General features: G+C 42.3%; 1 protein-coding gene across 3 annotated transcripts; it reads left to right on the top strand.

Annotated features, from left to right (window-relative positions):
- The first annotated feature begins 14,625 nt into the window (after nucleotides 1-14,625).
- LOC128136710 (uncharacterized) lies at nucleotides 14,626-76,807 on the top strand. 3 transcript variants are annotated; one of them, XR_008233451.1, is made up of 4 exons: nucleotides 14,627-15,030; nucleotides 36,591-36,838; nucleotides 76,053-76,128; nucleotides 76,641-76,807. XR_008233451.1 is itself a non-coding variant. In XM_052776660.1 (3 exons), the coding sequence occupies exons 1-3, from the start codon at nucleotides 14,894-14,896 to the stop codon at nucleotides 39,207-39,209; spliced, it is 408 nt and encodes a 135-aa protein (XP_052632620.1). In that variant the 5' UTR covers nucleotides 14,626-14,893; the 3' UTR covers nucleotides 39,210-41,301. The 3 variants fall into 3 exon arrangements, 2 of the variants coding, with proteins under 2 accessions (XP_052632620.1, XP_052632621.1); XM_052776660.1 differs by lacking the exons at nucleotides 76,053-76,128; nucleotides 76,641-76,807 and adding an exon at nucleotides 39,187-41,301 and having other exon boundaries at nucleotides 14,626-15,030; XM_052776661.1 differs by lacking the exons at nucleotides 76,053-76,128; nucleotides 76,641-76,807 and adding an exon at nucleotides 38,880-41,301.
- The last annotated feature ends 24,278 nt before the right edge of the window (nucleotides 76,808-101,085 follow it).

Here is a 101,085-nt window from a genome sequence, read left to right as displayed (position 1 = left end):
TACAAATTGTGGATCCATGTGCAAGATCCAGGACTAGCAAATTGTATTGAGTAGGAGAGTGGTTTAGCACATTTTTGGAAAAAGGGGCAAACCTGTTCTCACTTATATTCATTATCATCAAGCAAAAGTACACTCTTTAAAACAGAACAGTTTTACAAGGTGGTTGAGCATTATAAAGGTGAAGACTGAAAAGGCGGCTTCTCAAATAAATGGCATTAATATTCTATCTACATGAAACTATTTTCAACCTTAGACAAAATATCTCAGTTTTGCATATCACATTTTGGAGCAGGAGAAAAAAATCACAAAAAATTGTCTCACCAGAAAAGTTATTTTCTTTTGAAAACAGTATTTTAAGAATTTTCAGCCAGCTCTGCTCAATAAGAACTCGACAGTAAAGGCTGCACCAGACTTACATTTGCAGCTGGAGCTTGAAATCCTAGGTCTGTGATGTGAGGTGGATCTAAATGAAGTAATGTGAGAAGGATAATACAGTGGCTCCAGACATCAGGATTTTGATGAGAATTTAACTAGCAATTTCCTGGTAAACGGTGGCTCTGTTGGTAGCAAATGCAGTTTGCTGTATATGAAGATTTTTAAAATAATATTTATTTTAACTCACATTATATGTCTGTTACTTTAAATTTTGTTACAGTGGAGACCAACAAAGAAAGATGGTCTTTATCTGAAGCCTACGGAAGTAAAGGATAATCTCTCCTTTGATACCACGAGGCACTGCTTTCAACCCTTGTGTATGTCGAAATCTTCAGTCTGAATGTCTAAGCAGTTGGAGCAATTTAAATAGCTAACCCCCTGATCTACGTTACAGTAACATCAGAAATACGCATTTTGTAAGTAAGTTATGTGACAGAAAATAAAATATTTGTATTAATTTCGCTTCCCCGATTAAAAAAATGTTTAAAAAAACAGGAAATCATGTTTACTCAGCTGTTTTATAGGTTGGGCACAGGTTACACAGGCGAGGCACGGGTTTAGCTAAGGGGTATAAACTTGGGCCTGTGGTCCACATCTTACTGGCCCCGCATACACGTGCCAAGTCATACGATATTAAAGCGCCTGCTGGCCCTGCCGGGCCCACCCACGGGCCCACGTCCCAGCCTGGCCTTGGCTGTCCCCAAGGAGATGCCCGATGCCCAGGGCTGACCCCCTGCCCTGCTCCCTGGCTGGGGCGGGGGGACGTGCCCAGGCTGCCAGGCCCGGCCGTGCCTCCCCGGGCAGCCCCCACCACCCCTGGCTCCCCAGCCCCCGGGGAGCGGCCGCCCCCACTGCGCCCTGGCAGGATAAGCCACTCTCCATAGGAGTCCCAGCTGCAGCTCAGCCGGTGTGCAAAGATGTGTTGGGCTCCAAAGGCACTGAGGATCAAGTCTGGGAGTAACAGCTTGAGGTGCAGGACAGATCAGCCCGCCAAGCAGTTTTCAAGTCACGCTTACCCGTCACAATCCATGGCAGTGCATTCTTGTTGCTTTCAGACAAAAGAATCACGTGCGTACAAAAGAGGCATGCAAAACTTCCACGGAAAGTGATGTTTCCACAACAGTAAAAAAAAAAAAAAAAAGCTTGGGACATTAAATGGTTGCACTTTATTAACTGCTTTAAAACCAAACTGTTTTCTGCAGTATTTGTAATGTGTTCCTAATGCCTGACATTTACCGCTTTCTTGGAATACAAAGTCTTTTCTTCGTTCGGCAGAAGTAACGGTGCACCAAGCACAAAGAATTCAGGGATTTTGAGGTGTCCTGGTTTCAGCTGGGATAGAGTTAGCTGTCTTCCTAGTAGCTGGTACGGTGCTATGTTTTGAGTTCAGTATGCGAAGAATGTTGATAACACTGATGTTTTCAGCTGTTGCTAAGTAGTGTTTAGACTAAAGTCAAGGATTTTTCAGCTTCTCATGCCCAGCCAGCGAGAAGGCTGGAGGGGCACAAGAAGTTGGCACAGGACACGGCCAGGGCAGCTGACCCAAAGTGGCCAACATTGTATTCCATACCATGTGACGTCACATCCAGTATAGGAACTGGGGGGAGTGGGGGCGGGGAATCGCCGCTCGGGGGACTGGCTGGGTGTCGGTCGGCGGGTGGTGAGCAATTGCGCTGCGCATCATTTGTACATTCCAATCCTTTCATTATTGCTGTTGTCATTTTATTAGTGTTATCATTATCACTATTAGTTTCTTCTTTTCTGTTCTATTAAACCGTTCTTCTCTCAACCCACGGGTTTTGCTTCTTTTCCCGATTTTCTCCCCCATCCCACCAGGGGGCGGGGGGGAGTGAGTGAGCGGCTGCGTGGTGCTTAGTTGCTGGCTGGGGTTAAACCACGACATGAGGATTTTGAGAGATCAGGTCCAAGCGTGCCAGACTTGGCACTACCTCCCAGCTGTTCCCGCTATATTCTCATTTTTCTGTCGTTGCGCTACCCTTGTGTGAATAACCGAATAACTAGGTAATTGGTAACTCTTAAAATGTACTGTGTTTATAAATGTGGCCTGAGATACTGGCACATATTTAAAAAAAAAAAAGGGAATGATGAAGCTACTTGTTCCTCTTGCCCCATTTCTATTTATCGGCTGAGGCAAATGTAGAACATTGCTGTCCCATCACTGAAGTGTAGTCCGGGGCCTACCTACCAAGTACAGCTAAAAAAAGTGGGTAGCACATTGGCTTAATTCAGTTAAATAGACCGCTAGATTGCACCATCTTTATAGGGGTGTGCGACCGGTACCCCCTGCTCCCGACCCCTGGTAATGTGGTTAGCATAACTAATGCCATTTTATAAGGCAAGCAGCCATTCTCAGTGACCGAGGGGGTCACGTATTCATTCCTTTCCCCTCGATATCAGGCCCTGAAGGTCCTGTGAAGCAAGCAGACAGACTAAACAAATTCCTTTTTCCCCCCCGTACCAGCCTCAAGGTTCCTGGGCGCCAGGGCAATTACTCCTTCTTTACTGGCCTTGAAGGTCCCAGGCACCCAGCCAACCCCGTGGTCATGATCACCCTATCACAGAACAGGGAAGCGTAACAGCACCCAGAACGCTGACCATAAAATCAAGCAGTTACAAGCCCTAAGTGTTGTCTGAAAAGCAGATTTGTCACCCAGTGTGCAACAAGCCAGTAGTCACACACCGAGGAGAGACACTATTTATTTCATATTTGCACAAAGATGGGTGCTAGGTGGTAATTCCACAAAGCTAGCGCACCCTACAGTTAAGCAAGCAGCTTACACAGTTTTAGATTCACCCACTTAGTTTCCAAAGTCCTTGCCCCAAATCATTATTGGTAGTTGCTTATCTGCCACCATTTCTATTGGGCTAAGGTTTTCTCCCCTTCAAATTAAAAGCACAGTGTTCTTTTATTCTACAGCACATGCTCAAGGAGTGGGGGGCGTAAGTCTTCCAGGTCTTGAACTGAGTCGGTGGTCGCCATCTCCCCCCGCCACCTTTACTCTTCCCCTAGTTCATGCTTCTTTGGCAATCACCTGGCCTTTGATGCCTTCTGGATGTTTCCTTTTTATGGGTTTTTAGTTCCTTCTTCAAGGGTATAGTTGGTGGCAAAGCCTGCATCTTTATACAAAGTAACCAGGCCTACGTAGTGAAACTATTGAGTAATGGTCCTCCTTAAAGGACAATGCATCGTGTTTTAACCCTAAATTGAGCAGTGTCACCACAGTTAGGCCGTAACTCAAACATATGACTACATTTCCCCCCCTTTGAGACTTGTATGAATATTCTTCATGTAAGTCTCATTCTAAATGTAACAGTTTAGCACTACTACAACTATTAAGATTTTTATCAATTTCTTAACCCATACACTTAAATCAGGGAACCAGGAAGTCAACCATCTAAATACTTCTTCCACTCCAGTGGAAGTGTCATCCTTTTGGACTTCGTGTAATATCTGGGTTTGTTTCCACAATTATCCCCAAATGGAGGTTGTTTCCCCACGGGCTATCATTTCCCTCCTGGTTCCCTTGACTCACCTGATTCATGAAAGTGAGAAAAACTAACCACAACATTCTTCTCATTACTAGGTTGTAAAAAGGTAGACAAATAGAACAAAAATAATATTAAAATAATCCCCATAAAACAATATAGAAACACTTCCCCTTGTGTACACTCTAAATGCAGGATGGACTTTATATTAATCCAAGTACAGTTCATGTATCTCTGTGTATTTTCAGCCAGTTTCCTCAACTCTCCACATTTTAGGAGGTGCTGCTTTCACTCGGGTATAGTGAATCCATGAGTCAATTCCCTGCAGCTTCACAGTGGTATGAGTTGTCAGCAATACCAGACAAGGTCCTTTCCATTTTTCTGCTAGTGGCTCTTCTTTCCAAGTTCGCAAATACACTTGATCTCCTGGTTTAAATGAATGCACAGGCAAATCCAAAGGTACAGGGGTTCTTATTTGGATATACCTGTGGAGGGAAGAAGGAACTCTTGCCAAGGACAAGAGGTAATCACTAAGTATCTTGTCACCTTTTAGGCACATTTGATTGCCTTTTCCTGTTAAATTCGTTATCTAAGATTTTCCATACAAGATCTCAAAAGGGCTAACCCCTTCTCTGACCCTTGGAGTAACTCTAATTCTTAATAATGCTAATGGTAAAACTTCAATCCATTTTATGTGTGTTTCCTGACACAATTTACTAATTTGTCTCTTCATTGTTTGATTAATCCTTTCTACCTTCCCACTTGATTGCAGCCTCCATGGTGTATGCAAGTCCCATTTGATTTGTAAAAATCTGGATACCGCTTGGACTATTTCTGATACGAAGCGTGGTCCTCAATCTGAGGAGAATCCCTCTGGTACCCCAAATCTCAGAATGATTTCTTTCAATAAAACCTTTACTACTTCTCTTGCCCTTTTGGTGTGACACAGCAAAGTTTTGGGCCATCCTGAAAGTATCCACACTCACCAATAGATATTTATATCCCTTACAACTAGGTAGCTCAGAAAAATTGATTTGCCAGTAATCTCCAGGTGTAGAACCTTTTCTTACCTCTCCTAGCGGGGGACTTTTCTGAATTTTAGGATCATTCTTTAAACAAACGTCACGTTTCTGTATAATCCTTTCAGCTATTAACAACATGTTAATTCCCACAGCATGTCATCTGGTTGCCTCAAGCAAAGCTTCAACCCCCATGTGCGTACTTTTACGTGTCCTTTCCATTACCTCCTTCATTACAGGCAAACTTACTATACACTGACCCTTCAAGGTTACCCACTATCCTTCCAGAATCTCGTTACATTTTAGTAATTCTGCAAGTTTATTTTCCTTTTCAGTGTATACAGGTACTTCAAGTTTCAAAACTCTTTCTGGGATTAATGCTGCCATGTTTATCCATAAAGCTGCCCTCTTTGCAGCCTCATCAGCCTTTTTATTTCCTTTAATTACATCACTACATCCAGATTGATGGGCTTTGCAATATATAACTGCTGTTTCTTTAGGCTTGTTAACTGCAGCAAGCAGTTCCATAATTTCTTTGCCATATTTTATGGGATTCCCTTGCGAGCATAACAATCCTCTTTCTTTCCAAATTGCACCATGAGCAAGTATCACACCAAAGGCATATTTTGAATCAGTATATACGTTAACTCGTTTTCCTTCTGATAATTCCAAAGCTTGAGTTAAAGCCATCAGTTCAGCTTTCTGGGCAGATGTATTTACAGACAATGGTTGCGCTTCTATTTCCTTCTCCCAAGTCACAACAGCATACCTGGCCTTCTGTTCCCCTTTATTTACAAAGCTACTTCCATCAGTGAATAGCTCCCAATCAGGATGTTGTAAAGGGGAGTCCTTTAAATCTGGACGGCTAGAATATACTCGCTCGATGGTCTGTAAACAATCATGTGTTAATCCTTCTTCTTGAGAGGGCAACAATGACGCATTACCACATCCTCTTGTTCAAGTAATACTGCTTGATACTGTGCCATCCTGCTCGGAGACAGCCAATGATGTCCTTTTTGTTCCAAACCAGCTGTAACTGCATGTGGCACATAAACAGTAATTCTCTGTCCCATTGTTAACTTTCGTGCCTGCTGTATTAACATCACCACAGTGGCTACTACCGCTCTCAAGCATCCTGGCCATCCAGAGCTTACACTATCCAGCCGTTTTGAAGAGTAAGCTACCGGTCTTTTCCAGTCCCCTAAATTTTGCACAAGCACTCCCATCGCTTGATGCCCTTGTTCATGCACATAAAGCTCAAAAGGCTTTGTCAAATTGGAGAGGCCTAGTGCAGGGGCCCTCATAAGAGCAACCTTTATATCATCAAACCCTTTTCGACATTCTGGAGTCCATTGCAACACTTCTCCTGGTCCTTTAATAGCCTCACACGAAGGTTTAGCCATCAATCCAAAGTTAGGTATCCAATGGCGACACCACCTGGCCATTCCAAGAAACCCTCTTAACTCTCTTTTTGATTTGGGTGGGGCAATCTCACAAATCGCTTCCTTCCTCTCAATCCCCAGTTTCCTTTCTCCTTGAGAAATTTCAAAACCAAGATAGGTCACAGTTTGCTGTGCAATCTGAACCTTTTTCTGAGACATTCAATATCCAGCCAGCCCTAAAAAGTTCAATAAAGTAATAGTTGCTTCTTTACACAGCTCAGCAGTATTTGCCCCCAACAGGACATCATCCACATATTGTAGCAAGGTAATTAACGAGTTCTTACCTTGCCATTGTTCCAGTTCCTTCACCAGTACATTAGCAAAGATGGTGGGGCTATTCTTAAATCCTTGGGGAAGTACTGTCCAACACAGCTGCATCTTGCCTCCCATTGTAGGACTCTCCCACTCAAAGGCAAACAGTTTTTGACTCTGTTCTTCCAGAGGAATAAAGAAAAAGGCATCTTTTAGGTCCAGAACTGTAAAATAAACATTAAAATCAACTATTGCATTCAGCAGAGTGTATGGGTTTGGTACCACTGGATGGACATCAGTCACTGTTTGATTAATAGCCCTTAGATCTTGTACTAGACAATATTCCTGAGAATGTGGCTTTTTAACAGGTAGAATAGGGTATTATATTTGGATAGGCATTCTCATAGCAGTCCATGCTTCAAAAAGTTATTTATTGCAGGTTCCAGTCCCATGCAAACTTCTAATTTCTTAGGATACTGTTTACGTCTTACTGGCTTCGCTCCCTGTTTTAATTCCACTTTCACTGGTTCAGCTGATTTAGCTCTTCCAGGCCTCTCCATTGCGCACACAGAGGGGACCACTGCATCCATAATTTATGGAGGGGATTTCAACTTGTTCATTCTTCATGTCCTTGATTTCCATTGGTTCCTGTAACACATAAACTTGTGCTCCCCAGGCTTTACTCTGAGCAATATGCACTTGAATTTTGTTTTTTTCAAGTTATCTGTGCTCCCAATTTATTTAGTAAGTCCCATCCCATTAGAGGTAATGGACATTCTAGCATATACAAAAATTCATGTGTCAATGTTTTATTTCCAACTTCACACATCATAGGTTGGAGAAAGGGCCTAACCTCTCGCTTTCCCGTGGCACCAACCACCGACATAGAGAACTTACTCATAGGTCCTTTACAGCTACTTAACACAGAATAAGTTGCCCCTGTATCTACCAAAAATTAAACAATTTCATTCCCCAGCTTGACCAGAACCAGGGGCTCGGCTGGGGAGTCAAACTTCTCAGCCCCTGGTCCCCGTCAGTCGGAATCCTCTGTGCCGATCATTAGTAAATCAGCCTCAGGGATAGAGGCAGAAGGGGGAGACCAAGCCAGTCTTTTCTTTGGACATTCATTTTTCCAGTGTCCCCTTTCTTTACAAATGGCACATTGGTCAAACCCCAAAGGGATTCTATTCTCAATGTTTCCCCCTCCTCCCTGTTCCCTTCCACACCCCTGTCCTCTCGGGAAACCCCTTCCCCTGGAGGATGTTTGTGCTTGAGTAAATGCTGCTGCTAAAATAGCAGCCTTTTGTTTCTGATCTTTTTGTTTCTCTTTTTGTTTTTCTTTCTTTTTTAACTCTTTGTTATTATACACCTTGTAAGCAATCTCTATCAGTTGAGACACATTTGAATCAGATACTGACAATTTGCATTTCTTTCTTGTTTCATAATCATTTCTTGGAAGCAAAGAACATATCCACATATGGGATATCATCCCACTTATCTTGCCTTCTACAAAACAACATCAGCTGTAAAATGGTATTATAATTCAAAGTTCCCATTCCTGGCCATTTTTCTTCATCATCTAATTTATATGCTGGCCACCACTGAATACAATACTCTTTTAATTTCTTCCTTGTTAGGGTATTCCCACCAAACTTGTTCCAATGTTTTAGGATGCATCCTACTGGAGAGCAAAGGGGAGGCTCTGCAGACTGTCCTGCCCCCATACTGTTACCCCAAAATCACAGAATCATAGAATCATTTTGGTTGGAAAAGACCTTCAAGATCATCGAGTCCAACCATCAACCATGCCCACTAAACCATGTTCTGGAGTACCCCATCTATGCACTTTTTGAATACCTCCAGGGATGGTGACTCAACCACTTCCCTGGGCAGCCTATTCCAATGTCTGACAACCCTCTCAGTAAAGAAATTTTTCCTAATATCTAACCTAGATCTCCCTTGCCGCAACTTGAGGCCATTTCCTCTCGTCCTATCTCCAGCCACCTGACAGAAGAGACCAGCACCCACCTCACTACAACCCCCCTTCAGGTAGTTGTAGAGAGCGATAAGGTCTCCCCTCAGCCTCCTCTTCTCTAAACTAAACAGCCCCAGCTCCCTCAGCTGCTCCTCATAAGACTTGTTCACAAAAGAACGTTCTTATCCACACTTTCATGCACTCCAGTTGTCACTGTCAAGTGCGCACAAAGTTTATAAAATACCTCTATATACCTTTACCATATACAGTGCCCCGCCTTGCAATGTCTCTAATATGCACATTGCACCTTTGGGTTGCTTACCTGCTCTGGATGGGGACAGTACTCGTGGAGTCCCCAAAACAAAAGGTCGGTGTGCACTGGAGTCCGAAGAGCAGCTTCTCCCCGTCAGCAGCTGGCAAGTTGAGCCAGTCAAGGCTTCACAGCTGTCCCATCTGAGGTGCCAAAAACTGTCGTCCAAAAAGCGGATTCCTCACCCAGTGTGCAACAAGCCAATAGTCACACACCGAGGAGAGACACGATTTATTTCATATTTGCACAAAGATGGGTGCTAGGTGGTAATTCCACAAAGCTAGCGCACCCTACAGTTAAACAAGCAAGCAGCTTACACAGTTTTAGATTCACCCACTTAGTTTCCAAAGTCCTTGCCCCAAATCATTATTGGTAGTTGCTTATCTGCCACCATTTCTATTGGGCTAAGGTTTTCTCCCCTTCAAATTAAAAGCACAGTGTTCTTTTATTCTACAGCACATGCTCAAGGAGTGGGGGGCGTAAGTCTTCCAGGTCTTGAACTGAGTCGGTGGTCGCCATCTCCCCCCGCCGCCTTTACTCTTCCCCTAGTTCATGCTTCTTTGGCAATCATCTGGCCTTCGGTGCCTTCTGGAGCAGGATGTTTCTTTCTTTTCAGTCTTTAGTTCCTTCTTGTTGTGGTTTAAGCCCAGCTGGTAGCAAAGTACCATGAAGCCGCTCGCTCACTCCTCCCCCTCCTCCCAGCCCCGGTGGGACGAGGAGGTGAAAATATAAAGAAAAGCTCGTGGGTCGAGACAAGGACAGGGAGGGATCACTCACCACTTACGGTCACGGGCAAAAGACAGGCTCAACTTGGGGAAGAAACAAAGAGATGTAAAATGAGAAGTAAAACCAAATCTTAAAACACTTTCCCCCCACCCCTCCCTCCTTCCCAGCTCAAGTCCACTCCCGATTTTCTCTACCTCCTCCCCCACAGCGGCTCAGGGGGACGGGGAGTGGGGGTTGGGGTCAGTTCACCACATGTTGTCTCTGCTGCTCCTTCCTCCTCAGGGGGAGGACTCATCACATCCCCAGCTCCTCTGTGGGGTCCCTCCCACGAGAGACAGTCCTTCACGAACTTCTCCAATGTGGGTCCTTCCCACAGGTTGCAGTTCTTCACGAACTTCTCCAACGTGAGTCCTTTCCTGGGCTGCAGTCCTTCAGGCACAGGCTGCTCCAGCGTGCACTTTCCCATGCAGTCACGGCCATGTTCAGGGTTATCCCCCTGCTCCGGCGTGGGGTCCTCCCTGGGCTGCAGGTGGGCATCTGGTCCCCCGCTCCCCTCCATGGGCTGGGGGGGGACAGCCTGCCGTCTCACCACGGGCTGCAGGGGCACCCCCTGCTCCCCCGCTCCTCCTCCCCCTCCTTCTTCACTGACCTCGGTGTCTGCAGAGGGGCTCCTCTCACGTTCCAATCCCACTACTCACTACCAGTTTCCCTTCTTAAATCTGTTCTCCCAGAGGCGCTGCCACCGTCCCTGATGGGCTCAGCCTTGGCCAGAGGCGGGTCCGACTTGGAGCCGGGGAAGCTTGGAGCAGCTTCTCACAGGAGCCACCCCTGCAGCCCCTCCCCCACTACCAAAACCCCCGCCACACAAATTCAAAACACTTCTTCAAGGGTATAGTCACTGGCAAAGCCTGCATTGTTTATGCCAAGTAACCAGGCCTACATGGTGAAACTATTGAGTAATGGTCCTCCTTAAAGGACAATGCACCGTGTTTAACCCTAAATTGAGCAATATCACCACAGTTTGGCCGTAACTCAAACATATGACTACTTAAGTGGGGAACTTGGGCCGGAGCTGCTGCTGGACAGTGAGACGGGGACCGTTCAGTGGCCACGGATGCCTCCACCGACACCTGCTTCCTCCAAGGACTGAGTGACTCTTATACTTTTATACGATTTTCCAGCCTAGATTATGATTGTTATACCGATACAGCAAACCATGTATTAAGATCCGACCTGATGTGCAGAGGGTTCAGGTGATGAGAAATTATACATTAAGTTGTATTATCAATTCTGTATTATGCTACTTATAGATTGTATGATATTGATTCTGCTTGTAGAAATCCTGTGCCATTCTAACCATAAATTCTGTGCTATACTAATCATAATATCCTGTTAAGAAAATAAAGCTTTAATTGTAACTATGATGTAGTGCCATCATCATTCTGCTGAGGTTCCCTCAGTGCTGCGTGACAGTATGTCAGCCAGTTTACAGGGAAATGCCTGTTACCCGAGAACCTCATGGAGAAACAGGGAACTCCAGAAGGTGTGTTTGGCACAACTGGAAAAGGGTTGGACGCAGTATTCCGGAAATGGGAAGGGATGGTATTCTGGGGAATTGGACTCCTGATGCTGAGAAAGTTCTGCGTCACACAGCCTGGCTACATTGTTTAAAGGAATATAACTAAATTAAAACTTACTACTTGAAATCTTAAGTTACTGGTTGTTTTGTTTGTTGGTTTTGAAGGAGGTTAATCTTAAGAGTGCTATGGCTGAAAGCTATGTAGCAGGAAATTTTTCTCTTTTTTGGTCAATTGATTTTGGTCATTTGGCAGCTTTCTACATAGAGTCACTTTAGCTGTTTTCTTCTGCAAAACCACCTGTAGTAAAATTTTGAGAGGTGTACAGTGGTTTTCTTTATCTATTATTCAACACCTAACTTGAGATAGTCTTGGCTTTCAGAGATCACACAAACTTAAAACTCCTGTTGATTTGGTGGGAAGTCTTAGGAGTACAGCACGTCTGGAAATCAGGGGTCTCTCGCCTAACTTTCAGAGATCTCAGATTTTGTGTATATAAAGATTGGAGAATAAATGCATCTAGTACTACTAGCATTGTTATTAATTTTTGCAATGGCTCTCTGGTGTATTTTTGTATTTGCATTTGGAAATCAGGGCATTACGGAAAGTTGATCGTAGAAAATAATACTGAAAAATTATGGATTCATTTAACTTGGATGAAAAGATAAGCAAAAACCAGACTGACGGTTAAGATCCCCAGTTTCAAAAAGAAAACCTACAAACTCTCTTCTTTTGAGAAATATCAAGTCTATTTTCTGAGAGGGGACAGGCAGCAGTAGGGAGGCCTCACTCCTTGCCCTCCTTCTTTGTTCTCTCATCATAACTTTCTGGACGCCACGCACCCTTCCCACCAGGGACAGTGAAAATGCACTTCAGGAAGGATTGTAGCTTCTACTGCACAGCATGTTCTCTATTTTAAACATGTTTTTTGCCACCTGAAACTCTCATTTTTGGCAGCAGGAGTGAACTGCCACATAATTCACAGCAGGCAATGTGGGGAACTACAGCTTAGACTACTGCTTCCCAACAGATGCGAAACATCTTTTTAAAAGTTAGATGTGGATTACGATAAAGCCAGCAAGCTCAGCTGGTTTTACTGTCTTGCATGCCATACCCCAGCTAGGATATCAGCTGTTCCTATTAGCTAGGAGGAACTGATGCGAGTGATTTTTTTTATTAGGAAAAGCCAGAAACTACTGCACTAGGTTTTCTTGGGACTTACCTTGAAGATGCAAAAATTAACTGCAACTGATCCCCCAGACAGGGAAAGCTAGCAGGAGAAACTCAACATATAACTAACTAACTCAGAAAGGTCATTAGCAAGGAGCAGAGAGAATATAAGAGGTGGATGAATTCCTGATCCGCAAAGAAAGCTACTGCATGAAGCATGCGGGTAAGATGAGAACAAAGATGAAGTGCCAGCTGGGAAATTTAGCTAGAGATGGTGTGGGGGATTAGTTTAAAAAGAGAAAAAGGTAAGAACTGGCTAACTGTGAGGCTTGGCAGATAGCATCACAATGGAGGGAGGTTGTTCTTGGAGATTCTCATTGCTGTGTTTTGGATCTGATCTTGCTATACCGGTATCGGTGGCTTTGTCAGGAAACGCTGTTTTAGGACTCTGTATGGTTAAGACTTCTAATTCTTAATAAGAAGAACCGTGTGCTATATTTGCAAAATGTGTGCAAGAATTCTTGTGTGTGGTGTTGAACAGCTAGTCTATGGGATCTGTCTGAAGAAAATGGTCTTATGACTGCCCAGCTCATCCCATCCTCAATGTAAAACAAAGAGCTGCAGTAAACAGCCAGTCGCACACATGAGCAACATCTCACATAGGACTTGGAAAAACAACGTGCTAAGACTAAGAGTGAGACCACTGTAAGTCAAAAGATGGAACATTATGTAAATCTTCAAAGATTACACACTACAATCTGAAAAGAGGATGCTTGCAGTACTCTCTGCTTTCCCTGCCTTGAGAGAATATGGAAGTGTGCTGGCTCCATACCCCAGTGCTCTGGTCATCCAGCAAGAACCAGCGTGAGCAACCTAATTTGGAAAACTGCAGAGACTGAGACAATATGAGAGTGAGTATACACGCACGCTTGCACTTGCAAGCAGTTTTAGTTAATAAAACTCCATAGAGTCTCTTTGCCTTGTAATGACTGACTTAATCAAGGTACAATAAATATTAACAGTTAGAACTATTGCCATCGGTTATTATACTTGAAAGGGACTGTGCAACAAGAGAAGTGCGATAACTTTGCTGACTTTACATATTCATGAGCCATTGTTAACAATAAGGAAGATCAAGTTGCTATGTGGAAAGAAGTGGATGTCTTCAAAGACTTAAGTAATAGGGGAAGGATAGTATCGGGTAGTATGAGAGAAATGCATCTCCTTAATAAGTAGGTATTTTCTTCCATATACAGAAATGGTTAGGAAAAAACTTAGGTGACCTAATTAGTCACAGGATGATGGAGTAAGAAATGTAACACTACCGTGAAACAGGCAAATGGCGTTCTAGACGGTTTCAAAATACATATTTCCAGTAGAGAGAAAAGATATTGCCATTGGTGCTGTTGGTGTATCAGATCGTTTCACCTGAATAAAAGGGCTGATTAAAACTTCATTAGGTGTCGAAAAGGGTGCCAAGGATACTAAAGGAAATGCAGAAGCTATCCTATACTTGTGAGATGAAAATGTTTTTTCACCTGGCAACATGAAGACTGCGAAGAAAACGACTCTTCCCTAAGTGCAAAGGGGACAGAAAGACGGGGAGAGGTGTAAGCCGTGACCAAGTTCAGAGCGCTAGCTGTCAATGGACTGGTGGAGCAGAAAAACAACTAACGTACCTCCCAGGTAAAACTTGATCAGTGGAAAGGAACTGGATGCGTCCAGAGCGGCTGGTGCTCTGTGCCCCAGAACGCTCCCACCCGCTCGATGCCCCCGTCCGACGTGCAAACATAGGGCTACTGAAAGCGTCGGGTTCGTTGTAGTTTGCCGAGGCTTGGCTCCCACGGGCCAGCCGAAGTCAAACGAGATCGCAGCACTCCCGAAGCAGGGAGCTGGGCCCGCCCGGTGAGAGGAAAAGCAGCGACCCCCGGACCGCGCCAGGTGCGCCCAGCACCTGGTGGCCGGACTCTACCCGAAGGGGCACGCAGCCGTAATGACGAGGGCAGCCAGCCCCGATTTGGCTGGGCCGCTCGCTCACGCTGCCGCCGTGGCTTCCGGCGCCGGGAGAGAGGCCGGCCGAAAGACGGGCCAAGCTGGAGACAGGAGGACGGCGTGCGCGGGGGGGGGGGGGGGGGGGGGGGGGGGGGGCGCGGGGAGCCTCCGCCGCCTTCTCCCCCCTCCACGCCCCGGCGCCCGGCGGCGGCAGCGCGGCTCGCGCAGGGTGCCGGCCGAGGCGGGAGGCGGAGCTGCAGGGGCCCGGCCCGGCCACTCCGGCCTCCGGCCGCGGCGCCCCGGCCCCCTGCCCGCCCCCGCGGGGCCGCGCCTGGGCTCGGCGGGAGGTGGATGCGGGGCCGGGGCTCCCCGCCCCCGCGCCGGCATTGTGCTGCCGCTCGCACTCGGCAGGCGCGGCGGCACCGGGAACCCCGGGCGCCTGAGGCAGCCTCGCCGCCTCCGCCTCCTCCTCCTCCGGAGCTGGGCGCATGATGGCGGCAGCCGCCGTAGCGGCGGTGAGCAGCGCCGGGAGTGGCAGCAGCGATACCTCCAGCACGGGCGAGGAGGAGAGGATGAGGCGCCTCTTCCAGACCTGCGACGGCGACGGGGATGGCTTCATCAGCAGGTAGCGACAGCGGGAGGAGGTTCTTTGCGCCGCTCGTACGGAGCCGCCCCGTCTTTTCCCCCCGCTCCCCGGCCGCCCGTGGAGCGGCGTCTCAACTTCTCGCCGAGTTTGAGTAGTTGGCGGAGCGCAGCCCCCGCCGCCGCCGCCAGGCCGGACCCTCCGCGCCGCCGGCGGGGCGGCCGCCCTCGCCCCGCGGCTTGTGCCGCTGGCAGCGCGGGGGGCGGACATTCCGCACCGCCCCTCTCCCTTGCCCGCTGCCGGCGGTGGCACGGCGCGGCCGGCCCCGGCCCCGGCCGGTACCGCGGCTCCCGGGGCGAGGGGTTTGAGAGCAGGGCTCTGGCCGCGCCTCAGCACGGAGAGCTTTTAGGGAACGGAGGGATACCGCCGGGAGAACTTCCGCCAGGTCACGCCTTCTAACCTGGGCGGTTTTTATCAGCTAACGCACTAGGCAGGTGGTTTTTGCAAGTAAACGAACAAAAGCTGGTCACAGGTAATCGAAGAGAAACTTCGGAGTGAGCTCCCACATTGTCATCTGGGTTTATTTTTTAATAAGCTTTTATCAACATCCTTGTTTTACAGTCTCATTGAAGTTCCTCTACTGGTCCCCAGTTAGTTTCGGGATTTGACCCAGGCTGATGGATTTTGAGCGGGAGGTGGTGAGCTTGTGCGTTTGCCGTAGGTTAGTTGGAAATAAGCCCTAATGAAATGTCCGTGCATCTGGAAATACTGGCAGCGTGTTTTGGTTAGGACTGGGTTTTGTTGGAAGGGTGTGTCTGGAGCTAGTCCTCTGCTCTCACACCGTAATTTAAAAAACAGTGAACTTCTAAAGGCGAGATTTGCCAGAGATGGTGGGAACTGGCGTTTTCAAAATGAAAACTGTGCTAGTTGCAGTTAGTACGTGCCTCTAGAGAGCCGAGTCAGAGTGAGGGAATTTCGAAGTCTGTCATCTAACCTGAAACCTAAGAATATGACCCTGCAAAAAGGCTAAGTAAACTTCAATCCCCGCTGTCGTCTCTTTGGAGCCAGCAAGTTGCTGAAAACCTGTAACAACTGGCAGTCACTTTAAAAATAAAATTTAAGGGTCATGATATTTCTTATCTAAACAGCTCCCCGAACTCTCTTTTTTTCCCCAGTCTAATGATTATTTTGACAGTTGTGGTTCTGAAATGTAAACTTTGAAAATGTATGCTTTCCCACCAGTGTGCTACGATCACTTCTCTTTCCATTTGTTTACTGTCTTCATGGAAATTATTCTGATGTCTGAACACTTAGGATGTTCACTTAATGCATACGCTGCCTCCTCAGACCACACTTGCTGATCTGTGCTGCGATGCTTTTCTGCAATGTAAACTCAATAGAGTAACAGCTGTTACTTGGCATAAGTTGTCATACCTTTCAAAATGAGTATCCCTTCTCTTCGGCTTGCAGGGCTGAAGCTTAGTCAGTCATTTGTTTGCGTAACATATGCAGGGGTTTATAAGATTTCTTTCTTTCCAACTCCAGAGCTGTTGTGGAAGAGAAGATCTTTATTCTTGCAGCAAAGGCAGGCATTTTGTATGCATGTTTATTTAGTTCATATTGCATGGGGAAAAGAGCTATTTGCATTCCTAATGAAGTAACAGGGTGTCTCAGCTGTGGAAATGCTTTGTTGTGCATCAAACTGTAAACCTCTGCAAATAATAGCAGGGAAGTAAAGGCACAGATGGAGAGGAGGAGCATGTCCTGAGATACTGATTAATTTTCAGGCTCTCACCTGAGATACTGATTAATTCTCAGGCTCTAAATAGGATGATATCAAAATGATAAATTAATAATTAAATGTGTGCTGTTGGTGGTTATAACCCAGAAGCTGAACGATGGGATATGAAATGCTAAGCCTGTGTCTCTGAGCATTGCATTTGACATGTGCATATTGAAATTTTGCAACACCTACCAAGACAAAAGTACTAAGAAAACACAAGAGTTTTAACTTGTTGGTTTGTACTGAAATGGCTTTTGCTTCTTTTGGGATTAATATTAGTTACTTAATTATTTTAACACCTTGAAAGTGCTTGACGTTCTTCTTATATGAGAGGTAACTTTACAAAAGAAAAAAACAACCAAAAACCAGCTGCAAAGTAGTCCATGTTTAAGGTTGGATTCTGAATGCTTGAGCTCAGCTGGATCAGCCTTGCTGGGAGCAAAAGGCAGCCTTAAACACTGTTTACAGCAGAACTTTGGTTTTGCAGCTGTAGCTGGATTGTGTTATTACTAACTGTCCTGGTTTCAGCTGGGATAGAGTTAACTGTCTTCCTAGTAGCTGGTACGGTGCTATGTTTTGAGTTCAGTATGAGAAGAATGTTGATAACACTGATGTCTTCAGTTGTTGCTCAGTAGCGTTTAGACTAATGTCAAGGATTTTTCAGCTTCTCATGCCCAGCCAGCAAGAAAGCTGGAGGGGCACAAGAAGTTGGCACAGGACACGGCCAGGGCAGCTGACCCAAACTGGCCAACGGTGTATTCCATACCATGTGACGTCCCATTTAGTATAGGAACTGGGAGGTGGCGGCGGGGAATCGCTGCTCGGGGGACTGGCTGGGTGTCGGTCGGCGGGTGGTGAGCAATTGCACTGCGCATCATTTGTACATTCCAATCCTTTCATTATTGCTGTTGTCATTTTATTAGTGTTATCATTATCATTATTAGTTTCTTCTTTTCTGTTCTATTAAACCGTTCTTCTCTCAACCCACGGGTTTTGCTTCTTTTCCCGATTTTCTCCCCCATCCCACTGGGTGGGGGGGGAGTGAGTGAGTGAGTGAGCGGCTGCGTGGTGCTTAGTTGCTGGCTGGGGTTAAACCACGACACTAACAAAAAGCTGTTAACTGAAAAAACACTAATTGCATTTATTTATTTTGCTTTTTATTCTGTTTGCTTTGAAAAGCTTCAGAATCTGATGTTACAGTTAAAAATATATTCAGCTTCAGAGGGTTGGTGCATTTGGGGATGACACCTGCAGCTTTTTTTTTTCTTTTTTTTTTTTAGGGTCAGCACATGTGGCCTTGGTTGATGTCAGTGAGGAAAGTGAGAGCATGCTGGTTTTCTACAGGTGGCAGGCTAGATTAATGTCTTCTTTAGAAATGTAATTGCCTTGTAGCTTTATTATGTGTGGATTGTACTGAAGTTCCATGTAGCACATAACACGTTTAGTCTTTACTACACAAGTCACTAAACGGGTTTCCAGATGATTCTATTCTGACACTGCAAGGTCTAAATAAGGTAACTTAGAATCTGCAGGAAATACTTTTGCTTAAAAAACAAAGCTATGAGCTATGGAGATAATAGGTGAAGAAAAAAATTAATTTCATTATTAGGTTACAAATGTGCTAGTTTTCTGATTTTAACTTTGAAGCATGGGTAAGTAATTTCTAGGGGTATGAGGTAGAAAGGTAAAGCTAGTGTTTAATTCAGAGGGAGAATTGTCATGATATAAAGAAAAATGGAACGAAGTTCTGTTTGTAGAGTTTGAAAACATTTTCTTCTGTGTATACAGATTGTTTTACAGTGGAGTCAACGCCTTGCAGAAAATCTCTGATGAAAGTAGAGTAAGATGTTTAAAACCCATAAACCTACTGATTTTGTATTGAGCTTGTACAGCCGGTTAAAAGGTCATGTGGAAAGACTACCTCCTTCGCTAGCCCTTCAGAGAAGCGGTTAAAAGGAACTTGCTGGATTTGATCTGAGTGGTGTTAGCGCTACATAGCTTTGGGAACTGGAAACCTTTGCAAGGACAAGCCCTTTTTAATGGGCTGCAGCAGAAGGGCGTTCCCATCTTTCTTGCTGAGTATATTTTGGCACCCCCCTCAGTGTTTCAGCATCTATTGGCCACATGCTCTTACAAAAGAAGAAAAAGGTCTTTTCAAGAAGACAAAGTATGTGTCTATTAATTGTGTTTTTTAAGGGAAGAGATTTTGTGCTCTGTTACTCTCCACCACAGCCATTGCCATTAAACTTTTTTTTAGGTGGTTGCTTTTGCTGATGTGCTTGAACTGCTGTGCTTGATATTTAAAGAGATACCTGTCGAAGCACAAAAGGACCAATTACATGAAAGGAACAAAATCGATGTGGCTTGTCTGTGACCAGCCAAGTTACTGCCTTGGTTGTTGTGCTGTTGGTACTTGGGGTATATGAGACTCAAAATACCTATGCTGTGTCATAGCAGATTAGTAATTCACACCGACATCCAGTTACAATTTTGGGTGTGTAATTAAATAAGCCGGGTTTTTGTAGCCGTGGAAGAAACTGAAAGTATTTATTGCTGTAATCCAGGTTGCAAACTAGCGTTCGTGTAAATATGTTTATTAACTTGGTTGAACTAGATCCATTTACAGGATTCTTGATTTTTAAAAAATTTTTTTTTCTTTTCTTGCCATTTTCTGTAAGTAGAATAAGTACTGCTGAGAAATGTAAGTGCCCAAACTGACCGCCTTGGAATCTTCTTAAATAAATGGATAGAGGGTGGCCTAATAACTGGAGAATTTTGGAATAAAAATAATACTTCAGTTGTTTAAAACATATGGTCCGTATGTAAAATATGAGATGTTTTACTCTTTATTGCCTGAACGCGGGCCGAACTTTTAAATAATTGTAGTATAGTAGCATAGAATTTGTCCTGATGAGTTTGATGTGATGTTCTTCAGGAGAGAACATATAAGAAACAGAACTATGAAATGACAGAAGTGTCCATGATTTTTTGTGTTTAAAAAGTAGAAGTTACTTTTTTTCTAAAACAATCTTTTGCTATTCCTTTTTTTTACTCTCCCCTTTAAACATAAGTAATGATTGCAAAGTGTTTGGGGTGAATATAGATATTTCCTAAGGCTGTAATCTGACTTTTCTCCTTGCAGCTGTTCAGAGGGAATACAGTATACTTTAGGATGTAGCTCCATATGAAACCACAAATCAGGTTCATACAAAGCATTGTCACAGATCTTGTCCAAGCATCGTATGTTTTAAAATTCATATATAAATTGGAGGTAGTGATCTGAATGTCATAGAGTAAATGATGAGCTCAGAACTGCACTGCACATTGTTATGAGGGGGGGGGGAAAAACATGAAGAAGCTACTGGTGTTGGGTAAATTATGATGACCTTGTGAAAGTTCCTGTAAATAAAATAGGTAAATGAAACAAATGCATAGTATTTAACATAGATATTTGCTGAGAAATAAATGGATAGGTACAGAGTTCCGAATTCTATAATAGGGTAACTGTTAACACTTTTACTAGAATTAAAGACGACAGAGGTTTGGCCTTGTGTGGTTGCTAGCCTCTCTCTTCTGCTACTCTTCAGACTGCAGAGGCGGGCTGTGTTGATGTTGAGGTGAAACTTTCATTGTTCCCAAGGGAGCTGACTGCAATACGCCAAGCTCTTTAACCATGTAAAGAATATACCTACTGCATGGCCGTGAGGTTCTCAGACTCCTCCTTTCTGCTGTGTATTTCTGTGTTTAGCAATTAATAATTTCCTAGTGTTGGTTGGAGTTGTCAGGCAGAGTGCAAACAACTCTGTTGACGGAGAAAAAGGCCTTTTATCTCAAAGGCTGTACTTACCAAAGCAGTTTTGACAGTGGTAGCCGCCAGAAAACATATAGGAAAAAAACATGAGCATGCTCTTCCTGTCACTATGTTTTCTTTCTTTAACTTCTGGTTATGCTCTCCTGTGATTAAATTGTTTTCCTTTCATAACTAGTCTCAGGACAACTGGGGAAGGGTGAGAAGAGGCAGTTGTATGGGTGCAATAATGTGGATTTACAAGTTTAATGTTAAAATGATGCCTCTTCTGAAATAAACCCAATATATAGACTTAGCAAAAAGATCTGAACAAGGAACTTTTCTATCATTTGGTTCATATATACACTACTAACCTCCTGGAGACTGTTCTGACTCAGTAATTGCTGCTAAAATTAAACTAAACTCTGTAAATGTACAATCATACACAGGCAGGTTTGTCAAAGATTTTATCAGCCTCTTTTGCGGGCATAAAGTTTTACATACTGTACGTGCAGTTCTGCAGCCCCGTGGTGGTAAAACATGGGGTTTACCCATAAGATGATCATTTACGAGCCCATGCAAACACATCCAGTGAGGATCTCTGAAAACTTAATTTGGGCATGAGTTAGTATTCTGCATGTAGGTGCTTTCTAGTCCCTGCAGGCTATTCTGTGCTGGTTGGAAGCAGCATCAAGAGCAAAATGTGCACGTAGAAGCTGCTGTGAGTGCTTAGCTGTCAGCAGACTAGGGAATGATAAAGCCGTATATCCTACAAGCAAGAGGTTTAAAAAAGATCAACTCTGTAACAGAACAGGTGGAAATAAAAAACTGCCTTTGAAGACTTGTGAGAGAAGTAATACTGTTCTGCTAGTTTTGCAGGTACTGGGGTTTCAGATTTCAAAAGCAGTTTGGTCCTTGTACTGTACAGTCCTAAGTCTGGCTTCAATCCAGCCGTCTAACAAGGGAACATCATTTAAAAGCAGTCTGCAAAATGTCACCAAGGTGGGGACGAGGATTTGCTTAGTCCTTGTGTTCAGTCTGGCTCTTCATATTGCTGTTCTTACCATGGAGTTAGAAAAGTTGTTAGACCCCAGTACAAGATTTTATTTTCAGTTGAGATCTGGACTGTTTGCTCTGTGCTTTCTTTAAGCTCCTGAAAGCTTCACGCAACTCAGTTTTACGAATTCCAGCAAAAAAATGCCTGAACCTTGGTAAAACTGACTTTGTCCATGCACTAGTTTTGGAGTGTGTCTTGAAAACAGTTTTAGCTCCCAGGTTCTGTTCCTGGACTTAATTTTATTTTTCATCCATCTCCATTAGGAAGCTGTCATAGGCTCTGTGATCCATGTAACTGAAGGAGTGCTTGTATATGGATACAGCACAATACTTGCTGTATGCCAAATAAGATGGTGAGTGAAAGCACTGTGCTTTTTTTTACGTGATTGTAATCTGTTTTCTCTGTTTCTCTTGGGACTTGCCTTGGTCAATAGTTCCTCAGTTGTATAGAATTCTGTGGGATTTTAGTCTTTGTTGTCCATAGGTTTGCTCAGAGCATCATAACCAAAAAAGGAATAAGTTATGGGGGAAGACAGAGGGACGGATATAGATGAAAAGCTGGAGAGACACCCTGCATGCTTAGTTTAGGATGAAAAGTATCCCTTTGTTAAATATTGTGTCCAGAAAACATACCAAGAATCAACATTCATTAGAGGCTTATGTATTTCAGAGTCTGTATTTGTTACAGCTAATACACAGTCAGAGGAATATATTCAAACTTAAATCTTCATATTTTTTAATTAGCTGTTCAGTTCTTATGTAAACATCAGACACTTCAAGGGGTATGTATAATACAACATTGTAGCTGGAGCTATTAATGTTTTAAAGTTAGTTGGTGTGTTTTATACAGGTTATTGCATTTTTCTTTCCTCATTGGCATTAGTAATCTGGGAAAAGTGACTTAACTATATATCTCAGGCTTGTTGTTACGTGGTGTTACTGTATTCTTTTTCTTGGGAGCCTGATGCCCAGGTAGATTGTGATGTTGAAAAACTGAGCAAACATTGAGTCGCTTGAGAATACAATTTTCAAACTTTTTGATCCCTTGGAAAGTTACCATCCAGTTATCTTGTAAGTGCGGAAGTTGTTTCTTAGCTTTATTAATTTTTACTGAATTTTACTAATTTTTAATGAGGTTGTTGCTAATACCATGTTATTTGGGTTATTACTGTAAGAGAATTGAACCTCTCTTTAAAGTCAGTAATTTCCCTTTTGGGTCCCTAGAGGGGAAAAAAGAGGTAGTTGTTAAACTGGGATTTTTTGCCTTGTGTTTTCTTGGGTTTCTTGGTGGCAGTTCTGAAAGATTATAACTTCACTAATATACTCTGTTACTCTCCTCCCAAGGATGATGGGGAGCAGGAGGACCTCACAAGATGCTTTGGTACCTGGCCTTTCTAGCAAATCCATAGCCCTAGGTTTACAACATAGAAACCACTGGTGGCTGTTCTAGCAGTACTACAGTAAAAATTTGAATTTGTCTCATTCGCGTGTGATTACATCTTCTGCTCATGGCAGACGAGGCAGTAAGCATCCTCCTTAACCACTGTTCATTAGCTCATGTTTCTAAGAGGCAACTTTCTAGATGTTTTCGGAATTAATTTGCCAAAACCTATAGTTTGAAATGAATGGATGGGTTGCCTCCTTTGGGAGGCACTTGGATGAAAGAAGAGTTCTGCCAGTGGGTGGTTAACTCCTTGTATGTCTTTGTCTCCCATTGTTTGTCCAGTTTGAGGATGCCACGTGCAAGTATTTTGCTGGCCATTGTGGATGGATTCTAAAACAATTTAAAAAAAAATTTTTTTTTTTCCTTAGATTGCTGGGGTGCGGTAGTTAGTGTCTGAAATCAATTCAAGCAACAGGTCATGCATGTTTTGATGGGGAGCAAGGAGCCTCACAAGATGCTTGGGCACCTGGCCTTTCTTGCCGATATGCAGCCCTAAGCTAGGCGCCTGCGCTTCTTAGGAAATGAACTGGGTAAAGTAAGTGGAAGTTTCATGGTTTTTTTGAAGTCAAACTACGCTGCCAAATGAGTTGTTCCACTGTGCGCGGTCCTGAAGTTTCACTCTGCACTAGAATTTGTTCAGTGAAAGAACTGCCCTGCCTGATAACCAGCTCAGTAAGAAGTATTTCTTTCCAGCATGGTCAGTTCGTGGTTGTGACTCATGTTATGACTGTGTGACTTTTAGTGTTGGCACAAGACAGGGCTAAGAAACTCGAGTTTGGGATTTAGTTGTGATCCCTCTGGTTATGTCTGCTTGATTTTTATTTAAACACGATTCACTCCAAATGCTCTGAACTAAGAAACATCTCTAAAAGTTAATTCATGACCATAAAAATGGCATTGTTTCAAAAGGTATAAAACTACAGCAGAGGTTTTATTTAGACTCTTGGTATCTCAGCTGGTAAATGAAAGAGATTAACAAGGCTAGTGTTGTGCCTAGTTGTGTGCTGTCCAAAGGATGGGCTTCAAATGGCTTCTGGAGAAAAATAGTTACACTGTGGATACGTGGCTTTTCAAATCCACCTTATTTTTACCGTGAATGTCCACATGCATCTTTTAGAATACATAGTGCGTATGTGGAATTCATCCTGGCATAGTGGCTGTTTGCACGCATGACCTTTTATGTTAATTAACATAGCTGTAACGAGCTGTAATAATTAATTGTAATCCGCACATTTAGCATCTCCTTTCTTCTGGGAGTTTTTTCTGCGACAGTACTTTCTTATATTTAATAGAACAAAACAGTGTTTATGTAGTGTTAGCAGTTATTCAATGAAATCCCTTCTGTAATTTTTAAGGGTAAGTTAGGTAACAAAGACCAGACTACCTCTGAACGAAAACTGTGCTCCTGGTAGTTCCCTACCGTGTGGTGGAGTCTGTAGGCTGAATTGATACCGTGTTTTAGCAAAATCTGAAACTAGTAAGCAGCACAAAGGAAAGCATAGAATGGCAGAGATTCTATTGACAAGCTCTGCTTCTCCATTGATAAATGGACCTTTGTTTGCCTGCAGCAGTTCTGTCTCCAGAGATGACAGCCTTAGCCAAAAATGGACACACTGTTCTCACAGGTCGCGAGATACAGTGTGTGTTAACAGCTTGGCGTAGATGTTCAGAGTACGCCACTTAAGTTATGTCTCAGGAGTAGAATGTGCATTTGTTGTGCCGTCTGTAAAACACACATTTCTGTTCTGGGAGTTCCTGCGACAGACGGGCAGGCAGTCTTGTCCGTGTGTGGTATGAAACGGGGGTGAGACACGCACCCCGTGGCGGGAGGCATTGACCGTCGAGGGGACCTTCCCCCTGCTTTCCCAGACGGAGGAGTGGTGGTGTGGGCTGCGCGCCTGGAAAAGTGCTGTGAGAGGTAGCCAAGCCAGGACAGAGCTGTGAAGTAAAAGCTTAGCTGGTTGAATTACGGCTAAAGCATACAGGGTTTGGGGGCTGCTTGGCTGTCGACCCTTGTCTTTTTCCTGCTGCTGCTGGGTCAGGTTGCAAGCCGATTGTGAGCTGGCAGAACAGGCATCCGAACGTGCGAGGCAGAAAACGAAACTAGCGAGGTGTTCCAAGTGTAACAAAAAATTCTCCCGGCGTATGGAAACGGTAACGGGAAAACCAGGGAAAGGTTACCCAAGAGAGGGAGCCAGTGAGCTGTTGATGGCTGCTGCTGAGAAGCAGGCGGTGTTTTCTCTTTCTTTGTTTCTGACACTGAAAATGTCAAATACAGTGAGATGGTCCCTGCAAATAGGACTGGTAAGAAATATTTTGGAAGGAAGGGGGAAGAAAGAAGTTAGAGAGCACTTGGATTTGTTTCAGTTAGTTGTACTTGAAGATCTTGATGTAAGATTCTTAAAGACAGCCTCAGAACTATTCTGCAGGGTTTTTTTTCCTGAGATAGAAGTACCAGAAAGTGGGGAAAGGTAAAATATGCTTCTTTTCTTTAAAATTGTGGTGAGATGGAGATCAGTGTGCGGACAGCCTATAACTGACTGACTGAATATGGATTTGTTACGAAAAAGTTGTGTCAAACCCATTTGATCTTTCTCAAGTCTAGTAAGAGCAGTTAGTGGTGGAAGTGAAACAATAGCTGCCTTCTGTCTTGTCTTTTTGTTAAGGCTTTTGATGTTTTCTGATGCTTGTAGGCAAGCCAGAGAAACAGAGTGAGGGAGAGAGTTTGATTTAGGGTTTTTTCAAGCTGTACTTGGAGATCATTAGATACCAATAGTTTGTTTTACAAATAAAAGACTGCATCAAATTGAAATTGGAAGGATGGCCTGGGCCAGATCAGTACCATTAAGGATTAATGATCTGGATGACATGATAATGAGTAAACTTTCTTAAATTTGAGATGACACCAAGCTAAGGAAGATTGAAGACATGGTGGGGGTTAAGATTGGAGTCAAAATTGGTGTTGACAAATTGGAGATACGGCTTTAAAAAAATCAAGAGAGGTAAAGTAGGGATAAGTACACGATAGCACATTTGGTGGTAAAAATACGGGATGTGTGATTGAAGAAAATCCTCTGAGATTTATAGTAGGTCTCAAGTTAAACCTGAATCAACAGTGTCATGCTGTTATAAGACAGGACATCTGCTTTCAACTTTTCTACTCTTTTCAGTTATGCTTTAAGCTGGTGTCTAGTTTTGCATGCCGTCATTCATCAGGTTGGTGGATCAGTTGGAGAGAGACAAGAGCAGCTCACTGAAGATGATCAGAGATGCAGAAAGTGGAGTTCTTTGCTCAAAAGAAGGTGGGACATCTGATGATGGGTATTAAATATGTAATGGCTGTTTTTCTTATCCCCTGTGATTGCAGAAAACAGGCTGTTAACTTCCTTTCTGAAGTAATGTTCTGAATTGCAGCTGGGAAGTTTTAAATTAGGAAACTTGCAGGAGAGAACAGTGAAGCACTAGGACAGATCACCAACAGAGGTTGTGGCAGCCTTAAAAACAGCTTAGACACCCATCCACCAGCGATGACACCAGTAGATTTTTTTCCCTGTCCTTGGTTACAGTGTTGGATAATTTTCCTTTGCAGTCCTTTCCGTGGTCTCGTTATGTGCTGTATTTCTGTGGAGTGACATTTTAATAACATAAGGCTCGTTCAGCTGACCTGTACAATTCTGAGAATGGAGTTCTGCGCTACTCCTCTTTAGATTTAAAACACAACTAAAATCTCCTTGCTTTTCCTTCACCTTTTCATTCAGTTTCCCAGAACAGACACCTACCAGCTTCCTTCCCTCCAAGATACTATGTCTCCTTTTTCTTCTCCTGAAGCTTCTCTGACTCTTATTTTCCCTTGATCCTGTAACAGCAGCTGTGTACCCTGGTTCTTTTCACTATGCCATGTTGGGAGAATAGATCATGTTTGAGAACATAGGAGTAGTTTTTCTTTAGAACAGTTTGAAGCAATATTGTGCTCCTAGTGCAGAGGTTAATAATTTCTGTACTTTAAAAATGCTGGCACAACATGGTCAGTGGTACACTCGTCTGTTCTCTCTCCTTCCTTATATGGGCTAATTTCTCCCTGCGAACACGGCCACCTTGTTTACTTCTGCAGCACTTTTCTTGTCTTGTTTTTTTGAGTCAGATGTGTTTTCTCTACTGTTAGAACTTAATTGCCTGTCTTCCGCTGTTGAAGAGGTTATTTGCTGAGTTTTGCAATTCATCTCTTGTGCTTGTGGGATCATCAGGCAAATGTGCAAGACTCCATATAGTGCCATATAGACTCCAAATATGCAGAACCCAGTAGCTGTGGAATAAATATCTCCTTGTGGGATTATGCTTTCAATTTTACATTTACATTTTGCTTTCATTCCCTCATGTTTGGGCGAAAAAATAGAAAAATAAATATCCTATAACTAGGAGATGGCAACCAATGTTCTTATGTTTTCCCAAGTCTTCATGTAGCATGAAAAAACATCTGTGTGAATTCCCTTCCTGATCACAGTGAGATGTTAAAGCTGAAGCCTCAGTGTGAGTTTTCAAATCCCAATATCAACAGTGTTGCTGCTCAGCATTTTAACAAGTGTGTCCAGCTAATGTGCCTATTCCGCATCCCGTCCCGCCTCACATAATTCATGACTTGCCAAAAACATTAGCTTAGTTGCAAATGCCTCCTTTACAACTTTTGCCTTGTGCTGATGGTATATTTGATACACAGAAGAAGAGAGGTATTGGGAGAGTAACAAGGAAATGGAACTTCACGTAAAAAAAAAAGGAACAATGTGGGTGTTACTGCATATCTTTTACATTCATTTAAAAAGTGGTTTCTAAGTGTAGATGAATACTACTAGGTACTCCAGTACTAGGGAATAAAACCAAAAAGAATAGTCTTGAAACAAAATTTATTTTGTAAACAATGTATTGACTATTCCAAATACACATGTAAGAAATTAATTGTTTACACATCAATTTATCAGTCTTTCTATGAATGAATAGTAGGGGTGAGAATGAAGGTACTTTACTAAACTGAGATTAGAACTGAGGGCCTTCTTCCCTAACAACAGCTGCCAGGCAGATGTGTTGTTGCAGTAAGTTTGTAGTTCTTCATTCTTTTTCCTTTCTTCAGGCTGTCCAGGTAGTAGTAGGTGGAAAATTCCAGCAGTTCTGAAGTTGTCCTGATTGTTACTTCAGAAGCTGTAACTTCAGTCTTGCTTTACCTCTTCTTTTAAAAGACAACATGGAAATGCTGAATGAGTCTATCGGGATGATCTGCACCTGAGATAGTAATAGCTTCTGTGTTGTTAAACCATCAAATTTAGTACCAATTGAGGGAATTGGAGAATCAAAAAATACCTGTTAAAGTATTTGTACATGAAACGGTCTATGGAAACTGGTAACTGTTGAGATTGTGATAAAGGTGATGAGGTCTCATGTTACTGAGCGTAAAGTGATTAGAGGAACAGAAATTTCTTCTTGTGGCCGTTGCTGGTTCGAGAAATCAGTACTTCAGAAAAACATGCTAAGTAAGAACTAATATAGGTGATTGTCTCCTTTCCTAGTCTACCAGACTGCTATGTCTGTTAGCAAAATTTCCGGAATTGTTTTTCTGTTTTGTAGAGTCAAAACATGTATCAGGCCTTAGGTGGAATGCAAAACTACTTAAATTCTCCCTCCGGCACCACATGTAGGTGAGGACATTGTTTTAATCATGTTTTGCAGACGGAGCAGTGGACATAGTCTTCTAGTCTGGTAACCTTCAAAAGTAATCTCTCTATTTGGGTGCTTACCTCGAGGTGATTTGTTTGCCAAAGACCATAGTGTAATGCAGAGGGCTTCTCTAATGTACGTTCTCTGTTGCTTATGCATTCTGGGTATATCAGATGGCTTTGGAGTTGTAGTGAGTTACTCCTGTTGGTACAGATTGAGAATAAGCATTTCGTGCAACCTGTTCCATGTGATGCTTAGGGCATGCTATCTAGCCATTTCTTTCTCCATCTAAAATTCTGATAGAGGTGATCCTCTACTCTGAGCACAAGGTGTCACTCTGTGAGCCTTCTGGAAGTTCTGACTGAAGATTGAGCTCAGTGGAAACCTACCTGTACTTTGTTTTGCAGTTGTTGCTGCCTGTTTTCTCAACGTTCCTCCCAAAACTTTAAATGAAGTATTGCGCCATGTAGTCTTTGTGTGATGATATAGTCTATCAGCTGTACGTTTGTACTTATCTCAAGTTGTAAGAATGAGATGATAAGCTCTTATCCGAAGTTTTTTTCACTGATGGCCAATAAAACAAGCGAGCTGGAGGACAGCGTTTTTTATAAGGTTTGTTGATGGATGAATTCATGGGAAGTTTTAGTATTGGTCAATCTGATGGAATTGCTCTGTCAGTTGAAGGTCTCCACATGTAAGAGAGTTGCCATAGGTCCTGTGTTACAAAGGTGAAGATGTGATTGCCTGTCCTGGTAGGGCGGTGAGTTACAGAAAGTGAAGAAAATGAGCAGGCTGTCTAATGATAAACCAGAGGCTAGTTTGCCTCCCCTGTTATTGACCTAGTGCTGGCTTATGTTACTCTGTAGCGAACTCGTGTGGGGAGCTGAGTAAACAAAAACTCTTCCCTTTACTATGATCAGTTTTGTGCTGGTTTAACTGCCTGCTGAGACAGCCCTGGTGGAGGAAAATGTGGGGAGACGGGTGGAAGAGTGGGATCGTTGCTTTTGACAGCAGCAAGCTGACCTACAGTATCCCACATTCTTGCTTGTTTGTATGGAGAAGTAGAAAACGGAGCAAAGGAACCTGTAGACAGACTGCTTTGGGAAGCCAGAATGATGGGCAGGAAAGAGGACTAGAAAGATAGAATGTCAGAGGAGAAAGCTACTTCTCATCCGGAGGGAAGCTGAGTGGCAGGGCAGAAAAGATTGGTGATTTGCAGGAAATCTTTGGTTGGCAGGAAGAAGTGAGGTACTTCTTGGAGGATTATATTTGACCTCGGTCTAATCAAAGACTGGCGAAGAAATAGAGGCAAAAAGTATGTTTGCGTTTCGGTTGCATCCCGCTCTTATGGGCTCTCTCAAGTAAGAGCAGCTTTAGAATTCTGCATGCAGCACAAGTCTTATGAATTTAGGCTGTCGTTGCCTTTGCTAGGCCAAATCCCACACAGTGAAATTCCTGGGGGAGGGTGTGCGTAAGGTATGTGGAATTCCGTCTTGGTCTTGCTTGCTTGTCTCCAAGCTTCATGAAGGCAGTGATACCAGCTGAAGCCTGCAGAGGCCATGGAGTTGAATCCCAGACATAGAAGTCTGGAGAACGCTCGGCTGCAGGGAGGGACTTCTGTTAGCATTTTCTGTGAGGTGGCAGCTTTCGTTCAGACTGGATTTCTCTTTTTCTCTTTTGCGAGGGTCCACAGCTTCTTAACGAGAAAGCAAAATCGGGTATTTTAGGAAGGTACTCTTTTAGTATGAGTAGCAAATGTGAGTTGTTTGAGGAAAAAACAATTCTGAGATCATTGCCAGGATTGTTTGCCTGGAGTTGTTCTTAGAAAAATCAAAGCTAGGGAACTGGTGTAATTCCATGATTTAAGGAGTCAGGGGGTTGCCTTGCTGTGAGAGTCAGAGCAGATGGGGCACGGCGTGAGGCCCCAGAAACGCAGCAGTTGGGTCAGGGTCTGGCAGTGAGTGCTCTGGAGGTTGGTGGCTATGCCAGGGAACTAAATTAAACATGCTCCTACCGGGGATAAAAGTGATCTAACTCCAGTGATTCTGGTATATATTCGATATCGGCAACTTCTTATTGCTTCATTTCCTGGGGATGCTACAGAGTGCTCCATTAGACAGGCATTTCCAGGTTAGTCCTTTTTAAATTAATGTTTCAAACAGGTCACTGTTTATGTACAGTATTGGTCTAGAAGTGACTCTCAACAGAACTGCGTGGAACAGGTTTTCTTACATTGTTTGTTTACTTACTCTACTTGCCTCTAGGGAACTTGGGTGCATCTTTAATTTTGACTTTTCTTCTTCAAAGGTATTTGTGCACCTAGACTGCAAGTTGCATAAGCAAAGATTAAATGTTTCCCAGCAAAATGACCGTATCTTTTTAGTAGCTGAAAATTTAAGTAGTTTTGAGTAAATATATAGTTGCTGTTGGTGTTATGTAGTGGCTGTAGAGCCAACGTTACCAGACTTACCAGGCTTACCTAGGTAGTTCCTCATGCTTACCAGAGCAATAATCAGAAGGTAAAAATGAGTACAGCAGGGAGTATGGCTGTTGTAGGAAGGAAAAAGACTATGTTACTGATCCTGTTTTGGTGTCTAACAGAAGTTTCATTCATTTTAAGTTTGATCTTTCATTTATAAAAAAAACCCCAAACAAACCCAACCCAACCAACCAACCAAAAAAACCACAAATAAAAAACCCCCAACCCCCAAACACTTTTATGTTGTAATTTTTAGAGTGTGCATGTATATGCTTGATTTATATGTTAACTGCCCGATATTATTATAGCATGCAGTACATATGACAGTATTTCTATATTTAATTTCTCTTGGGGGAGAAATTCTAAATGTTTCAAATTTATATCGAGTTATAAGTTAAGCTCATTTTTTAATTGTTAGAGAAATCCTGTATTTTTAAACAGTGTTAGTAGGAATTAACAAGATGGAATGTATAACAATTCTTGAAGGACTGGTGTGGTAGGTAGATGGCTAAATAATTAGAATAGGTTGTGACAGAATGACCTGATGTTTTCCTGTTAAAAGAACAACAGTTTCTTGTGGCAGCAGAAGTTCAGCTTTACAGCTTCCTTAGCTTTCTTTCTGGCTGTTTTCAAAATCTAGGTATCCTTGACCTGCTAGCCAACATGTCCTTAAAACCTAGTACATGGTACCTTTTTTTTTTTTTTAGTATGTTTTTCCAATGAAAGTGAAATTAATTCAAAGTTAAATTAAAAGATTCTATTTAAGCAAATTCCTAGTGTTGGGGTCCTTAATCTAAAAATATTCCAGATTATGTATTTTGGAGAAAGGTTTTAGTATTATGTAGCAAGCTTGCTGAATCCAACATATCTTTCTGATTTGTGGAATGAAAAATGGTTTAGGGCCTGTATTCTTGCACTGATATCAGTTAATATGTATTTTTATGTGGAGTTTTTTACATGTTTGGGATATAGTCTGTTGAGACTGTTAATAGAAGGCGATACTATGGAAAGCCCGGGTTGGTTGGTGGTTGGTTTTTTTTATGTGAACCATTACAGTTTTGATTTTGTTGTGGTTTATGTTTTGGTTTCTTTGTTTTCCGAAGAGCTGAACTTTAACTACAATTGAAGTAATAAAGCTGGCTGTTTAGATTCTGATTTCCAGTTGTGTGCCGTGGGCAGAACGGCACAAAAAGTGAAATTAAGCCTTTCCAAGAGTAAAAACATTCTAAATATTTTAAAATATTACAAATTACGGTATTCATAAACCTAAACAGTCTTGTAAATGTTATCTACTCTAATCCTGTGTTTCTTTGAAAACGCTGTCCATTCTGTGTCTTCTAGTTGGTTTTTTTTTTCCGGTGCTCATCAGCTTAAGGTGAGCAAGCCTGATTTGGCATAAGACAGTGTTTAATAAAAAACAGTTCTGTAACAGGGTGGCAGGTGTTCATATGTTACATGTTAGCTGGTATTTTCAGAGCGTCCCAGTAGCTTTAAATGCCCAAACCTTGGGCTCTGAAAAATTCCTACCTTTGAATACAGGTGAGAACTCATTTGAAATATGTTTGGATGGGTTGAGTGGGTTCTCTAACATAGAGACTTCCTGTTCCCAACTGTCTCCTGTGTGTCTGTCTCCATAAAAATGGATCCAAATTTTGTAGCAGTTAGTAGAAAGATGTCAGTTAACTCCCACGGAATAAAGAACATTTAGGTTTAAGAGCAGATGTACTGGAATTATGTACATCTCTCTGCCTGTATTGAACTGGTGTCTTAGGAGAGACTTTTATAGTCATCTCAGTTTTAAAAGTTGAATCAAAATAGCTGGCTGGATTATTTGATAAATAATGTTATTTTCATTTAAAAAAAAGAGGATTCTTTGCTTCTGTTATTAAGCACTAGGGCCATATCTGCAGCAGAACCCTCTGGTGTCATAATCACTGGTTGTAGAATTTTACGCTACCAAGTTTGGTTGTTGGGGTTTTTTTTGTATTACATTTCAGAATGCTTTTGAGACAATTTTCTTTTAAAGCGACTAGAAGTTCCAATTAGTTGTGCTTCTCAACGTGTAGATATTTACATGGAGAAACTCCTGCAGATCTACGTGGGAATGTTTGTAGAATTTAAAATGAAAATGTTTGTCTTTACTTAAAAATAAAAATGCTTTTGATAATGTTTGTAGTTGGAGTGTGGGAAAACTCTTGTCATTTCAGATTGCATGACGCACTCCAAGTAAATGGAACCTATTTTCAGTAGTGCTAGTAGTCCTCAGGTACTCAAGCAGTCTCCAATTTATTGGTTTTTGTAATTTATTACCTCTTTTCGCGTGCTTCTGTAGGTTCCTTCAGGCAATGTCCTCAGGCTGCAGGTGCTACAAGTTATATTCAGCTCATATTCGTGTAACAGGAGAGGAAGCTTAGCACTTTTGACTGTCGGGAACCAGATACTGATTTGTAGATGTCCTTTATGGGCTGTGCTGAGATGGAGCCTTACAGCTGTCGCAGACAGGGCTGTGTAAGGCCAGTGCCGCAGCCTCCTGCCAGCCCAGCGTGGCGAAACCGCTCCTCTGAGCTGAGGGCAACAGACCGTTGTCCTGGAAGCCCCTGGCAGAATCACTCTGCACTGCTTCTCCTGATACTGATTTCAAAACTAGCACTCCTCTGAGCAGATTGAGTTCCTCAGTCTGTGGTGCTGTACCGAGAACACGTGTAGATGTAGCTTAATTGTGTCTGTCATACCCCTTGTAAAAATTTGAATGCTTTGTCATCCTTATTTTTCTTTGCAACACCCTTGTGAGATTGGTTTGGATTGTTGTCTTAATTTTTTAAAATGGGGAACTGAACCATGCTAAGATTATTTATTTGTTCATTGACCAGATTCGAAGCTAAGAGCAAAACTTTGACCAAAATTTTAACTGCAAATATCAATCACTTATATTTGGCCTATGCAATGTAGTTTAATTCTCTTACAATTAATTTGTTTCTTGTCATAAGCGGAGATTTTATTATATTTATTTATTTATTGCTAGAATATATGGTCATAATATAATTATTATTACCCTTGAGTTTCACTGTAAACACCTCTGCCAAGAATTCTCTTGGGGCAGCTCTGGAATTCCTGTGTGGAACAGACTTAAGAAGCTCCACCCAATGTACAGCTTCTTTACGTAGAATAGATGGGCCTTGATTGTGATAATAAATTACTTAAGTGAAACCGCTAGTGCAAGAGCTTTGGATATTTCACTGTATCGTATGTTCATAGAAACCTTCTGAATGATGTTCAGATATTAGTAATGAAATAATAACACCACTAAATATGCTAATAGTTCACATAATACTAACATTATTACACATCTCCTTTACCTTCCTCCTACAGAAGGGTTTTGTACGACATAAAAATAAGCAACACTTAAAAGAAGCCATGACATTCATACTCTTTGTGGTATGAATCAGTGTGGTAGTATTACGCAATCCAACTCAGAAAGTATTTAAGAAAAGGAGGGCAGGAAAGAAACAGTGAAGTGTGAGAGTGGCAAAGTAGTGGTAATTTTTTTAAACATTTGAAATTGGAGAAAATGGGGCGCCAAGAAGATTTTGGTAGTGTAGGGCAGCTGTTGCTTCAAATCTGACTGAATTGGGTTACCCACATTTTATTTAGGAAGTGATTAGTTGTCATTTGACAAATAAGTATCTGTCATCCTTCAGTTGCTGGAGAAGTTTTTTCAAGATTTTGTTTCCTTCTCTTTCCCCATGCCTCTTCCTCCCTGAAGTGAGATGGGGCTAGGTGGTAGAGGAATAGGAAGAAAAGAGGATGAAAGAGAGTCTTTTGGCTTTCCCTTTTTTTGGTGGCTGAGACTCTCTGAGCAGCAGCAGAATGAGGCAGGCCTGAGTCTATCAACTTTGTCTCCTGCTGTTTATTAAAACTATAAGCACCTGGAAAGGAGCAGAGGTGCTTTCTCTGCTCTCTCAGGAAGATTATTTGGTCTGGGTTTACAGTTGCAGAGTTGTGTTTGCCTAAGAACAGCAGTGGGTTTTTTAGTGGTTTACATTTTGAAAAAAGACAGTATGACAATATCTTCAAAAAACCCCTCCCTTTTCTGAGGGCATTAGTCTCTGATGAAGGAAATGGCTGAGGAATTTCACTGAGCTGCACATCTGCCGCTGTTGGAGAATATCAGGTGTTTGTCTAATAGTCCACTTACATTCATATCCTATTAACATCCAATACCTTCTTTCCTGTTGTTCCCTGAGTAGACTTGTTAATGGTTATTCAGCTTGCTTTATTTAGTTATCAACTTCTTATTCATGATTTTTTTTTTACCAACTGCTACTGTTGAGAATTCTTTCAAAATACTTAATCTTACCTCAGTTTTGAAAAAGAAAAAAGGCAGTGGTGGGGAACAACCCCTCAGAATATTTTCTTCTGAGACTAGTTTTATGCCCCAAATTAAGCCTAAGGTATGTTCTTGAGGTTCTTGTCTTCACATAAAATAGAAAATAGCATTGGTCATAGTGTTCCTGAGGGTTTTTTGCCTGGCTAGTATGTTTAGGGTTATTTGCATGCATCTCGCCAAAAAGCACATTGTATAAACTTGTAAATTTTATCATATGCTGTAAGTATTTTCCATATCGATTTGGTTGCAGCTGTCTTGGCCACCTGCAGTCGGTGCCAGAGTATTTTTGATAGTACTGCCCTCCTCCCCCTTTTGTGAGTTTCATTAAATAATTGGACCAAGCAAGCTTCTTAAGAGAGTTTTGTAGTCAGAATGTTTGGAGATAGGCTTGAAGCCAGTTAATCAAAATACTATTTCACTTTTCTGCTCTTTTCTTTGTCCTTTATATGTTTTTCCTCTTTAGCTTACTGCTGTTCAGTGGCAAAAGAAATTTCCTTGGCCTGTCCTGAGTAAAATGGAAATTTAAGCAGCCATTGATCTAGTCAGAATTATTTGAATTCTTATTATGACACCTTTTTAGACGATACTGTGAAGATCAACAGCAGGATTCAGCTCTCCCTTGTGTCCATCTCTGCTAGTAGAAGTGTTAATAACGGCATGAAAGTAGAGGTTAACACTTAAAAGAAAAATGTTCCCTTCTTTTCCATAGTCTTTCGGTGTTGTAATTTCTTGCCAACCTCATAGTTCCTTTGTTGAATTAACAAAAACAATAGTTTTGGTTATACAATAGGCTTATTGGTTTTAAATGTCTGTGCATTAATGCATTTCCAGATTAGACAGAGTTAGTATTCCTTTTCTTCTAAACTAAATTGTTGTTTTTTTCTTCTCTGTTCCCAATTCTCCAATCTTCCTTCCACTTCCATCCTTTCCCTGCCCTGATTTTCCCTCTAAAAATATCCTTAGGAATGACTTGCTGATGGTGTGCCGCCAGCTGAATATGGAGTCGTCTGTCGCGGAGATCATGCACCAGCTGGGAGCAGATGAAAATGGAAAAATTTCCTTCCAGGATTTTAGTCAGTGCCGCATGGAACTGGTACGAGAAATCAGGAAGGAGGAAGTGGAGCTTTCTGTGAAATCGGATGACTCTTGTAAAAGGAGAAAGTTAAGGGATAGGATAGCTTCCTGGCCAACTAGCAGCAATAACAGTTTAGGTAGGTATGACTTTTAAATATCCTGTTGGTGTAATTTAACGAAAGATAAATTCCAGGGGGTTTGTAACCAATTTTTCTGGCATCAGGATTTCCCCTAAAGGGCTTTGTGAATATGCTGTGGCATAGTTTTTTCCTATATTAGAGTGCTGTTGTAATTGATGCAGTCTGGTCATCGGTATGTAGACTAGAATGTGTGCAGAACATCCTCTTCGAAAAACCTCTCTGAAAAACCTCTTTGAAAAGTTGCACAAGACAACTGTTTTTCTTGAAAGGGCAAGATCTGCAGAGCTCAGCTGGTGGCTGAAGATCCAGTGAGCTCTTTGTTGCCTCTAAAGCCCAGACAGGTAGGTAGGTAGAAATACTAAACATGAGGAGAGAGGTAACCTTAGTCTTTTGTCTTTCAGATGTGATATACTGTAGGAATATGGATGTTTCTTGGATGCTTTAAAAATCATTCCACTTAGTTCAGGATCTCAAGTGCTGGAAGTGCCTTGTGATTTAGAGAATACAAAAATTCTCCTTTCCTTTTGCCCTCCCTCCACCCAGAAAAAAAACCCCAAACCCAAACAACCTTGCTATGCCATCTACAGGAACATGGGATATAGGAAGGGAATGTCTGTGTCATTGAGTCCAGTCCTTGATAGCACTGTGATCAGTTGGCATTAGATCAGAAATGTTAACATCTACAAAATGCTTCCTTTCACCCCGTAGCAGATGCAAGAGAGCAGAGGACACAACTTCTGCGGTCAAAATTCCCAAAATGCAAGGTACTATGGAAAAAGCTGGGGATGTTGTCAGTGCTCTAGCTCCCTAGAGCAGCTGCATACTAGCTAAACATGACTGCTGGCCCGTGATCTGGAATTGACCTACATCCATGCTTCAGAAGGCAGCCATCAGCCTCTGATTGTATTTAGTTAGAGCTGTGTCCCCTCAACCTTTCATTTAGACTACATGAGCCTAGATTTTTTTAAAATACTTTTTTAATGAAAGATCCTTCATTAGTCATCCCAATAGTCTTTCTTTGCATGTGTCCTAAATTAAGTTAGGAATATTTTTTTACAGTCAGATATACTTCATGCATCTTCCTCAAGAGCTTGCTTGTCCATGTTCTGGCTCCTCATGGAACTGACCTGTTGTCAGAGTCCAGTTCTCTCTGACCAGGTTCTTTTAGGTATTCCAAGTGTGTAGGGTATGCTGTTCAACATCAGATTTACTTATTTGAAGGTAGTTGCTGTTACACGGGATTTCTGATTTAGTGAAGTGATACAAAACACACCGAAAACACAATACAAATATAAGTTACACATAGCAGAATATAGCAATTGCAATACACAGTTCAATCACAGTACCAACGTGATTCCCAGCGTCTCTCTAATATGCCCACCATCATGACACAGGGCATCCCCAGTCTCGTCAGGAGGACATATGTGGGTTGAAGGCAGCTCAAGCCCATTGCTCTGTTTGAAATTGTTTTGTTGGTTGTTCATGTTTTTATAGTCTTTATGTTGGGCTGAGCTGCGTATACACCTCCCCCATGCTGGCCTGGCTAACTCAGGGAGACATTCACACTCTTTTAATGAACTCAGGGAGAAGCACACCACTGATTGACTCAGCTGTTGATAGCTGTTTACCTAAAGCAAAGACCGCCCTCGGGTCCGCTTGGTGTTGAGATCAAGTCGGCTTCTTTGCAAACAGCTGTGATCAGTAAACCCCTACATTATTCCCTGAGCTTCATCGGCACGTTACCCTAGCCCATCTCCTCTGAGCCTTCTTCCACGGTAGGGGTTTACTGGTCAGTCACACCTGTCTTTATTTTTTCAGTACTCAGTCTCCTAGAATGTAAAATTTGGCATGTGTTGGTTTTGGGGGTTGGTTTTGTGTTTGGGGTTTGTTTATTTATGTATTTATTGGGGGGTGGGTTTAGCACGTTATTGTGTCTCCTAGTAACTCTGCATGTGTTTTTGGCTGGTCATCTCAGCCATTCAAATTTTCCTTGTTTGCTTTGTATCCTTGGTGATTTCCTTATCCTCTTGCTTTTTAGATTGACTGCACTTCTCCCTCACCATCCCATCATCTCATGCTCATTGGCTTTTGGTTTCTCAGCAGAGCAAATCTGTTTCGTAGCTCTGTTTATTCTCCATCTCATCTCTTTTAGTGCTTCAGTCATATTTTGTCATAGAGGTATTTTGTTGTTAACATTTCCTCTGTTTATCCTTCCTTCATATATATTCTTGAATTGCAAGACTATTAACTCCGTAGTTTCTATGCCCATTTCTCCATCACTGTCTGTACTGTATCTTCATCATCCTTGGGCTCAATTGCATTTCCAGCCCATGAATCTCTTTCAGGAGCTGTATCAGACAACAGTTAAGAACCAAGATCATGCCTAATATCTTTTTTTACTGGATTAAGGATGGTGTGTGTTCCCTAGCTCATAAAATTATCTTCTGCCTCTGTTGCCTGTTTTTTTCAATGCTGCCAGTGTTGTATTTTCCTGCAAACCAGAAAACTCTTCTGCCCTCAGACTGCTGTACAAAGTTTCCCTGTTTGCTGACCAGATTTCCAGCAACTTGGGTTTTAAAATCTTCTTTCTTAGACAGACCAGCCTAATAATTATGGTTTGTAATAATCAAGGCTAAAGACAGGTCCTAAGGCTAAAGACAGGTCCTAAGCTTTACCAGAGAAAGGTCTGCATTAGTCTCAAAATGTATCCCGCAAAGAAATCCTTATTAATTGCTGCCAAAAAAGTCATACATTAACATTCAAAATTGTTAATGCATACAATTCAATCCCTACTGTTTTCTTCTATTTTCCAATTCCTGTTAGTTGTACAAGAGTAATTTAATGCATTTTTAAAGTTGGTGAGTGAATTCATATTTCTTTTCATAACTTTTTTTTCAAAAGTTAAGTCCAGAAGACCTTTGAATTTCCTGCCTTGGTATATTTTGCTCTGTGCTGATGAAGCCTGACTATTTTACTGTACTGTGTTTTTAAACCTATGGGGAATTAATGTTTTTTGTACTTGTCCTGCCTTGACTCTTGCAGATTCTGTAAGACTTTTTAATAATTAGAGAACATATGGAGATGCTCCCCCATGTGAATAAAAAACAGGGTGGTAGGAAATAATAATAATAATGAGCCTTTAGAATGCAACTGGTTTTTATTTGGTTGTAAAAGAAAACCATTGTGGCAGCACTGTTCAAGATGTTCTACAGATTTTTTTTTTTTTAAAGAGTCAAGGAAACACCACTGTAATGTATTTCTGTGATATAAACACTGCACAGAGTATGAACATAATGAGAGCTGAGGAATTATACTTGCAGTCAAGCTTGAATTAAAATCTGCATTTGCTTCCATGCCTTTCCTGTCTTTGGGGGCTCACGTGTGTACTCACTAGTGATCAAAGAGTTGACTGTGTTGTATTGACTGTTTGCTATTGCTTTCTAAACATTGTTTAAGATGGGAGACATCATCAAATGTATGAACTTGGTGGATATTCTTTTCTTGTGTATCTTTTTTTTTTTTTTTTTTTCCCAGAAAAAGAACACTGTTTTTAATAAACATTATTTTCAAAGATAGTTTACAGGGCTTTTTTCAAGGCTAATTTCTACGTAATGTGTCAGCTGCTGATAATCCTTGAAAGCTCTTATCATCTATCCATGTGGGGTGCATAAATTACAAAATTTCAAAATTCATTTGAGAGTCACTGAGTAGCGGGGGTCCTTGTGATCTGGAGCAAAGGAATCCAACCTCTGTCATGGTGTGTAATTGTGCAGAGATTAGCAGTCAGACAGCATTTTGTGCAGGCTTTTCTTGTGGCTGTTCACAATTTCTTAACAAAGAATGCAAAAAACATATGCATATATATAAATAAAAGATTATCTTTGCTACCTATAATTTTTGCATTTCATTATAAAGAAAATAACTGGGAAAAAAGGTCCTAAGAAAAATTACATCTAAATGACTACTGAACTTCATCTCACCCATCATTTTTTATCACGGACAAGGTTATTCTAATAGTTTTGCCCAACAAATGTTTCCACTCCTGTGTTTCCAGGTGGGAAGCAGAAGTAGGGAAACTGGCTGACTATTTTAGTCAAGGTACAAGACTCAGGTTTATTAATACCCAGTCATACATGTGCTCAGTAAGCCAAACCTGCATCCCTATCTATGATCTTGACAATCAAATGAGTGTATAGATTTAAAAGTTTAATCTTTTATTCAATTGCATGCATAAAGACATTTTTCAAGGTATTAGAGTGATGCTTTTTGCTGCTTGGATATCAGCAACTGAAAGCTATTATAATGTATTGTAGTTCTTACCCTACACTATTACTGTCAATGGGAGCTTTAACAATAATTTGCAAGTAATAACCAGTAATTTTTCTGTAAGTGAAATGGAATGTGAACTCTGTTAATGTTCTTCTGACATTGTTTAAAATACAATAAAAATGAATAAATCACTTTTGAAAGTGTTGCTGGAATGTTGCAGTGACCATATGCTACCTGACTCTTTAATATATCATTTCAGTAGGAAATACAGGAAGAATGTCAGTTACTGATGAGATCTGTGGGTCCTATTTCCAGTTATGGAGACCAAAAGCCACGATGGGTACAATAAATCTGTGTGAATCGTCTAGTGAGTGATGGAAGTGGATTGCTTGGTGAATGAGAGCCTATAATACAGCAGAACTACACCTCTCATGATTGAAGGCAGGAAGTTGCCTGAACAGTTGTGGCTTCTGTCAGGCTTGTCATTGTTACATAGTTTTATATGTCTTATATAGAAACTAGAATTAGAATTATTTATGTTGTATGTTGTATAGATTTGTCTAGCTCTTTACAGGTAATTAGCAAATTGCCATTTTTCCCATGATAAAAAATAGTCTATTTCTAGTACCCATTGTTTTTGAGGATGAACAAGAAATGGTACTGTTTATTAATAAATCCTTTCGTTAGAAAGGTGAATGGTTTCCTGTCCCACTGAAAGCTGCATGTACTTACTGATCTGGTTTCATATTCTAGATAAATAGTTATGAATACCAGAGTCCATAAGCAATCTTCGGCTGTAGGTTAGTAGTTAGTAATTAATTCATAGCCAACTCCTCTATTCTCTTTACTGAAAGTAAGTCCCTTGAAAATTTGATATGATAATTTATTTACTTTGTGGATCAAGCGTGAGAATTAGTCAAAGGAATAGTAGAAATTCAGCCTCAAATTAAACTTCTTGGTAAACATGAGAGGCAGGCCAGTTGAGGCTGAAAAATCATTACATTTGCTTTGCATTAATTCCACGTTTGATCTTAACTGCAAATAAATTTCTTTCAAGAAACTGATGCAGTGATTACGTTTATGCATGCTATATTTAATTTAAAACTACAGAGCTCATATGGACTCAAAGGTGTGCTGCAGATTTTCTTGAGATTTATAAGCAAAGTTTCACTTTAGATTTGTTTGACTGGAAAAGCTGTGAATATCTGCTAGGCCAAATTCTACTACATACAAACTTCATTAACTGTAAGTGGTTCAGTTTATTACTTTTAAATATTCGTTTGATACCACTATCTTTGTGCAAAGCAACAGAATACAGGTGATTTTTTTTTTTTTTTTTTTTAAGAAATGTAGAGTGCTAAGTTCTATGAGCAGCAGAATATATGAACCTGGATTTCGAAGGGATTTGTAATTGACAGCGAACTAATCTTATTAAAACTGCAATGTATGGTATATGTTAAGCACTCGTAAATCTATGAAGCATGCAAGTCATCCCTGCAGAATGGGTTCTCTGGTATCTAATAGGGCAACAAACTTGGTTGAAGCTTTCTTATGGTTTGAATAATTGTAAAATGTAAGAACAGCTAATCTGCATTAGACCAGAGGTTATTCTGAAATGGTATCCTGTCTCTTAGAGTGTTACAAAGCAAATGGTTAGAGAAGATAATAAGAACTGGGTGAGCACGTAACGATGCTTCCCTATTAAATTTCAGTTCAGGGACTTTGAACTAGAGATAGTTGCACTTATTCACACATGCATTGCCTCCCTCCTTCTGCAATACTGTCTTACAGGACTGAGTCTCTGAACCCATGCTGGTCTTTAGCATTCGCCATGTCCTGCAGCCTGGAGTAGCACAGCTTACCCTTTTGTTGTACGAGGAACAAACTGTTTTGCTTCAATTTCCTGACCTCCTCCTTGAATGTGTGGGGGGGTGTTTCCACCCCCCCACCCCCCCCGTGTGTCTAGTCAAGGTTGACCATTGCATCACATTGCATTGTTTTTCTCCGCAGGAGCACTAACAGAGTCTGTCATCTCCCTGCCTTCCACAGAACTTACTGGAATTTAGTATATTTGAGACTTTGACACCACTATCAAATGTCTTTGAAATTACCAAAGAACTTAAAAAATTGGAGGGAAGGGGGAGGACAGACAGACCTGTGGGCAGAGATGCCTACAGGGGGAGCGCAGGAAGCTGCCCTTCTTGATAGCTGCTGCTACCAGGAGTCATAGAATGGTTGGCCCAGACACAAGCGCGTAGCTAGAGTTGGCGCCTCGTCCTTGGCCCTCTTAGCACCATGCAGCTCTACAGAGGACCAGAGATCGGGCTTGTTCCAGAGGAACGTTACAGCTGTCCGTGCTTCTTGGTCAACTCCGGTGGCAAGACATGGAGCTGTGGCTTCCTCTATGGAGCGTGGAACTGGATTACAGCATCGCTTTTGTCCCAGTTTATGCTTTGTACACAAACTGTGATAAGCTTGAGAAACCAAAAGAGTGCAGCTGGGATTTTCATAGAGGCCGTGCTTCATTTGGCTCGGCGATAAGCGCTGTGATACATCCCACTCTCTAGCTTTTGTAAAACAAGAGTTGCCTCTCAGCACATTTCTCCTTACCCTCTCCTGACTTATGTGGTGACGTGCTCTTCACCTGCCCACTTGTAATACCACCAGTGTAGGTCTGACGTACTATGGTTCATAAAACAGCAAGTAACAAAATGACAATGACAGACAACAAACTCAGGATGTTTTGTTTGTTTGCTTTGGTACACACCAATGGAAGTCACATCCAAACTAAGATTGTCTTGAGTGGAAGATAATCCGGAGGGGAAGCTGGTTGTTCACATATAGAGAAAGTTGCCATATGAGGGAAAATAACTTTTTTCAAAAGTACAGTGCGTACAGTACAAATACTGTACTTGGAAGGTATGTTGGAACTTCACCTAGCCTCTGTATCATTTCATGTTTTATGTGCCCTTTTTCCTTATTTTTTCCTCCTTTCCTTATATACCCCTTTGTACTAGAGATCATTAATTTCCAGGGAAAAAAGGATTATTGTCTCCCTTACTATAAACTTCAGATGAAATATTAGATTGAGTTCCTGAGTACAGTGCAGCCGTCAGTGTTCTGCCAAAATTTAGTTTGGTAATTAAACAACACTGGGTTCTAGGGGACCTGGGTTTCTAGACTGTTGATAAGTCATTCTCATCTTCCATTTCTTGTGTCTGAATAGAGGAAATGGTTGTTGTGTCTCAATGATAATCTTAAATAATTTCAGATTCAAGGACAGGTGTATGAAGGTGCCATGGATAGTGTGCTGCTTTTTGTTTTCTGTTTCATCATTTCCTATATGGCCAATGCCAGTCAGCTGGCAAATACTGAAACCACAATAGTTTACACACACGCATTTCTGCAGTAATTGAAATAAATTTGAGGAAGGTCATTTGACTGAAATTCCACAAACATTTGTTAATATGCATGGCTTAGGCTACTGGTTTAAGAAGCCCAGCTTCTTCATCCACAAAGCTGTGTTTCATGACTGGGAAATTGTAATGAGAAGAACTTTTTCTTTCACTAGACACATCACTAAATGTTTCACTTTCTCAAGACTTTATAAGGAATGAGTTACCTGATACAAACCTTGATTGTCTACTTTATTATTTTGTTCTCGGCAAGCTCATTCTTTTTATCTGTCCCAATTTTTGTGTAGGCATTCAGTTTATTTTTCTTAAGATTTTAAGTAGTTTTTATACTTGGTAAAAATCTGCTTAGAAGAATATGTCATGGAGTGTAAAAAATCAAAACACCAAAGCCTAAAAAAAGAGATGTTAGCTTTGCTTTAGTGTCCTGGTTTCAGCTGGGATAGTTACTTTTCTTCATGGTAGCTAGCATGGGCTATGTTTTGGATTTGTGCTGGAAACAGTGTTGGTAACACAGGGCTGTTCTCGTTACTGCTGAGCAGTGCTCACACAGAGTCCAGGCCTTTTCTGCTTCTCACCCCACCCCACCAGCGAGCAGGCTGGGGGTGCACAAGAAGTTGGGAGGGGACACGGCCGGGACAGCTGACCCCAACTGACCACAGGGATATTCCACACCATATGGCGTCACGCTCAGCAAGTAAAGCTGGGGGAAGAAGAAGGAAGGGGGGAAGGAGGGGGGCGTTCAGAGTGATGGCGTTTGTCTTCCCAAGTCTTTCCCGGAGATGGCTGCACACCTGCCTGCCGATGGGAAGTGCTGAATGAATTCCTTGTTTTGCCTTGCTTGTGTGCGTGGCTTTTGCTTTACCTATTAAAGTGTCTTTATCTCAACCCACGAGATTTCTCACTTTTACTCTTCTGATTCTCTCCCCCATCCTGCCATGGGGGGAGTGAGCGAGCGGCTGTGTGGGGCTTAGTTGCCGGCTGGGGTTAAACCACAACATTTAGCAAGTGAGAGTGCTGGTTAAGTTGCAAGCTGTTCTAATTTCTTTAGAGTTGCATTTAAGTGTTTCCCAGTTTTACTCTATAGTTATACCCTATAGTGAGTCTGGCAGCACAAAATGCCACAATTCCTGAATTCTGAATGTACCAATATTGAGCATACTTCAGTGAACCTGAAATACGGTTCCGGTTTTGTGATGATTTTAAGAAACATACCAGTAGCAAGTGAAAATGTTACAACTGTAGTTCAGGGACACAGGGGAGATGAAGCGTGAGCTGACTGCACTTGGTGTACATACTACACTTACGATACACACCTAAAACTGTGCATGAGCCTTCAGTGGGCACTGAGAAACATAACTGGTGAAGATTTATTTTACAGAATTATGTCTACAAGAGAATTCTTGTCTATTGTATTAGTTTTATGTGTTCTCAAAGGCAAAGAATTTTACCCTTTGAATCAAATCTTGACTTCTCTTTCCATTTATTCTTTGTCATATTTTCATGCCAAAAACATTACGCTCTATTAGGTCATTTGTTTGATACTGAGGAGTATTTCTGTGATCTCTGTAATGCTATCAAGCATGTGCATTGTATTGTATGTTCCTAGTACTAGTAAAGGCACATAGAATGCTGCTCACATTCTTTCAAAGTATACTTTCTTGTCTTGGCATAATACTGAAGTGTTCTGAAGCTTTTTGTTCTTTGGGGGGTTTAGAAAACACTAAATCTAAACAAAAATTATCAAAGATGTCAGATGCATTTTTCTGAGAAGTCCAAGGCTTTTCTTCTTTAGAGCAAAAATGATTGATTTGGTTCAATTTTCCTCTTAGATCTAATTTCATGAAACAGATTTCTCCCATGGAGTAAGTTGCCTTAGTTAGTCAGGGTGGGGTGTAGCTGTAGCTTCCTTCCTTTAGAGCTTGTTATCCTCGCTTCCAATCCTAATGAGGAAAGGGCTGAAATAACATAGCCCAACACAGTATCTTCTATGCAGTGTTCATCAAACCGGATAAGGGTCTGGTGGGAGGAACAAGACCTGGATAGTGATCCCACAGACCCTTGTCTTGGAGATTCATCATTTCCCATAACTGCTTCTCCCACGGCAAATTATTTCCTTCTAGGTCACTGGAGAAGAGTTGCAAAAAGTTCTGATGAGAACCTTCTCTAGGACTGAATGCTGAGTTGAGAATGCATTTAAAAATTATGCCTCTGCACACTTTTTTTTACAAAAAGAATCCCCAAACCTCTTTTATTCTGAATTCTCCCAGAACTTGTAATAGATGTTTAACGGACAGCTTTCTGTATTTTTAAATAAACATTCTTACTCACCTTTGTACATGAGGATCAGTTATTATCATCACTCTGTTGCCATGCTGTCTTTCATACTGTTTTGTCATCTGATACAAAATAATAAATAGGTTTTGAAGTGTGTTTTGTCTTAAATGGGAAAGAGTTACTCTAGCTGACAGGCTTCGGGCATGTCGCAGGTGGTAACCATGGACAGTGAAGCTGGAGCCTTCGGTCTTCGATTCCTGTATGGGAGTGGTTCCTTGCCTTGCATGGAGCCTCTTGTGGTTATCTTGTGGTTTTAAGTAGGTTCTATTCCTGACATAAGCAGTTCTACCAGAAGGTTTTTGTGGACAAAAAAGCTGTCCCTGCTTCCTCATTAGTTTCCTATAACTCTTCCAGGAAAAGTATCACGGACAACAGGATGTGAGAGAAAACACTTGTTTTCTAATGTGTTATGGAGAACATTGGTTTTACAGAGACATGTGATGTTATGTAGAAAACAGTGGAAATAGTTTTGATAAGCTCTAAATACAACTTTATAATTTTCACTTCTCTAGTCAGGTTGGCTTAGTATAAAGTTGATCCTTCTTTGGAGCATAGCTTCTTTCCAGTTGTTATGATTTACTGTACTTCATACGTTGCTTGAGCAATCAGAGCTCTCTTCAACTTCTAAATTTTCTTTAAAGTTGGCCCTTGTAATTTTTGCATCAGCTTATGGGAGCTGAATGTCTGAATATCCAAAGACTTATTCTCCATTCCTCTCGGTTTCCTGCCCTACCCCCCATTTTTTATAGCTAGGCCTACTCCTGGACATCTTATTCAGCTGACTACTAAGTGCAAAATGACCATTCTTTGTTAGTTTTGTATGTTTTTCCCTTCAGTCCATGGTGCTCTTACCTCCGAAACCATTTTTGCTGAAGTTAGTAGGGAGCTTTGAAATGACTAGCGCTTTTTGCAAATCTCCCTGTTGCCTTCATGGAATAATAGAATAAGCGTTCAAAATTCCCACTGTTTTTGATAGGTTGTCACATTTTAACTGTTGAATGAAAGATTAGCAAAAAAAAAAAATGCTGAAAAATAGCCATTCTTCTGGTAAGATAAAGCTTTTGGAATACAGAAGGATTGTCTTCAGGTAGTCAGAATCTGAATTTTGAATGTTGAACAAAATGGAAGTGGAAAAGAGAGGAACTGCCTGGCTCGCCTGAGGAAACTGCAAAGTCACTGATTGCCTAAATCTATAACCTGTTTATGCCTATTGAGTGATCTGGTGTGTGAAATGAGATGGTAGAATCGGGTGGACCGTATCTGCAGGAATTGTTGTATACAAGTAGTAAGGCATGAAGAAAATGTTTTGAAGTAATTATGCAACTTCTGATTACAAAATCATGGCTGATTGAAACAGGTTTTGAGACCAGAGGCTAACACTGAACTGAGAGGACTTGACACTGCCCACTCAGCAGTAAAATCATCCTATTTGAGAACCGAATTTCTCCCAGAAGCTGCGAGCTGTGCCCAGTGCACATATAAATCATATTCTGTGTTAAACATCGGGAGTTCCTCAAGTAAGTTTAAGTAGCTAAATGTCACTGTTGCCTTATGGAAAACAGTGATCAGACTTCAGGTCTCTGCTGTTAAGACTTTCCTCATTGTGTGAGGTGTAGCTATGTGACCTAGAGGCTGGTTGTGCTGATAGTGTATTACATTGTCAGCTGTCTTCATGTCTGCCATTCTTAAGCCGGACTCGTCTGAGAAGCTGATGCAGGGCTAATCTTATAGTACCTCACTTTTCCTGATATCCTAGATCCTTGCAGCAACTAATACACCTTCAGCACCTTGCCGTCTTGATGGGTTATCTTTCCCACTCTATGAGCAAAGATGAAAACACATAATGCTTGGTCCATCAGCATAGCCTGGTAAAGTTAACCTTTAGCAAACCAAAAAGCCTGGCTGTACGGCTAGACTTGCAGTTATGGTAGGCACCTGCTTCTCTGTTGCTGTTACTGAGAGCTTTGCAGGTGATAAAGGAAGATTAAGCTATCAAGAAGTCTCAGTGCAGATGGGCAAGGTGTCCTATCATAGTGATATTTGTCAAGGGAATTGATTAAAGTTACTTGGAACAGCTTTGGTACAATTCACCAATTGAAATTTTATCTGTGATTATGGCATCTTGTATGTGTATGTGTCATCAAACTAATCTGTCCTTTGTTTTTCTTAAATGTGATATGTCAAAGGTTAAATAATTGTAAATTGTAAGGAAGTAAGTAAGAGCTGGGGCTAACTAAATGAACAGGAAAACCCGCAGAAGACAAAATCATTAAATAAATGTTTCAGACAAGATCGAGGTTGCCCTGCTGTTATTGACCTGACTAGTAACTAATGGATCCACATACACTCAGATGCTCCACTCATCTACTCTGCAAAAGGCTAGAAACAAAAAGTTCCTGTTAGGTACTGAATGTTTGCTATAACATGAATTTCACCCAGAATTAATTACAGGTCAAGACAGGCAAGTGGTAGTAGTGCTAGGAAGGCAATTAAAGGAATACTTGTGTAGAAGCTTGTGTAGAATCAGAAGCTTTTGTACTTTTAGAGAAGTCTGATGTATCTATTCATTCCAAAAAGGATTGGTTCAGTTGTCTTACTCTGGAATTGAAATGTTTCTTACATAATTTGAAAACAGTTACATGCTTTAATATTACTTGGCTGATATAAATATTGTGCAACTAATTTTTTTTTTCTTCTGCTTAGTCATCCATTTTCCAGCATGCTTATTACCTGGGAATTTTCATGATAATAATTTTCTTCCGTTTAATACAGAAATTTCATGTTTCGTATGATTGTAAGGAAGTGTAGAGCAACAGGGAAAACTACTATGGGATGTGTGTAGTTCTGTAAAGACTAATTCTTAAACACAGATTTAGGAACTACAGATTCCTAGTTACCAGGTCAGCTATGAGCTTTTGGTGTGCCATCATACCTAATGATTCCTTGTTTCTGATTACTGCTGTAAGAGCAAGAGTTGTATGTTAATTACAGCAACATAGAAGAGTCGTATGTTAATTCCTGACTGAATTTTCAGTTACAACTGAAATCTCAGTGTTGACACCTCCACAGTTTCCCTGCGGAGCTAAGACTTGAAAGGTGCATGACCCAGGAGGACAGCATCTTAACAGCCAGAGTTTTTGAATCTGTTGGGAAAATAGTGGGCAAATTTAGAGATTGGGGTTAAGCCCAAAATAAAATACTGGAAGTGCCTTCCTTTGTAACAGTCATCTCTCCTTGCATTTTTAGTATGTTTTAAATTAGGAGTACAGAGTTGAACTTTTAAGAAAACTTGGGTTAAAAATACAGTCACAACACAGTCATAAAAAATCAATCTTTCCTGGATCCATCTGTGACTGACAGGTGACTTCTGAGCCAGCTGAATGTTCTAAGTGCTTCCAATCTGATAGCAGATGGTGCAATCTATGAAGGCCACTTGGGTCTTCAACAAAGCTACTGTTGTTAATTGAATGAATGTGAAAGCTCTTTTGCAGAACAATGTCGTTTGAGTAGTAGAAATCTAGTGCACGTGCTGTGTTGAAAGACGTGCCATATTTAGCTCTGTAAAAGGAGGAGTATCAATCTGACATAACCAGCTCTCCTAATTCTGTGGCTATGCTTGTGCCGATAGAGTTGTTTCCCGTACTCTTTTCAAGCCTGGGAGATAGTAGAACTGATCCCCTGTCTCCCTCCCCTCAGGCTCCTGAGACATTTCTGCTGCTTCAGCTCTGTGGGCTGCTGCTTTTTTTTTTTTTTTTTTTTTGCTGTACGGTGTACTGTAGCCACAAGAGGGCAGAGATACCTAACACTGTGCATAGTCAATAGTCGTAGTACACTGCACACAATGTAAAATACTGCTGCTAGCAGTGTCTTAGTTCAGCTCTGTTGGAGAGCTTGTAGCATGTAGCTAGATTAAGTACGGTGGTGCATGCTCTTGGTGTAAAAGTAATTGAATTAATCTTTAATCGTTACCTGTGGTAATGAATCATGTTAATTATATTAGTATAAAATGTCATTCTTTTTCTGTTTTGTGTTGTTTTCTACTTACATGTTTAAAGACTGGCATATTGTCATTATGGTAAGGCAGGGAAACTACCTCTGAGTTTCCTAAGTTGGTTTATCATGCCCAACTGCTTTACAGGGTGTTAGGGTGTTGACCTAAACCTACAGTTCAGTTGCTGTCTTGCTTCCCTTCTGGCTGGTTTTCTATTTTCACTTTTGCAGCTTCAACTTCCTTGGCAAGGGGGAGGCATTCTCCTAATAGTTCATTACATAGTTTATTGTTTCTTCCTGGCATTGTACTGAATAAGTAATAACCACTGATTAGTAAATGCTCACTTAGAATGGTAATGAATATTTGAGAGAGAGAACTAGTTCATAAAAAGGAAAAACTGTCAAACTAATATGATGGCATTACAGACAATTACTTACAGTTTGATGATTGCATGGTGGATTTAGAGTTTTGCTCTAGTCTGTAGCTCTGGATTCTGTTCTGACTTTTCTATTAACTTAGAATGTGTGCTTGGACAAGTCACTTAATTGTTTTTAATCTTCATTATGCTACATATGAAATTTTACAGTGCTGCCCAGGGTTATTAAATAATCTAGTGTCTACCGTGGAATGTTTTGCCATAGGAAATTGTTGAGCCTAAAACATAACAAGATTTTAAAAGGAGTGGGACAGTTGTATGGGAAGCAGAAGTGCCCAGGGATGAAATAGTTACTGATAAAATAAGAACATTTTGTTAAATTTGTTTCAGGGTTTAAGCCCCTCCCTGGCTGTAGAGAATTGGAAGGATTGCACACAGAGAAACAGCAAGCCTACAGCTTCACGATACAGAAATTTTCTCTGAAGTATTCATTGTTTGCCACTAGCTACATGATCATATTCTTGCACTGATTTTTAATGAAACACCTTGTGATTGATGTGTCTCTAAAACTTGAACTGAAACAAGCAATCCTGAGAAAATAAGAAAGGCAGTGCTGACGTAAAAAGTGATGAACTATGCTGCTAAAAGATTCACTTATTGTGTTGGTATTCAATAAATAAAAAGAGTTAATTATGGTTTTCCTCTTTTGTTCTTTGATCAGTGCTGCTTTTCAATCTGAACACAATAAATGACGCTCATTCAGTGGTCCTTAGCTGTTGTAAATTACGCTGGTTTTACTCTATACCAAATAATGCATGCAAATGCTTTTATTTTTCCTTCTGGATCTTGTAATTTAGTAAATCATCTGCGCATTGAAAATGTTACTACTTTTTTTTCTGGCGTTGTCAGCATGTGCAAGATGAGGAGTAATGGTGGTGGACCTGTTTGCTTTTTTTCTTTCTGGAAAGACAAGCAAGCTTATTCACCTGTCAGCAGTTCACCCTGGCAGGCAAAAGGGCCGACTGTGTCCTGGGGTGCATCAAGCACAGCCCAGCCAGCCGGTCGGGGGAGGTGATTGTCCCACTCTGCGCTGCACTGGTGCAGCCCCACCTCGAGTCCTGTGTGCAGTTTGGGGCGCCACAATATCGGAAGGACATTGAGATATCAGTGTCCAGAGGAGGGCGACCAAGATGGAGAAAGGCCTCGAGGGCAAGACAGGAGGAGCGGCTGAGGTCACCTGGCTTGTTCAGCCTGGAGAAGAGAAGGCTGAGGGGTGACCTCCTCGCAGTCTACAACGTCCTCAAGGGGGGCAGCGGAGGGCAGGTGCTGATCTCCCCTCTGTGGTGACCAGCGATAGGACGCGAGGAGATGGAATGAAGCTGCATCAGGGGAATTCCGATTGGTCATTAGGAAAAGGTTCTTCACTGAGAGGGTGGTGTGTCACTGGAACAGGCTGCCCAGGGAAGCGGTCACTGCACCAAGCCTGTCCGAGTGCAGGGAGCGTCTGGATGGTGCTCTTAGTCATATGGTTTAGTTTTAGGTAGTCTCTGCGAGGAGCAGGGAGTTGGACTCGGTGATCCTTATGGGTCTCTTCCAACTTGAGGTGTTCTGTGATTCTATGTGTTCTTTGCACACAGTCCATACTAGAATGTTTTTCCATTTCTGCATTTTAGGTGCCTTATCGGGAGCCAGAGAAAGCTGGGAGTATGATTCAGGAGCAAGAGACCTTCAGAGTCCAGACCTCCAGAGTCATTTTACACTACAAAAGGTGTTGGAGTATGGTGGAAGCAATGTGACTCAACAGGCTGCTCTGCAAAGACTTGTAGTTCAGGCCTCAAATTTTAGCAGCTCTGTTGGAGGAAGCTACTTAGAACTTGCCAACACTGTAAGTGCATTTTGCCTCTGTTTTTAAGTTTTGTAAAATTTTTTTCTTTTTTGTTTTTCCAAAGAACCATATTAATTCTAGCCTTAGAGCCTTTGAGCCTTCATGGAAACAATGCCATGCTGCTGTTGCCTTTCATTTAGCAGAAAAACAATGTGATTTTAGCAGCTGGTAGGTTTATAGGATTTCCAAAGGTTGTGTAACAAAGTTTCATCAAAAAGAGTAGGAGTCTGTGAAGACCCAAACTGAAGTTCTTAATTTGTACAGTTTAACGGAAGAGTTGTGTCTGAAAACTTCCTACCAATTAATTTTTTTAAGTATGGCGTCAGGTTGTTCAGAAGTGTTGTGCAGAAAAAGTCTTCCCCTGTTATTTCATTATTGCCCACTAAATTGTTTGATAATTGTTTTAAAGCCTTGGTGTGCTAGCACTGTGATTTTTTATTTCTACAGGCAAGATCTATTCTCTGTTGTAAAAAAACCCACATAACTATTGTAGGAGTAGGGCATTATTTTTTGCTTCCCCAAAAGTGTATTGGGATCAAGTTTGTGTTTTAATTTTAAGCCAGACATGTTATAAAAGACCACGCATTTTGTAGCATGTTTCTGATTTATGTTGCACAGGAGTTTAAGTGGAGAAGTAAAAGATGCTAAAATGAAAGTGAAACGTTTCTCATTTTTAAAATGACTGTTTATTGGCATGCTTGACTTTGCTGAAATAGATTCCTAGTTCACACTACCATAGGATAATTCAAGCTGTAAGAGAACCTCAGGAGGTCATCTAGTCCAACATGCTGGTCAAGGCGTAATATCTAATGGACGTGATTACTGGCAACAGGAAAATCAACTTATTTAAGCTGCATTATTTGAAAAGAAAATGATGAAAAATATTCTGAAAGTGTTTTCAAAAGCGTTCTGTGTTTTTTTTTTCAGTTCCTGAACATGAGCTGATATAGGACCTAAAGTTCCCGTATGCAGAGTAAAAACATGTAGATATTAAAACTTATATAAGGGAGAAAAGAGTTCAAGGAAGCTGACAGTTCCTTAAAGGAGTTGTGTCCTCATTTTCCCTAGGAAGGATAGTAAAGGATCAGCTGCAATAAATCATAAACTCTTTGATCTTCAAAGCTGGACAGAAGCATATGGAAGCTGGAAAGAGCAGAAAACAAGCAGGCACACATGTATTATGAAGAGGGTAAGATGGAGGACCTGGGAAATTATAGGCCAGTTAGCAGCTTATTTATACGTTCCAGTAGTTCTCTGGAAGTGTGGGCAATTTTAGATAAGAGAGAACATGTAGATTTGTAAAAGAACAATCACGTCCATCCAGTCTAGTATCTCCTTTAACAGAATAGTGGACTTCGGAGATAGAAGAGAAGCAGTAGATGTCGTGTTTCTCCAGTAAGACATCTGACCCTGCCTTGAGTAATGTCATCATCAAGGCAAGAAACATCATTTAAATCTAACTACTAATAGTTGGATATTGAACTGATTTGAAAATAGTGAGGCATTGGTTTTTTGAATGTTTCTTGAGTTCTCTTCTGTCCTGTGTTCCCTGACTTGTATGAAAACACTGCCAAACTCAAATGAAACAAGTACTTCCCCACATGGAAAGCTGATCTCACAATAATTCATTCAAAAGGTACAGGTGTAGGTCTAAGGAAGATAGTGAGTGAATCAACATAGATTTTCCTGTTCAGTTATACATGTTCCATAGCCTTGACCGACTTGCTTAAAAATTATGATTTTGGAAAGACATGAGCTGTTTCACATTTGATTATTTTAGAGGATGTAAAATGCACTTCAAAAGAAGTTTAAGTACAGCTGCTTAAGACCAATATAGCTGAGCAAAAAGAGTGGCTTGCATACTTTTGTTTCTGGATTAGGAACTGTGAGTTGCTGTGTCCTTTTTGGATCTGGAGTTCATTCAGGTTTCAAGGTGGGTGGGTACTAATACGTCCTCTGTCTATGTTCCTGGCTGACGGTGGTTCAGAACTGATGGGCTTTGGTAACCTGTTGTACATTTGCAAATACGAAGACAGGTGTACAGTGTTATTCAAGAATGCACAGTGTGAAGGCTACTGCATTGCTATGACATGTAGAAATCTTAAAAATAAAAATGCTGAAGGCTCCTAAGGAAGAAAGATCCCTAGGTATTATGACTTTCTTTTCATTCCCATCTCTAAATTCCTTCTATGCTTACTGTCATGAAAGATGCCTAATCTTTGTTTTAACAAGCATCTGTTATACTTCTGCTTGCAAATATTTTGTTCTTTCAAGCCATAGTAGAATCAGCAGTCTCTCATTCATATGTAGATGAATACAATAAGATCTCCATTTGACTCCTGCTGAGCATTGGTGGCATGGGTCATATGTAAATTTTTGCTTTGGCTTTATTAAAATGGAGTGAGAAAGGAATGGGAGAAAATTGAGAGAATGGTTTACTTTGTTTTTCACTATTTACATTTATTCCCTTTACACAGTTCTTAATGCCGAGGGGCATGCTCACTGCTGTCTAAATTTAGACTCTCTAGAGAGATAAACATAGCCTTCTAAGAGCTGTGATTTAATATGGGTACTTCCTTCTCTGTCTCTTTCTCAGATTGTTTTACCTAGCTGCATTTGCTACAATGACAAGCCAAGCTGCTGCCTTGCATTCATTCTCAGAAATGACAGATCTCAGCTTTCATATTTTTATGGGTTGAATCCAGCAAACTTTTCCAGTTGTACACAAGGAGTTGGGCAGACTAGGATTACTTCAAAAAACCTGATGGATGTTTAATAACTGCATTTCTTCCCTTCGGGAGTTGATTGTATTTCTTTTTGTAAAGCCGTGTAATAGAAGGAGAAAGATTTAAAAACAGGCTCTGTGTGGACATTTCTCTTTGGAACTCTAAATGCTCCTAAAGTTAACCGAAGAGGTTTATCTTCTTCAGAGAGCTTAGGAAAAAGCAGAGCAGAGCCTTTCTGTGTCATCCTGCTCCCAGATGAACTGTTCCTGGCAGCTTCTCCCAAATGCGTCTACACAGGCCATATGGATACACTCTTGAAAGCAATGGTTTTTACATTTCTTTGTAGATGTTGGGACTTTGGACTCAGAGGTCTAACAAAGTAACTATTGTATGGGTGAATATAAATCAATTAGGTGCTTTCTGGTTAAAGTCATGTGATTGTTTTTCTCTCAGCGCCTTGAAGTGCTTTTCCCTATTGGAGTGTCAATTCTTGTTACTTGATTTCCTGTTTTGCTTTCTTCTTTTCTGTCTTCTTTCAAAAGAAGACAGACTTCTATTGATTTTAAACTGTGCAGTCAGGCTAAAGACATGCCTGTGGTGATTATGTACTTCTACAGCATAGATTATACTCCTCAGTCAATACAGATGGTCTCCATACTGCCCTTAACATTTAAGTTTTCCATTTGCAAAAGCGAAATGAACATCAGTCCGCTATCACTTTGCTTAGTTTTTATACAGTAATTTTATAAATGCGTTTTTGAAATCCTGTGAATGTACAGTTCTACAGGGCTTTATAAAAACATAATACCTGCTCTGAAGCATTTTTCCTATTCCTTCACAGGAGCAATGCTTTTTTTTAAAAAGTGCTGTTTGAAATTTAACCATTCATACTCACTGCATATGTTTTTATCTGCACATTTCACATCTTTCTGCTGTGTTTTGGTTTATTAACACATGTTCAGATTCAGGTTTTATTTCACCTGAATAATTTATTCTGTAGTCTTTACAGGGTGTGTAACGCTTTCAGTGTTTTTCAGCTTCAGATTTTTACACCTAAATATTAAGAACACATTTCTCTTTATAGCTCTTCACCTTGGTACCAATATTTATGACTAACATATTAACCTTCATGACCTGTCACCACTTACTGATGATGTATTTACCTGTTCGTGCCAGTAGGTTAAATACTACTAGCAAATATCTCTGATGGGAACCCTTGTATGTGTTCCAAATGTAATCATTTATGAGCTTGGTTTGTATTGCATTGGGATGTAAATAATTTAGATATTCTTCATGGATAGAAAAGAATTCAAGCATTTCAAAGGATTTCTTTGTGTGTGTGCATATTTGGGAGTGGTTTTTTATTTGTACTTTAATCTTCAAAGTTGGACAAGGATCACTAATGTGGATAGTCATATAACTGTAGTGAAATAGCTGATTCGTGTGGTGTCACATCTCTTCACTTCCCAGGCGGCCATGCGATCTTGATGTGTTCCCTGCAGTGCTATCAGGAGGGATAGCACTCTGTTGTAGGAGCTGAAGTATTGCTGTTCTCTGAAAACATCGCACGGGACAGCATCTCGATATGATGGGCATATTTCACATTAGAATGCCAGTGAAGTTTAATAAGTTGAAGCAGTAAGATTTGGATATGTTTAATTCCCTTTTCATATTCTCCTTGCATGTGATTAAAATAGACTAGATTATTTTTTTTTTAGTAGAATTGTGCATAGAAATGCTAATACGTGTCTGTGTGCTTGCTATTAGTTTCTGATGCCTTAATTTAGTGTTAGTTTAAGATTAATGTATTTGTTGTGACAAGTAGCTACATTTACGTACGTAAACCCGATTGGGATTGTTTCTTTTGCCATGATGATAACATCTCATACCTCTGTTCTTTTAGCTCTAAATAACTCTGGTTTGCTGAGAAAGTCTCTGCACAAAAATCTTACATTTTTAAAATGTGACCCCAAGCATGCTGATATATGGGGTTTTTTAACTGTCCAGTCCCTGGACTGGTATGGACCAGGATCCTTTAATCGTTGCTTTTTCCTTCCAAAGACATTCCAGCTCTATTGGAAGCTGTTTGACCACAGCTTCCTTGTCAGAGCCCTTTTGGTTGAAAACATTTAGAAAGATTTGATGAGGGTATGGTTGACTTGCAGAGGGGAAGAGTACAGCTATATTTTTGAGAATAGAGTGTGGTACAATTTCGTCATAACCGCTTGCTTTTAGAAGCCTGTGTAGCTCTTTCCTCCTCAAAGAAATCATGCAAGTACTACCGATGTGGTTATTCTTACTAACTCAGAGAGAAGGGCATATTTACAGAGTTGCCAGCATCGCTTCTTGCAGCATCTTGTTGTTCTGGCCAATAACTAAGCAGGCATAATCCTGCTTTATCTTGTTCAGGGCTATCAATGCAAGATGCGTGTGTCTAGGTAGGAGGGCATTGGCACAGATTGCTCCACGTGCCAAATCTGCACTTACTTCTCATCTTACGAGGAGCTGGTTTTGGAATGTCTCCGTCAAGAACAAAACAGAAAGCTAATGCAGCAAGATCCTTAATGCATCTTCTTGTAACTACTCTGGTACATGCTCCTCCTCAGCTACTCCTGTCTGATTTGCATGTGTGTGTACCTCGTTTGGAGGCACTAAAGATTTTGTTGAGCTTGGGAATGGACCATTTTGATTGTGCATCTGTGTGACAGGTGTCCTGGTTTCAGCTGGGATAGAGTTAATTGTCTTCCTAGTAGCTGGTACGGTGCTATGTTCTGACTTCAGTATGAGAAGAATGTTGATAACACACTGATGTTTTCAGTTGTTGCTAAGCAATGTTTGGTCTAAAGTCAAGGATTTTTCAGCTTCTGACGCCCAGCCAGCAAGAAGCCTGGAGGGGCACAAGAAGTTGGCACGGGACACAGCCAGGCCAGCTGACCCAAAGTGGCCAGAGGGGTATTCCATACCATGTGACATCACATCTCGTATAGAAGCTGGGGGAGTGGGGGCAGGGATCGCCGCTCGGGGACTAACTGGGTGTCGGTCGGCGGGTGGCGAGCAATTGCGCTGCGCATCATTTGTACATTCCAATCCTTTTATTATTGCTGTTGTCATTTTATTAGTGTTATCATTATCTTTATTAGTTTCTTCTTTTCTGTTCTATTAAACCGTTCTTATCTCAACCCACGAGTTTTGCTTCTTTTCCCCATTTTCTCCCCAATCCCACTGGGCAGGGGGGGGAAGTGAGTGGGCGGCTGCGTGGTGCTTAGTTGCTGGCTGGGGTTAAACCACGACACAGGCTATACTTTCTGTACAGCAGAATTAAGGTGACTAAACTGAATTTAGTTCTGACTAGACTCTGTGCCGAATGCAGATATCATCTCTGTTGGGTACACAACCCAAAAGTTTATAAAGTACAAAGGCATACTGGAAATATTCATAGCAAAGCAGTATGTAGTTGTATTAGCATTAGTTTCTCAGCATGATCCCTAGCAGATGAGAACTTAACGTCTTTGTCTTAGGAAGCGTCATGTTCTCTGAAAACAGATATTCTTACTGTGATACCTCTTCATTAATCAGACTCGGTGAATGTTTGCATTGCTAATTTTTCCTCCTTAAAGCACTGAGCTGCAAGTTATGACAGACAGAACCACTGTTTTGAGAAAGCTATTCTTTTTAGCTGACATAGTTTATTCTGAGTGATAATATTCCAAAAGTCACTATTACGTTTTTCAGGGACAGGGGGCTTTTCCTTTCCCACCTAGATGATTTACTCCATAATCAGGCAAACCTAACTTGCTGTGGCCTATTTATATGAGTAACTTTTGGGTATAAAACAGCACACTTAATATTATCATTATGTTTACAGCTATGTCAGACTGTAGTGCAGCTGGTTCTGGGTAACTGCTTGAAACAGCATTAATGGGCTGTTTCATCCTGAGTCACAATATCCATTTGTGTGCTCTGAGATGCATGTAAATGTAAATTAAGTGATCCGCATGTAAATTCTATACTGCTGTCATGTTATTGAGCATATAATTGTTTCTTGCAATGCCTTAATGTTATAAAATGTACTTAATACTTTAGCAAGGGAATATTATAGAGGTGGTTGGTATTTGGTGTATATTCACATATGACATTCTGTGACGAAATTAAAAATGCTGAATTTAATCTCTCTGTCCGGCCCTTTCTCCAGCACTTCAGACCATTTGACAATACACCAGTTATTCTGTTACCTCCCAGTTTGGCTTTAAGACAGCCAGCTGATGTTTCTAGTGTCCTTTGCTGTGTGACTAGCAGGGGATGTGCCTATGTAACCAACAGTCTTTCCTTACAAAGACTGATATGATCAGATTATCCACTGATAACAGATGTCTGCTTGTCCGTCTTATGTATATAAGTTTTTATCTGGCACAACTCACTGTAATCTTAGCATGTTTAGAGAGTAAAAATTATACTGCTTAAAACCCCCATATTACTCACCTTCCCAAAAAGCTGTAAACATCATTATGTGTATTGTAATTTTTTTAAGCTACAGTTTTGGCTCATTTTAACTAAGCTAGTAAATGTAGATTTTAAAATTGACTCCTTAAAAACAGGAAGGATTGTCTGGTTGCCAAAGAAAGCAAAAATACTTTTGTAGGGGATGAGGAAAAAAGGGCTTCATAGAGATTTGTGGCAGTCTAGGTATATTATTACAGCTATCCAAAATATGAACCATTTTCTCTATTGTTTAATTTATAGCCATCAGCTGTAAATTAAATGTGAGTTTTATTGAAATCTTTTGGGAAGTGATCTTTTAAGAGAAAATATCAAGGAATTCTGAAGACAGAACTGTACTGTGAAAGGTAATTCCATGGCCAGTTTGTAGGCTACTTTTGTTTGGTGTCCCTGTTGAAATTTTATAACTCAGTAATATTGGTATGTCCTTTTCTGGCAAAGTCTGCCCCTTTTTCTCCCCCCCCCCATCTTCTCTGTTTTTAAATTGAGCTTGTTTGTTCCTTCCTTTGCGAAGCTCTGCTCCTGCAGCTTCGCCCCCTGCCTTCCCTTATAGACAGGGAAATTTGGCCCCAAAGCATCAGGTATCCCATGCTCTCAAGGCACATCTTTTTGGATGAGAGAGTAATGCCTTTCTAGTCCCTCTGCATGAGGCTAGTGTGGATAAGAAACACTTGGGTTCTGTGTATTTCAAGGAATTTATTCGGTACTATAGCCACTTTGTAGGGTATGTCAGAATTCTGTTACTTGTGCACAGACTGATTTTTCCCAAGTTATTTTGTTGGGGAGTCTGTTCTGTATTTGGGAACCAGTGCATACTGTTACAGTAAACCGTGGGAGCCGGGTCTCTTTCTCTCCTCCCCTTGCAGCCATTTGTTTTCCATGTCCTACATGCAACTTGTATTACAATTTATTTTTCATGCCAATAAAAGCTTTTACTGTAAAATGCAGCCTAATGATTCCTTCAGCTGGAAGCTGGAAGGCCTGAAGTTGAAGAAGATTCTAGTGGTGTGGACAGCAGAGCCTACTCTTTGTAAAAGATTGGTGCCCAAGATAACCTTGCCTTTTGTGCCTTTGTTTCCAAACTAGGCATCGTTTCCATTCTGCCAGGCTAAAAATAGAATCCGAGAATTCCATTAAAGCAAGAACCGGTTATTGGAATATAGATTCGGGAGGCTTGGCTTGTCAGAAAGCAGGCACAAAGGCAGTTTTGTCTGACAGACGTTTTTTATGTTTAGGGATGTGGGAAGCTGTTTGCTGTTTGCCTTTGATTTCAAGCCAGCATTGTAGTGCATTTTGTTTGTCTGAAGCAGGCATCAGGTGTAATAGGATTATGCACTGTGTTTATACAGTCCTGGCTTCCATAGCCCTCTAATAATGCTCAGTTATTCATTTTTCTCTTATAAGTTAAAATAGATACTATGGGTTAGGTCTACCAGAAGTCATCTATTTTATATGAAATGTAGTTTTTCTGTGTTTTGAACTTACCGGATCATGACAGAGATAGAAGTGAGCAAAAGGCAAATTATAAACTTTCTTGAAAAAAAATTCCCTTTAGTAGCATATATGCTGAGGTTCTTTTTTTTTTTTTTTTTGAATTCTGTTACTATTTTCATCTGCAGACAATCACAGCACAATGTGATGGGTGTCAGCACGGGGCACATTTGTTCAGGCAGCCTTTTAATAGGTCCTTTTGACTGAGGCTTTTAATTGGATCTTTTATGTGACAGTTGAACAGTATCTTTTACAAGCATATAAGTAAGGTGAAGTGCACAGAATTGATGGGTTTTGACCCAGCTCTGCGGTTGTAATTGGATGATGGGAAGTGGCATGTGGCAATAAGGTGCTATAGAAAAGGGGGGTCTTAACAAGTGTGTGTTAGTAGATGTTTTGGAAGTCTACAAAGTTTCAAATCTTTAATTTAACTTAGTTGCAAGGAATTTGTATCTTTCCCCCTCTCATAGCTTAGAAACTGTGTTCACGCATCCCATTTTTTTTGCTGTAGTTAAGGGAGCTCTGGCTCCAGTGCAGGTGTTCAGATCTTTTTACTTTTCCAAACTTTTTTTTTTTCCATTGTCTGAAATGAAGAGCAATTCACCTGGTATATTGGGCCAGCACCACTGGACATAGCTATACAGAATATATTATTATTATTACCTCGCTTTGGCAGTGGTAAGATGAGCCTGAGGCCCAGGATTAGTCTGTTGAAGCAACGTTAACCTCCTGGATTCTGGTGTGCCAGAAAGATTATGTCGTGGTTTAAGCCCGGCCGGTAACAAAGCACCACGAAGCCGCTTGCTCACTCCTCCCCCCCAGCCCCGGTGGGATGAGGAGGAGAAAATATAAAGAAAAGCTCGTGGGTCGAGACAAGGACAGGGAGGGATCACTCACCACTTATGGTCACGGGCAAAAGACAGGCTCAACTTGGGGAAGAAACAAAATCAATTTAATTTACTACCAATCAAATCAAAACAGGATAATGAGAAGTAAAACCAAACCTTAAAACACCTTCCCCCCACCCCTTCCTCCTTCCCGGCTCAACTCCACTCCGAATTTTCTCTACCTCCTCCCCCCCAGCAGCACTGGGGGATGGGGAATGGGGGTTGGGGTCAGTTCATCACACCTTGTCTCTGCCGCTCCTTCCTCCTCAGGGGGAGGACTCCTCACTCTTCCCCCGCTCCAGCGTGGGGTCACTCCCACGGGAGACAGTTCTTCACGAACTTCTCCAACGTGAGTCCTTTCCATGGGCTGCAGTCCTTCAGGCACAGGCTGCTCCAGTGCGGGCTTTCCCATGGAGTCCCGGCCATCTTGGGGGGCATCCCCCTGCTCTGGCGTGGGCTCCTCTCTCCCCAGGCTGCAGGTGGGCATCTGGTCCCCCGCTCCCCTCCATGGGCTGGGGGGGGACAGCCTGCCGTCTCACCACGGGCTGCAGGGGCACCCCCTGCTCCCCCGCTCCTCCTCCCCCTCCTTCTTCACTGACCTCGGTGTCTGCAGAGGGGCTCCTCTCACGTTCCAATCCCACTACTCACTACCAGTTTCCCTTCTTAAATCTGTTCTCCCAGAGGCGCTGCCACCGTTGCTGATGGGCTCTGCCTTGGCCAGAGGCGGGTCTGACTTGGAGCCTGGGAAGCTTGGAGCAGCTTCTCACAGGAGCCACCCCTGCAGCCCTTCCCCCGCTGCCAAAACCCCACCACACAAACCCAAAACACTGCACAATTCCCTTTCTTCTGTACTGCCCCTTAATTGGACAAACAAAATTGCTTTTGTTGCTGTGCAAACAGCTAGACCCTCTTGCTGGCATCGTTTAAATGTGTACTGGTTCCCTGAGCTTGTTTACTGTCCCATGCTATGCTTTCTAATAGCTGAACCGGAACAACTAGATGCGGATGAGTAGTGGGGAACTGTATAAAAGAATGGATGGGAGCTGCTAGCATTGTAAATTTCTGCAGTGTTAATGAAAGCAGGCAGTTGGGTAGAAGGTACAGACTTTATTATGGTCTGAACAAAGGAAACAATTCAGTATGCGAACACTTCTCACTGGACGTAAGAAAATCCACTTTGTTTCTCAGTATAGATATTTGTAAAAGTTGTTACCTATTCTGAGTTTCAGCACTCAAAGCATTCTTAGCCTGCTATGAGGTTTGTTCAGGTCCGTCGCAACTAGAAAGCTGACCATACACACTGGAGAGCCTGAAATGGCTGGGTAGGTGGGGTCGGAAGGAGGCTCTAGGTTTTCTGGAGGATTCAAAAAAATTATTTCTTTTCTTTTTCACTTGCTGAGATGTCCTGCTGAAGGTCTGCTTAAATACAGAATCACCTGGAGAGTCAGATCCAGGTGAGATTCTCTGTTGTCACCTAAGACTGACAACAAAGAGGTAAAGACTGGGAATCAGAGCAGCCATCAGACCTCCCGCTTCTTTAACATATTTCTTGCAAACACTGAGGATTTCTATGCATTAGATGCTTCCTTCCCCTGAACAAACAGATCTCCTTCCTGGGGCTTGCAGCCATTCTCAGCCATGTAGGGAGAAAGCTAGAAATAAACAACACTGGAGTTGAGTCCTGCATTAGCTGACTCCCACTGGTAGAGATAGCCTTGCTTAACCTCCGTGATGTTAGGGAGGCTGTTTTTCCATGGCTGTTATCCATTCTTTAGCAGCTAAATCACAGAGTGCATGTGCCTGGCCAAAACATGGACACCTGAGTCTGACTGAAAATTTACATTTCATAGGAAAAATGGCTTTCTGGATTTCTTTTCCTTACAGATGCATATGAGACAGGGTGAGAAAGAGAGTTCAGAAACAAATGGCGAAGAGACGCATGAGCCTCTGCTAGGGCAAGAGCATTAAGCACACTTCTGAGCCAGGCTTTCAGCTGGCAGAATTTTGGAAGCAGAGCTGCAGCTCTGGGTATTTGATTCTTCCTGTGTTCAAGCAGACAGGACTGTGTATGTGCTTCTAAAGAGCAGAAATGTAAAGACAGCCTAACTGAATCACCAAATTTTCCTTCTATGAGAAGTAACCTGCAAGACTCTGGGTTTTGCACATTTGTTCCATCCAAAAGAAAGAGATTCCCAAAGGACAAGGTAACCCTATGATCCTCAGGTTATGCTGTTTATGGGGAGCCACTGGGTAGCAAATGTCAGCAATCAATCTTGTTACAAGGAAATTAATAGGAGATTCCAACATTCCTACCAAAACTTAGGACAGAAAAGCATGCTTGCTTATATGACCAAAAAGGTCACTCATAAAGAAATCTTTCTTCAAAGGGCAGTTTGGGGGGGAAGAAAAATAAGGCAGTGAGGCTGTCATTGCCACTGTAATTATGCAGCAATCAGGTTTGAGAGAGAACATTCAGATCTACAGAAATCACACACACAGCTGTTGGCTGAAACTTTCCAATTCACCAGAAACTGCATTTAAAACTTCTGATGATAAGGAGTACATTTGCAAATCAACATTTAGCTGATTAATAATATCCGTTATACTCTATATTTGAACAATTCTCCCATCTGATCTTTTTTTTGTGTGTGTGTGATGAAGGAAGACTACCAGGACATGCAGTGTGTGAAATGAGTCGTCAGACTGCAGTATATAAATCACTCCAGAGTGGCAGAGGCTTCACACACACCCAAGCTGAAAATTCAGTGGATGGTGGGCTACACGTACGACCACTGTTGCTGCTGTACGTGGTACCTAAGGAAAAAAGATTGGGAACCCCTAGTTTACAGTGTGCTAGTGCTTAGGCTATCAGGCTATGTGTCTGAGAGACACATTCATTTCCCCTTCCAAAAGCAAGAAATACGGTGTACAGACATTGAATAAATTACTGTTTAGCAGCTGTTTGACATAGCTGTATGCGCAGTCCCATATGGTGGTAGGCACTAGATAGTTTCCAATTGGTTACCCCCCAGTGACAAATAGAAAAAAACTGCTTTGTTTTTATCATTAAGTAAGGGTGATTCTGTATTGCAGGGTTTGACAGGACGTACGTTCACAGTCTATTTGTCCCACTAATTTGTAATGCTGACAGTAAGTTTGGACATGGGAACAGGAGTTAAGGTTTTATTTTTCTCCTCTTAGTATGAGCCAGAAATATTTCCAGAGTCAAGAGAGATCTTGATTTCTGGTAAACTATTCAGCATGCCTCTAATTGCATTCAGCTTTAGTATCAGCTCACAAAGGAACATTGCACTTTGATTTAGCAAAATGAATGCTGGTGGATGGCCAGAATTTGAATTTTGTAAAATATCATTAGTTATCCTCAGAAGTGCTGTCTCTGTGCTATTCTGAGGTCTGAATATTCAGATGAATTAGAAGGAGATCTCAATTTGCTAAACGACTACGCAGCTGGAGAGTGAGAGTTGCTCATCACTGCCAAAAGACAGAGCAGAGCATGGCCCTTTATGTAATAACATGAGATTTTAATGGGATCCAGAGTTTGGCGATAAAGTTTTCTAAAATGGATGCTATCAGCTCAGCTTGTGACAACAGAGCAACTGATGGCAACTTCAAGATACTATCTAGGCTGTCTTTAGTCCGTTGTCATTAGACTTATCGACCCTAAGCATTTTGATTGGAAGCAGTGATGTGCACACAACTGACTCACAATAGACTGTGTATGTTAGGTTTGCATTATGGTTTCTGTCTGTGGCATCCAATCAGGCTTTGACCTTGCTCAGGAGACAGACAGTTGGAATTTTCCAGCACTTTCTGTGCACTAGCCCTGTGTAAATGGAAAATTACAACTATAGCTGGGGAGATGAGTCAGCCAGTCTTCATGACTCCCAAGTATTCCTGCAAGAGTAGACCCCAAAGCAGATTGTAACAGGAGATGCAGATCATCAGGCTTTCCCAGAAGTCTGTGCGTTTGTATCAGTGATACTACAGGACAGGGTTGCTGCCACCTGTAGAGTCAGGAGACAGTCAGTATAGAATATCCAGTACTCGCTACAGTTACTCACAGAGACTGGAAAAAATAGTTACTAAAGTGGATAGCTGAAAAGTTACGGGCAGATGCATCATGTTCTGTTTGTGGAGGTTTTTTTTTCTCCCAGGGAGATAGCAAGCCTAAGTGTGTGCCTAGCATGGTACTAACACGGAGATCATGTCAGACCAAGGAGATCACCCAAGCCAGTATGTGTTCCACAGTCACAAACCTGTGACAGATAACAAGCAAACTTGCCAACCCTGGAATCATGCAAACGTTCAGCCAACTTAGGAGCAAGGTCCAGGTCTCAGAGGTCTGAAGTCACAGGCTGGGCTTCTCCTGAATCTGCCAATAGCGTGCTTCCCCACCACTCAGCACCTGTGGGAGCAACACAAGAGTCACTTACCTGTATCAGGGTAACTTGGCTGCAATTTTGTTCTCAGAGGGAAATCGTAATGAAGAAAATCTGTTTGAGCACATAGCTGCACTGGCAGAATGTTACTTCATATGCTACACTTCGACTAGCAGTAATTGTTTGTGTTTTAAAATCTATGTGCCCTTACCTACAGTGAGGTGAGAAGAGTCTTCAGGTCTGACCTCTGTACTTGACACGGAGACTATGGGATCCTGAGGAGCTTTGGCAAAGGCAAAGCAGACTCTGTAAAGGCCGGCCTGGCAGATCCTGTAGTGTCATGCCTTTCATACCATTTTTTCTTCATTTACAGGAAGGTCTCCCAAATCATTCCTTGCCAGTTGCAATATGTGATTATGTTGCAAATAATCCTGTTGAATACACAAAATAAGCAGTCTTCTATATGAACGCTAACCGCATTAGGTTCTTAACAAAGCAACATTTTATTCCAAGTTTTTTCAGCACAATTTATAACTATGCATGCAGTAACTTACACATCTTCAGTCTGTTTCAACACTACTACTACAGTTTCAAATTATGTTCTAAAAATAGCCACAGAGTTGTCATTTATCAGTCACTATTTACAACACGTGCAGATTTGTATTCTTTGGTACTTTTAAGACTCACTGTTTTTTCTCTTTTCAGATTTTATTTCAAGCATGAAATTTGATTATAGTGCTGTTCATTAAAATAAATGGCATTCGCACCTGCATTTATTCTACAGTTTTCTGTCATAAGTTTCTGGAACTGTACCCAGACATTTCACCAATAATACCTATACTACACATTTTAAAAATAGTTTGATTTGTCCTTTTTGCATTCAAGGCAAATGAAACAGAGAAAACACACCCATACCTACTACCAACCATCATCCTGAAGTGACTGCTTTACTTTCAAAACCATCCTTTCAACTTAAAGTTTGTGCTCTCTCTCCTCCACACATAGATTCTTTATTTCTTTCTCCTTCTCTGTTAAATAACTTACGGACTTCACATATCAATATGTAAACATCTGACCACATTTCCAGCTAAGAGGTATTCAGCTTTTACCACACAGCAAGTGAGTTCTCAAAATACAGAAAGAAAGATAAAATAGGTGTGATTATAATAGAAACCCTTAATAAATACAACATCTTCTGGAATATTTAAAAACAATGCTAATGACCAAGTGACGTGCAGACTGTAAATCATGTAAGCTCCCCATTTTTCTCCAAATGCCAGTACTTTTTGATTGTAGTGGGTCAGAATTACCTCTCCCAGTTTGATTTTCTTTAGAAAGGGAGACAAAATGAAACGTCCCTCTTCCCTGTACTGTGCATGGAGTTGGAATCAGGCAGGAAACTAGTTCAGTTTGCAGAATACTTTTGTCTTTGTGAATTTTAAGTTACATTTCCAAATTTAAAAATAATACCAGGTATTGAGTCAGTTTCCTGCAATGCAAGTCTGACCTTTCGAATCGTTCCCTTGTCCTGCTTTTATTATCTTGCACTTGTCGCCTAGCAGGCTGCCCCATAGACAATAACCTAACAACACTAGCCCTCATTTCATAAAGTTTTATGATTGGCAAGTTGCTTAAGTTAATGTTTGGACATCTGGTCAGAGGAATGCTGTGTATTTTTTTGTATAGTATATTTTAAAAACTTCATTACTACTACTACAACACACTTCAGGTGTGTTGACTGCTCAATTCTTTGTCCATTTTACTGAATCATAAATGTGCAAACAAAACAAAACAAAACAGGAAGACTGGCGTTGTTAAACCTCCAAGAAAGGCTATAATGTATCAGAAAAGGTATTTGTTAAGACTTTTGGTACATCCTCATACTGAATAATTTTTGAATGCATGCATGAATCCCAAGCCAAATTGCTTCTTTTGTTTTGATTCTTGTTCATTTTTTTTAATCTTTTATTACTGCATCATCTTACATCAGCTGCAATTGATACACCTGCCTATTATTCCCCATAGTAATAAGAATAACTACAGTGCATAATCAAAAATACATGTTTGCATTAAACACAAGTTCCTTGTATTTAAATCTCCTGGAACTGGAAGAAAAACAGACATGGTTAACCAGCTACAAATCATTAACCGGGTATTCCTAGTACTCCCTGCTGTGCATACCATAGTCTCTACACCACAGCTCTTCTTGAAAATTTACTGGCATAATTCATTTAATTAGGTGTTTTTTATCTGCTGAACTATGCTATAGGCACTAAGCCTTTTTAAAGAAATAGTTTCTCTACAGGTAGTATCCCCCCAAAAAATTGCTACCAGGGACTCAGGACAGACAAGATGGCCCCTTGGGCTTGGAGCCAAATCAAGGCTGAAAAGTGCCTCAGAATGCCACTGCTGAATGACAGATTAAGTAATTACTGTTGTTAATAAGACCACCACTGTATCCTCAACTCATGTTCCAGGTCACCAGGAAGTGTTCCAAAAAAGGGTGTAGGGCTGCTTGTTATTGCCCCCTCTCATTACAGGATGGGTTGTTGAAATACCCCTCACCATTGGCACTGAACAGCTCTTTGCAATCCCTATGGAAGTGACCCAGAAAAACACAGACAGCCCTGGGAATGTCGGTGACATACAAGAATCACAAAAAGTAACTGATAGTCTCTATAAACAAAAGTTCAAGGAGATTGAGCAAACGCCAAGACCAGGAACCCCACAGTCATAAGACCTGGAGTATTTATCTAGCTTACTTATGGAGGACTTTATCTGTGAAGAAAAGCCCTGCCATAACAATCAGCCAAGACAATTACTTGGGACTTAGCGAGTCCTAGCGGTTAACCACATCTAGAAAAATCCACAGTAGCCCTTCTGAGTAGAAGTCTGCATGTACAGCAGTCTGTGAGCCCTGATGCAGCAGTACAGCACCCTTCCACCCTGTGATAATAGATAAGCGTTTGTTAATCAAATCTTGCTTATGTTAGTAGAAAAAACAGATGTCGGCCTTGAAACAGGAAGGAGTGGGTCTTGCATTAACTACAGATAACCGGTAATGTAAACAATGTTGGTGCAAGCCTTGTGTTTATACAAAAGGTAGTAAAACATGCATGTGTCAAGCGAGGGGCCCAGGGTGGTCACAGGAGGAAGACCTGGGGCCTACAAAAGGTAATAAAACACGCATGTGTCAAGTGAGGGGCACAGGGCAGTCACAGGAGGAAGACTTGGGGGCCTTCATCCCAGCAATCACCAGGAGGCAGAAAAAGACCCCCCTAGCAACAGATCGGCGCAGACGCGGAGTACACTAAGGAAGATACGTATACCGAAAATTACACGTATACCGGAAATAGAGGACTATAAGAACTGTGGCTACGGGAAGGGGGGTTGCGAGCCGTTGGTAGAGCAGTGGCTCCCCAGCCGCCCAGCGCTGTTTTGCCTATTTACCGCTTGCTTAATAAATTACTTCTAATTATTCACCACAGTCGGCTCCTGGACCTTTGTCCAAACTTGTAACAACCCCACACCTTACGTTTTCCTCAGGGTAGTATATTTGAAGCATATATTATGCAGCAGGGCTTCTGTATGAAAGTGGTGCTTGTATATCTGGTCAGTTCCCATTTCAGTTGTTGGCCATCCAGGTTTTTGCAAGCTGGATTGCTATACCTTCACTGTCCGTGCTGCACAAGTTGAATAGGATACTCATTATTCAAATGAGAGTTTATTTTAGTACCCAGGTACTGCCATCCACATTGTTCAGTGGTACATCAGTGAGAAATAGCCCTTTGGAACAAGACATCTAGCAGCAGGTGGGAAGCCTGTGGTTTATTCGCAAGTGCCCAGCTATTACCCTGCCAAAAACGTGTACATTTCTAGCCCTGCCAATCAGCAGATAAACATCAATGAGCATATTATTCAGAATCGGTTAGTACTCAGTTAATACAGAAGGTAATAGCAGTCCTGACAAAATTCAAAACCCATTTAAGAATTTTAATTTTCAAAAGCTGTTCTCTTAAAAAGTAACGATTAGCTTAGCAATAAAATGCAGCGGTTCCCCACCTGCTACTCTGGTTAGCACTAACAAAGCCCCATCAAAGCTCTGCAGGCTCCCAGATGACCTGGTAGGACAGTATTGCCCAGGTAGCCACTGCAGTGGCCAGCTGACAGCAAAGCAGCATGCACATGGAGTTAATAACCAGCAAAAGTCCCCAGCCCTTTCAGGAAAAGCTATGGTGTCTGCTTTGTATTACACTCCTTCTCAGCAGTGCTTTGAAGAAATGATTACTTAAGTTTTGTGAAGTGCTGTTAATATGCAACCCTACCTAGCAGGGACACAGAAAAAAGGAGAGAGATTGGGGAGATTATGTGGGAGAAACTGCAAACAGAGAAGGAAAATATCTTACTATTCTGAATTTCTGAGTGATGCTGTGAAGTTAGACACCAACTTTTCCCACATCACTGGGAACCACAGGACATCATCACCCATATGCCTCTGGAAAGCTGATTCTTTCTACAAACATGACACAATTTCATATTCAGTCTACAGTTTCGATGCCCTGACCATTCAACTGCCTGGTTCTTGCAGCTTTGATAGCGCTTCCTCAGGTGCCAAGGTGTCACGACCCAGACTGGACAGACCAGGGAGTTGTGTTTAATTCGAAATTCCCTCGGGCTAAATTAAGGTGAAACGACACCAAACGATCAGTTAAAGATTTTATTCATGACAAAAGCAAACTGAACTGGGGAGGCGTGGTGGTAGGTGGCAGGGTTTCTCACAACAGCAATTGGCATAGGACTACTTCTGTAAACCGTGTAACCATATACATCAATTCAGGGAATAAGGAGATCCCCCCCGTTGAGTCGCGAGGTTCAGAGCAGGCCCCCTTGCTTTCCAGACTCCTCCTCAGAGAAGGGTCTAGGGGCGGCTGGATCTACTCTTAGTCTCAGACTTGGTCAACGGTTTATATCTTGAAACAGATGAGGTGTAGGGATTGTGGAAAAGGAAAAAAAAGGAAAGAGAGAAGAAGACAGAGAGAGAAAAAGGAAGAGAGAAAGATTTCACCGGTCCTGGGTCCAGCGTTGGTTCAGTCAGCCGAGGTGTCCAGTCGGCCGAGGGGTCCAGTCCCGGTGGGCTTGCGCACCCGGGGCTTCAGTTGGTGGTGTCCTTTTATCATCCTTGCCCCTCCTTTGGGCGGGCACCCGAACTCGTCAGGTTAATGAGCAGTTTGTGAGCCTTTGGGCCTGGGGGTCGTTTGTGGAGTAACCTCTCCTCCCCTGCAGACAGGGCCATTGTTTGATCTTTGTATCAGAACAGGGAGCTGCGCACCCTCCAGCACGCCCTCCCCCTCCTGTTGCTGATGTCTGAGCTGATGGGCTTTTCACCTTGGTTCCTTGCTGTGCAGGGTTTGTCTTTAAGCAGAACTTGCCCCACCACAATGTTTGAGACATTCACTCTTTCAGTCTCTCACACAAGGTGACTGCAAGACAGTCAGCATGCTTCCTTCTCCCTGCACAATTTCCCCTAACCTGCGGGACTTCCTTCACAAAGCAGGTATCTACTTCTTTGCCTTGTTTTCCTTTGGTTGGGGTTTTTTGGGGGAGAGGAAAGGTCTGCATTTGACAGACTTCATTAACAGCTCATTAACCGGCAAAATGACTCTCTCTGTTTTCAAGGCGGCTGACCCTGTCCTGTGGCGATGGCTGAAGTAGCTGTCCCCTCTCCACAGGGGAAGCGCTGCCATTTTCTCCCCCGCCTCCCCTCCCAGAGGTTTGGGAAAGCGTGCTGCCCCAGCACGCCCATGCCCCTTAGTTTCCCCCACAGCAACAGCTTTCCCCTGCTGCCCCCACCCAACCACACCAAGCGCAGCCTGCCAGCCAAGACCACGAGCCTGTTAAAAACCTTTACAACTTGGCGTTAAACTTCCCTCAGCCCTGTGGGCCCCTCTGCCCTGACCCAGAGGGGAAGGCCAGGCCCAGGGTCGCCCTCCTCAGCCTGGGTGGCCGAGACAGGCCGGATGGCTTTCCCAGGGTACGGAGAAAGACCTCCATGTGGAGGTCTTTAAAACCCTCCTCTGGTTTTTAAAAAAAGCGTAGCTCAAATGTAGTGGTACTTGAATCCATTCATGTGGCCTCGCTACTGAGAAGATAATTTATGAGCACCTTGATTTTGTTAGCTGAAAGCTAACGGCAGTGTCAGCTTATCTTTCCACCCAAACTCCATCTTCTACAGCATCCTAAACGAGTGTGCCAAGCTGCTAAGGGTACAGCTTTTCTCCAGAGGAGCCAAACCTCTGCTCGCTGCCGTGTCAGCTCCAAAGGGTCACAGAGCCAGGGCACGGCTGTGGGGCCAGGCAGAGGCAAGCCCTCCGCTCCTCGGGTCTTGCAGGGAGACTACTCAGGAAAAGCAATGCCTGTCTTAATATTCATCTGTTCTCAGGGACACCTCGGTGACAGTGCAACGTAGCAGCAGAACACCATGCTACTGCAGCTTCTAGAGGTTCGTATGTTAACTAGTAAGGCAAAGGAAGAAAATACTTGCAAAAATCCTCAGCTTATTACCTCTGGCACTTCTGTCAAGTCAGGTAACTCCCAGATGTGGTGTGACAAAGTTGTTTGAGTATCAGTACGCATCAGTGGGTTTGCTTTTTAATCCTATTACTTTGTGGCAATCGGCCTGGACATAATTAAGTGCAGCACCCGCCACGCCCGTGAGCCCGCCGCTCCATCTCCTTGCCAGCAAGGGAAGCCATCCACCGCAGGAAGCTGTCCACTGCAGGTCACCGTGCCGTGGGGCCCCACTGGCACAGGGCTGCACTGCTGCAAGCTGCAATTAATCAACATCAGCCCTGCCCTGAGCCCATCATTTCCGACTCCTGACTCCAGCAATCGATGGGGGCGTCTGTGCTACCCAAAGAGTTTGGTGATAACAATCACACTGCCTCTGCACAAGGGCTCACGCTATCGCATCTCTTGAGCCAGCCGTTCTGCAGTCCTCTTCACTTTTTTTCTCAGAGGCTAAGTGATAAAAACAACCTCCTCAAGGTTACACAGATAGCTGGTGACAGAGTCAAAGAAATAAATTAGGTTTTCGCAATTGCTGGCCCTGCTGCCTTCTGGCCTTTTTGCTACTCTTCAGCTTTCTCTTGAATTTCAGTAAGTCTGCTGGCCATGAACCTGCAGGTTTGTGACTACTGGAAAGGGCAAGCAAGAGCAAGCCAGAGAGAAGCGCAAGACAGAACAGGGGTGTCTGTGGCATGTTCCCTGCCCGCCTATGTAACTGTGTTGGCACAGCAATGCAAACAATATAAAGGCCTCAAATTCTCCTGACCTGCAGGGTGGCTGTGAAAGTCCTGGGAGCAGCACAGGGAAAGGCCAGAAAGAGTTCAGCTGTCAGTGCAGCAGAGGCACGGCAAAGTACAAGTCTTCATGGACTGCAAACATAGGCATTGGCATGCATTGCCCTGATCACCTGCAAATCCCTCATGACTTTGTTAGATCTCAAAGCATGAATGGGCTGAATGAATGACGGCCCCATCTTCTTGTAAAGGATGGATAAAAGCAATCCCATCCACTTTCCAAAGGAATATGGAAAGCAGGCTTTACCTAAATACAAAAGTTTTACCAATTATTTAATTTATAGTTCCATTCGTAAACTCTGCAATATACACTTTTATAATGAACCAAGATTAGACCTTTCTCCCATTTAATATTTTATACTTTATTTTGCAACATAAATTAAGCAAATTTTAATAACTAATACGTACCAGCCATTCTTATACCAGCATGAAAATGTGAACATATGCATGTCCGCTGTTAACACAATACTCCTATACGCCCTGCTATGACAGTATCTTCTTAGATTCACATCTTCTTTTATTCCCCTATAGCTGTGCAGAGAGGATTGAGGTGATCCGTAAGCCAAATGAACGTGTTCCATTACAAAGGCCGTTAACACCCACAGGATTGCTTTCCAAAACGTTTTTAGTTTTGTGGGGTTTTTGTCTGACACCAAAATAGCACAATGGCATTACAGCTAAAATATTGTGTTATATATAGCGTATATATGCATCACCATACTTACTTTCTATCTGTGTATAATATACATACAGTGTGTATGCCTGTATTATAGATACAATAGCTTAACAGTATTTTTTGTATGCTAGCTAGTTTTCACCCTAACTGAACACTAAGAAATGTGTCATAGTAACATACACCACCCTGCCTGTAATTTCAGAGCTAAGGGTCATGCCCCTGTCTCACTCTGGCCTTTGGCAACTCAGCTCCAATTAGCTTACCAGCACTAACAAAAGATTCTCAGCCAAGTGCAGCATGCTTCAAAAAACACCCTGTGTACCATGGGCACTCTAATCAATTTCAATAACACAGGTTTAAAAGTTATTCCCTTCCGGGTGTGAATTTATCATCTTAGTGGGGTTCCATTACAAACTTGGTCTTGGCCACTTCATAAACAATATAAATAAAACTAGACTGAATCTCACAGGCTAAAAGGAATTTCTCAGGTCAATATTGTGCCTAAGAAATTTAACACTTTTGTAATTTAGCAATTTTTTCTACAGATGTTCATAATTATATATAGAGAGATGGTTTATTACATACAAGAGTTTAATATTCCAAAAAATTAGTAGCAACTCATCTCTGAATCTTTCAGTTGTAAGAAATATATTCCTTGGTGCCTTGCCATATATGCTTGCATTTAGAATTGCTGTGTAATGAGGAATAAATTAGGTCTTTTTACTTTGGTTTATAGTTCCCTTTGACTTCACTACACACTGCTTAGTATTCAAGAGATTCTTCAATTAAAAACACTACATGTCATATTGCTGCTGTGATATATGATGTATCTTCAACCCAGCTGACACTAGGAATTGAACTGGTAACCTTTATCACTCAAACAGTCCCTTCATATGTCTCTACAGCTTGAACTAAGGAAACAAGCTTGTCAATGGATCGACTTACATTCAAGATACATCATACACACATCCAATAAATGAGGTAAGTGGATTTTTAGGGAATCTAAACTAGTAAGAGCATGTGTTATATCACTTTCAAATTTGTTCACTCATTGCCATGCAAATACCAATACCAATGAGAACTGATGAGAGGCAATCCACTGCATCCTATGCAGTTTAGCCTCCAGTTCCTTTGAGCAACTGTCAAGTTGTCTTCCTTTCTGGTCCTCAGAAGAATCCTTTGGCGGTATGGTAGGTCTTGAGGAGCAGCCAGAAAATGATGAAATTCTTCTACAAACACTCAGTGATTCCTTGTCAATAAATCTAATCAAATTCAGAAACAGTAATTCATCTACAAAGAGTGAGTGCTATTATCCAGAGAGAAATGCACCCAAACTGTGGGAGGAAGGAGCACAGGGGTGTTGGAGATAGATGACATAACCTTTCATGACCACGGCCTAATAAGGCATGCAACACATTGTGGCAGGTAGCTATACAACTAAATACTTAATACAAGTCTGCCCAGCTACTAACTTGAAACTCATGTTTTTGTAGTGAGACAGTGAAAGAATGGGGCCTTGGGAATATCGCTATCAGCAAAACGTTCCTCGCAGTACAGAAGCATAATGAAGGACAACAGAGCCTCAGGGAGCCTGGAACATCCCTTTTTGCTCCAGAATAATAAAGGCTGAAAATGGGGATGAGAAAGAGAAAAAAGGAAAAGATGTGAAATCCACTGCTTTGAAGAACATATATCATAAAGCTTGCTGGAGGGTTAAAGGAATTTTCTGGTTGTGCGGTGCTGCTGACGGTATCTGATTACAGGCGGCAAAATGAAAATCTTGGCGCCTGAGGCAACAGTTTACTGCCATTGTCCTTGCACCCTGTCCCGGGGCTTTTTTTTTTAATCTTTACGCATTAACCGACGAATATAGCAGCCGTTCTGCAGCTGAATATAGCTACACTCACTAGAACAACCCCATTTTCATAATCACTGTCCAACTCAGAAGGTAAGGAGAACTTCCACTGCAGAATGACTGCTACTGGACCTCCAGCTTCAACTTTGTGCCTAAGTTTCATTTAAAAGATCTAAAAAAAGTCTTGATTTTATACTTCATGTGCTTACATTTCCAGAAGTTTAGTACTCCCAGCCTGATTTTGACCTAAAGGGAAGCAAGTCACCTAATCAGCAACATAATTTTCTAAACCCTTTTCTAAGTTGTTTTCTACATGTTGCCTATAACTACCAGTGCTTAATTCCAGTGTTTCAGACTGCAGCTCAAATAGGCATGATCACCGGAGGCAACTTCCATCCCCAAGGCACAGCATGCATTTTCTTCCTGATCCTCTCTCTTTTCATATCCTTGCCTAGTTCACCACCTCTGGTGGTTTTACAAATGCTCTGTGGTTTTGTTCTGTTAGGCAAGAAAGAAAAGTGTTAAAAATGCCTTTTCATTGGCTTAACTCTTTAAGGGGTCAGAGTAGTGGAGACGGTTCCCCTTGATACCAGTTTGAATAAATAAGTGGACTAAAGTGCCCCCTTGTGTTTCTCTACCTAAAGCTGAGCGGCTTAAGAAAATATTCTTAAGAATATTTCTATATAGAATATTAATACAGAATATAGAATGTTAAGAAAATAATCTTAAGAAAATATTTAATGGCATACCAGTTGTTAAAACATGAAAGAGCACAGAGACATTCAGAAAATATTTTCGGGACCCAGGCTTCCATGCCATCACTATCACATTTCACAGCGCGAAAAATATGTTAAAATATTTCTAGGCTTTGTTGATCACTTGTCCTGTACTGTACTGCCTCAGCACTGCTACATTTATATCTAAGTTACAGCATAAATCAAGAAAGCATCAGCAGAACAGCGTTACAAAAATAAACACTTATTAAAAAGTCCAAAATGTTACATTTTTGCTTTCGTCCATTTCCTGACGTAGTACCTGTGAAAACAGCAATAAAGCAAGATTTTACATTTAAAAAAAAAAAAATAAAGCAGCAGCAAATATTTAGTATTAAACTGGTATCATTCTGTCAGCTGAATGGGATTGCTTGTATGAGAAGGGATAGCCCCTGTGAATCAAGACTGAGGGGTCAGGCCCTGAAATGTTTCTGTGGATGGCTAGGCTTTCACAGCAGGATATTGTAGCATGTTATATGCTAATGTTAATGTTTAGATCCTGCTTTAGGATCCCTTGTTTGGGGGAAACAATGTGAATGATAACAACAAATCTATTGTTTATTTACGAGGGAGGAAAATACTTAAAAAACCAAATTTAATTTGGAAAAAATTACTCATAGTTTGCATGTAAGAGTTTGCAAAGTAAACACTCAAACCTTCATGTGTCTTTCACTAGGGATATTCCCGACACATCCAGCTTGTCAAGAAGATAAAAATCAAAAGCTGTGTACAAAGCCCATACAGTAAATTCAGACGACTCCAGCAGGAACAGGCCTTCTCACAGCACCCGCCAGCTGTCCTTGGCTGGCAGAGACATCAGGCAGTGCTCATTGCCCGGGCTGTTCAGCTCGCAGCACAGTGTCCCCGTTCAATTACTCCTGCTTTTCTCTGTCCCCACATTTTTGACAGGCAACTCCCTGCAGATCTCTGTTTTAATATTTAACAGCTGAATTGGAGCAGTTGTTTGGGGAAAGAAATGGAGGTTTTAGTATCTGGGAAATTTTTGCCTGGAGACGAATGAGACGTTCCCATTGAAGTGGTTGGCTTACAGTTGCAGAGATTTAAATGTTCATTATTAGGTTGCAGTTCTGGTCTATTGAGATGGATGTAGCACTTGACTCCTTTCACTACAATTGTTTCAGTTCTCTGGAGGGTCAGAAAGATTGCTTTCAGCTCACGGTTTTTCTGTAGACTTTTATTTTCTTCACAGCTCTAGAGGCTCACTTCTTGACCTGAAAGAGTTCTGATCCAAGGAACCTATTTGATGCCCATCAGATTATAAGTTAAATGGGACTCTAACCATAAATACTAACCTTGCCTACCTATAGCAGGCAATGGGATGGGGTGGGCTGGTTTTGAATCTACCAAAATTCAGGGCTTGATATGCGTGCAGAACTCAGCTGTCTATGGAGCATTGCTGGTTTATTTCCCATGGTTCTGGTATCATTTACCACAAGTACATTTTAGGCACAGCCTAAAGTAGACTCCTGCTTACCTGAGCTGCTCCCCACAGATGCACACTGGCTCAGGAGCTATTTGGCCTCTCCTGAAGTGGGGCAATTTGTTTGGCCGTCATATCTCCCAGAGGACTCCAAGCTCTGCAGCAATCTACGTGGTGGTTCTCAAAATCCACAGTCCCATTCCCTTCCTCCCTCCCTCCCTCTGCTGTGACGGGATGTTTTTTGAAAGCTCAGATTTTCACAGCCTGTTCTTTTCCTCTTTCCTCCTCTAGTACCACATTTATAAGCCAATTCTGGCAAATCCATACCTGTTTCACAACTACTGGGTAGAATTCAGGAACCCTGAAGCGGGGTTCATTGGTCTCACTGATCCCACCCTACAATCTCAGACAGGAGCTGTCAGTCACATCTGATCAAGCTGGCAAAAGAGATGAAAGACTGAAAGTGGACTGAGACAGCTTCCCAGACCAACAAAGGAGTTACAGCTGAAAACTGATTTTGTCTTTGGTGACAGAAATCCCTTTCTAAAAGATAGAGTCTGAATTAACAAAAGTAGCTATTTGGGTTTATTAATATTCAAAACTACAGCCATGATTAATAGCAGGGAATGGCTGCCTCTGCTATTATATTGTTATTCTATTATTTTTCAGTTATTACTGTGTCATAGTCTTTTATATTTTGATGTCTTCTCTATTCTGTTTGTTAAAATTTGCCTGTTAAATTTTGTCTTCATTTGTTTCAGCTGCTCATGAATTGTGCATGCCCCCTAGATAAAAAGCTATGTGGAACTCCACAAAGCATGAAAGAGCAATTCCCATCAGATAGCTGACTGTCATGACCTAATAACCTGCTTTCTTCACTCAAAATTAGAATTAAGATGTCATTTCTCTTTTCTTGCTATCCACTCACTGAAGACTCGATCCAAAGCCGCCTGAGTTCAGCAGAGCTCTTCCCAGTGGCTTCTTTTCTCTGGCCTGTCCATCCAGAACCTGACTGAGATACAGATGTAGATCACTGACTACCACAAGTTCTTTTGACAACTTTGGAGAAAGAAAACATGCCTCTGAACTAAGTGTTGAACTGACTAGCCAAAAGACCACAAGTGCCAGCTATGACAAACAGGCGAACGTATTTGCAAGGGCAGAGAGCACAGGAGAAGTCATGCACAATCACTCTTTCAGGTGCAGAATGATAAATCTTCTAATTTCTGGTGTTCTCTTCTCTCCATAAACACAGCCACTGAAGTGAATAAGTAGATATTATAACTATTCACAAAAAACGCTCAGATACAAATTATGCTTTGAGTTATAACATTATCATAATGAAGTTGGGCACCCTCCTGAGTACAGAGAATGCACACACATCTTGCAAGATTGAGTAGTAATAATACATATGATGATCTTAAAAGTATGTAATTTTATCTTCTTTATAGTAAACTCTTAGCAAATTTCATGATAGTGTAATTATGCAGAATTTTCTAAATCTGAGTTTCTTATTTAAAGAAAATACTACACATTTTGCATATCTACTTAATATAGATAAGAAAGTCAGACTTCGCTATCTGTTGGTTTGTTACTGCAATATCAGATGACAGGAGGTAAAAATAAGTAAGGATCTAGAACAGAGAGAGGGATAGTAGGTTTGGGCTTTTTTTCATAGATGGATTGCTGTGGATGCAATACTGACAGAAATCTTATAGGCCCCTGATTTAGTTGGCTATTTCTATTCAGGTAAGTTTTCAAGCACATTTGCATCAGCAAAACTTTTAAGCACGTGCTCAATTCTCACTGCCTTGAAAACTGTAGTGAGTCTTTACTTCAGCTCAGTATCTCTGTGGGAATCTCACTGGGATACAGCACTTTTCACGTCTTAGGTAGATATTGCAAGTTGCACTTCCAAAAAGATTATCCTTTCAACTGGTTGAATTTTTTGTATGTTTGTACTCCTCTGGCGATGTCAAATACTGGCCTTGTAGAGCCGACAGGATAGCTGACTGTGTTCATGTATCTTTGTTTTCGTTCCATACTAAAGCAGCAGGTATAGTCAAAGTAGTGGTTAAAAAAAGGCCTTGGAGGTTTAAAGCATAAGAAAGGGTACATTATTTATTTCCCTTTTGTCATGTTTGTGTTTGAACATTGAATTACAGGGGCATTATGACAAATTAATCTAGTCAGCCATGTTATGAAACAGTAAGTGAAAAGTTCACTGAAGTTAGAGGGAAGTCAAGAATTCTATCTGTTCCCAAGAGATGACATGTCTGCTTTGATAAAAATTTTCCATTTGATGCTCAAGACAGATACCAGAGATAAGTGAATTTCAAGTGCTTGCCTTTCTTTGATTGGCATTCTCATAAGCAAAATTAAACTGATGTTAATGACTGTAGCCCCAGATAAGTTGATGGTGCTAAATAAATCCTTAACAGCTGAGGATCTAGCATAGTGTATATCTTAGTATGAGCTCAGGCATTTCAGTCAAGAATCAGACCTGAGAAGACAAGTACTTCTCCAACTAATGGTAGGTACTTCCTGCTGTAGGTTTGGTTGGTTCATAAGCGTATTGAAGCCAAAACAGATGAAGCTACGGAATGACACTAAGTACCTTCTGCCAGAAGCCCCCAAATTGGGGCCAATCTACACATATCCTGGAGAAAGACGTCAATCAACTGGCATAAGACTCCCAGATTACTGATCATTTATCTTAGCCCTTGATAGGACTGCTCAAGGCATGTATTTTCTCATTTTGACTTTTATGTTTTCTCATTATGGTTTTGTTTAATAGATTGTAAGAATACAGAGAGTTAGATACAATACCCCAGGTAAGCACTTTTGTACCGTAAAACTAAGCTAGAGACCAAGCTGCTAAATCTCCCTTTGTAGGGCCATTGATCAGACTTCAAAACATTCTTGTGGTGCTTTCCTAACCCCACAAATTTTCACCATCCATTTCAATGTGAGAGCATCTAATCTCAGTTTAGCCTAAGTCACCAGAACAACCTACATGAGTAACTGCATCCACACTAGATGACAGAAGAATGTGGCAATTTTGTGAAGAATAGTTTCTAAGGAAATAAAAACATGTCTGTGCTACAAACATGGTGGGAATGGCTGTACTCCAAAAGGACACTCAGCTAGCTGGGGTTCTCAGAGAAGGTATCAGTGGCTTACAGGCAAGGCTGCCTGGTCAGCTGCATGCCAAGGGTCACGCAGCTGCAAATAAAAGCCACCAAACTAGGGACAACACCTGAAATCTCCTCAAAATCCTAAAGCAGACAATGGCCAAGGCTGTGGAAGCAATACGTGGCTTGGCATATGTCCAAAAAAGTGAAGCCCAAGAAAACCGTTATACTTTCATCAACCAAACCTGTGATCTAAAGCAATTAAATTAAGTACATTTGACAAGACCTGTTTTCTTTTAAGCCCTATTGACTGACATTAATTCTACTTCAATCTTTTAACCATTCCATCCTTTGGCCACAAATCAATGCAAGATTGACCTAAAATTACTCAGGTCATTTAACTTACCTTTCTAAAAATACTGTCATGACTTTCATACTGTGCCTAATCTCTTGGAACGTACACAGTTATAAATTTACAGGAAATTGTAGACATGGCCCAGAGATGTCTACTACAAACAACCATTTTTCAGTCATCTTGGTATCCTTGTTGGAATCGAAAGGATGGAGGAAGCTGGAGGAACTTGGACCTCCAACTTGTGCATTTCCTTACATGAGTGTGTTTGCTCCAGTTCGAGGGCTGAAGATAGTATCTTATTAATCTCTACTGCGCTCATATGCCCCTCTTGGCCATCCTCTCCTCAAAATCTTAATGCATATTAGGGTGCAGTCGGTCCTATGCTGAGAAATTTGCAATAGGCACTTCTGCAAAATTCCTCAGGCTTGTCACTTGTCCCTCTGAAGAAGAGCCTGGATGTTGGGAAAGCACATGAGTCAATATACCCAGGGGAGGGAAAAGGATTTGCCCCTTAGGATGTGCTGCAGATCAGGGGCAATGCAAGACCATTGAGTAAAATTAGCAGGCCCCTCTCAGATATAATTTGTCCTGACTCTGGATTATACACTGCTTACATCGTATTTCTCCTCTGAACCCAAACCTGAACCTTAACATTTTATAGCATTACCAGGCTGTTTGTTCTTGGATTTACCGCTCTCCATACATCTTCCTTCTGACTGAAGTAGTCCTAAATTTCTGACTTCTTGTTAAGTTAATTTTCCTTTCAGGACCCTGGGTTTTGTCTCCTCTCCATTCTGAACACCATCACACTGCTTTCAAAAGAGCCCTCTTCATTATGAATACCTCAGCAACCACACCTGTAAAACCCTTGTGCCTTCAGACTTGATGGTGGTGATGATAGTAATAATAAAAAAATATAGTGTGTCAGAAAAGAGCATTGGGGAGGGGAGAATAGACTGGAATAGTAATTAGTCTCTATAAAATAATTAGTACTTATAACAAAATGCATGTCAGATTGGTAGAAGGCCATTAATCGTTAAATGAAAGTGACTGAAAGTAAGAGACATAGATCTCCTCAGATGAGCACAGCTCCTACGTTTCCTTACACAGTGATTCCCCATGTAACAGACTTATCTCTAATCCAGCCAACTGAGTGTGTTACTGACATCTTCAGAGGGAGTTTTCACAAGTCAGACTCACTTTGTTATGTAACATGAAAGCAAAAATGCACAAAGTCATGTAGCATTTCCAGTGAAGACATGCTAAGAAACAAATCAATCCTGGCACCAAGGTCACAAGGCCCTGACGTGATATGACCCATTGCACTCTCTAAGGCCAGAGGGAGAACAGTGAGGAGCATCTCAGTCACATTAAAGTCAGAGGTGAAGCTCTCTGCTGAGGCCTGTAAGGCCGAGACTTCATGTTTATTTTGCCAGTATCTGGTAACTGCAAATAAAATGTATTTTTCATGGTAAATCACTGCTTGGTGCCTGCTCAGCACTTTCTCCTCCATGCTCCAGCATCTTTGTCAATGGCATCCATTGCAGAAAATAGCTGGTTTAGTGGGTTTATTATTATTTAGTTATCAATCTCTATTTAAAGACATGAACAGTATTGACTATTCTGCACAAAACATCTATTTAAATGTTATGACATAGGCAGCCTTTCAGACTGGGGAGGTTCTCCTGAAGTGACTTGCACTGTGCTTTTTAAATTCTTCTTTTTAGCTTATCTACTAGGCCACTATGTCCTTCATCCAGGTTGGAGACTCAAAAGCAAAAGCAGTGGAAGACAGTGGCCAGGTGTGCAGAAGGGCTGGGTACTGGAAGGACACAGATTCTTTTTTCCAGCTTGAAAAAGATCTGCTTTCATCTTCCATCCAGCTGTAAGAGTAATCCTAACAATACAGGGAGAGCTGAAAGGTAAGATGGTAGTGACTGGTTCTGTCTGCTTGTTTGATGGCTGTCATCTTGGCTGCGGGAGGCCTTCTCCTTCTTTTATTAATATTCATTCCTATGTTTTCAATCAGCAAGGGAATCCATGGAATGTCAGGAGAATGAATTTCGCATATCCAGGCTGTGCCGGGATGCAAGCTAAGGAGCAAAACTATTGAAGTTGATCAGGTTGGTCATTCAGGCACACATCCTTGTTTTGGCCAGTTGAATTGTAGCAAGATTATTTGAGGGAAATGACATTTGTTGTTAATGTATTGAGATAGTCCCTGAATTAGGAAATAGAAGTCATCAGCACGGAATTTCACTTTAGGCAGAACCAAGAGTAAAAGCAGAATCTCGGTTTTTTCTGTACTTAAAAAGGAGGCCCAGACTACTGCCAAATCTAGAGAGGACATCAGCATCCAAACTGAAGATCTGCCATGCAGAGGCACACAGTCATTAACAAAACAGGGCCACGTTCACTGTTGGTATAATTGGACACAGGTTTTTGTATCTCAGGGAATTACTTCTCATTTAATCAGCTAAGTAAAGCGTTCTTCTCAGTGTCACGGACAAATACCCAGCTCACAAACCCACCATTTCCTCCAGCACCCTTTGTGTGTGAGTCAATTTTCAGAGAGTAATCAAAGTTAAGAAATCTGGTATCTTTCTTCAGACAGGGAAGATATCACAGCTCAGTGCACTGAAGGGCTTTGCCTCCTCTAATGGGATTGTTGACCCAAATCCTTTGGTATCACCTCTTGGCTAACCCCCTCTGGTTGACAGGCCTAGCAATGGAGCAGGTAAGCCCTGAGCTCACTGGGACTCATGGACTAGTCAAGAGCAACTGAGTGCACTCCCCACCCTCACCACAGTACTCTCCACTTCTATGCGAGGATTTCTCCCACACTAGCGGTAAAAAACCCAGGTGAGTTGGTGACTCCATCGCTAGCTGAATTTGTGTTGGCCATTATGACTGCAGGTACTGAATGTTGGGCATATTCTGAACTTTGTAGAAAGCTTCATAAATCAGCCTTAAGTCTGAGGGAATCCTCAGCGTAGCTGCACAAAGACCCAAGTATGCAGGACATTATAGCGTAAGATAGATACTAGCAACAAGGAAGGTAGAGTTTACATCACCTTCACTGCCAGGGGAAACCTATCATGGAACGATATCACGGGACACTCCAAGGTGGGGAAACTGAGGCACAAGCATGAACATGAAAATACAACAAAATTTTCTGTCATTCCTCATGCAGAAGGCATTAGTTAGGGCCAGGATGACTAACAGGGAAGGTTACATGCTCATTATGCAAGCTGAATGTATAGCATGATGAGGAAGCACTTCAGCCTCCAGAGCAGTTTTATACAAGAATGAAAAATCATCACAGGAAACTAAATACTTAAAAGGCATCTCAGCAAAGCAAGTGTCACCATCCCATGCATCTTGCTCTACCCCAAAAAATTCACCTTGCTGAAAATGCCCCAAGAGATATGCTGCTGAGTTCATCAACAAAGCACTGAGTGGCTGAGAAGCCGTGGCTGAGAAGCACTGCAGCAAGCCATTTCTGAGCACGAGTAGAGAGGTGCTTGGTACACCCAGGTATTTGATCACGGGACTACAGTCGAGTATTTGTGTAGCCTGACATACAGTCTCTTGTATTTGAGTTGTGAATATACTCATTAAGAAACAGATTGGAGACAGTTGTGTATTTGTCCTTCAAAAAAGCAACGTCTTCATGAAATCTTCCTTTGTGGAAGTAGTAGAACACTGACTGAGGCTGGGACACGTCATTGCAATTCAAAACAAAGACCAAAGTGTCGTGACAAAAGAATTTAAAAAAATAATAATCCATTTTCTTTCCTCTTACCAGCTACCTTTACAGAGCAGTAACTGTGACAACATCAAGTCCTGAAGCAGAGAAATAATGCAATGTTTATAAAGTGTCCTTTGCCTGTCAATCTGGAATTGGAGAGAATTTTCCAATGTCAACTGAATGATAACAAATAACCCCAACTGGTTAAAGGAAACAATTTATAAACTAAGGACCATTATGAGGGTATCTTTATAACCATCCAGGAGGAAATAGATCTCACAGAATGCTTTTCTTAACTGATACCCCCTTGTTCTCACACAAAAGCATACACAACGTTAAACATCTGCATTTATGTACAATCTCTGCAACTGTGTAGGCAAAGCAGGAACCTGGCAAATACTTGGCTGTTTCCTGCTGTTATCTGGCTGTGAGGTCCCACTCATGATTCATGCATGTAGGAGCTTGGCTCTCAGAACTCTCCTGAAAAATGAACCCCACATTTCTAATGCAAAGTCCCAGACTGGTATCTTACAGGTCAAGCTTACTGAAGTTTTCTGTTGTCTAGCCCTCCATCACGTACACACACACTAGATGAACCTTCCCCTCCATGGAGAGTGAAAAATCTCTGCTGTAAGACATTGTACTACTGTAGCTGCCAGGTTCCCCAGAGCCCTTTTCCATGGCTGTCATTCCCTTGTGCCCCAGGCAGTGCTCCTAGACAGGGTGGCCTCCTGCAGCCACCCTTGGCAAGCCAGCACCCACTCAGCCACCCTACCACCACTGCTCCCGGGAGCTGGCTGCCTCAGCTTACCCTGACAGGCATGGGCAGGCAGGACTCCTTGGGAAGGAGCCTGCAGGGGGTTGTGTGCTCTCTTGCCACCCCATCAGGATTGTTTTAGTTATACTTCCCAACACGTAATAACTACTCAGCCATCTGTGGAGGAAATCCTCTGCTGTGCCCTGGTTCAGAAGCAGGCATAGACCATTACAAAGCTCCCCACTATTTGATGAGTTAGTATCAGCAGATCAAAAGAATAAGCCACAGAGTGCTAAGAATCACTGCCAGAAGAGACTTTCAAAACACCTACAGAAACAGGCTGGGGAGTAAAATCAATTCCCATTCTATTACACAATACATAAATCCCCATTTTTAATAAGATGCTGGGCTTTCAAACTGCTAGAGGGGACTCCGCTCCGGAGACCAGCGCTGATCACTAGTGCTCAAGCTCCCAGTAGGCTGCTTAGCGTGGCTATCAGAAAATTGCTTATCTCATTAAATTATAGCATAGTAACAGACAGAATCCAACAAACCTGGCAACATTGCTTATAGTCAATGTCAACCAGAAGAGACCAGGATTGAAATAAATCATACAAGAAAAAAGAAATGAGAAAGAAGAGATCACTGTATGCCTCTAGCGGTAGTTGGTTATAGAGTATCTAACACATAATTGCGTGTTACATTTTCATAATGCAGTTTCATTGCCAAAGAGGTTACACTTCTCCCATTGCACATTGCTCATTCCCATCCATGCAGTCACCACCCCTTTAAAAACAATAGGCTGGGGGGGGGGGGGGGGAAGGGGCAGCTGGTGGCAGTGTGGCCAGAAACATCTTCAACCAGCTCTGCTGCTGAAAACTATAATACAGAATTACATCGTTATTCCTTACAGAAAATGTGACTTAGCAGCCTTGACCTGAAACAGATCCTTTCTTCACTTAATCATGTCACAGTGCTGACGGCATAGTCCTTAAATAAGACACAGATGCTTCAGAGAAACAAGCATGCATGTGTCAGAGAGGAAGAGATGACTACAACAATTTCTGTGCTAATTGTAGGGTAGACTCGTGATGCTCCTAAGTGGGGCTAAGGAAATAAGCCACAAAAAAACCACAAAGACAGGAAAATCAGGTAAAACACATCGGAAATACAGAGTCAGCATGCTGGATCCCGTGGAAATGTGAGCCACGAAAGACTCAGGGACATTGCAATACTTGGACTTCTCAAAAACAGTCCATTCTTCTCCCGCAGCCCTCTTCAAGCACACAGTTTATAAAACCAGGAGTATGAAGTCCTAGGTTTTGAGAGACTGGCTCGGCAATGCCAGGTGAAATAACAGCCTTCCGGTCAACTCCTTCTAAAACACTAGTTTTATAACTTCCCTGTGTCTAACTAACTAGAAGGTTTCCGGTCTGCCCCCAGAGAAGCAGTTTCCTTCTTGTCACGGTCCACTCGGTGGACTCGTGATGGTTCGTTTGCTACGATCTCGAAAGTGCAAAATTAAGGTGACCAACACCAAAGGGGATAGCAATAATCACACAGTAAAACTTTATTGTATTGCCTGTGAAGAGGCACGCGATAGTTAGAGATGGGTGAAAGAAAGGAGAAAAGAGTAAAGTTAAGTTTAGAGAGAGGAGAAAGAGAAGTTATAGCTACCACCGCTGATCTCAAGACGTCCTAACGGTCCCTGGTCCAGCTAATGCTGCGTCGTTGATCGTCGTGGTCCTTGGTGGGGAAGCTTCAAGCTTCCGTTGTTCAGAAGTCGTCTTTTATGCTTAGTAACACACGTTGCTCCACCTCTGCCTCAGGAGTCTCCGCCCTTCTCTAGCGAGGCTATCACGCAGGCGCAGGGTCAGTGTCCGAGGCGTGGTAAGTCTTGGAGGCGGGTAGCCTTCGACCAGGAGGTGTGTTTTGGTATTAAAATGAAGCAAAGTTCATCTAAAGTTCATGATTTCTTCATCCATGTTATGGCAACAGTTGCAATCCATCCTTTTTGACAGTCTAATGGCTCTAGCCAGGTACCTTCCAGGAGCCTTGTACCGCGCGTTCCGTTCTTGGGATCGGCCACTGCGCTCCAAACAGGCCGTTGTCAGGAAATGTACTGTTCATGTTCCCGATGACAGTGTTGAGACAATGCTGATTTTCTGACCAACTCCTACACTTCTTAAACTCATTTTCTTTCCTGTTTAAGAAAAAATACATGTATCTGTTGAAATTTACAGGCAGGAAGTCATTAAGAGTGTGGGAAAAGAGACATGGGTAATTCAGACTCTATTCCACAGGCTTACATGTATGAGACATGTGAAGCAGTTGTCTGCTCTCCCCAGCTCTGGATTCAGTTTTGGGGCTGGCTTTCCATAAAAATAGGAGCTGCTTGAGAGGGTCTAGAAACGGGGGGGGTGGGGGGGGTGGGGAAGCAATCAGCAAGCTAGGAAGCATGACTTCTGGACACAGATTAAAGAAGTTGAAGGGGGGGTCATACTTAAAAAAGAAACAACAAAGGAGGAAGGGACGTGATAAAGGTCTTAAAAAACTCAGGAGACTTCTGCATAGAAAAAGGGATGATTTGTTCAAGTCCGTCATACGTAAAACTTAATCAATCAGGCAAGCCATGCTGCTGCAGGAGAGGGAGACACTACCAGGACTCTCTAGAGAGCCTGTGGAAACTCCCATGCCGGACGGAGAGGGTTAAGGACACGTTACGTAACCCTTTGTCAGGACACAGTTATCAATGGTCCCACCTCACAGCATGGCTGGGACCCTTCTGGGTCAATCAGTCTGATATTTGACTCTTTACTATGAAGCAGTCATTTACTGAGCTGATCATGAAAATTTTTTTTATCTTATCCTCTATGTGTTGCAGAAAAGAAAGTAAAAAAATTCATATTCTTGCTTGTATACTTGCCGGCCGGCAGCAGATTGCAGGTCTCCTTTCCAAACCTGAACAGTTGTATTGCTTAGTAGGAGATTTAAAGAGATTCAGGTATCAAAGGAACTGCTTTAGATGGCTACAGGCCCATCTAGACAATAAATTTAGAAATTGTCCTCTCGACTGAGGAGCCTGCAGTGCAAATGGGTGTTGTGTCCCCTTTCCACCCATGTTTTCATCAGCAGTTTAAGAAATAGTAGTGTGGTCTTCTTCAAGTTCTTTAGTTTTACAATTATTTATTGTCTCAGACACAGAGTGACTGCAAGTTGAGTGTTCAGTACTGGAACAAGCTGCATGTCCTTCTGGAAACGTAATGAACGTATGCCAAGAACAGCCTCCAGCTGAGACAACCGGAGCACAGTCCCTGCTTGCTCAGCCAGAGGAAGGCTCCACTGCGTCTCACCTGGGGTAGCTGGTGCCCACAGACCATATTGTTTCCTCTGCGTTCGGCGAGCACCAGGCTGGGGGAGCAAAGGCAGTGCGTAGGCGTTGCAGGAACAGTTGGTGCTGTGAACTGGACACTGCCTCTGTACTACGAATGTGGGAGGGATGCAGAAGGGAAGTAAGTTGGTATCTGTTCAACTTTTCTCTACTCTTAAGCGAAAAAAAATGGTATTTCAAAAGCATGCTCAGAACTCGGCACTCTTTTCAGCAAGTGACAAGGTGTGTATCCTTTTCAGTCAACTCATGTACTCACACAAGTAACCGCTGATCACCTGCTGAGCCAGCAGTCGAGAAAGCAGACGTATTGCACGGTGCAGCACCCCATTTTGGTTGCTCCTGCGTACGGTGGCACGAAGCAGAGTGCTTTTGGCACTTCTAAGGAGAGCTGAACTGTAGGCCTGAAGCAAGTTTGGTAGGTGCATTAACCAAACTCAGGCAGAAATCTTTTTTTTTCTGTCAATAGGCCTGCTCCTCAGAACTGCCAAGTGAATGCATTCCTCCATTATACCTGTCTTCTCTGCGTCCGTCTTACCTGTTCGCTTGCTGGGTAGCCTTTGAAATCTTAGTTAAATGAACTACCCCTGTAAAAATGTATACCTAATATGTATATCCTGCCTAATACCTAGTGTATACATCCTGCAATTTGTTCTTGCACTTTGAACCAGTTTTCTTAGTACCAGTGCAATAAAAGCAGACAGGGTGCAGGATTTGTAATCCTGCACCTCCTATCACGTCCAGACAGCCCGCAGATGGCCACACCAGTACGGTGCCGAGTTCTACCGAGCGATGTGGTTCACCTGTCTCCCTTTTGCACGGGAGACGCGGGTGAGCAAAGATTTGGCGGCTCTTCGGCAACCCAGCGGTGATTTTGCCTTTGCTGTCTTCTGCTCTGGGTGGGAACCTGCCAGCAAAGCAATTTCTCTGCTACTTCTCAGCTCTTGGAGGGACTGCAGCACTCCCGCGTGCTTCCCATAAGGCTGGGGCCCTCCCCGGGGACCCGGCAAAGGCAACCAGCGAGCGCACAGGGGAGACTTTGGCAACCACTGCCTCTGTTGCCTTTCACGAGCCCTGCAGCTGCCCTGCAGGCGCAGCGCCGGGAGTGCCCCGGCTTCACTCCCGGGAGATGGAGGCACCTACTTAAACGCCGACAAAGCAGCTTGTGAGAGCCCCTCCGCGCTCCCGACACGAGACCCGTCGCGCAGTTCTAGCAGCAGCCCAGCGCTGGCTCCGCGCCTGCAGCCCGGAAGGCGGTCGCGGCCCCGGCCCCCGGCCCCGGGCCGCGGCCGCCGGCCCCGCGGGAGCCGCCGCCGCCGGCCCCGCGGGAGCCGCCGCCGCCGCCCGCAGCACAGCGCAGCGCAGCGCAGCGCAGGGCCCCGGGCCGCCCCCCCTCCGCGGCTCGCCCCGGCGCGGCGGCAGGGCCCGGCGGCTCGGTGCAGGGCTGCCCTCGCCCGGCAGCACCGCGGCAGAGCGCACCGGCGACCGGGCGGGACGGGTTGAAAGCCAGGCGGGAAAACGCGGCAAAGTGGCGGGGGATTTTTTGTTGTTGTTGAGGTTTTTGTTGGTGGTGTTTGGTTTTGCTTCGGGGGGGCGGGGTGTTAAGAGACAATAGGTAGGGCTGCCTGCAACTCCTGCTACGCTTAGGAAACTGCCCCTGGGCTTTCCTAGTCTTTGGCTGGGTCCCTTGAATCACAATTTGGGAAGGCTGGCTCTGGATATGGCAGGATTTTATTCTGGGTATCCCTCAGCGAAAGCCGTTTCGGGCCACATTTATACATGCTTCGTTCACATGACTCCTTTCAAAGTCGTTGGGAGGGTCACATTCCTAAAAAGAACTATCTCAACTAGGTGGCTCGACACACTGAAGTTGAGGTTAAAGCAAGTATCTTACGCTCTAAGAACAGTTTTTAAGGGATTGGCACTGTGGGTGCATGAGACCACATACCTTTTGGAACAGACTGTTCGGACATTGCTAGCCTTCAATGCTCTTAAGTATTTGTTCCTTTTTTTCCTTGCTGACATTTAGAAATGTTTTGCCTTTATAGTAGCTAATTTATATTTGCTTGCATTGAATATACCCTAACAGAGAGCTTCCTCTATCCGTACATCATAAATTAATGTACCTACCACCTGCAGCAATTCAGTAACTGATTTTGAACAGTGCAGTACATGGATTGTAGCTGCAGGTTTTAAATTTAAGCAGGCATCCTACTTTCAACTTCCCCTTTTCTTATCCCAGCCCCCTTGCCTATCATGGCACCCCAAGTAGAAAGGCATGTTTCTTAGCCTTTTACATGATCTAATCAGATTTTTCTTTATGGCATTATGGTCTGTAATCAGATCAAACAAAAAGGAGACAAATCTAAACCTTGGTTGCGTGTCAGCATAAATGCACAGCCTTCTCCTGGATCTCCAGGTGGCCTGCGGCGGGGGGAGGGGGCAAGGGCAGCACTGGGTGAGCTGCAATGGGGCAGCAGCCCCAGCCCAGTGGTGCCCCTCAGCTGCTGGCCAGCCATGCCAGGGCCAGGGCGCAGGCAGGTCCCCACTAGTACTCTTGTAGAAGGGATCCCTGTGTGGTCTCACCTAATCTTTCCCTAATAATTCACCCCAGGCACCTGCCTTGTAGACACCCTGGGAGGGCACCCAGTATAATCCCCATTGCCCAGCATGTCTGGACAGCACTGCCCTCTGCTAACCTTCAGACTGGTAGTAAAAATGGTAGTAAAAACAAAACCAGGCGAAGGGCTGCAACTTTTGTGTGCAACATGCAATGAGTAAGAACACTGCCAATGGCCCAGAAAATGGGCTCTGGTGCTGTAGTTTACATGCTTCATGCCTTCAGTGGGTCTCCTGTAGCAGACTTTGCTGCTTGCTTCTCTTAAAAATAGATAAATTGCAAGGCACAGCTTACAGCTGCTACCTATTGCTTTCCAGTATTTATTGGAAATATAACGGCTTTGAAGAATAAGGGACTGAATGCATTGCTTCACTAGAAATCCTGGTTAAGAAGGGTTCTGACTGCCCTGTACCCACAGCAGTTCACAAGAGGTGTTGTGCTGCCAGCTGCATGGTTTAATGACCGCGACTTAATGCAACTAAGATCATGACTTAATTATATTAATTGTCAGACCTGGAAGGCTGCAGACTGCACAGTGCCACAGAAACTTGGCTTTTCAGCTGAAGAAATACCTATTTCAAATTGAATCTGAGTGTTTTAAGAAGAAGCAAAGGCGAATCATGCTTATTGCCCAAAGCCATGATCTCAGAGGTTACAAGTCCAGCCACCTGACATCACTGTGTGTAAAAATGGTCATGCAATGAGAAGTAAAACATGCAGGTAAGTGAGGAGAGAAACAGCAGAGATTTTTGGAAGACAAAGGAGTCTAAGACTATTTCTCTGCAGGAATCTAGGTTTTCTTTTTAACGTGCTACAGATCATGGCTGTTTGTTATTAAGTAAAGATCTTCATCATTCCACAATATCCATGTGGGCAGATGCTCGCATCCCTCCAGCAGAAAGCTAATTTGGAGTTGAAGGAAATGTGTTGTTCTTGCCTTCTTTCAGGGTCTGTTCTGGAATTTATGAAGTTACTGAAATGCTGCAATCAGGTCTTGAAGCTAATGCAAGCAAGATGGGTTTACATTACCTTCTCAAAGCTGCTTTTGTTCCATTTGCTTGGCTTTGTCTTTGACAACCTTGTTGTATGGAAGATGTTTTGCAAAAGCAAATGATCAGTCAATGTTTTGTCAGTAGAGTGCACTTTCTTACACATAGGCGAGCTGAGCATTCCTGGAGGGGATTAGCTATGTTTCAAAATGAGAAAGATTATTTGATATGTTCTGATTGAGGCTCAACACACATTTTCTTTCTCTTCCGTTGAATCCAACAATAGGTTTTAATAATTAAATGTGCAAAACTTAGCACAAAACTTAGCACAAACTTAAAGAATCTGAAGCTTGTTAACGTTAACTCTGTCAAATGATGATTACCCAAGGATCAAGTCAGAGCTTGTTAATGAAGGTGTAGAACAGGGTTTTCCTTCCTCTTCAACAAATAGTTTGATAACTTGCAATATTGTGGTCTTACCACTTTGATAAGATAGAAAGCCCCAGCTGGTAAACAAAACAACCTAACATTAATTATCTGTTAAATATTTCTGTCACTATTTATGTCAACATATACAATATTTTGCAAGCATTTAGACTAAACCTGCTATAAGAAGCGGAAGGGCAGACAGATATATACTACGGAGAGCAGAATATACCCCCCACAATCCAGGAGGAAATAGTTAGTGACCTACACGCCGTCTGGACACTCACAAATCTATGGGACCTGATGGGATCCATCCAAGAGTACTGAGGGAACTGGCGGAGGAGCTTGCCAAGCCACTCTCCATCATTTATCAGCAATCCTGGTCAACAGGGGAGGTCCCAGAGGACTGGAGGCTTGCCAATATGGCACCCATTTACAGGAAGGGTTGGAAGGAGGATCTGGGGACCTACAGGCCTGTCAGCCTGACCTCGGTGCTGGGGAAGATTATGGAGCGGTTCACCTTGAGTGCGCTCACACGGCACGTGCAGGACAATCAGGGGATCAGGCCCAGCCAGCATGGGTTTACGAAAGGCAGGTCCTGCTTGACCAACCTGATCTCCTTCTATGAGACCAGGTGACTAGCTTAGTGGATGCGGGAAAGGCTGTGGATGTTGTCTACCTTGACTTCAGCAAGGCCTTTGACACTGTGTCTCACAGCATACTCCTTGAGAAACTGGCGTCTCATGGCTTGTTCAAGTGTACTCTTCGCTGGGTGAAAAACTGGCTGGACGGACAAGCCCAGAGGGTTGTGGTGAATGGAGTTAAATCCAGTTGGTGGCCGGTCACAAGTGGTGTTCCCCTGGGCTCAGTATTGGGGCCAGTTGTCTTTAATATAAGTTTGCAGACGACACCAAGTTGGGAGGCAGGGTCGATCTGCTTGAGGGTAGGGAGGCTCTACAGAGGGATCTGGACAGGCTGGATCGATGGGCTGAGGCCAATCGTATGAAGTTCAACAAGGCCAAGTGCCGGGTCCTGCACTTCGGTCACGGCAACCCCATGCAGCGCTACAGGCTTGGGGAAGAGTGGCTGGAAAGCTGCCTGGCAGAGAAAGACCTGGGGGTGCTGGTTGACAGCCGGCTGAATATGAGCCAGCAGTGTGCCCAGGTGGCCAAGAAGGCCAATCGCATCCTAGCCTGTATCAGGAACAGTGTGGCCAGCAGGAGCAGGGAGGTGGTTGTTCCCCTGTACTCGGCACTGGTGAGGCCGCACCTCGAGTACTGTGTTCAGTTTTGGGCCCCTCACTACAGGAAGGACATGGAGGTGCTGGAGCGTGTCCAGAGAAGGGCAACCAAGTTGTTGAGGGGCCTGGAGCACGAGTCTTATGAGGAGCGGCTGAGGGCGCTGGGGCTGTTTAGTCTGGAGAAAAGGAGGCTGAGGGGAGACCTTTTCACTCCCTACAACTACCTGAAGGGGGGTTGTAGTGAGGTGGGTGCTGGTGTCTTCTATCAAGTAACTAGTGATAGGATGAGAGGAAATGGCCTCAAGTTGCGGCAGGGGACGTTTAGATTGCATATTAGGAAAAATTTCTTTACTGTTGTCAGGCATTGGAACAGGCTGCCCAGGGAAGTGGTGGAGTCACCATCCCTGGAGGTATTCAAAAAATGCATAGACAAGGCACTTCAGGACATGGTTTAATGGGCATGGTTGATGGTTGGACTCGATGATCTTAAAGGTCTTTTCCAACCTAAACGATTCTACGATTCCATGGTTCTATATAAATGTTCCAGTCAGTAACTCAATTATGGAAGAGAGAAGTAAAAATGTCCTGTATGAAAATGTTATAACACTTCCTAAATTTTCTGCAAAATTTATGATCATATCCTTTTTTCTTTTCCAGTATCTTGACTTAAAGCTGCTTTCCTCTGATTTCTTATTTGCTTCAGCAAACCTTGGAACAAAGCCCACTTCATAACTTCAACCAAGTTGGGGCTGAACATGTTTTGGCTTCTTCACACACGATGTAAACAGGTGTAAATGAAGCCTAAGCTTGCTTTGCTGCAGATCATAAAAATAGCTATGTTGGCTTAAAGAACATGGTTAAAATCCTGTCTGCACTGAGAAGGAGAAATAATTATGCCTGCATCACACATCTACTTTCTTAGTGATGTCTCAGTTCAGGAAGGTGCAACCTGTAGGATATTGTCGTCACTTCTTAGACTTTTGCCCTGTTTAAATAAAATTTAATGTTGTTTTGAACTTAGAAAAAGTTGCCCTTTTTTTTTTTCCCCTCAGTAGAACTTGCTTTTCCTTTTGGTATCATCAGCAAATGATGGAGCCACAAGCAAAAAAAGTTTTGTATCGGTTTATAAAGAAATAACCAAGTGTAAGAAATTCACGTTTTGCTAAATCCATAACAGGGACAAATGTCAACTAGTGACTAAGAAATCTTTTTCATATCAATAAAGAACATTCTTCTTAAATCAGAGTTCACCCTAATGACAACTTCAGAACTTCCAGCAGATTTTTCAACAATCTGTGTAGAAGCTGCAAAGCCAACCCAAAATTTCTTGTTACAAACACATTGCAAATGTGACCAACATTGATCTCAACAGTTAAACGCAGTATAATCATCCATTGAGTCACACTGGGGAGGTGCAAGCTTTTAACTTAATTTCCAACAAGTTGGTCTCTGCAGACCTACTTGTTGAACTCTATTTCAACAGGTTGAGTATTGCTTAGCATAACAGCTGTGGAAAATAAGAATATGTTTTCTCTGGTCCTTTGCTTCTCAAAGCCTTTTGATTGTCACTCTCTAGCATTCATTTGCATTGTATGTGCCATATCAAAGGGGACGGCAGCCACTAGAGCAGTGGCTTTGCCATCAGGTTTGCATTTCAAAGGAGAAGAACGATTTCCAGATTTACTTCAAAGCAGCCAGCTCTTGTGCCTTTGCATTTCTCATACATTCTGTGGAGGACAACCCAACGCTACCAGCAGCATTGGAAAATACATTAAAGCCTGGGTTGGTCCCATGTCAAAGAGCACTTCATGCAATCTTAAATCTTGCACCTCTCCCTTGAGAAGTAAATGGGTATTTGTGAGACTGCAAATTGTACAAAGCAAAGCACACACTGACTATACATGAGCTGAACAAAGCAGGCTCAGCCTGTCTCGCAGGAAATGCTGCCAATGGCTGCTGTGAAACCACATAGCCCATCTCTCCTAACTATTCTAGTTTCTGCTTTCAGACAATGTGCTTTGATTATGCGTTCTTAAAAATATTTCAACATTTTTTCCTTGCTGCCTTGCTACGCGGTCCAGTCTCACCAACACATGCAACTGGCCTTATTGAGATGAACCTGGAGCTAGATGTCCTGTGAGGAAAGATCTCCCCCAGAGGTGACCAGCAGGTAAGTCAAAGGGAGGCACAACACTGCAGCAGGAGCTTGAGCTGAGAGTTGGTGCTAATGCTGGTTGCTGTTGCCTCCTCTTTGAAAAGAAAATGGGCATGGTTAATGGTTGGACCAGAACCACAAAATCACAATTAAGAAATCAGTATTTCTTAAACAATGTGGACTAAACTTAAAAATAGTAGTGATAGGTCTTCTTTAAAGTTAAAAAAAAAAAAAAATCAAGCTCATAAACTAGGTTTAAGTCTTTTCTTTTTAAAATCATTTTAAATAGTAAAATACTAAACCGGGCAGTATATCAATACTGCAAACAACAGAATATTAGTATTTTCTCCTCACCATATATAGTAACTTTACAAGTGATTATAGAATCATAGAATCATAGAATCATTTCGGTTGGAAAAGACCTTCAAGATCATCGAGTCCAACCATTAACCATGCCCACTAAACCATGCCCTGGAGTACCCTGTCCACTCGCTTTTTGAATACCTCCAGGGATGGTGACTCAGCCACTTCCCTGGGCAGCCCATTCCAATGTTTGACAACCCTCTCAGTAAAAAAATTTTTCCTAATATCTAACCTAAATCTCCTTTGCCTCAACTTGAGGCCATTTCCTTTTGTCCTACCTCCAGCCACCTGACAGAAGGGACCAGCACCCACCTCACTACAACCCCCTTTCAGGTAGTTGGAGAGAGCGATAAGGTCTCCCCTCAGCCTCCTCTTTTCTAGACTGAACAACCCCAGATCCCTCAGCCGCTCCTCATAAGACTTGTGCTCCAGGCCCCTCACCAACTTGGTTGCCCTTCTCTGGACATGCTCCAGCACCTCCATGTCTTTCCTGTAGTGAGAGGCCCAAAACTGAACACAGTGCGGCCTCACCAGTGCCGAGTACAGGGGAACAACCACCTCCCTGCTCCTGCTGGCCACACTGTTCCTGATACAGGCTAGGATGCGATTGGCCTTCTTGGCCACCTGGGCACACTGCTGGCTCATATTCAGCCGGCTGTCAACCAGCACCCCCAGGTCTTTCTCTGCCGGGCAGCCTTCCAGCCACTCTTCGCCAAGCCTGTAGCGCTGCATGGGGTTGTTGTGACTCAAGTGCAGGACCCGGCAGTTGGCCTTGTTAAACTTCATACGATTGGCCTCAGCCCATCGATCCAGCCTGTCCAGATCCTCTGTAGAGCCTCCCTACCCTCAAGCAGATCGACCCTGCCTCCCAACTTGGTGTCGTCTGCAAACTTGCTGAGGGTGCACTCAATCCCCTCATCCAAATCATCGATAAAGATATTAAACAGAACAGGGCCCAACACCGAGCCCTGGGGAACACCAGTTGTGACCCGATGTGGTCTCCAAGGGCATGTTCTTTGCACTGCTTCTCTAAAAAACCTCTTCTGCTTGCATTAACACTAGAAATCCAGCAACTTGCTAGATAGGAGAACCTGAGGAGAAGGAAAAACTAAATAAAGGGGGAGACACTAGAAAGTCAAAACCAGCACCTGGGACCCAGTAAAAAATGATGGCAGGGCCCTGAGGGAAGGTCCCCCAAGCCCATGTGTCCAGTTGTACTGGCTGCTCTCACAGCAAGTTAAAAAAGGGGGTGCTGGAATATAAACTCATGTTTAAATACTCTTGAATGCATTTACACCACAAATGTGCATGCCGTATGTTATTGCCCTTTGATTACAGCTGAATTCACCAGCCTGAGTGCTGTGACTTGCCAGGTGCTGGCTGGTGCATGGGGAACTGGATGGGGCTTAGAGTGATGCCAGCCTGCCTCCGTGGAGCCTGAAAACATACAAGCTGCATAAAATAAAAAAAAAAATCTCTGAATTAGGAAATGAATTAACGTATTTAGAGAAGAAACAGGATTTGTAGAGAGAAATCTTACCATTACTTCCTTTCCTAGCTAGTGTCTTGAAAATGCTTTTTTCATAATTTTTTATGTCTGGAAGAAACAAAGTGCTCTGAAATAAAATTAAAATAGTACAAACCTGGTACTGTATATGATATTTTTCTCATAAAAAGTCCCAGTCTTATCAGTCTTATCTTCTTCATCCTTATTTTTCTGTCTCAATAGTTCTCTAAAATGGACTCTATTGTTATTTAAAAAAAAATCAATTAACATTTTGAGGTAGATTTACTTTGTTTAAGAGTTTGCCTGTTCCCCTGTGAGGCAGAAAGAAGCTTTAATAAAACCAGTGTGAATGAATCCACACCTGCATAAATAGCCTGAAGTATCAGGGGGTGCCTGATACATAGCATCTTCTAAATAAGGGAAGAAGTGACAAATTTGGCTGAAGTCTGGACTGACTATGCAAAACCAGCTTCCTTTGCCAGTTAGCTCCCCAGCGGTCAGTGGGGAGGGCTTCTTCCCCACAGGCTCTGGGAGCCCAGACCCCACGTGGGCATCCTGTGGATGTGGCCATGGAGTATTTCTGCCAGGGCAGAGATGCAGGAATTGGGCTTGAAAGATGTCCCCCAACATTACTCCCAACTCCAGAGTCATCTTCTAAGTCCCAAGAAACAGCAGGGAGGGAGGTGACAAGTGTCTGTGGTATCTCCACGTTCAGTGAGAAAAAGCTGAGGAAAAACCATCCCGTCAGCTCCGCTGGGGTACAATGTCACACCTTCACGTCTTCTTCTGGCTTAGTGTTCAAGTGTACAGGAGATGCACCACCAGCACCGCCCTAGGTCCTTCTGCTTCATGGTAAACAGTCCCTTGACCCCATACACCCCCAGGTGCATAGGAAAGGAGCACCCTCTGTCACCTCTCATAGTCTAAATACCTGGATGCACTTGGCCCAGCAGTATGCAAAATCCTGATTAAGATGGTCCTAAGAACAACTGTCAGTATTATTTGAAGGCGTCTCAGTGTTTTCTGGCCTTCCTAACGATTTCATGAGTAGTCAAGTAACTTTCCAGAAAAAAGAGACATGTACGTACGCACAAATAGAGACGCATATACCCACATGTCTATATATAGGTAGGGTTTAGTGATGAATGAAATGGAAGTGCTGCTTGTTTTCCATAGCCAAGTAG

The sequence above is a fragment of the Harpia harpyja genome, chromosome Z (genome assembly GCF_026419915.1).
Source record: "Harpia harpyja isolate bHarHar1 chromosome Z, bHarHar1 primary haplotype, whole genome shotgun sequence".
Taxonomy (NCBI): Eukaryota; Metazoa; Chordata; class Aves; order Accipitriformes; family Accipitridae; genus Harpia; species Harpia harpyja.
This window is presented reverse-complemented; position numbering and strand designations above follow the sequence as displayed.

Bases quoted from the DNA above. Each gene is read 5' to 3' on its own strand.
- LOC128136710 (XM_052776660.1), top strand. From the start codon at position 14,894: ATGATGGCGGCAGCCGCCGTAGCGGCGGTGAGCAGCGCCGGGAGTGGC. The intron at 15,031-36,590 runs GTAGCGACAGCG...AAATATCCTTAG, and splicing joins GGGGATGGCTTCATCAGCAG to GAATGACTTGCTGATGGTGT. The intron at 36,839-39,186 runs GTAGGTATGACT...AATCTCTTTCAG, and splicing joins TAGCAGCAATAACAGTTTAG to GAGCTGTATCAGACAACAGT.